Below are 129,146 nucleotides of genomic sequence, written 5' to 3'. Positions count from 1 at the left end.
GGTCTCATTAATCCTGGGGTCTATTCGGATCAATGGTTCATTTCAAATCTGGCCTATATTAGGGGGCAAAAATAAATGTATGGACATCAGATTGGGGTAGATTTACCATTTCAGCTTTGTTTAGCATCTTCTCAAGTCAAAAATCTAAATCTTAATCAATGTTTTCACATGCACAAGAAGACTTCTGTTGCTACATTTGAGCAATGCTTTCTTTGCTTAATATTTTCAAAGCTCTACTTCTTCAAGGTGTGTTAGACAGAACACGGAACGAATTTTTGTCTCATGTCATTTGCACATATTTGACCACTGGATCATTTGTGTTTATGTGCCTCAAACAGCCAAAATATCAAGTGTACATTAGCTGTAAGCTAGCTAACAGACAAGGATAGCTAACAGACACACCGACCGTGTCTGTGGGAGTGTGTTCAGTTCAGCTTCTAACTGAATTCAGAACTGATCAGAGACTCAGTTTGCAAGTCTTTGTGCATTTATGAAGCAGATTAATAAAGCCCCATTATATGTTATACATTTTCAACTTGCTCACATGCATATTCGCATCGCACATGCGGTGTCTTCACATTGACTTTGTATGTTATCCCATGGCGTCTAAAATTTGCTCGGTTTCTGTCTGAACACAGTCTTTTTAGTTTGAAACGTTGCCATACAAACTTGAACTGATGGCAGAGTAAATTGAACTGGTCTATTTGCCTTTTTATTTGCTTTTTTTATTTGTCAGGAATTGGAAAATTTAAAAATATATATATGATTCGATATTTTTTTCATAATCTAAACTGTTTTGAAATTACTTTTAAGTTTTAATGTTTTTCACTCACACTTTACAGCTTTTAATAATGCAAACAGCTTGCACTATTAAACGCTGCAAATCAATCAGTCTGCTGCAGTCTTTTCCCCTCTGAAGTTTGCTGCCCTTGATCTGAGCACATGACTCAGCTGCACATTGCTGGAAGATGCACAGAGAACCTCCATTCACCTTCTATATGTGACTTGTTTTATATATTTCTGATTCACTGCTGTGCATCAGTTGCTCTCTGAGGACAAATAGAGTTACACTGCATAATGAATTGATAAGAAATACAACTGGCATGTCCTTCTGAAGCGTAGTAATCCACATTTGTTGGTAAGAATCTATCTAAGAAATTAGTTGGAGCAGCTTTTTAACTGAATGCAAATCTGGATCTGTCCCTGCAGGCTCTCAGGTTGATTACAGCTTGTATTTACTTTATGCTTATGGTCACTTAAGTCATCAATAAGCCTCTACAGAAAGATGTGGATGATGGCTCTTGGCACAGAAACAGACTGCAGGTTGCAGGAAATGTGCAGTCCTGCACAGTCACCCTGAATATCAATACATGGTCAGACTACAGCATGTATCCGGTGTGTGGATGAAGCTGTGTCTGAATTTACGGCTGTGTGTGTTTGTCGGTAAGACATAAAGTTATGTGAGGTGGCAGCAGTAAAATAATGGAAAAATAATGGTGTTACATTTAGCTGAGACTATTTATAACCCAGGCTGCACTCACACGCAGCATAAATATTTTATAAGTCTGAGGCCTGCAAGAAACTGACGTCCTTGAGGTCGAAAATCCAACACACACACTCACAGATTTATCGCCCTTTACTAAATAACCTCACACATCACAATCTATAGCTCTTTGTCACATGATCAGGTGATCCTCCTGAATAACTCAGAACATTGTAACAACCATAAAAGGATTTGGGGTTGATTTCCAACATCTCACATCACCAAGGTTACAATCAATCAATATCTATAAATAATATCAATTACATTCTTGTCGCCAAGTTACAATACTGTAAATTAATTTCTGCATATCGTTGTGACTAAAAATTGTGCTACATCCTGCAAGATCCAATCAGTGACCCTCATTCTTTAAGACTGCCCTCTGGCAAGCAATCAATCATTCAGCCATCAAACAAAATCAAGCCTGAAAACAAATTAAAATATGCAAATGTACAGATGTTTGCATTCATAACAGGCACTCACGCATGTTCTTTAACCTTTAATGTTCAGCGGATCTCTGCCTCGAATTCACAAAATCACACATATGGAAGCTGATTAGGACAATAACAGAGAAACACACTTCAGCAGCTACTGTATGTCTTCAAAGGAGAGGTTGGCAATTTTTCAAGTCTGTCTTAAAACAACAGTCAGGTGCTAAAATGGACATTAAAACAGGTTTTTCTTGCTATAAGCATTCCTCTCGTTTATACTGATCATTAAAAGATCCCCTCCCAATGTACTTACAATGCAAGTGATGGGGACAAAATCCACAGTCCTGGTTTTGACCTAAAATGCATTTAAAAGTTTATCTAAAGATAATATGAGGCTTCAGCCATTTTAGTTAGTAAAAAGAAGTGGATATCTTCCACAATAACAGTCTTTAGTAAAAAAAAAATTCCCTCTTTGTGTCTCAAAGGACTGTGTTTTCCTGCTCAGCTGCAGTTGCAAGGATTGTAACAAAAAGAGGGAATTTGGCACTAAAATGACTTTGAAAGACCTTGGCTTGATTTGACTAATTTGGGCGACTGAAGCTTCATATTAGCCTCAAATAAACTTTGAAATACATTTTTGCGCAGAAAGAGGCTTGTAGATTTTGTCCATATGACTTACATTAGAAGTGCATTATGAAAGGATTTCTAATGACTAGTATGAACAGGAGGAATGATTACAGCAAGAAAAACATGATGATGAAAATGCTCATATGGGCACCTGACTGTTGTTTTAAGACACACGAAAACTTGTGAACCTGTCCTTTAACTATTGGATGATTGTGACTTAACATACAACGACAGATAAACACACAGAGACACACAAATATACATACACTAAACAGGCAGAGTATGTTAGAGACAGAAGGGAAGCGTCATCGTGGGAAAGGTCCACAAAGAAGGACGGTGTCACATTCTACACCTTCACTGCAGTGATAGATCATATAGGGCACGCACACACACACACACACACACACACACACACACACACCAAGGCAAACACAACAACATACAAACACAGACAGTCAGTATGGATTCAAACCCACGTTCTGTCTCTTTCAACCGCTGCCCACACTAAGCAACTGTGAAATGCACCTACAGTCCTTTTTTCTTCCGACCACATCTTACAGTCTTCCTCAGTGGAGTTTACTCACTCAACTCTGTCTGCTGAGCAAGGTCATGAGATGTGGTTGAAAGCACTGGAATAACCTAAGAGGGACGTTGAGTAATGACTTTTTTTTGTCAAACTACTGTTTCCAAGGTCAAGAATGAACTTTTACGCTGACCTCAGATGCTTATTTAGTGTAGCATTTATTCAATTTTAATTCCTTTTTGTTTTTGATTCATTAGTTTTTATTTTTACTTGTATCTCTTTTACTGTAGTTGTTGATCTTCTCACTGGTGTAACTGATCCAACAAAATGACATTGATAACTGTTCTCCTTTTTTAAATTTCCATTGGAGTACCACCTTTATGTTCCCTGAAACTGTTTTGGGGAAAACAAAGACATTACAGTTCTTTTTTTGGAGGCAAACCACCCAAATAAAAGTTGACCTGCATCCTCTCATGAGCACCTATACTCTCATTAGACAGTTAGCCATATTTACATCGTTGCATATACTGTACACAAAGTCTAAGCAGCTTCAAAACAGCTGTAGTTCCCTCTCATTTTTTTCTTTTTCTTTCTTTCTTTCTTTCCCCACCTCACTCTCACTCACACACACACTCTCTCCCTTTCTCACGTTTTTCCAGTTTGCTGAATAGACAAATCCTCAGAAAAAAGGCAAAAGTTTGTGGAAAAAGGGAGGAAAAAAACAGTGAGGATTCAGAGATAAGACAGAAAACAGACCAAAGACAAAGGGGAGGAGTGAAGGAATAAACAGCTGTACAGAAAGGAGAAAAGAGAAAGAGGAGGAATAAACAATAAGAGCACAAAGAGGAATGAGATAAACCAGGAGGGAGGAAGGGAGGAATGGGAGAGAGTAAGACGAGGAGGTCGAGTCTTGAGGCAGTGTGAACTGGATTCAGCCAGACTTCCATAAAAACAGCCTCGACCAGGCAGTGCTGACAGTCGGGGAGGGGCTAGACCAAAGGGGGAAGAGGGAAATGAATACGAGAAATGTGCACACACACACACACACACTGACACTTGTGAAAAAGAGGATATTTTACTTGCAACCTCATGTGAAAAACACACCGCAATCTGGGTTTTCATCGGTTCAAGTCATTGTCACCCCTCCACATTCTGAAAGAGGAAGCTGACGTTACAGAGTTGCTTTAGAGTATCAACATGAAGACAAACACACCCTGTACTGTGACAAACTCAGCTGCTGGCTCAGCTGATCAGGGATTATGTGGCTATATATCAAATCCCTTGTTATTCTCAAGGCCTGCTGCAAAAGTTTAGGAAAACTGATGATAAAGAATTCGAGAAGCATTATTGTCACACAGTTTGGAAGTTTCCTTTGTTTTCTTATAAGCTAAACAGAATATTCACATATTTATTTGTTTTTTTAGAGGAATTGTATAGATTACACGTAGGTTTTCACAGATAAAGCAGCCATTTGATGTCCTTTTTCCCAGCATGACCCTGCCATGTTTGTAATATTGATTTTAAAAGTCAACAGTGATATTAGGGATCTGAGTAAACAGAGAACCGGATGAGAAACGTACAGTGAGTGTGTCAGCTGTAGGGCAGGTTGGAGGCGTCACTCTGTGCAAAGACGAGCGATAATACACCTGAGAGACAAGTTTAGACTGGCTCAAGTTTTGACATGAAAACATACACAAGGAGATCAGAAAACATGAACATAGACGGTTGTGTTCTAACATTTATTTATATACAGAGGAGGTGGTTGACCTAATGTTTTATTTAGAACAACTGGCCGACCAAAACTTTGTCAACATACATATGACTATAGCAGGTAAAGCAATCAGCACCAGCAAGAAATAGTAAGAATATAAACTGTAGTCCCTGACCTGATAATCATCATCTTTATTAATAATTAAGATTGATTAATCATTACTGACATCAGAGCCAACATTAAATTGTGTGACCTTTAATCCATTATGCTTTTACTTAGGTTGTGGTTATTTTTATGTTGGCATTTCCTGTATGGAAATCCGAACATCCGACAAAACAGATTATGGCAACCTCCATGGGAAATGTTGAGCTTCATGGTGAAACAACAACGTTAGTGTCTTTGAAATAGTTTAGCTCCTTAAACACAATTCATGTATACTTTACAGTTTTTTCTGTATTTTCAAACACACTCTGTGCAGTTTTAGATTTGTTGTTGTGTTTCTTCTTCCGTCACAGACACCCAATGGTTTCCATTCATTTCTATATGACATCAGAATCATTTAGCACATTTTAAACTTGCTTATGTTGTGTAAAACATCACAGTGAACATCAAGTTGGCATTAAATCTAGTCATGTGTTGATACAATTTAAGCACAAAGTGATTCGAAAAACACTGCGTCATCTCATAACTATAATATAACTTAATTGATAATGTTAATGCAGACTTGATGTCCACTGTGATGGATTACACAATTTAAAGCTGCATTAATAATGTTTCTGGACACTTCGGGGCAGTGTAACAAACACATCACTGACATTTTATCCCCTTAAAAAGTTGATACATTGAACATGTTAGTTGCTGTTTTATACATCTAGCAGATACATAGCAACATTAGCATTCATTTAGAGTCGTGTTTCTGGCAACCTGACGATTTTAAGTCCAATATTCACTCTCATTTTTGCTCTGTTTTGGTCTCCACCGACTCCAGAGGGACGTATCTGGTCCATTGCTGCTAAATAACCCACTGTTTACACCAGCTAGTTGTTAACTTTGATTGTCTTCTGTTTGATGCTGAGCAGGTAGTTTACAGTGGATTTTTAGAGCTCTTTCGCTGAAATCAAAACTGTAAATTTGCAGGCAGTAGAACCAAAACAATGAGCTGAAAGATGCTAAAATACTCCTTAGAGCTGAGGGGAACAGTAGAGTCGAGTGAAAGTTTTTGTGGGTCTGTCAATATGAGCAACCCTTTTCACATATAACCTAATTTCATCCGTTATTAATATAAAAATCTTGAATAATGCTGCTTTAAGCAAGTTTCAAGAGTCTGATAATTGATTTCACATCATATGGAAATGAATGGAAACCAATGGATGACTGAAACTGGAATCAAAATACATAAAAAATTTTAAAATTCAACAGCACAGTTTGCAAAGTGGTTAGCTTTGATGTAATGTAAATGTATTTTGTAGTAAAAGGGTGAAAACATGTAAAGAAAAAACATTTGTATGGTTATTTTTGAATGGCAGTTTCAGTTGTTGACTATCTTTATATGTCATGTTTGAAGTTAACAAAGAAAATTATATACAAATTAGATGTATGCATAATTTGTCCATTGATCATTATATTAGTTATAACACAACTTTTCCAAATCATCGTCTACTGTTCCTCTACATCTCATGGATGCTGAATAATAAAATTAATTTTCTGTGTTTACAGGTTATAGATTCTTTGTTCAATTTCATGTGAGATACCGAAGTGAAGGAGTTTGTTTGGATCGTGGTCTCAACATGTGCTTTCGAACACATTGTCCCAGGAACTCATATGTTTCTAGGGACATGGTAAACACATGGCTCGGATTACCATGTCCACACGCCCCCTTCACCACTCCCCTCGTTCTCCTCTTCAAGCACTTCACTTCCACCCTTCATTTTCTCTCCTCTTTCTCCTCTTTTCACCCCTCTGTTTTCCTCCAAATCTCGCTGTAAATTCACACATTCCTCTCTTTCTCGCAGAGGTCACGAACTTCTTCACTTTCCAAACATTTTCCTCTCCTTCTCTCTGCACGCGCCTCTCACATCCCCATCTCTCTTTCTATTTCTACCCTCCTCTCACAGTTGTGCAACCCACCCTCTGAGTAACACCATATGTTTCTGGACTGTAAATAAGTGCTTATAGAAATTTGGGTATGAATAAATAGTATGTCACATTTCCAACCCTCGTGCCTCTGAATGAACATGTGCTCTGTCTCCCTCCAGACTTGAAATCGTGTAAAACAATCGACAGTGATATATATCCACACCGGTGTCATCACTCTGCTCCTTATTTGGTGCTGATATGCAAAACAAAGGACCCTGTACTAATGTAACTTCTTAAAAACATGCTGAACAAAACATTTGTCTACAGCATATTATATCTAACTTCACTTTAACCAATCAGAAGTTGCATTAAGTATTGAATATTAGGTTAAGGAAAGCCGAATATCACTTTAAATTCAATGTATTTGTGTTATTCCCTGTTCTGACCTCATGCATTTCTTACATAAGGAAAGCTGGAAGTGTTTAGATGTTTTTGGATCAGTGCCAGTTGGTACAGAGAGCTGTTTGCATGTTTTGTATTAAATACGTTACACTATGTGCTCTAACATAGAACATAAACTTTTTTTTGTTGTTGTGACAGAACGGCTACGCCTCCATCTCCACCTCTTTTTCCTCCACCTCCTGATATTATCCTTCAGTGTCCAGTGAAGCTGGTTTTGACTCCTGGTTGACCAGCTGATGCAGACGTCCATTGGTTTAGTGTTGAAACCCATTTGTTCGCCTGCCATCACTCAGGTATAATTAAATTACGGAGGAGATTGTTTTTCACTGACTATTATTTGTGTGCAAATCTACAAGCTGTTTTGTGAGAGCCTGAATAGGCCTTTACAGGTAAAGAATTGAATTTACTGTAACCAGAAGAAAGTGATCAACAATGTGCAGAGGCTGAGTTAGATGAAATTAAAGGAAGCGAAACAAGCTGTAGGGAAAGATCAAGCCTAATTTAGATACTAAAAACCTTAAATGACCCTCTATTAACAACTTCATTCACCAATCTCATCCCATTAAAACAATAATGTTGACTCCTTTCATCAGCGGATAATCACTCCCTGATAAAATATGCAGCGGTTTGCACTTACACATCCTGTGAACTCCCTAAATCAAACACTCACATGAATTGCCTCTTAAATCCCTTTGTCTTAATTCAGCTGGTTTCTATTCAACAGAGCAGAATTGATGAAAAAGTGCTGTCAGTTATTATTGATTTATTAGCAAAAGAGATAAAAGGTATGGGACCTTAAAAACACCAGTAGTTTAAAAGAAAAACATTTCACATCAGGGTTGTTGAAAGGAAGGTAGTCAATTTTTTGCCAGATTTTATTTAATTATTCCCTTGTGAGATTTATTATAAAGAAAAAATGCAAATACAAACATAAAATATAAAGCAGTTAAATCAACAAAATGGATTTAATGTGCGCCACGTGTTATAAAAAAAGTGCATTTGGTCATATTCTGTCTACCAAACTGTTACCAAAACATTTAGAGCTTCATTTAATAAGCAGCCCAATCATTTTCATACAGTCCTTTACTGAAGACAGGATGAAGAGCAGAGTTAATGACTTAGAAGAAGGAAATCAAACAATGGTTATTTATAAAATGGTGGTTTAACATATCACAATCATAAATGAAAAACACTAATTTTGACAGTTACTTTAAAAAGGAATCACAATTTGGGCTTTGATTTTACCATATTTGTCTGACAAAACTCTGAACATACTTAAGATACTGTGTTATATGACACATTCAAGGTTGTCTGACCATTTGCACTCCTGTGCTCTGCCTGTATTTTCTTATTTTCTTATTATTTTTCTGTGTCGGGGACACATCTGAGCGTCAGTCTTTGGGCAGTGGGTGTGTAGCCCCCAGCCAATAATAGCGCGCAGGGTGTGAGGTTCCGTCTCTCTTCACTGTCTCTCCTCTCCGTGTCTCTCCTCTGCTCCGCTCTGCTCTCTGTCTCTTAGTCATGGATGTGTAAAGAGCTGCAGGTGTGTGTGTCTGCTCGACTGAGGGTGGGGCTGAGCTACACGCATGCAGAGCAGAGAGGCCACAGCGGACACGATGAAGCTCTGCATTCACACAAAATCCAGCATTGCGACATCTTCCCCCAGGGTTGTGGGGAGGTGTGGATGTGTTTATTTGTGCTTTAACTGTCGTGAAACAATCGGAAAATAACATTTTATATATCTGATTCACAGCTTTGTTCTCACCATCACTCTCTAGCTCGCTACACCACTGCTGCTCTCTCTCTCTCGCGCTCTGGTGTCGAGTCGGGGAGGGGGGGGCCAACTTTGATTGCTGTGTTTACAAACACCAACAGACAAATCCTGCATAGTATACCTTTAGGATCTAACTAGGTTTAGGGAAAGATGATGGTTTGAGTTAAAATTATCACTTTTTTTGGAGGTTAGAGGAATGTAGTGTGGGTTAAAAGTCATTACTTCCTTTGTTGTCATGGCTACAATAATAACCACAGGGTTAAGATTTGGGGATGTGTGACTTTTCGACTCAAAAACAAACAACACCAACACCTTCTATGACACAATAATGGTTATTAATATGCTGTATGTTGAAATAAAAAAGGAACCCGAATATACTGACATGTTGGAAACGAACCGACCCTGTTTGAGAGCGTAAGCAGAAAGCAGAAGAGCTCAGTGCATTAGTGAGATGAAGCGTCATGGCTCTGGCCCACTTCCAGCTTCTGCACTCACTGTTTAACAGGAGAGATTTCAAAATAATTTTCCTCTGAAAGAATCTGGCGGTGTGTCATTTTTGGTTTTAACCAGCAGTAATCTATTCTCTTTCATCTTTATTCTAATTAGCCCCTGGCTGCATTGGACCAAAGTGAGACACAGACAGCTCAGGGCCATGAAAAAAATGTTTTTTGACTTAATCTCACATTTTATCACATGATTGTAATGCAGACATGACTTCAAAAATAAACCATGTGTGGGAATAACAGTGTTAGCTTTTCTGAACGTCATTAACTTCTGGCAGATTAGAAAAAAAAATACTTATGCAGGTGTATCTGAGAGAAAATTAGATTCCTGCACAGTCTTCTTGCATCGAAGATATTTATTTATTGAATAAATACATCAAACTATTGACATCTGTTGGTTAAATTTGATGTACTGATTCAAAAAATGACTTGAATGCAGGAGCAGAGTACAGGATCTCCTTTTCTATCCTTTTCAAGAATTAACTAAACCTGCAATACTGGCTCAGTCTAAAAAACTTCAAAATGAGGCTCCAAGGTCCTTAAAAGAATAGTTTGATAAATACACTTATTTAGATGAGAAGATCGATGAGCCTGTTACTTGTCTGGTAAATGTATGGCTACAGCTATTAGCTGGTTAGCTTAGCGAAGTGTAAAGACTGGAAACAGGGAGTAACAGCTGACAAAATCTGCCTGCTGGATCTACTAAAGCTCAAAACTGAACAAAACATATCTCACTAAAGTGTGAAATTGACAGGTCGCTGTGTTTCGTAGCTCTTAGCTGGGAACTAACTGAAGTCTCCAGTGGTTGCCTAGCAACCTCATGGTGGCAACAAGACTTCAAGACTTCACATTGATTTTAAGTCAATTTAATTTAACAAAATTTATTGTTTTAATTAGTGAGATTTACTGGTACGTGTTTTTTATCTTTGGACAGAGCCGGGCTGCATTATTGTTTTCCCCATCCGGATTCTGCAAAGACCCGCCCCTACTCTGCCTCTGATTGGCTCTGATATTTTTACCCTAACCCAAACCATCTCATACCTCATGCCTAAACCTAACTAACGAGCGCAACAAGTACTAGCCAATCAGAGGCAGAGTAAGGCGAGTCTTCACAGAATGTGGGTGGGGAAAAAATAAGGCAGCTGTGCTAACTGTGTCCCCCTGTTTTTAGTCTTTATGTTAAGCTAAGCTAACCAGCTGCTGGCTATAGCTTCATATTTACGGTAGAAAGATCTCATTTCAAGGATCCTTATGGGAAACCAACACACTTTATTTTAGCACAGATTACTGTACGCTGCAATGCATTTTTTCTTTTTATGTATCTCTTTCTCTGCAAGCTAGAAAATGCTATATAGATTCATCGACTGGTAGAAACTGCAGGTGGTAGCTTACTGGTTAAGCCGCATGCTCCATAACTGCAACGCTCACAGTTTGACCCATGTACACCTGTATATCTCTCTCCCCCATCATTTCCTGTCATCTCTCAACTGTCAGTATATTATATGTCACACACACACACACATATATATATATATATATGAAGTGTAAGATACATTTAGATGTAGGTAGCTATAGCTTTAGTAATACTTTATCACTGTTGATTCTTTTACTCAAATAAAACATTAATAGCTTTTAAAAGCATTTGAACTCAGTATTGGTGAACCTGCCTTATTGTTGATATTATGGTCAGGTCCTCGTTGGAGACCTGTATCTCTCTGTGGTCGGTCTGCCTGGCACCACAGCCATTACCTCTGTGTTTGCATGTTATTGTTCCAATTTTCCAGCCACTGAGCAGCAAACAACCTGAAGCAGCAGGGTTACTCATTAACAGCCTTATCTGGTGAATCTCCATGCCTTTCACTATCCGATCTGTCACCTGCCAGAGAGGTGCAGTGGCAGATAATATGTGTGTGTGTGCGCGCGCATGGACTTATGCTACAGTATGTATGTGTACAGATGATTACATCACTCCCCACGTGATGGAAAGGTGGAATGTTTATGTGAGGTGAAGAAGAAAGGCAGCACAGGTGTATTAGATTGTTTCTTCTGCTTTAATGGAAATTTTAAAACTCAAGTCGATGTGATTTAAATCATTTTTTCATGTTTTCACAGCTGCAAGATTTCATAAATCATGTAAAGGCACCGCTATCAGAAAAAAGGCCAAAGGATCAGCTTTACCACACTGATAAACTCCCAATAACAGCTGACTCAGGAGATACTGCTGAAGTTCAAACCACAACGCCACTCCTCCGTCGTCTCCCGCACTCCTCTGAAAACCACTGCTTTATCTTTTTCCTTCGCTTGTGTTTCTTAGAAATTTCCCACAGGCCATTTATCTTGACTCACGTAAGCCTTTTGTTCAGTTTTACCAAATGTCATAAACTGTGAATCTGCATCCAATGTGCTCTCTCTCCTTTACTGGTGGATAGCAGGAACCTGCACAGGGACTCCAGTAACTTTGTAGTTGAATAGAAACAATGACTTTAAGATTTGAGCTTTAAGTTGAATGTACTAACAAGCATAACAGAAGAATGATCCTTTAAGGAAAAACAAGCGGATTGTTCTTGACTGGTCAAATCAGTCACCTGACACCTCAATCCAGCTGATCATGTGTTTTACTTGCTTAAGACCAGACTGAGGGCAAAAAAAACCTTAAACGAGCAAAATGTGAAAAGACAAACTAAGACGTTTTATGTTGCATCTTAGGCTTTCGTATTGAAAGTTGGGATTGACAGTGATTGACATCTGTTTTTACTATTTTCTGACATTTTATAGAGCAAACAACTATTAATCAAGAAAATAATCAACAAATCAGATCATCAGTAATGGAAATAATTGTTAGCTACAGCCGTGAATACAAGTCCCTCACTGTTTGTCTGATGTGGATGTAAACAGCTAAAGTAAATCTGAAAGTCAGCACTTTAACCTCGGTCATTGCTTCATTTCAAATCCAATACACTTCATACAGAGACAACACAACAGAAAACTGTCACTCACTGTCCTCATGCTTTCTAACTGCACTGCTCTGCATATTTTGGTGCAGCCCTCCATGTCTCATCTCCTCCTCCTCTGCACCCTTCTCCTTGTCTGTGTCTCCAGGGTTTTAGCACGCACCCCCGAGCCTTATCTCTTTGCTCAAATGGTCCAATAAGCTGATCAAACACACACACATACACATACTGAACATCCCTTCAGGTAGTCGCCCATCCAACAAACACAAGCCATTTATTGATGAGAATACCTGTGAACTCTGCAAATACTGACCCCTCCTTAAAGCTGTTAAGTGCTCGCCAGCCACATGACGAGTTAAAGTCAGTGGAATATTATTAACTTCTGATTTAACAGAAGTTAATATGAAGGGAACATTTGTTAATTCAAACTTTAATGTTCCCAAACATAACCTGAAGGACCGGAGATATAAATGAGCTTTCTGATTAAAGTTAGAAGCATGTTGGCATTAAATAGTGACTGATTCACTACCAGTTCACGGCCTCTTGGAGTCAAAAATGGAAAATTTGACATAGTTGATGTCAAAACAGGCTCATTAAAGTAATGTTGAAATTTCCTCAGTTTCGGGTAGCTAAACTAAAGGTCATATCCTCCATGTTTTTTTCTTGGAATTTGGTGTTTTTAGCAACCTGGAGGGAGTTTCTCTCTACAGTTTAGAAAAAGAACTCATGGTGGGTATTTTAAAGGTCGAGTCTGGTATTTTTACTACTTTTTGGTCAACAAATAAATAAATAAATCATTCAGTATATCCCAGAAGTTTATTCAGTGAATCCAAGAAGTTAATTCCTGATAGTGTGGCTTTGAAACAGCAACACTTCATGTTGGGAAATAAATTTATAAGAGATATAAATTAACAATTCAATAAAAATATATAATATGCCATAATATATATGAAGATTGGAGAGACATTGATTCATAACCTTTGAAATCCAAACATTTTCCCTAAAATCTTGGCTTTGATTCGGGTTTGTTTTCCTTGTTTGATTTTCTAATCTCACCTTTCCATGTTCAAACAAAAGTGACGTGGTCCATTTCCCAAATCTATTATCTTGTAATTAATTTACCAGAACTCTTGATCCTGCAGTAATTAGAAATGATGCAATTACAAAGAATCTAATTAAATCAAGCAAACAATGCCAAATGGAGGGCATTCGGATTCAATCAGCGAGTGGGGAAGATGAAATTAGGTATCTTCCACATCTACAACCAAAACTATCAACACTATCAGAACCGAATCAATAAGAGTCATTGTGTTTGATCACAAAGGCTAACTACGGGAGATATTGATCAGCAGAGAATGGTGATAATTTCCTCCCTTAATCATATTTAAATTTAAAAATAAAGAAGCATTTAAGATATAACTGTTGAAATCTTGTTGAAATACCATGCAGAAGTAAAGAGTTGTGGATATTTTATGATAATGATGATAATTTTAGGATCCTTCTCCACTGAAACTTAGACTAATGAAATATTTGAGGCAGGATGACTCATTCACCCTTACTTTTATATTGTGTATCTATTTGTCTTTAACAAGGAAATTCAATTCCATTGTAGGTTTTATGGAGTTTTATGTAGCTGTGATTAAAGAGGAACTTCCATCATATTAGCTACTGGTCTGACCCCTCAATCAACAGCCAAATGTGTAACAACATGATTCAACAGATACCATTTAATCTTAAATCCCATTCAATCAATGAAATTATTTTGTGGACACAGCTTTTACATCATCTATGAATGAGGTTTAGTGGTTACAGTTGGTTATTCTGACCATACCACAAAAGAAAGAAGACTTTTAAGGAAGTTTGCCCATCATATCAACAAGATGCCAAAATCCGGCCGTGGTTGTTCACCCAGAAAACGTGCTACAGATGTGAACAAACTGTCCCACTGACCTGTTTCTTAATGGTCATGCATGTGAAGCGTGCGTGAGCATTATCACCGGAGAGAGTGCGTTCCCCTTCCTGCACCATTGAGTAGGTGTATTTTAGTCATTTTCAAACCTGCTTCCTTTGCACAGTGCAAGGACAACAGCACAGAGCCAAAGGCAGGAATTTGTGCCAGAGGTGGCAGGGGAACAGTTTAACTCTGCAGGACTAAAGTGACACTGGAATGTGAGTGGTATTTTAGTGTAGTCAAAGTATGTTGAGGTGATTCAAGTGACCTTGTTGTTCTGTCAACTCAGCACATCGCAATGCTGCCTTTGCTTGGTTTCGCAGGTATCAGTAGTTGAGGTTATGTAACTCCTGCCTTTTGTTCTGCACTAACTTTCATGATGAGTCAACAGTTGTTAAGGAATAGATCAGGTCAGGTCTGTTTGATGAATCAGAGGTTTCCCGTAAAATCATGGGAGATGAAAGCTGAAAATTAACTATGTCGTTGCTACCTGAAGGACTCAGGTTCAAGGATCTCGTCTGCAAGCACCTGTGCTGCTGGAGAAAGGACGGACTGTCAGCTGCACAATAAATGATGTCAAATACATTTAACCCAAGTTTGAATGCAGTAGATCAACTTATTTTGTACTGTCCATCGTCATTTCTGAGTTCAACAAGCATTCAGGAAGCTTCTCTAACTGCTGTTAAGTTTCCCGGCGTGGACAGTAGACTTGTGTGTGTACACAAAAACACCTGGTCGCACATCAGGGAGAAGATAAAGGCCACAGTATAAAGAGGATCTTTAGTATACGGAGCAAAATTTGCATGTTGGTGAGGTTCATTCTCACGATAAAAAAGCAGAAATGATCCCACTCCTGTTTTCACCGTGTGGCCAGAAACCACAGACAGACATTTTTTGTCTTTATGTTGGGTCAAAGTGGGTTAAAATCTGCTCCTGAAAAGGTAAAGTAGAAGTTAGATGCATTTTTACTCAGGATATAACAACCAATACTAGCAGCACGACTTGTAACAACACTATATATGGAGTCTACTATTTCATCCTATATGTGAACATACACATGTTGGGTGTCAGCACACCAGCGGTCTTGCAGCATGCAGAGTGAGGAGTGATGTCACGATGAGAGGGCTAAATTTAGACTGTGGCTCCTGCTGCATCTTGAATAATAAAGAGTGAGTGAGAGTGTGTTGTGTGTGCTACTGTGTGAACAAAAGACCAGAGAGGATGGAAAGAAAAGGAAGGCTTGTTTTCCACCATAAGCTGCTGCCCTTTTGAGGGGAAGGGTTTCTGTATGTATGTGGAAGGTGTACAGTGCAGCAGCAGGAGAGAATTTGGAGGAACAGCTGATGGTTGGAGGGGAGAGGAGGAGGGGTGTGGGGGGAGAAAAAAATGAGGAGGGAGGGTCCTGGAGAGGCTGAAGGAGGAAAAACAAGCTCAGCGTCGAAGGAGGTGGAGAGGGAGGCAGAAAGGGGGCGGCGCTACATTAACTCATATGAGGGAGAACATGTATATTTACTCAAATACAACCTCTCTCGTCCAAGCTAAACGCAGGTCGGATGTACACGAGACAAACCTGAAGGACTTTTAAAAGTCTTGTTTTTTCGTCCACTGCCGGAGCGCTCGTGGTTGCGCGCAGAGAGGATGCTTTTGTCTCTTCACCTCACACCTGGAACAAGGAAACACTGAGAGCTTGTTTTTGTTGTTGTTGTTGTTGTTGTTTGTTTGTTTGTTTTTTGAGAGAGAGAGAGCTTTTTTGCTCATGACCTCAGAGGTAGAGAAGTGAGAGACTTAAGTTATTTCCTTTCCTCACTTTGGCGGGGTGCCAGTGGAATATGCGCGTTTGGCTCCATAACCGGACTTGACGTGCGTTTAAAGTGCGACCTGTGGCACCACCTGTGACACCAGCAGGCACCACTACAAGAGTCAATTGGTTGTCAACTGTGTTTCGACAAAACGTTGCAGTTGCAAATCGGATTTTGCACCGTGAAGTAAAAACAGGCATTCAACAGCTGCACTTACATACATACATATATATATTTTTTTTACATTTCCCACCCTTGTTTTCTCCATTTTTTGCCTTATTTTTGAAAAGAAAAACCCTTCATTGTCACAAGTTGCTGACAACGCAATAACAACTCCTCATCAGATAAGTGCAGCACGTGTCGGTCAACGTAGTTTTTACGCACAAGGAGACGCTCGAGCTCAACGCGAGACAAGCGCACAGGGAGAGCTGCGGGAGGAAGAGAAGACAGCCAAAAAAAGCCGGGTAGCCCAAGTCCAGCCATCAACATGACGGACGGTCCAAGACAGCGAGGCAGCACGTCCGGCTCTGCCAAGGATGCTGCCGGTGAGAAGGAGTCCGGAGGAGGAGTTGCGCTCAAGAAGGAGATCGGGCTTGTGAGCGCCTGCGGTATTATTGTTGGTAAGTCTGCGCTATTGTCACGTCTACTAGAGCATCTGCCATATGGTTTTAACCACACAATAATTCAACTCCACACACCCACGCTGCTTTTTTAATACATCACAGTGTGAGAAAGTTATGTGCTCGAGCGTAAAAGTGAGAAAACAGAGAGAGAAAAGGATAAATAAGATGGATGTAGAGCCACCTGTGTTTCAGTCAGTCCTTACTAAGGTATGCATGATGCTCTGGGATCATTTTCCAACACTTAGTAAATGAGGAACATAAAGTTTATGATGAATATGTGGGTAACCCAAGATAAAGATGTTGTGCGTTCACGCAGTCAGTAAATTACAGAATTGATAATGTGCTTATTCTCTGTATACATTCAGACGTGTGTGCAACTAGTTTGGAATAAAACACACATTATTCCTTTTAAAAATGACACCATAAATGCCTGCATGCACTGCTCAAGTAGAAATCAGGATGGCACAAAGGTGTGTCCTGCCCCAAACTGGACACACACACACACTCACACACACACACACACACACACTCACACGTACACACACACACACACACACATGTCACACCGGTTTGTTCTTAACAGTAACTCTTTTAAAAATGAAGCCAGCAACTTCTCACTCTGCTGCAGCCGTTAATCAGTGGAAGCTTTCATCATTTCTGTGTCGCCCGGCCAGCGATGATGATGTCGTCACCCTCACTCATCTCTGATGCCGAGAGGATTAGCACATTCAAAGCAATTTGTAGGCTCACATGACTTACTTGGACTACAGTGGCAGCATGTCACAAATTGGCCTTCAGCTCCTGTATTTGCCATTAAGTACATGCTGGGTGGGTTTTAGTGGCTTTGACAGAGAGATACAGCTTTAATTGCATTGTTGAAATAGGAATGTGGGGCAATAAAATTTAATTTACCTGCAATATTTCAGTGGTAGAATGAACTTTTAATACCTATATTCATGTTTTGAAGTGATAGATCATGATAATGCATAATCTAAACATGGCTGACTTTCATCGTAAAGATAGAGATACTGACGTTCACCCGGCAGCACGTGCACAGTCACCACTTTCCCTCAGTATCTCCTGAGTGGCATTGTGACATTTCAGCATGAACATTAATTTATTTTCAGTATTAACTGACATGCATGACATGTGTGTGTCAGAAATTTACATTCACATGGGATTGAGTGTGATTTTTACAGATTACACCGTATATAAAATGCTTTTTAGATGTGTATGGACTTATACAGACAGTGTAACAAGATAACAGATGTAAGGCGTGTATTATTACTGTCAGTCTAAAAATCAAAAGCTGTTTAGCAGCACTATCAGTATCACAGATTACTTTATTTTATGGTTAAAGTACAATCAGTTAACTTTCAGCTTTGAAACCTTGACATTATCTACATAATGAGGGTAAATAGCACTAATAAATAGCTGCACAAAGGCCAGTCAAGGGCAGAGAGAGTGGTCATTTTCATTCAACACAGACGACAAGCACATCGAGATAACACCATCAGACGACAGATCGATACACACACACACAGAGGGATGAAATATGGTGCAGGTTTGTCCAGGTGGGTCAGGACAGTGTGTGGTCTTTCTCTTTGACCTTGACGGGATGAAGGGAAGGGAGGGGATGACTCATTCATTCATGTGTTTCCACGGTAACAGGAGGAAAGAAGAGGGGGGTGGGGGGGAGAGAGTGAGAGCGTGTGCACGCGGGAATTCCCAAGAGATTTGATACAAGATGGGAAAAAAGAGAGCAAGAGAGAGAGAGAGAGAGGCGAAGATGAAGAGCAGCTTTGGTATTGAAATGTTTCTCAGAAGACTTTGTTCCTCTTCGGTTTCTAACTTACTATCTAAATCCTTGAGGCTGCACTGGAACGGCCTTATCGCTGCACTGCTGTATGAAGCTTTGAAGCAAAGCTACCTTTAAACTTCATTTATACACATTTTTATTGATGTTGATATTGAAATTTCACATCTTTCCAGGGCAGTGTTACCTTGCGAGGCAGCTGGATTTCGCGAGATCACGACATCACAAGATCACACGAGAATCCATCTTGTCAGGCTTCAAGTTATACACTTGTATCAGCGTCCTGTGAGGACTCTGACACGATCTCGTGAAACCAGCTGCCTCGTAAAGTAAGATGGTGATGGACGGCGATAGGCGGATCCAATAACCTGCCGTGTATTTTGTTCAAAGTGCCAGTTGCCAAAGACAACTTCTCATATAGTTCTGTGTTATAAACCATCTGGCGCATCAAGTTAAGGGCAATGATCATGTCCTGAGATGATTGCAAATATTGACTCATCATTTATGATCTATAAAACGCCTCATTTAAGTCAGAAATTAACACGCTGCCATCATCTTTCTCTTATCTCTGTAACTTTTAGATAATTTAATGACTTTAATCTCCTTTTATTCATACTTAGGCCTATTATTTAGAAACAGGGTCTAGAGTTAAGCTGGCAATGTCGTCTTAAAGGATCTTTATGGCCGTCCATAAACCTTGGTATAGTCACCAGACTGTTCTTTGCTGGGGCTTTCTTCCTTGACCAAGTCAAGCCGCTCATTCATGCTTGCTCAGCTCACACTGTCATGTGCAAGAAAGAGAGAGAGAGAGAGAGAGACGTGAGGTCAGGTGACTGGTCTCAGCCGCGCGTCTGATCCTTGGCTTCATGAACATGCCCCGCTGGGTTTCCATGAAAAGATCCGAACACACGAGGACATCAAACAGTTTTATGGCCTATTGTACAGTGCAGACATTTATCACTTACACACACACACATACACACACACACATAAAATTAAAAAAAAAACGTGCAAAGCCAGGAATTGGGATTAGAAGTGAACTTTTGGCCACTTGGAAGAAGGCCCCACCCTGGTAATGCTGTTTTATTAGCCTGCCTGGCTTAGCCATGTCTGAGCTCGGCTCCACTCCATTTCTTTTGGAATGTAATTGCTGCACAGACTCAAATTTACATCACTTTAATTAAATATCCAGTTCAGCTTCTTGTCGTTTAAAAATTGAATTGTGCTGCAGAGGCAAAAATCCTTAAATTGGTAGGAATATTGATGAACCTCGGTTACATTCAAAATACAAAAAAAAAAAAAGAAAAAAAGATGGAGTCGACCCAGTTTGTCTTCATATCTAATAGCCTTGATTTTATTATTAGCATTCTTACACACACACACACACACATGCCTGCAGGGTGTGTGAGGGTCTGGATGAGGGCCAAGCAGCAGGTTGTCTCAGCTTGTTGGCTGTTTGAACAGGGATTTATAACTGGGAGGAAATGCAAGGACTGATCTTACTGGGCTTTATAAAGGCTGATAAAAGTTATAGTATAATGCTGTGATAAAACACACACACACATATATATATATAAATACTACATATATATACTATACACATATATACTTGTTAATATTCATAGTTTGCTGCTGCTGTGAGATGTTGAGCAATGGCTTCCAATCGTGTGTCATGGAGGCTCAAATAAATAACTAATAAACTAATTTCTCACAGGTTTAGAGTTTGCATGTTTAGACTCCCCTTATTAAGAAACCAAAATATAAACTCTGAAGGTTTAGTGTTTTCTATAGCATCACAAAATGGATCGCGTATCTGCATGTAGAATCATCAGAATCAATCTGCATCAGAACAAAACACTAATGTGATTATAAAATCATAAATAAAATGTTCTAACATGACTCATATGAAAGATCCTAGGCATCCTAGAAATAACCTAAATGGCACCTAAAACAACTGTCTAAAACTATAAAAATACATTCTGTGAAGTCCGAAATGGAGCCTTGGCCTGTTGCTGTCAGATGACATCAAACAGTCCAAGAGGAACAGAAATCAGCTCCGAGAGCATGTCTGAGACCAAACCTCTTCCTTTATGAAACAACAGTCCAATAACAATGTAGGAAATCAAAATATCCTGTTGTAAGGGAACTGAGGCCTGCAGAGATTTGTAAAAAAGGGGAAGCTTTTCTCCAGAGACATGACAAAGAGACGTCATGATGGAGGCTCCCTCAAGAGATTTTAGTAGTTTTTATCCATTTCTTCCTAAAGTTGATAAAAAAAAATGCTCATTTGGTCAAAGATGAAGGTCAAGTTTAGAGAGAGTGTTTGGCAACAGTTTGTCCCCCCTTTGCCTGATTGGAGGCAAAAGGGAGAACAGGAAACCTGAAGATTCCACATTAGTCAGCATGTCTCAACACACTTGTGTGCGACGATGCACATGACATGAACACACAACATGCAAGTGAACACGTTTGCTTTCACTCATAAATGCACCCAAAGTCAAGTTCACTCAAATCCTCCAGAAGCAGCTTGTTACCTTTTTACTTTCCTCTCATAAGTCGTCCAAGTTTTTCATATTGCTGAGGCTTAATGTGAGTAGGCAAAAAGTGCTGAGTCAATGCACAGGGGCTACTTTCCCCCCCAGAGGTCAAAGGTCATGAACTGAAGACCTCTGCTCCCGTAAAAATGTCAGTGTAATCAGGGGAGAGACGGCATGTTTGTCATCTTTTTATCTTTTACCTGCAGCTGGAGTTACATAAGTTGTCCTCAGCACTCGCACATGATGCATGTGGAATCTGTTAAAGTTGAACAAATTTGCACGTCCTCGTTCTTTCAGTCTTTCAGATTTTTCTGTAGATTTTTTACAGATTCAGTATTTTTTAGCACAGTGGCAGTTTTTGCACTTGATTGTTATCTTATCAACATTTCCTCAAATGAGTGCTTAAAGAGGACTGGTGTGCATTTATTCAGTAATTCAATGTCTGAAACTGCAACAAACAATTACTTTCATCATTGTTTGTATTTCTTTTGGATAACTGATTAATTGTTTGGTCTATAAAAATAAAGATTGCTGCACAAAATATCAAAATACTCAATTTAATATGGTACAAAACTGAGAAAAGTGCAAAAATTCCTATATTAAAGAAGCTGGAACTGGCAGATATGTGGAAGTTTGCTTAAAAAATGATGTAAACGATTAGTGAAATGCTTAAAATTTTGTTTAAGAGTCGTACCGTTTCAACTACAATGGACATAGTTTGACACACTATGCACTTATCTGGAAATAAAACTGCAAGGGATTCTACCGACAAAAGATAAAAGCTGATTGTCTTCTTAAGTTATAGCAGCACTTCATCATTCATACCTTTGACTTTTGTACTGTAAAATTGCACTCAGCCTATCATCCATTCATGTCAGTTATGATCCAAAACCTTCAACCTTTGACCCTGACCGCTTTTTATTGGCCGCCGGTTTCAAACACAGTCAGTCTGAGCACAGTCAGCTGAATCTTGATTGGTGGCTCCTGACCTCCGGCCTCTACTTTGTCAGAGCGCCATCAGACAGGAGCGAATCCGTCCGGAGGCTCGGGTGGCTTCATGTGGGACCAGAACTCAATTGTCCGTCCCTCCGATCTTTCAGCTTCTGTGTAAACTGCCTGGCACTCTGATGCTCATTGAATCTGTCAGGGCATTATTCTCCCCCTTCTGCATCTCATCCCTCCTCCCTCTTTGTACTCTTTCACCCCACTCTGTGTCCTGCTACATCTCATACTCAGCAGATTACAGGTTCCGCTTCGCCCGATGGCCCGCCTGCTTCATCACTATTCAAGCTCATTTTTACTCTCTCTCTCTCTGTCTGTCTCTGTCTTACTTTTTTCTCGTGACTGCATTCTTTTTCCTGTTCAAGTTCGTTGTTTTCCTGTTCATGTCCTCTGTCTGCCCACAAACCTCTCAGCAGTACGTCATCAGTGAACAAGTAGAGTTCCTTTTATAGTGCATCACATTGTGCAGTAACCCTGAAACCTTCCTCCCACAAGCACGCGTACTCTTTCACAGAGGTAGAAGGTGTAAAGACAAACCCTACTCAAGCAGAAGTAATGTTACCTGACTTCAATATAACAGAAAATCACTCACACAGTCAAGTCCTGTGACTATATGAGGTATAATTTGTAGCAAACGTAAAGGACTTTACCAAATACAAATCATGTATACTTTTACTTTCAGTTTTTAAAAGCAGGGTTTTAAAGTTTGTGATGTATTGTTTTATAATTTTTTTACATTTCCATATGTTCAAAATCAATTAACAGACTCATAAAATGTGTGTGAACGTGTTGTGAAATCCAACGTTTGTTGTGTGATTGTGACGTTTAAGTGCAGATTGATTCAAATGCAACGTAAAACTGCATAATGATAAATATATATGATATATATAGGAGCAACAAACACATAAAGAGAGTCCTAAAGAAAAGGTCGTAGCCCATACAGAACATATTAGACACACATTTTTTAACATATTTACATCATATTCACAATATGGATTAAAAAAAAGAAAGAGAGACTAAATCATTTTGACCTTGTTGGTTAAAACATTGCGTTGTCCTGTACCTTCACTGTACCCAACTGGGGTTGGGTGTAGGGCTGCAACTAATGATTATTTTCATTATTGATTAATCTGCCAATTATTATAGTGAAAAATGCCAATTAAGGTTTCTTAGACTTTATTGTCATGTCCTCAAATGTCTTGTTTTGTCTGATCAACAGTCCAAAACCCAAAGATATTCAATTTACTATCATGTATGACACAGAAAAGCTTTTAGTCCTCTCACTGAAGGAGCTGCAACCAGCCAAGTTTTAGGATTTTTGCTTAAGAAATGGGCAAAATCAATATTTGATTATCTAAATAGTTGCAGATTAGTTTTTCATCAGTCAATTAATCGACTAATTGTTGCAGCTCTAGTTATCTAGATGTGTTCAGGTATGCACACTATCCACCTTTTTCACTATAATGGTTTACACATATGCAGAAATAAATGGAAACCAGTGGATGCCAACAACAGCAGAAGAAGAATAAAACAGTTGCATGATTGGTGATTTGTAGAAAATGGGCTAAAAACATTTGAAAGACATTTTTGAATATTTACTGAAGTGAAAGCAGAATCGATGATTTTTTTTAAAGTAAAAAGCTACTTTGCACCTCTAGTTGTTCTCACACACACTACAACCTCTCTCTGCTCCCTCCAACAGGTAACATTATCGGCTCAGGTATCTTCGTCAGTCCGAAGGGAGTGATGGAAAACGCCAGCTCCGTGGGCTTGGCCCTGATCGTCTGGATCATCACGGGCATCATCACCGCCATTGGGGCGCTGTGCTACGCCGAGTTGGGCGTCACTATTCCCAAGTCGGGGGGAGACTACTCCTACGTCAAGGACATCTTCGGAGGACTGGCTGGGTGAGCAAACACTAGACGGTTTCAGTCATCTGCTTGTGGTCTCGCTCTGAGTGGAAACAATCAAGCATGCAACATTTGTGTGATCTGAGTCACTAAGTGCAATACATCAAAGCAGACTGACATAATTTATTCCAGTGGAAATCAGTTATTTAAGAATGAGGAGACTTTACTCGTTGTGCCACATCCGGGAAATCACTGGTTTGTGGTTTCTCGGGGGTTGTTTCAGTAAGAGAAGTCAGTGCCTGTGCTAAGAGCTACTTTTCATAAGAACCGATGTTATTTTGAGGCATCACATATTCACAGATCCTCCTCACGGTTAAGGACAGATGGGTGTTTTTTGACTCTCAGGTCACTAGGGTTTGATAAACCACCAGTCGACCCCTGGTCAAACGTACTGTCTGTGAAGTATATGACCCAGTTTTCAAGAAGAAGGGGGCCTCCCAAACAATCAAAGTTAATTTGACAAGGATTTAGGTGAGCATACCAGCATGTCTAGATTCCTCTCTTTATCCTGGTGGATGAGCCTGCTGATGTAGGTCAGACATCTTGATCTAAAGCAGGGGGTCTTTAGCTGGTAGTGAAGGAAAGAAGAAGGTAGATGTAGCAGAACAATATTAAACCAGCTGCATGAACACACATGCAGACACAAAGTTGTTTCAGTTTGTAAGTCAGAATTACAAACTGCTGCTGCTTCTGAATTTACTTTCCTGGAAGTCCGCCGCCTTCTTCCATTCATCCATGAATGGTAACGGTTAGCTTTAAGGTAGTAGCGCTTACAGTAAACGCTTGGGAACCATGCTAAGTTAATTTCCTAGTAAAACAATATCGTTTGTTACCATAGATTTCACACACACACTTTGCCCAGACTGTAAACACAGATTAGACCATTGTTTTTTTCAACTATCACAAGGATACATATTATTAGGGTATTTCGGGAGAGGAATTCACCCAGACAAAACAGCCAATGATTGTTTTTGTCCCTTTGTATAGTAGCTATCAATACACATCAGTGAACTTTTACCTCCAGAGACTTTGTTGTTCGTTGCTTCAGATGCTCGGTTTGAAGTGTTGTGGGGGGGTGGGGGGCCACGCCGCTTCCCTGTGCCCTCTGTCTCGGAGAAATAAACTTAATTCAAGAGGTGTTTGTTTTTGTTGTCCTGCTCCTTTTATCCCTATGTGTGTGTAGGTGGGCGTGGGAGGGGTTTGGTCGTGTGAGTAAGTCAATAACTGGAGCGACGGAAATACTTGCATCACTTCGTCACAGCTGGGCCGAGGCAAGTTCGTAGGAAAGAGGGGGAAAAGCTCGTAAACGTGTGCGCTCGAAATACAACTTGAATGGACAATGTTTCAAGTACAAAGGCTCTTTGTTATGTCAGTCTAATGAAGGTTGTGTTACACAAGTAATGTGCGGTATGGAGACAGATTGTAGGTAGCGATAGTGTTAAACTATCATGTAAATTATTTTAAAGGGAGCCTGCTGATATCTCCTGTTCTTTTTTGCATGCGTTATACTATGTGTCTTATCATTCATGTGTGTCTACCAGTGCAGGGAGGAAGTACAGTAAAAATAGTAGAAGTAATAAATCATTTAAAGCATTTTTGGAGCAAAAATGCCAAATATTCTTCTGGTTCCAGCCTCCTAAATGTGAATGATTGCTGGTTTTTTTAGTCTTCTACGATAGTAAACTGAATATCTTTGGATTTTGGACTGAGTGAAAATATGCATTATGCAAAAGGGCTCCTTTAAGAGTGTTATCAATTATTGATACGTTAACCTGCAAGCTGCATCTTAATGTTGAAGCTATGTGAAACTACTATACTACTAAGTGCTATACTAGGACTTTTATTGAGTTTTTGTTAGTTTAATCTATAGAAGTGTATCATATAATCTGAGTTTATCATATGTTAAAAGAGTAAAAGTACAATCGTTGCACAAAATGTAAAGTAAAACACACTAAATTGATAGATCAAGTACCTCCTATGTTGGGAAATTACTTTACAACGTTGGTGTCTACTTAGATGCTTCAAGCAGCTCGGACCTGCGTTTGAATCTACGTTTTTTACATTAAACACACACACACATTCCAGCGAGACACAATTCCATTAACGCAGTCGGGTGTAATGATCCCTCTATAAGCTTTCGAGGAATTTGGTGGAAAATCCGCACGCTTGGTCTCTCCTACATCACACCAGCTAAACCCGAGCTCCCTCCTCCTCTCGTTCTCCCTTCTTTCCCGCCTGTATTTGTCTGTTAGTGTAGCTCCGCTGACCATCCACGTTGCTATTGACAAGTATAGTATGATTCATCCTGTCAGCTTCTAACATAGTGAACATGTGTGTTTGTGTCAGTGTATTTTTTTTTCTAGAAAAATCACCCATCTGTCATCTACAGCACAGAAAGACTGATTAAGCTGATGGACTGTTGGAGTTTTTCCTTGTACTGGGCGTAGGAGTAAAACGAGTTAATCTTTTAAGTCATGCCCACTTTCAGTTGATTTTTTTAACATTTTGATTGATCTGTTTTGATTGAAAGTGGTATTAAATGGTATTTTCTAAAAGAAAGGATGTCTTTGTTATAGAAAGGGATCACATAGAGAAAGGACTCAAACACCAAATTCATGTTCATAATTTTGGACAGTTATACAATGACGTTTAGAGCTGCAAGATAATTATTCACATTATTGATTAATCTGACAATTTTTAAAAATACTTTATAGCTTTTATAGCATGTAAAATCTTACGTGAGTGATTTCCCAGATCCCATGTCGACCTCTTCTTATTTCTTTTTATGACTATTCAACAGTCCAAAACTCAAAGAAATTCCATTTTAAAATGATATAAATAATGAAAGCAAAAGAAGAAAAGCAGAAAGGATATTTGCTTGATAAATAATACAAGTGTACTGTCAAAACATGAGTCGATTTATTGACTTTTTGCATGTTTTCACAGAAACAAAAGTACATTTTAAAGTAAAATAACAAAGCTCTTTATTGCCTGACGACAGAGGATATGAACATTAATAGAAGTTTACATTTGTGTCGTCTCGGACAAAAATAAACTGCTTTGAATGGCAACCTGTAAATGGGAGGATGTATATATGTGCTGTAGTAATGTGTTTCCTCCTGTGTGTGCTTCTGTACGCCGTATTTGATCCTAACGTCCTGCTGTTCCTCCCACGCCTGCGTTTGTAACCGTGCCACCCTCCCTCGCTTGTGTCCCAGGTTCCTGCGTCTATGGATCGCCGTGCTGGTGATCTACCCGACGAACCAGGCTGTGATCGCACTGACGTTCTCCAACTACGTCCTGCAGCCCCTCTTTCCCACCTGCTTTCCACCAGAGAACGGCCTGCGCCTGCTGGCTGCCATCTGCCTCTGTGAGTGACACGGTCACACCAACACACACACACACACAAATATGTTTCTTAACGAAGAACATACCTCAAACAGTTCAAGAGTTTTTGTTTTAAAACCACAGTGTCTCTTACAATACGTGCAATACCTGTTAAACCAGTATTGGGGATGTGCCAGCTGTGTGTAATGGTCATAACAAGGAATAATTATCAAGGGGATTTAGCACAATCTTAACAGTCACAGTAACTTAACCCTTGCATCACCTAAGGTTTCCCTTTCTGTTCTGTCTGTTTTGTCAAGTCAGCAGTGTGAGCTTCAACTGTATTCCCCTCGAGGGAAACTGCTCTCCGTCTCTTGACTTTAATGTTTAAACATGCTTCAACAGCCCTCTTTACTTCTGTATGAGAGGGCTGAAGCTTAAGAGAGTTAATACATTTACGAAAAATGAGCAAAACGAGTTTGATTTGTTAAACATAAGTTCTCTTACCTGCTTACTCGTGACCCCTTGGCCTTGTTGCAGGTTGCATATGTCCAAAAAGTCATGCTCCCCTAAATACTACAGTATTTCGTAATAAAGAAGCAAATATTGGAGAAAAGTCAGAAAGAATAAATAATTTTTGTAGCAGAATATGTTTATTTTTTTATGTTCTATCATGATTTTTGTTATTTTTATCCTGATATGATGTCGCATGTTTATGTTAAACATGGTCAAAAGTCCAAAACTTGAGGTGTACGTATGTAAAAACGCTCCCTGCAAGTCAAAAGCCAGCCACCTTGTTTGCAATGTTACCGCTACTTCCTCCTTGTGATGGCGTCAGATTTTTCATGCATGCTCACAAACGGCCATCCGTTCAGTAGCCTTTGTTGCCAAAGTTGTCCCGCGTGTTGTTCACGTTGTCCACTGCTGACCTGAGAAGTTTACAAAAAGCGAAATCCCACTACTACTATTTGTTTACGTAGCGTCCGGAGCCACTGGAAGTTTTGGGCTCATCAAGAAGAGGGCCTTAAAGATACAGGAGCTAAAACAGCCTGTTTCAGACAGAGGCTGAACTGAGGGGCTGCATAAAGGGCCAGTATAAGATAAATAAAGAGTTTTTTTTAACTGTAAATCATGCAAAGATATTCCAGTAGAGGCCAAGAATATAAATATAGACCTAGAAATGTGCATGATACATCCACTTAATCTCACAATCTGGAGATCCCTAGAGGGTTATGTAAAGATGACATAAGGAAGATATCACTTGGAAATAAAAATACCCCATATAAGAAAACATTTTACACATCAAAAGACATTCTTTCTTCAAAAATACCCTCTCCTGGTGAACCAGCTAGAAGCTTTGACTCCTCTCTGGATCAGTTTTGATTATGGAGCGATAAAGGAGTGGAGATAACCTAAAGAATTGTTGTTGAGTATACTTGTTGGGACAGGCTCAAAAGCTGAAAACCTGCCAGTTAATCCAACTGTAAAAAAAAATGAAAAACATATGGGAATCAGCGTCATTCGCCTAAAGAAATGGGTACACAAGTGGTTTGGTGGGTAGTAAATGGGTGCTGAACATTGAAGCAGATGTTCCAATGTAGTTGTATATTTGCTTTGTTGGTTGTAGTTACATCATCAAAGCTGTCTATAATTCACCAGATATTTAAAGCAGTCACAGATTGGCTGAATTATGGCTCGATTTATCCGGTTTCGTGTCGGTCGCTGTCCTCTTCTGAAGCTCCTCTGTTATTTAACCCACAGTTAGAGGTCACGTCAGAAAGACAGAGAATAAAAGAGATAGCAGAGCGGCTGGAGGAGCGGCGAATGTGCGAGGAGACAAATGGATAAATGTGTTGGCGCTGACATGACAGTTGTTGATTTGAATCCCTCGACAAACTTCACACGCACTGGTCAAATACTACGGGCAGACTTCAGACAGCGAGAGAGACGCCGGGAATGAGTGTGTTCATTGTCTGCGTGTGTCAATGTTGAGCAAACCTTGTGTACGATTTCAAACTTAAGAGTGTTATCTGATAATACTCTAATCTGTCTTGTCAAATAAACACCAGCACTAAGATGTTTTCCATGGTCACTGGCTTTAGTGAGCTAAATATGACAGCTGTAGCCTTCTTTAGAGGGGATACTGTTTTTAAATCACAACTAAATGCTTTCGATTAGTAGAGAAGGGAGAAAAAAGGAGAGAAAAAGTGTCCTTTCTGCAAGTTCTGTAAACTTTTTTGAGTACATTTCATCCAAAACAAAATATAACTGAAGGAAACCAGTTTTGTCATGTCCCTCCTAACTAAAGTAGGTGAGTGTCCATGTCAGCTAGAGAAAAACAGGAGCTGGTGGAGGTGGAGGAACTGGAGCTGTCATGCTGAAGCGCAGTTCAGCGGATAATGAATGGTAATGCCAGCTGTCATTAGGGTTTTGTTTGGGCATCTCAAGGTTGCCACTATGTGCCCCTGTGTAGCCTACAATCAGATTTTTTTTAGATTCATCTTCTCGAAAGGGGTTTTTTTTTTCCTGGAGTTGGAATGCACCCGTGATGTCCTGCGACATGCTGTTCACTGGCAGATGGGCCCAGTTGGCTGCCATGTTTGGCTTGACAATGTAAAAACCTCACTTTCCAAAGGCATGCACAAACACACTTGTACTCTGTGAACCATGAGAGCTTCTATTTAATTGCCTCTGCTATAAACATTTTGACAGATTTGATTTGTCATCTGAATGCGGTAGCTGCGTAATGCATTTAAGTAGAGCTGCAATGATTTTGATAATAAGTGAAAACGTAAAGTGCCCAATAAATGCCCACCTAGTTGAGCTTTTGGGTCCTATCCACATGAAAAACTAATGACTTCTCCTCATGGCTTAACTGTCTAGTAAACTTGACTGAAATCTGATCCTCCTCACTTAAACACAACCTCTTTGGCAGTGGTAATAACACATTAACAACATAGTCCAACCTTGTCGCAGCTCTGCGTTCTCTGAATACTTCATAGTGTTTTTGTTTGCATTATAGACACATTGACCTACATTTACCTGTCTTCTTGTCCCACTTTCATGAACGCCTTAGAGCAAAAAGTGCTTAGTTCTGACAAGAACTGCTAGCAGTCATTTTATTGCCTAACTCTGGTCTGTTTTGATTCTGAAAAGGTTTCTGATTGGCTGAGCCAGCAGGGTGATCTAGCGTCTCTCTTGAGTCAGTAGGACAGATGTTGTCAGGCAGCTTTCAGCAAAAAGACCTGACTTGCTGGGTCTTTTTTTTTTTTTTTTAAAGATGGTTTATCCTTGTTTTTCTGTTGTTGTTCAGGGGAAAAGTGGGTGAGAGGTTAGCTGTTTCCCCCTCAACTCTGATGTCATTCTTGTTGTTTGTGGGGGCTGCATGCATGTGTTTATCTGCTTCAGTGATGAGACATTCCTGTGATTTCCAAAATGTGACCCTTGCATGATATTATACAATAGTATGTAGGATATAATCTTACTTATTTACTTACATATCCAGCCAGACTGGTCTGCAGGACAAAAGGTTTTCCAAGGTGTACCGTTTCAAAAAACATTGCGGGGGGATTCTCCCTGGGGTCCGTCTCTTCCTACAGATGGCAGCGTGCAAGGTCATAGCTCTGTCATAATTTCCAGCAAGCTTGTAGTTAACTCAGCAAGTTCCTCACACCCACCACATACATAACATTACATTTTGTATACTCAGCTTACAGACAGCTGAGCAGCCCCGGAGCTCCGCAGTTCGGAGAATGTCCCTTCAGGTGTTTACTCGGAGCCTGCCAATCAACAAAGAAGGGTCGTCGGACGGCACACGCTGTTACTGTAATGCTGAAGTGAAAGATTCCTAAAACAAGTCTGTTTACTGGTGGTTGAGTTAAGAGGTTTAAGACGTGTTTACTCAGAGCTTCGTGAGGATCAGTCAGTTGTGTTTTAGTTCATCCTGACTGTGTGTGTGTGTTTGTATAGTACACAAATCAACTCGTAAGCTGACTTGCATGCACATATTGTCTCATTTCCTGTTTTTTTCTGCGGCTCTCGCCCTAACCACAACTCTTGTTCTGTCTGTTGCAGTAATTTTGTTTGTGAGTCACCCAGGCAGTTTAATTCCTTTTCCCCCTTTCCCTCCATAAAACACCTACCAATCAACCTAAAAAACATCATAAACCTCTCCAAAACAACTGCAAACAAGCCCAGCCTGCAAACCTTATTTTGTGCACCTGTGTGTCTCTTCGTTTGTGTGTGTGTGCGTGTGTGTGTGCGTGCATGTGGAAACCATCTATACACAGATGTCTACATGTGTACATGTATGTGCATAGCGGTGCATGTCTGTTCATGTGCATCTGCCCTCATCTCCTGCAGTGACAGCTCAGCTCAGAGTTATTTAATGTGATGAACTTAATCCCACAGAGTCAAACAGGCCCATTATTTAATGGCACCCTATTGGCCTGAACCCACTGGCCTGTTGTACCCAGCAGTACAGATCAAATCCATTATCTTTGTCTGTCAGGTCAGCCTCAAGTTGAAGTGTGTCGAACAGCATTTACAAAAACTGGTTAGGGCTTGGTTTTTTTTATTTTAAATGCCATATAGGTGGAGTTTGGTGTATAAAACATTATAAAGAGAATCTAAAGTATCAGACTAGGACTTTATCCATCACTGTCAAACTCAATTAGCTTCTAATTTACTGGTAATTTCTCAAGCGTGGCAGGCTTGTTTGCATATATCTTGTCTTATCAAATCAACAAACCCTGACATGAAATCTCCTTTTCTTTGTTAATTAGAAATGATGTTGTCCATACTGAAAACATTAAAAACTTGTATCCAAAATGTAACAAATGTGCACAGTATTCTACAAATTAAGAAAGGAAATAATGTATTAAAATCTAGCTTTTTTCAGAGCTTTTCTCTGTATAAAATATGAATAAAACTCTTTAACATTAATAGGTTTTCCTACAGTTTCTAGATTTGAGAGATGGGTTTATTATTATGTTTGAATGGGAAAATACCTGCAGTGCTTCAAAAGAAAACCTACCACACTGCCTGCTGCAAGTGCGACATTAGGTGTGAGAGATAACAGTGACACAGCAGCACAGTCAAAGGTCGCTGCCTCGTTTCATCATCATTAAGACACATCACAAATCACACGCGTGCTCAGATGTGCGTCTTTTAAACTTTCTCCTTTCACTGACGTGACATCGGTTCACCTCAAGGCTGTTAACTTGAACTCTAACGTCCTTACAGGTTTATCAGCAGCAAAAAAAAAAAATTTCATAACTTCTTCTTCTCTTGGGCAATTTATAGAGTACTACTACTACAAACGATGCAATGACCGTTGTTTTACAAGACTAATAAAAGCAATAAACACATAAACCAGTGACTGCATGTTGCCTAGAAAGTATTGCAGCATGTTAGTTTTAATGTCATCGACCTCTTAGGAACCATCAGTACAAAACCAAAGTTGTGCAGCTAAACGTTATTCAAACCTGCAGAATTTTGTTTTAAATTATAGTAGAGATCCCAAAACTTATAAAGATACCAAAATGTCAGGCTAAATTTGGGGGGAAATTTGCATAAAATGATGCACATGACATGTAAAACATCTGGATAAATGGTGCATTTATAAAAAAAAAAGTTGTAGCAAGCTTAAAATACAAAAAAATATGTGACAATGTCACACAATATGTGGAACAAGATGATTTTAGTAACTTAAAGCCACTTAAAAACTGGATTTTAAAGGAAGTGAGTGTTTTTTTGGACTTTAAGGTTGTATGAATTAAGCACTAACTCGTTTTTTATGGTGTTTTTGTGTGTCTAGTGCTGCTAACATGGGTGAACTGCTCCAGCGTGAGGTGGGCCACCAGAGTGCAGGACATCTTCACAGCCGGCAAGCTGCTTGCCCTCGCCCTCATCATCATCATGGGCATCGTGCAGATCTGCAAGGGTAAGCCTACAGACGCCATACATCCTACATTCCACCTGCGTCTGGCGGTTTCTCTGCCTCTGTCTGAAAAGCACTCGCTCTCTCGCACATACTCGCGGTCACCGGGGACATCCTCAGTCATTCGGGACAGTATAGACTCCCCGTGGTCGCTGCAGGGGTCAGTGAGTTGCTGGGGCCCTCCGGTTAAAACTCACATCGCTAATATCGGCCCGCCTCTGTGGGTTTGCAGTCACAACATGGCTGAGGGCCAGTTATTACAGGGGCCACAGAGACTAGGCCCCTGAAACAACAAAACGGGGATTTATGTGCCAGAAGATAATGAAGAGCTCAGTCATTGGCTGATTTGTTGGGAGACTTTATGTCATATATGAGGGACGGGACGGTGTGTGAGAAAGCAGGGCAGACATACATTAATGCTCTCTGGAAAACATGCCTCGTCATGGGATTTCTGAAAAATGTAATGACAAAAGAGAAAGAAAGAAGCTTCCCAAAGATCACAGATGATTTAGACATTTACCCCAAACAGAGTATTTGATTAATTCTGAGATTGCAGTGTATTTTACAAAACAAATTATCTTACTTGGATTTGGCGAACGTCTTTTACAGCTTGTTTCGCACACATTGAATGCATCAGGTGATGGATTTCAGCTGGCTTTCTTTACAGCAAGCCCAACTTTAGTGGAAAATAGTTTGTTTACCCCCTCAGCTAAAAAACAACATTAGCAAACGAGGGCGAAATGATCAAGAACAGACCTACTTAGTTAAGGGAAAGGCATTCAAATTTACATCAGGAACAAAGAGAATCCTGAATTTAAGAGATGGCTATATTGGGAAAGGAAGATTAAAAGACTATTTGATGATATTTCTACAAATAATGAACAGCATGGATGTTCTTGATTGCGTAAAATACAAAACATTCCTTAACTTCTGTGCCAAAATGTTGCCTCGAACTAAATATAGAGCCTAATTATCGTCCTCCCCACCTGCAGGAGAGTACTACTGGCTGGAGCCAGCCAACGCCTTCGAGCCCTTCCAGGAGTATGATGTGGGTTTGATAGCCTTAGCCTTCCTACAAGGCTCCTTCGCCTATGGAGGATGGAACTTCCTCAACTACGTCACGGAGGAGCTGGTGGACCCCTATGTGTACGTTCCCTCTTTTTGCCTCTCATGTGTCCAGAAATGTTTTATTGTTGTGCTCAGAAAAAAACCCCCACCTTCCCACAGTCCCGAATGGCTCCTTGCTATTAGAATATGGCTGATTTAAAAGCTGCTTTTAGCTATTTCACTGATTAGCAGTCGCATACCGACTAAGCTTCTCGGTTTAATCCCTGATCCTTTTTGTTAAAGCTCTCTGATATTTATTTAACTTAGCATGAGAGAAATTCTCACTGTCATTCCCAATGTCTGGCCCCTCATCTAGAACAATGTCTCGCTGTATAAAGTGATTTATTTCTTCATTTCCTCTGCTTTCTTTTTTTTAAATCCCTACTTTTAATTTAATAGATATTTAGTTCAGTAACCTCCCCTTAGGTACCAGTTTAATTTCCTTCTCTAAATCCCCTCCTCTCTCTCCTTCTTTTTAGCTCTCCTCCCCGTTCTTCTTTCGACTAAACATTTGTTCTTTTTTATTGTCTCCAGGAACCTTCCTCGCGCTATCTTCATCTCCATCCCCCTCGTGACCTTCGTTTACGTCTTTGCCAACATCGCCTACGTCACGGCAATGAGTCCGCAGGAGCTTCTCGCCTCAAATGCTGTTGCCGTGGTGAGTAGATCCGGCTGTGATGCAGGTTGATCCCCTGACGTCAATCAAACACACACACACCTTGATAGTAGAATGACTCTGTCGCCCTCTAGTGGTACATTTGGTCCATATCACTGGACTCCTTTTATACCTCATTCAAAGTGAAAAAACTAAAAAAACATGTTGAAATAGCCATCTAAACATCTGCCTGTGTGTCTCTTTCTCATCCACCTTCTAACCTTCATCCTCCCGCTCCTCCATCCCAGACGTTTGGTGAGAAGCTGCTGGGCGTCATGCAGTGGATCATGCCCATCTCTGTGGCTCTGTCCACCTTCGGGGGAGTCAACGGTTCCCTCTTCACATCTTCACGGTTAGTTGGCTTGTTTGCGACTTTCAAACGTGGCTCAAACTGTTTTTTTTTCAGGGTTTGGAGCAGTGCCACGTAACTAGAAGTAGATTGACTTTCAAGAGCTCATTTTATGACTCTATGTGTCACCTTGTACAAACTGAAATATCATAAATATGTCAGATTTATGATGTGTACAGAGGTAATATTCGGTGTCTTGGCTTGAGAATACACAGTGAATCCATATTTTTTGTCTGATTTGCATCTGTATTCTATCAAATAAAGCCAAACTCCTGCCTCTACTGCCAAGGGTTTTGATGATATTAACAACCAAAAACAGCCAATATGTGGGATCTACCATGTGTGGGTTGGGCACCGGCTGCTAACAGCTGCTACTGCAGTGAATATACTATCTATCTAAGTCTTCACAGTCCACCAGATATGTATTTGGAGGCTAAGACATCAGCAATGAGACAGAAACTGTAATTATTAACTAACATTTTAAGCCTTTTAAACTCACAATAATTCATAGCTTGGAGGAAACAATTTCCTATTTCCTTGGCATCCTCATCTAAAACCTCTCCATAAGCCCCCCCTCTAGTCTTAAATTTTCATCATATAATATGTGGATGTACTGTAGACACAAATACAGTGTATGATTTTTTTTTTCTGTCTGTCACAGATTGTTCTTTGCTGGAGCCAGAGAGGGACACCTCCCCAGTCTGCTGGCCATGATTCATGTGAAACGCTGCACTCCCATCCCAGCTCTGCTCTTCACGGTGAGTACTACGCCTGATCTCTCACCACCACAAATCTTCATATTACAGTATCTCCCTCAGATAATGACTCAGTTAAACCCAACAAGACTAAAAAAGCTGCATCATGACAAATAATAAAGCTGCAAGACAAACCACAAACTGTCTCTGACCTTCCTTTTCTCCTCCTCCCCCTCAGTGTTTGTCCACCCTGCTCATGCTGTGCACCAGTGACATGTACACGCTCATCAACTATGTGGGCTTCATCAACTACCTCTTCTACGGAGTCACTGTCGCCGGGCAGATTGTCCTGCGTTTCAAAGAGCCTAACATGCACCGGCCGATCAAGGTATGTTTTTGGTGTTAATGCCTCACGTTAGTCAAATGATATCAGTTAGTGGTACCTGTTCACTGTCTTTTATTTAATCACTTTTGGTCCTTTTTTTTGAAGGATTTACTTATATTCAGGCTCAGGAGATTAGGGCTGTATTTGAGCTTTGTTAGTTGTCTCATTATAACAATAATAATGGTAATAAACTTTATTTATATAGTTAATTTCATGCAAAAAAAGGTGCAATACACTGTGTTTCACAAACAGTGCATTACAGTGATCTAGAGGTATTAAAATAGATGTTTTTCTGGTATAATTTATCACTTTGAGGAGAGCCGTCTCAGTGCTTTTTTTGGCATGTAAGTCAGGTAGAAATTTTTGGGCAAACATAAATGGAGCCCGTAAGTCTGAAGGTAGTAAAAAGTAGTTTTTTAAATATATGGAAACTGGCTCAAAGTCATTGATGTTGCTGGAATCTAGAGTGTTTTTTTTGTGTTTTTCAATGCAGTTTCAAAGCCATAAAGTCTGCTGCAACATTTGTTTGTGAAATTCACCCAGGATTACAAATCCACAGCAGAGAACTGTTACTGATACAGAACTGATTAAGAATAGAGGACTGGAGAGTATAACAGCAAGAATAGATCATTTGCATATTTAAAGAGTGAGAAAATACTGAACTGAATACTCTCCACATGAGTCTGAAAAAAACGTTCCTTTGTTCTCTCTTCCAGATCAGCCTGATATGGCCGGTCATTTACCTCATCTTCTGGGCCTTCCTGCTCATCTTCTCCCTTTACTCTGAGCCCGTGGTGTGCGGCATCGGCCTGGCCATCATGCTCACAGGCGTCCCCGTCTATTTCCTGGGAGTCTACTGGGACAATAAGCCACAGTGCTTTGACACCTTCGTTAGTAAGTTGGCTTATCGGAGGCTGTTTTGGGCATGTTTTCTGTGTCATGGGTGAAATGTTTTACATGTACTAAACATAAAGTCATGCTTTCAGTCTTTATGCTAAGCTGAACTAAGCCTCCTGGCTCTAGCTGCATACTTAACGCACAAACATAAGAGTGGTATCGATCTTCTTATCTAAATCTTTGCAAGAAAATGAATAATTAATCATAGATCTAATTTAAATTCCAATATGCATATATAATTTGAAAGAGCAGAAAAAAAAATCTTCAGACAGCCAGTCTAAACCCATGTGTCGCTCTCTTCTTCCAGATAAGATGACGTACGTGGGCCAGAAGTTCTGCGTGGTGGTTTATCCGGAACAAAGTAGCGGCAGCAGCGGAGAGGAAGGAGAGGAAATGACGGAGGCCAGGTCTCCTCTGTCCAAGCAGGACGGAGAAAACCACAAGTCAGCGGACTGCTAAAGCACATGTCTTTATCTCCCGCCCACTCCCAATCAAACAGACGTACGCAGCAGACGCACACGTGGGCGTGCACACAACATACACCACCGTTTGTAGTGGATTTTACTGATCAACACTTGTGCTCCAAAACTTTGTCTTTAACAGTTTTTACTTGGTTTTATTATCACATGAATCAATCATTTCTGTACCAAATATGGTGTGACATGATCAGGGGCCGTATTTTTGTGGAGGTGCAACGACCAGCGCAAGCAGAGCTCTGACTGTTTGGTATTTTCCTGACTTTGAAACTCACTTGGCGCATCTGTGTGGTATTTTGGTGACGGCCAGCACAGAGCGCACGCTGCACAGGTGGGAGGTTCGTTCAAATGAAGCAGCGCAAAGACAGTTATTGTGTTTTGGTTGTCAATTTATTTCAATTAAACAATCTCCAACCAAAATCGGCACAGACAATAATGTTTATTGAGGTTAAAGCAGGAAAGTCAGTCAATCAGTCTGCTTTGAAACCAAAACAACAGGTGCGCACGGAGATGCCCACACAGTCCGTGCACCTAAACACGCTGCGCTTGCCGTTGCACTAACACGGTTAAAATAGGGCCCCTTACAGTTATAGTACCCCAAACTTTTCTGTCTGGGGTCCTTCAAGAGTGCAATAAAGCAAGATTAGCACCTTCCACCTCCTCCATACATGCTTATACAGACATCTACAACTCTTCATCATCCTACTTCTCTGCCTCCACACATTCCCTACATACGCCTACTGTAAGAGCATCCTCTTTTTTTTTTTTTTTGTATTTTTATTGTTTTTTAAAAGACTCTTACTGTACTGTGATGGCTACGCAAACACCTTTTTCTCTTTTTTTTTGCCACATTGTAAATTTTGCTTTGTCATACATTCAACACACCAAAGCTGTATTTTGATTGTCGAAGCAGGAAAATAAGATTCAGATCAAGTCATTTCATGTTTCATGAAGTACACTAAGTACTGTGTTTTGTTTTTAAAGGTGACTGTGATTCCGAAATGTTTTTTTTTTTTTTGTATTTGTGGTAATTGTTTATATCATTTGTTGTTATTTTAGTTGTTAATTTTAGTTTTGCTGATATTCTTTTTCTATTCAACATCATATTCATCTGGTTTTATTTTTTACTCTTGCAACTCCAAAGGTGTATATCTTAAAGCTGATGTGTGATCTGTACTTAAAATGGTGCACAGTTCTTGTTAATTGCCTTAATTAGATGATATTCTGTACTTAGGTGCCATTATAGCCATGTTTTGACTGATGGGGTTTAGGGCGGATTTTAATGGAAACAACAAAAAAAAAGTAGTTTTTTAACATTTTTCTGTGAACTCTTGTATGGACACTACACAAGTAATTAACCGTTATAACTGCGAGCCCAACATGGAGACGACTAGAAATAAAAAAATAAAAAAAATAGGCAAGACATGACACAAGACATTTTCACCACCACATTTGCATTGTTCATGTACAGATCCCTACACCGACACATGTGAATGCCTGTGTGAAAAACAGTTGTTGTTTTTTTTTTTAAAAAAAAGGCGTTGATTGTCTTGTCTGTTTTACAGCCAAAGTATTTTTGTAGTTAACCATATAGCTGTGTTTGAATAATTTTTTTTGTGCTTTATTTTAGGGTGTAGAAATGAGAGCTGTAGGGAAAAAAAATACTTTTTTTTTTTTTGATTCATACAATTCACTATAGAAGAGATTTTAGTGCAATATTAGTACAGGCACCAGCAAAAACTGAACACGCACCCCCTGAATGAACCCATTTGCATTGTCTGGTAATAGTTATGTATCTATACTCATGCTGTATATTATAGTAACAACACTCACATGCACATAAACCCACATTACGTACTCTTGTGTCTTCAGTCTTTCTGTAATCGATTAGTGTCTCAGGGCATCCCCACTGCCTTCTCCTTACATACACTGCCTAAAACCTGAAGACTACGGAAACTCAACATCTGAGTCTGACCGATTGCCTCCTTGAAATCCAGTCTGTTAGTGCTAAATGTCTGTACTGGTGCTAGTTAGATACTCGTTCCTCAGAGTCCTCAGGAGTCTCAAGCAATCCCCCCCCCCCCCTCAAAAAAAAATCTCTCAAAGAATGATTGAGGTTTCAGCAGGAATGTCAGACTAGTAAGGTTGCTCTTGTTAAACTGTAAGGGGAACAGGGTGTCTTGGATGTCTTTACAAGTACAATGATGTGTTTTGTGCCTGTACGGTTATTGTGTACTTACATAATACAAAAAAAAGATGTCATGACAGTCTGTTTGGTGTCTCTTAGTGAATAAAAACCACTGACAAATGTATTTTGAATTTGTAATTCAGGGCCTAATTTATAAAAAACAAACAAAAAAACTGCTCCCTGTCTTTATCCGTCTTTCATTGTGCGATCATTTGAAAAGATGTGATTTAAATTCTTAATACATTCAGGTTCACTTCCAGTAATTTGATTTTTTTTCACTCAATTTTGACATACATAACATAAACGTGAAATTATTTTCACATTTCTGAGCGAGACCCTTACTGTATGTAAACGAGGCCTGATCTTTTTTCCACCTCAGAAATCAAATGCTGCAACTGTTGTGTGATATGGCAATGTGAAACTGTGGACCCTAACCCCAAACCCTAACCCTAACCCTAATCCTAATCCTAACCCTAATCCTAACCCACTTTGATGTATAGCTAAAGGAAGTTTAACAGTGGCGATACTTGTTGGACTCTGTCCCGCTTTCTCGCCGCTCAAGGTTCCCTGATACGCTGCGACCTCCACTTCTTGCTTGAAAACAGACCAACACAGGCCTTCAGCGCGGTGGAAATATGAGGTTTTCCATGTTGTAACAGTCGTCATGTACTGATAAATCTAAGCAGTTCTTTTTTCTTGGCGATACATCATCACACTACGATACACTGCCTGACGAGAATGTTGTCTCTAAATCATTTCGTGTACACATTGGTCTCTACTTTAAGTCGCCTTTTTGCTGTTTGCAGGTCTACCTTCCATTCTGAGAGCCATTTTCGCTGATATGTCTCTCAGAGTCGAGTCTATTTTTGTGTTAAAAAAAAAAATGTAAATGTACATATTGGTGGTGAGTGTGTGACAAGAATAAAAAAATATGCGTAAATGATCCTTTTACGTCTCCTTTATTTGGCTGTGTTGAACATTTTGTATTAAGAACGCAGAAAAGCAAAAATGAGGCGTTTTCAGCATCAATATAAGTTTATTCTACTGACAAACGAATCCACAGAAAAGGTCAATTTCACACAATTCTGTACACGCCAAAGGGGGAGGGGAGGGGGGGGCACATGGGTGCTGCTGGACACCGCAATCCCAAAAGTTAAAATTGCTTCTCTGAACATACAAACAAACCAAACAATATCCACGTAAACTGAAGCTGTTTTCAGACAGGACCACAGCTGGCACAGCTGACCTTGTCCTCTAGTGACAGTAAAATAATATGCAATCAGCAGAAAAAAAAAAAAAAAAAAAAGCAAATACTTGACACAAATTCATATGAAATTATATAAAACATTATCCTACTAAACGGACATGCTCAGTCTAGTTATGAAGCAGGCGTAAAAATGGAGTACATGATTTAAAATAAGTGACAGGAGGGTTTTTTTTTCTAATACACAGAGCACCAAACATGTCCTTTACTTCTTATGTTCCCTTAAATGTGCTGCTATCCTTTCTTTACAACTGTAGTTGAGCTACATGGGTGCTTTGATACACCCAGTAGCCTTGGAATAATTATACGAAAGTGGTGAGGAAGGTTGGGGCAATTTGTAGAGAACAGAATAAAACTTGTATGACATTAATAAAAAGAAACTAAACCTTTGTTTGTGTCTGAGTCTGGAGGATCCAAGGATGGATTTCCCTAAAGCACCTGGATGCTACAGATAGGGGAACAAAGATAACCTTTGGGAAACTCAGCCTTGCCTCCCTCAGAGATGTATAAAGAGACACAAGAAGGCAGCCAAATTAGCTCTGGATTGTAAATCTGTAGGCAAAGCTTTGTTTAATTTTTAAAGTAACTTTATTTTTTTAGCCAGCCAAGCTTTAACATGTGCAGTGTCTCGCCATGGCAACGTTACAGTAGGGGGGGAGGAGGAGAAGTGTTTTCAGCCAACACATTTTGGCTGTAAGGAAGTGGCGGCCACAAGTAGAACCTGATTTAACTCTTTCTACAAATGGCTCTGGGCTGCCTACAAACGCCGCCGGGTGACTCCGTAACCGGTGGCCGTGTGTCTTCAGTTGATCCGCGTAATGTAGGCATCACAAAAGCTAAGGCATGTTTCGTAGGGGATGGCTACAACGCAGGCGTGGAGAAGGGGCTTCTGGGATAGCAAAGCACCTGACCTCCTCGCAGAGCAAGAACCAGATGGAGAACAGAACCTCCCTGGATTTTGTAGTCTGCTGCTGTTTTCTCATCGTTCCTGAAAATAGAAAAAGGAGGAGATTTAGAGAAAAGGTGATCAAAAAATCCTTAATTAGAAATTGAAATTTTATATAGATTGTTTATTTTAAATGACAGCAGGGACAATTGGACTTTATGTTATGCTGTAACTTGATGTGCATTGTTTTATGTGAGCTTGTGTGGTGGGTTCAAGCATTTGTTTTGCATATTTTCTATGCAAAGTAAATTTCCCCTTGGGGACAATCAAGTTTAAGTTAAAGTTCAATACTTTCTAATTATGTTACCCTGTCTGTGGCACTCACCCCAAACCCATTAGTTCCTACTGAAGAAGTAAACCTTTGAAAACAGGGTCACAAATATATAGATTCATTTTTAATAAAAGGCTTAGTGATTCCTAAAACAGCTGAGTGCTGTAGTTTTTAACAACAAACAAAAGTTACTTTAACTGACGGAAATTTTGCATTTGTTGGAGACACAAAAAAAATCTTAATTAGAAAAAGATAATGTTAGCCTGTATTGTTTTTTTTTTTAATCTGTTTTCATATGACTGCAGGGACGATGTCACCATGTCACCAAAAACATAAATTAACTCCTTTAAAGAGCATAAAACATTCTTTAGGAGTTTATGGTATGAAACTTATTCCTAATCTGATTTAAGTATAAAACTGGTGTTATTCTATATTTTTCTTAAATTCAACAAATCCCATTAAAAAACAAAATCCACCATGTTTTTCTGTCTTTATCAGAAGCATTTCTCACCCGTCACTTATGCGCAATCCTGCACCTGCGCACCAATGTGCAATATAATGTATATTTGTATATTTCCCTCTCATTTTATTATATACTCTAACTGGAACTAGAGCTCAAAGAAGCCAAATTTCACTGCCTTCAATGTTGCCGTGCATGTGACAATAAAACCTCTTGAACCTTTTGACTATTTTGAGCGAGCAGATCAATACACAGTTGATGCACTAGTGAGCATTTACAGCAGCAGGATGGCACAGACAGAATAATGAACTATATCAGGCCTTGGAAACAAATTCAATGTTTGCTTTTGGTCTTTTAATATCCTTCAATCCAGAAAGTGTATCTTACATCTGTTTTCCACTGTAGATCAACCTCTGCTGCTGCGGAGGGATCCCTTCCTTCTCCTCCACCCTTTCTTTAATCCGCTCCACCTGAATGGAAATTAATACAACTTAAATCCAGGCTCACAATTACACACACTGAATAAAAAGCTTATTACAACTTATAGTAACAAATGAGGAAATAACAGTATTATACCTTATCTGTGGGCTCTATGTCAATCTCAATCTCCTTGCCAGTGAGTGTCTGTGACGAAGATTATTTCAGATTATTATTAAGCATAAACACTGTACACGATTTAGAGGATCAGTAATAAACAGCCATGAAATGTTTCATTTGTTAGCTCATGTGAAACGGGCTAATTATGCTTTCAGTGTCTTACCTTCACTTTAATCAGCATCTTTGTTGATCTGTTCGGTAAAATTCACTGAGGCGGGAACAGAAGTGTAATTATATAGTAGCTGAATCTATGTTTTGACCAGCTCCGGGTTGAAAAATAATGTTTAAATTCGTTATTTTGGTGAAGAAACTCGATATTCCTTCCTTTCCCAAGATTCAGTGTGTGTTTCCGGTGTGTCACAGTGAATCCCTCCGCCTCGTTCTTTCTGTGTCAACGGTTCCGCTTCTCGTGATTTAACGTTTGCTTCATCTGCTGTTTAAAAAAAAACACAACATGTCTCCTATGAATTGTCTTTTGTTGGTGTGAGCAAGTAAAATGTGTTTTCTCAACGGCTAAAATGAAATTTTACGACATAACTGCAACATGGCGTAAAGCAGGTCTTGGATTTGTAGTTTTTTGTAAAATGTGACATTCATGTGGTGTCGGAATAATTGGAAAAATTAGTTACTGACTGGGAAAATTCACATGAACATTGTCTCAAGTCAGAACAACAACTTGGAAAGTCGAATTTGTTGCTGAAAGTTGACATAATATACGCAGAAACATGGTAGAAAAAAGTAAATGTTTGGTTGATGGCAAGAAACTTCTTATTAATTCACATAGTGCATATCTTTTTTTTTGCTCTCATGTAATTTGTAATATACTATTAGGTTGTAACTATTAGTTGCAGTCCACATAGAGTGACCAAGATTAGTTAGAAAAGTTTATTTATTATTAATATATTAGCATTAACCCTGATAACAAGTCAGGTAAAGCGATATTTTTGTGGTTTTAGGGAATGTACTGGTGCAGCAACAAAAATTATTGACTGTATATAAATATAGACGACGTGCCTCCACTTTCTACCACTATGCAAAAGTGAATCTAGAATATCTCCTCTCCAGGAGCTGCCTTTTTGTTTGTGTAACATCACTTTGAGTCTGCACAGTCGAGTTGGGCAACAGGATGACCCAAGTAGGTCTATCTGAGGACTTGTAGCATCTACACAAACACCCACTATACTTCATGACACCCACTTGGTTAGGTTTAGGCATGAAGAGGGGGGTGGTTGGGGTTAGGGATCAGGGGTGTGTGTTGTGTAACATGTTGTTATGGTGACAACATCGCAGGGATGTGTTGTCAATCACCACCATCATCTTTTGGAGTATCTTTTGGAAGAATGGCGTCCAGTAGAGTTCAGAGACTTGTAGAATCAATGTCAAGGCGCGTTGAAGCTCTTCTGGTGGCACATGGTGGCTCAACACCTTACTAAGAAATTTTATGTTGGTTTTTCTTTTAATTTGTCACCCGTCTGTACTTAAAATGACAGAAACCATCTTTGGGAAAAATTTGTTTGACATGTACTTGTATTTTTTAGTTTGGCTCATGTCCCATCCACTAACATGGAGGGGGCGGTACTTATCACCTATACTGCAGCCAGCCACCAGAGGACGACTGAGATGTGTTGGCTTCACTTTTGGGGAGCTGTCATGACGTCCATATTTATATACAGTCAATGAAAAAAATACAACACACCGTCTTTGTAGCGTCCATGTTGTTTCCACATTACGATTTAAAAGCTCATGAACACACCGAAGTCGAAAGAATGACTTCCCAACTCGCGAAAAGGGAACATCCGAGGAGCACTTGAATGCAACATGAGTATCGCCTAAAACCAATAGCGCCTCAAAAACTACAAACCGGCTGTCAGTAGGTGTCCTCCCCAGTCAATCTTCCCGCGCACACACAGTGGGACAGGAAGTAGCAGCACAGAAAAAAAGCTGTCACACTTTCCTAAAGGTAATTCCTTTATCTTACCAAATGAATTATATAACTCAGTCTTGGACTAATTAGTGCTTTTTGCAAAGATAAACGCTTTGCATTACGTATCAAGAGCGGCTTCAATTGCGATACTTTGAATTGATGTAACCTTGAATTTTGACACCGAGGCTAAAGAAGCAACGTTGTTCTGACATCTGTGGTTTAGTTATGTGTGAATAGCATTGGCAACAGCTTTTTCAGTAGCCTGTAAGCATATTTGAAACCGCTACTTAGCTAAAAAATGGTCTTATTACGTTTGCATGAAATAGTAATTACAGTTCTGGCTAATTCTGACTAATCTTTTGAATGATGCTTGACTATAATGAGCTCCTCCCAGACTCTACACCATGCCTGCTAGTAGTTAATGGCATTTAATGACAATATACGTGTGTTTTAGTGTGTGAAGAGAGGATGAAGGGGTGTAAAAATGAGAAAATACATAGCATAAAGCCACCATCCTGTCCTCTGACCTCCCTGTTTTCCACAGATTCACTGTACTGTAGTTACATAACCTGTTACCAACATGCCTCGCATTGAGAATGACATCAAACTGGACTTCAAGGATGTGCTCCTCCGCCCAAAGCGTAGCACACTCAAGTCAAGGAGCGAGGTACGTATACAGCTGCGGATTCTTTCCACATGAAAACTAACTGACCTAAATACAAATACTTCCATTTTCTGGACCTTTAATCATCCTGCGGAGGTACTCTGAGTGAGCACACATCCTTGTAGATAGTTATTGAAGGAGAGAAGAAGTGTTAGTCCCCATTCTCAGCTTCCCAGCTGGTCAGAGCACTTACCCTTTAATCACAAGCTTGCATGTATCAAACAGTCATGTGACTGTGGTAACACATTCTGACTCACGAGGAGCATTTTAAACTGATTAAGTAAGTTGATTTTAATATTTTTAGATATCTTTCAACATTACTGTCTTTTTAGTGCCAAAGTCCCTCTTTTTGTTACTATACTTCCACCGCAGCTCAACAGGGAAACACAAAGAGAGAATTAGATGCTAAAAATATTGTAAATGTGACAGGTATCCACTTGATATGACTAACTTAGACAGCTGAAGCCTCATATAAGCTTCAGATAAAATTTTAACTACATTTTTGCACAAAATGACTGTGTGGACGCAATGTGGAAGAGGAGGAATGATTACAGTGAGGAAAACCTCTTTCACTGTTCATATGGACACCTGACTATCGATTTAAGACAGATTTGAAAAAGTGTGAACCTGTCCTTAAAGCTCCTGCTGTATTTGCCTCTTTCAGGTGGACCTGATGAGGAGCTTCACCTTCAGGAACTCCAAGGGCAGCTACAGAGGCATCCCCATCATCGCTGCTAACATGGACACTGTGGGGACCTTTGAGATGGCCCTGGCTCTGCACCAGGTAAACTACATGCATAACATGAGATGAATATACAGTATATGACTTATTATTCCGCAAAGATCACATAGAGCTAATTTTTAAATCTGAGAACTTTTGTTGTACCAGTCATTTGTTTTGAAGGAAAGGTGATTTAAGTAGTCCAAACTTAAATTTAATCTAAGCTGTGAACACGATAATGCCTAATAATCCCTATATTACATGGCAGGCTGATAAATGAGGACAGGCCCTACTTTCAGTGTAGCCTCCTCCAGAGACCAGATTAAACAAGATCCTTTTCAAAAACGTTTCCTAGACGATAGAGCTGGAGTGTAGGTGGCTTATGTTCTCATAATGATACTGAATGATTGTTTCATAACACTTACTGCTGTGTATTACCACTCTTAATTCAGCATCCTCGTGACCTTTTAAGCCACAGTAAATAATAGGCACCTCATAGATTTAGATCATATATTAATCAATTTAAAACCGCTGAATTATCTTGCCTTATTGCATTATTTCTCTGTATAAATATCTCAATTAATTTGTTGTTCTCTTCCACTAGTTCACTCTCTTCACTACTGTCCACAAACATTACTCTGTGGATGACTGGGTGGAGTTTGCAAAAAAACATCCAGAATGCCTGGAGGTACTGAAAGTGTAATCACTGTGTAACCCATTATTTGTTCCTTTTTTTCCATCTCTAGTTTTATTGGGTGTGGTATTTATTGTAACACATTTATCTCTGTTTCTCCCAGAGTGTAGCGGTGAGCACGGGGACGGGTGACAATGACTTTGAGAAGATTTCAGCCATCTTGGCGGCGGTGCCACAGCTGCAGTACATCTGTGTGGACGTGGCTAACGGCTACTCTGAACACTTTGTCCACTTTGTCAAAGACGTCAGGGAGAAGTTCCCCTCACACACTATAATGGTCAGTAAATGTCTCCTTTATGTTTCTAAATTGAGGGAGAGAATGCACTTCATTCATCGATTTTGGAGATAAGTATAGGACAACCTTCTTTTCTTTTTTTGGTTTAGGCAGGAAACGTGGTGACAGGAGAGATGGTGGAGGAGCTGATCCTGGCCGGAGCTGACATCATCAAAGTAGGCATCGGACCAGGTGATCAGAGCGTAACACTTACTAACACATTTCTGCTCTTTACATGCAGTCTGCCCTGCAGAGAACGTTACCACAACATCAATCAGACTTTGAATTTTTAAAAGTTGTCTTAATACTCTGTCTGTATTGCTTAACACATGAAGCCTTAATTTAGGTTATTAATATCTTAAGGAAACGCATCATTTATAAGAACACAATTAATTTATAGTGTTTGAAACTGACTAACTTGCTTGCAGTGCTACACCTGTGTCTCTGCTTGTAAGCATTCACACATGCTGCAGAAAAGAAATAATAAGCAGACCACAAACAATGCTTGCAAATCCTGGACCGCAGACTTGGAAGACTAGTCTTCTGTCTCATGTGTGTCTTTCTCTGCAGGTTCTGTATGCACCACTCGCAAGAAGACAGGGGTGGGGTACCCCCAGCTCAGCGCTGTGATTGAGTGTGCAGATGCAGCCCACGGTTTGGGTGGCCACATCATCTCCGTAAGTGACTCTCCTCTATAAAAATCTGTTAATTTAATCAGAATTCCTGGAATAAATGCTAAAGGAATAATTTGATACTTTGGGAATTGGTCCTTTCTTGCCGAGAGATAGAGGAGACGATCGATACCACTCCCTTGTCTGTGTGGTAAATATGAAACTACAGCCAGCAGCCAGTTAGCTTAGCTTAGCACAAAGACTGAGAATGGGGAAACAACAAGCCTGGCTCTGTTTGGAGATGACAAAATCCAGAACCAACCAGCACCTCTACACCTCACTAATGACACACAATTTGTGGTTTTATATTGGGTTATGTGTTCCACTATTTGGCCAGGCGCAGTGCATGTGATTTGTTAGACATGTGCTTCCCTCTGAGTATGTGCAGACTTATCTTTTCCTCCAGGCTGCACATGATAAAACATAAAGTCACAATCACAACATCTCTTCTCTTTCACGCAGGATGGGGGATGTACTTGCCCAGGAGATGTCTCAAAGGCTTTTGGTGAGTTTCCAACTTACTCTCTAATTAATTCCACTCATATAAAAAATTCTTTCATAGTCTGTCGATCCAGGTTTCTCACTATTTGGCTCTTTTTATGTGACTCTTAGGTGCGGGAGCTGACTTTGTGATGCTGGGTGGCATGCTGGCTGGCCACTCAGAGAGCGGGGGCGAGGTCATTGAGAAAAATGGCAAGAAATACAAGCTGTTCTATGGAATGAGCTCCGAAGTGGCAATGAAGAGGCACGCAGGGGGCGTGGCTGAGTACAGGTCAGTTATTTTCGTAGATAAGGTATAAAAGTATAATTTCAGAGTACCTGACTCAGTTGATACTTTTAGGGCTTCTTTTCTATGAATTATCTTAGTATACATGTTATTGTTTTTTTTCCTCCAGAGCGTCCGAGGGGAAGACAGTGGAAGTTCCTTTCAAAGGTCCCGTGGATGTGACAATACGAGATATCCTGGGCGGGGTCCGCTCCACCTGCACCTATGTTGGGGCAGGCAAGTTGAAGGAGCTGAGCCGCAGGACCACCTTCATCAGGGTCACCCAGCAGCTCAACACCGTCTTCGGCAACGACAGCTGAACGTCCAGCTCGATCTTGCTTCTAAACAAAAGAGAAGTCTGCAACACTGCCCGTCTGTCTCCAAAATGCTGTTTGTGCATTTAACAGACACATACAGTAATACATAAATACTGACCTTCCCTGTCGTTTTTAGTTTTTTGGCATAAGTTAAGGTCCTTTGACTTGGAATTTAATGCAATTTTAATATATTAGGATTGACTTAAAACAGAAATATTTTTTCAGCACACAGACTCTGAGTAGATTTTGAATAATGTTTTTCATTAAGACACAAAGTGTTTCAGGGTTCAGAGTCTCTAGACAGCATCATATAAGCTAGAGCAGTAATTCTCCTGCTCTTCGCGTGTCTGCCTGCATCTCATCATTCCAATATAAGATCTTTAATTGTTCTTTTCACATGTATGCAAACCTGTGGCTATCTCACGGTTTTGTAGCTGTGAATCATTCCACATGCCATAATCGGTACATACAACATGTACAATAAATATGTATGCAACTGCTATGGCTAATTAGGAAATGGATCTGTTTTTAGAAATTCAATCATTCCATCACTCATTAAGTTTTGCACTTTAATGATTTGTAATTTGAGATTTGAGAGTCTAATATTTAGTTTCAGTTATTGTCTCATTGAAATGTTTTGAGACTACAGTGTCATACTTTGTTTCCAGCATCTACTGTTGCATATGTATCTTTTTAAATAGGTAAATTAGATTTGGGAGAATTTATATATGGACCATTCTGTATATGGATATTTCTAGTTATGAAGTGCTGAATTCATACCAGAGGTGTTCTTCAATATAAAGATATTTACATTTTTCTTTGCATTTACATTTTCCTCTCTGGTTCCAGCTGCTCCTGATCGATACCAAAGTTTGAGGAGGTTTATTTCAGTGATGCACAAATTCAAATGATTCATTATTGCCTTTTAAGTAAGTGGTCCTTCCTTGGAATAAGCCTTGGATGTTTTGTACCATCAGTATTAGGTATGGTTTCACTTCACACAGTGTCTGTAGTTATGCCATTTCAAGCTGTTGTTACATGATTGGGGTTGTTTCATATTGTCATATTGGTGTGAAAATGTTTTTATGATGTCAAAATGTAAACTTAAAATGCAGTTTTTAATACATTTCTTTCACTTCACATTTTATCCAGTCAATAAAAACATTCCACATCTGTAATTTTACTGGCTTTATTTTTGATCTGATTATTCACAACATGCAAAAGACACATTTCTTTGTTGCCATTCTGACCTAATTAGACCATCTACTATTCTATGATACTGTACAATGTGAGAGCAATGACACATTCACCACCACTAGATGGAGACAAACACCTTGAACTAGCAGAAGTAGAAACATTACAGGAAAAACAGAATGACTTAGTTGAGTACATTAAAAGCAACCCGTAAAACAAAATAATCAACATTACTACAATGTAAAGACATTCAGCTGAAGATATTCTATTACCTATTGTGTATGATGTGTATTTTGTATACGCATGGGCTAATTACTGAGATATTTGCACTGATAGCACTATATATTCAATGGACAGCAACTTAACTAATCAATTACATTTATCATCCAGTGAAAGCAAGATACAGGCTATTATTGTAGATATTTGTAGCTATGCGCTTGTTGACATTTATAATGATTAGCAATGATTAATTGCATCCCACCCACTACTGCAGCTCACAAATCACCTCTGTGATGTACGGTTCACCAATAAATGCTCCACAGGAACAATTAGCATGGTGTGAGTACTGATACCTTCCCATACTGTACCCATTGATGGTCTTGTAGTAAACATTCCCACACAAGCACTTCCAATGCTGCTGGAGGCTAGTTTGGTCACTTTCCTTTCCCAGTTGGACAAAAGCGACCAGGTCACTGTTGTTGAGGCTCATCTTAATTGTGAGTATTTCTTCGCTCTGGTGCTGTCCACTTCTGCTGAAGAAGGACAGCGAGGATGCCGCTAAGTTCCAAAACACTTCCACTGTTTCAGGTCGTGGTGTGGACTCATCTACATTTTTGCCATGATATGTGATTGTTTGAGAGGAAATCCTGTACGGTGTTTGGGGCATTGATGCATCAGAACAATCATCATACTCTGTTGTGAGAAAGCTGAGCTGGTCTCCTTTGCAGCACAGTCCATAGACATTTCCATCCCTCAAGTTCTTTACAGACTGTTTGTCACATAATCCAATGGTCCAGTCACAGTCTTCAGAAAGATTGACCAACCACCTCTGAAAGTTGGGAACTGATTCGATACTACAGATTAGAAGAGTAGCAGAGCATTGTCCCATCCAACTATTGTAGAAAACCTTCCTTTGGTCTCTGGACAGTGACATGCCAGGGCCCAAAGTCTGTGGGTCAAAGATCAGGTCTGAACCAGTAGCAATGAACTCCTGGTGGTGTTCAGGGTCAACCAGAGTCAACAAAGAACACCAGAACTGGTCTGCTTGCTTCATCATCTTTTCACCACCCTGTCTGATCTCCTCAACCAGTTTGTCACGATCGCTGCCAGGCTCCAACCCTTTTCTCAGATCTGCGGCCTTGGCTTTCTCCACATCCTGATGCACCTGAGAATACATCTGCAAGAATCTGAAGGAGTCCTTCTCTTTCTGTGCTGCCTGTATGCTGCTTTTGCTGGTTTTGATGGACACCATACGAGCAGAAACTGAACTCTGGACACTGGTCAAGGAAACGTCTCGCAGGTTAGTCACAGCCTCAATGAGACGCACACTACAGCGGCCCAGCTTCTCTCTTTCACTCTTCTCCCACTTTTCCAGACTCACGTTCTCATCATCAGTTTTCACCAGTAAGGCCTGCTGCTCAGCACCAAGCTTTTCCATGAGCTCTTTGTGGGCTGTGGAGAAGGTCTTCATGTTGTGCAGGCGGTGCTGGTCTTCAATGGCGCAGGAAACACACACACAGGTCATATCATCCAAGCAGTAGTACTCTAGGAGTTTTCCATGTTGGGGGCATTTAGTGGTCCCACATAAAGCCATAGGTTCAGTCAGAGGATGAGTTTGCAGTAACACAGGAGTGGTCAGGTGGATCTGGAGATGCTGGACACACATGGAGATCTCGCACTTCATGCAGGTCTTTCGTGCCGGTTTCCTGTCCTCCTCTGTGCACATGTCACAAAAGACAACTTGTGGGTCCATATTGTCAGACATGTTTTCAAAAACCTGAGACTGCTTGATTTGTTTTTTCTTGAATACTATTTGGTGTTCAGTCCTTAGGATGCTCCTTGTTGGTCCCTGTTGACTCTGTTTTGGCAGAAAACTGAAACTGAAATCAGATTTGGCTAAATTTTGTTTGCTCAGTCATCTCTGGTCTCTCAGTCTGTGGTCTGATTGCTCTACTACAGCAGCACTGAAGAACTGTTTCGATTTCCTGAGAGCTTAGTCACTCTTGCACTCACATGCTGAACCAAACAGTCAGGGGGTGGAGTCAGAGAGATGAGAGTGCAGCCTCTTTGTTAGGTTTGCTGTTAAGTTTCAAATTTCATCTCATGGGAATTTATTCATGACTTACCAACACATGTTGACGTTGCTCTTTGGGTGTGAAATACATTACATTTTAAGTAAAAGGCAGGCAAACCATGAAATCCAGGCAGTTATCAGCTCATGATAATCTAGCACAAAATCTTTTAATTTATTTATCATATTCATTTACACTTTCATTATTTATATTTAATCACATTTGCATCTTCAGATTTGGTCAACTGATGAATCTTGTTTTGCACCTGTTATCATTATGACTGAGATCACTGCACTGACAGAACTGTATATTAATTTTACTGCAACTTGGCACTGATCACTGACATTTATATTTACCCAAATGAAAGCAAGAAAAATATAATTCTGGGTTATATATAGATCACCAATAACTCCTAAACAAGAACAAGTGGCCTGGGAAGACTTCTGATAAAAGCACCCTCTGTGATTGTACCCATTGCTGGTCTCAGTGCAAACCCTCCCACATGAGCATTTCCATTGTTTCTGGCATTGTTGTTGAGCTCCAAATAAGCCTCCGCTTGACTTATTCGAGCTCTGTTGTGACTTTTTCCCTTCAAAGCAAACAAAAGGAGCTAAGTTCCAGCTGGTGGAACTGATACTAATTGTGCTAATTGTCCATGGCGTTGGCCTTCTCCACATCCCGATGCACCTGAGAATACATCTGCAGGAATCTGAAGGAGTCCTTCTTCTTCTGTGCAGCGTGCATGCTGTTCTTGCTGGTTTTGATGGACTGGTTTTGTATTTAAGCCATTACTAGCTGTTGTTACATGATCTGTCTTGTTTCATTTTATACTTTCACATTGCTGTGAAAATGATTATTTTTATCCAGTCAATAAAAATCATTACACATCTTCAACTTTACTGGCTTTATTTTTGATCTGATCATTCATAACATGCGAGAGACACACATTTCTTTGTTGCCATTCTGATTTAATTAGACCATGTACTACACTTTGATACCAAACATTGTGAGAGCAATGACACATTCATCACCACTAGATGGAGACAAACACCTTGAACTAGCAGAAGTAGAAACATTACAGGAAAAACAGAATGACTTAGTTGAGTACATTAAAAGCAACCCGCAAAACAAAATAATCAACATTACAACAATGTAAAGACATTCAGCTGAAGATATTCTATTACCTATTGTGTATGATGTGTATTTTGTATACGCATGGGCTAATTACTGAGATATTTGCACTGATAGCACTATATATTCAAATGACAGCAACTTAACTAATCAATTACATTTATCATCCAGTGAAAGCAAGATACAGGCTATTATTGTAGATATTTATAGCTACTTGACATTTATAATGATAAGCAATGATAATTTGGTTCCCACCCACTACTGCAGCTCACAAATCACCTCTGTGATGCATAGGTCACCAATAAATGCTGCACAGGAACAATAAGCATGGTGTGAGTACTGGTATCTTCCCATAATGTACCCACTGATGGCCTTGTTGTAAATGTTCCCACACGAGCAATTCCAACGCTGCTGGAAGCTATTTTGGGCATTTTCCTTTCCCAGTTGGACAAATGGGACCAGGTCACTGTTGTTGAGGCTCATCTTAATTGTGAGTATTTATTCCCTCTGGTGCTGTCCACTTCTGCTGAAGAAGGACGGTGAGGACGCTGCTAAATTCCAAAACACTTCCACTGTTTCAGGTCGTGGTGTGGACTCATCTCCATTTTTGCTATGATATGTGATTGTTTTAGAGGAAATCCTGCACTGTTTCTTTGTTTGGGGCATTAATGCATCAGAATAATCATCATACTCTGTTGCAAGAAAGCTAAGCTGGTCACCTTTGCAGCACAGTCCACAGATATTTCCATCCTCCAAATTCTTTGCAGACTGCTCTCTCGTCTGATTGCTCAACCACAGCAGCAGTGAAGAACAGTTTCGATTTCCTATGAGCTTATCCTCAAACTGCACTCACATGTCAAACCAAACATCCAGGGGGTAGAGTCAGACAGGTGTGACTGCAGCCATTTTGTTAGGTTTACTGTTAAGTGTCAATTTCACCTCATGGGAACTTATTCATGATTCACTAACACATGTTGACATTGCTCTTTGGGTGTGAAATACATTACGTTTTAAGTAAAAGGCAGGCAAGCTATGAAATCTAGGTAGTAATCAGCTCATGTTAGTCTTGCATAAAAATTTTCTAAGTAATTTATCATTTCATTTACACTTTGATTATTTATATTTAATCACATTTACATCTTCAGATTTGCTCCACTCGTCTTGAAAATTCTTTCTTTAAACTTGTTTTGCACCTGTTATGATTATTACTGAGGTCTTTGCACTGACAGCACTATATATTAATTTTACTGCAACTTAATTTAATTTAAATTTAATTTTAATTTAATTTTAATTTAATTTTAATTTAATTTTAATTTTGCAAGCAAGAAAAATCTAATTCTGGTAGTGATTCTTAGGCATGAAAATTAATATGATTAATAATATGTGAATGTAAATGTGGAGATGTGGGCTGTAGACAACAACATGTCAGCCCATTACAGAAGTTCACAAAGCACCTCTGTGGTGCGCACGGCACCAATAAGTCCTCCACAAGAACAGGTGGCCCGGGAAGACTTCTGATAAATGCGCCCTCCATAATTGTATCCATCGCTGGTCTCAGTGTAAACCTTCCCACATGAGCATTTCCATTGCTTCTGGCATTGTTGTTGAGCTCCAAATAAGCTTCCACTCGACTTATTTGAGCTCTCTTGTGACTTTTTCCCTTCAAAGCGAACAAAAGGAGCTAGGTCCCAGCTGGCGGAGTTGGTTCTAATCGTGACTATTTTTATTCTCTGGTGCTGGCCGATCCTGCTGAAGAACGATAATGAGTTAGGAAAGCGCCATACCACTTCCACTTTTTGCGGTCGGGCCATTATCTTTGCCATATCTTCACCTGGAGGGTTGATTGGCTGAAGAGAAACCCTGCGTGTTTTCTCAAGTTTGGGCTTTTGCATGTTTTGCATTGGGCCAAATGCATCGATAACTTCATCATACTCTGTTGTGAGAAAGCTGAGATGGTTACCTTCTTTGCAGCACAGTCCATAGACGTCTCCATCTTTCAACTCCTTTGTATTATTTTTGTCACATAAACCAATGGTCCAGTCACAGTCTTCGGAAAGGCTGATCACCCACCTCTGAAAGTTGGGAACAGACTGGGTACTCTTAAGGTGAAAGACGTGGGCAGAGTTTTGTCCCGGCCAATCACTGTAGAAAACCTTCCTCTGGTCTTTAGACAGTGATATGTCAGGGCCCCAAGTCTGCGGGTCAAAGATCAAGTTTGAATCAGTAGCAATGAGCTCCTGGTGGTGTTCAGGGTCAACCAGAGTCAACAAAGAACACCAGAACTGGTCTGCTTGCTTCATCATCTTTTCACCACCCTGTCTGATCTCCTCTACCAGTTTGTCACGATCGCTGCCAGGCTCCAACCCTTTTCTCAGATCTGCGGCCTTGGCCTTCTCCACATCCTGATGCACCTGAGAATACATCTGCAAGAATCTGAAGGTGTCCTTCTCCTTCTGTGCTGCTTGCATGCTGCTCTTGCTGGTTTTGATGGACACCATTCGAGCAGAGACTGAACTCTGGACGCTGGTCAAGGTGACGCCACGCAGGTTAGTCACAGCCTCAATGAGACGCACACTACAGCGGCCCAGTTTCTCTCTTTCACTCTTCTCCCACTTTTCTAGACTCACGTTCTCATCATCGGTTTTCACCAGTAAGGCCTGCTGCTCAGCATCAAGCTTTTCCATGAGCTCTTTGTGGGCTGTGGAGAAGGTCTTCATGTTGTGCACGCGGTGCTGGTCTTCAATGGCGCAGGAAACACACACACAGGTCATATCATCCAAGCAGTAGTACTCCAGGAGTTTTCCATGTTGGGGGCATTTAGTGGTCCCACATAAAGCCATAGGTTCAGTCAGAGGATGAGTTTGTAGTAACACAGGAGTCGTCAGGTGGATCTGGAGATGCTGGACGCACATGGAGATCTCACATTTCATGCAGGTCTTTCGCGCTGGTTTCCTGTCCTCCTCTGTGCACATGTCGCAAAAGATAACTTGTGGGTCTGTACTGTCTGACATGTTTTCAAAAACCTGAGACTGCTTGATTTGTTTTTTCTTAAATACTATTCAATGATGAGTCCTTAGGATGCTACTTGTCGGTCTCTGATTGACAGAAATGAAAAATGAAATCAGATTTTGCCGAATTTTGTTTGTTCACTAGTCTCTGGTGTCTCAGTCTGTGGTCTGATTTCTCAACCACAGCAGCACTGAAGAACAGTTTCGATTTCCTGAGAGCTTATTCTTACACCACAGTCACATGCCAGACCAAACATTCAGGGGGTGGAGTCAGACAGATGTGAGTGCAGCCTTTTTGTTATGTTTACTGTTAAGTTTCAAATTTCATCTCATGGGAATTTATTCATGACTTACCAAAATATGTTGATGTTGCTGTTTGAGTGTGAAATACATTACATTGGAAGTAAAAGGCAGGCAAACTATGAAATCCAGGTAGTAATCCGCTCATGTATATCTAGCACAAAATTAATTTATCATATTCATTTACACTTTATTTGTTTTTAATCACATTTGAATCTTCAGATTTTGTCCACTCATCTTGAAAAATCTGCTTTTAAACTTGCTTTGCACCTGTTATCATTATGACTGAGATCTTTGCACTGACAGCACTATATATTCATTTTACTGCAACTTGGCACTGATCACTGACATTTATATTCACCCAATAAAAGCAAGAAAAATATAATTCAGGTAGTGATTCTTAGGCATGAAAATAGGCAAGAAACACACACATAGGTCATGTCATCCAAACAGTAGTACTCCAGAGTTTGCCATGTTGGGGGCATTTAGTGGTTTGTAGTAACACAGGAGAGGTCAGGTGGATCTGGAGGTGCTGGATGCACATGGAGACTTCCTGTCCTCCTTTGTGCACATGTCACAGAGGACAACTTGCCACAAGTCCTTTTGTAAATTGTCAGAGATGTTTTCAGAAGCAAGGAGATCTTGGAAATTAATTTCTATTGATTTTGTGGAGGAAAAAATGACATTAGAACTATTCTGTTGGAGAAATTACTATATTATTGTATTAATTGTATTGCATTAATCCAGTGTAGAAATGTGTTCAACTGATCAGTTTTGTCTTTCAAGAGCATGATGCACTTTAGACCCTTTTAATTGACCTTTATATGTCGTAATCACATTATTCTGTTTTATGCAAAATGTCTCGCCAAGATGTCCCGCACCTTGTTTGTGTAGGCAACATGAATATCTCGTCTGTTGGGAAAGAAGAAATAGAAAAGGTTATCTGAAGTGCATGATACATGGTGACCCTGATTATAAGAAGTGATCATTGGAAAAGGGGGACTAAATGCAAGAACTGTACAAGACACCATGTATGGAATTCTTATTGATTATCTTGCAGGAAGCAGGTGTCTGCAGACAGAGAAGTGTGACTGCCCACGAGGTGCTTGTGTTGACGGTTGTGTTGGGCGGAGACTAAAAGAATAAAGTGTTTGCGTGAGCTGTTCAATGGGCTCCTCCTGCTGCAGAGCCTGGGGAGCCCGTTTGCATACGCTTTAGCGATCTATTAAAGGTAGTTGGACTGCAAAAGAATACTGTGTCTCTGGTAATTAGTTGCCTTTCGCACTTAACTAGACGAGCAGGTATTTCAGCTACAACAAGTTTCTGTTGAACAAACAGAAAAAAACAGTTAGAATTAAAGGCTACATCGGCTCTCAGCCTCAGAGGAAAGAAGAGCTGAGTGGTTAAATTTGTGCAGTTCCCACAAGTGCTCCATTAGTCAGTAAACAGACAAATAGTTGTTACGTTAAGTAGAGAAATTACACAGTTATACATCTGCCATAAAAAGATACAAACAAAACAAAAACTAACCACTGTGAAAAGTCCTGCTCCAGTCTTGGTTGTGGAGGTGGTCCAAATTTATTGGGTTATTCTGCCAGGTGTTCCACGATCAGACTCTGGGTCGAACATGTAGGACTGATACATATATAAATATGGATGTCATGACAGCTCCCCAAAAGTGAAGCCAAAATATCTTGATTCCCTCCCTGGTGGCTGACTGCAGTATAGGTTACAAATCCTGCCCCCTCCATGTTAGCAAAAGGGACATGAGCCAAACTAAAAAAAAATAGTACACGTCAAATGAATTTTTCCCGAAGATGGTTTCTGTCATTTCAGCTGCCGCCCGACTCTACTGCGTAGACTCCATGGATGTATTATGAGAGCTGGATAGGGTGCCGCCACTCTGCCATGCAGCCAATTTTTCCCAGTGGTCACTCGTGGTATTGCTGAACTCTGGTTATGATACTGGGCGTGACATTTCCGACATGCTCTAAGCAGCTAGCCAATCACAACAGAGTGGGCTTTTCCGAAGGGGGCCAAGGAGCCAAAGAGTGGTTGTATCCATGAATTGTACAGCTGTAACTAGGAGCTTTCTGACCATAAAAACATGCTAATGTGTCTAAATAGACCACGATAATGAAAATATCAAACTGAGAAAAGGGCATAATATGACCCCTTTAATAGTTTTTCTGAAGAAAAAAAGTTTTGAGACATTTCCCAGTTAGAGAAAGGGTGAAAATAAAGAGTTTGCTTGGGGCCCCCAAATCACTAAATCCGGCCCTGACTACAGGTATCTTAATTACAGATATAATGCTTGTCTTTTTTAGCAGCTGTTTTAAATTGATTGCACTTTTGTAGTTTGTGGAGCTGTTTACTGCTTTATACCTACAGTAGGTGTATTTAATAAACAAGCAGCTGGGGGGTAATTTAATCATTTCGTCATATTTTATTCTGAGTTTGTGCGGCCTAAATAATCTGATAAAGTTTACGTGGACATTTCGTGGATAAACCATGAAGGAAAAGAGTAAGTTGCTGAGCAAACAAACTGTTTTCAGGGAGTGTTAACTGATCTTGATCCACACCACGGGGCGGTTTTTATGGACGGATAAAGCAGAAAAAAATCCCGTCACATTACAAGTTATTGTTTGTGAGGTAAGAGACCATGCACCTGAACTGAACCGGGGAAAAGATTAATATTTATAAGTGGAAAAAGCCTGGCAAGTTCACGTAGTATTGTACTGTGACAGTTGTTTAGCCGGGCTAACCTTCCCGGTGCATTGTGAGCAGTGAAGAGGTTAGCTTAATGCTAGGCTACTAGCGAAGCTAATATTTAGCGGTTAAACTAACGTTAACGCGAACAAACCGACCCTGATGCCGGTACGAGTGGCTTTCAGTTCAATCGATAAACAATGATTATTGATGATTTATAACATTATTGTTGGTACTGTTACCGTAGACTAACATTAGCCTATCCCGGTTAGCCACGTTAGGTCTGCAATGTAAAGAAATTACAGAATTTAGCATTAAAGTTGGAGTAGGCGCTAATTAAGCTACATTTTTAGTATCGTTACTTATGAAAAACATCTGAAACCCAGTTTAGCCTCCCAGTCGAATGAAAACAACCCAATTTCTTGCTTGCAATAACTTGGATATCGGATTATTTTAGGCAAGGCAAGTTTATTTATAAAGCACATTTCACCAACAACGCAATTCAAAGTCCTTTACATGAAACATCAAAAGCATTAAGACAAGGTGCTAATAAAACACATTAGTAGAATAGTGGAATAGAAAATAAAAATAAGCTAAAATAAAATAAGACAGATAAAATACAAGAATAAAAGTTACAGTGCCGTGAAAGATGTTAATCAAAAGCCTCAAATTTGATTTATCAAAAGGCAGCAGCAAGCAGAAAAGTCTTCATCCTTGATTTAAAAGAACTGAGAGTTGTAGCAGACCTGCAGGTCTCTGGGAATTTGTTTCAGACATGGTTTAGTTTTGACTCTGGGGACAGAAAGCAGACCTGTCCCAGATGACCTTAGAGGTCTGGATGAAAAGTTAGCTTCACTTTTCTCCTTAAGGGAAAAGTTTAGGGAAAGTTAAGGGAATCATAAATTGTGATGTTTAGCGTGCTCTCAGAAGGTAACTTCAGCTTCGTGAAAACTGGTGTGTTAATGTCAGTCTGCTGTCTGGGTTGAGATGTTGTATTTATCGCTCATCATAGGTGCAAAGGACAAAACGTTAGAGCCTTGTTTTTCTTCTGCTTATATTATTCTGTCTCATACAGTTTGATGAGACTGATTTAGACTAACTGGCAGGTTGGTTTCATGTTCATGTACTTAAACACTTTAGAAAGAGATTAAGCCTTTTCTGTTTATCTTCTCTTTGCAGGAGTCATTACTGCAGATGACAAAGATGAGGCAAACGGCTAACGGAGAGCTCAGACAAAAGACTCCTGACGCTCATGGAGAGACTCCCACAATATCAGAAATGAACTTTGCGCCTGCGGCTTTCAACCTGAACCAGAGCAGTGCTGTTTGTCTCCCCCTGGTCTCTGAGAGTCGAAGGCTTATATGGGTGAACTCAAACCAGATCAACCTACAGCTGGACGGTGCAGCAGAGCTGGACAAAGCCTTCGACAGGTTTCCATACCTGACACAGAAACAGACAGCAGAGCTGGCGCAGCGCTGCTCCCTGCACCCAGACCAGGTGAAGGTGTGGTTCATGCTTCAAAGGCTCCGCTACGGCATCAGCTGGGACTATAAAGACATCCGCGAGGTCAGGGCAAAGTTCAAAAGAAGGAAGGAAGAGCAGCAAAACATGATGGGGAAAGAGGTAGATGAGGATAGAAGAGAGAAGGAGAAACAGGAGACAGAGATGAAAGAGTCTTGTGGGAATAAGGCAGGAGATGTTAGGGAGGAAGACATGTGCGCTAATGAGCGAGAAATGAAGCAACAACTGAAGAGAGAGAAGGACAGAAAGGTAGAAAAAGTAGAGGAAGACAAAAAGAATACGCAGAAAAAGCGAAAAAAGATGACGGTGACAGACAACATGGGAAAAAAGAGAACAAAGCAACAAGAGGAGGGAGCAGGAGGAGTAGAAATAATAAATGTTAGTGTGACCCCTGCCAACAGTGGCTTTGAGGGGAAACCAGATATGGAAGCAGAGTCAACAAATTACGACTTTGCCGTCACTGATGTTGTCAAACTGAAGCACATAATAAACAATAACCAATCACCCAGAGGATCCACCCACAGCCCGGACATCCCCAAAAAGCAGAAGGTCTCTAAAGAACCATATACACTCCCCACTCCTCGGATCCGCTGGCGAACAAAAACACAGACTCAGCTGGTGATGATGAAGGAGGCTTTCTCGCACTGCCAGTATCCAGACAGCGAGCACTACGACTTGCTGGCGACGAGGATTGGCGTCCCCCGCTACGTGTTGGTTCAGTGGTTTGGCGACATGCGCTATTACATCAAGAGAGGAAAGCCAGGCTGGCTGAACGAGGAGCAGCACAGTAAGGCGTTGGCCAACATCAAGTACCGGCAATTCCTGAAAGCGCTGGCAAAGGAGCAGTCGAGTGAGGGTGAGCAAAAAGCAACCATGAAGATGAAGCTGGAGGGCGGCAAAAGCTACGGTGACGGCGAAATGATGCAGGTGCCTTCAGAGTAGAAATGATGTCACAGCTTCTGTACCAAAAATCCCACAAAAGGGAACAAAGATGAATCGTCTCCCAACATTCGGAAACATGTATCAGACACAGTTTTATGATTTATAATTTGTGCATTATTGGTGAATTAGGTCAAGCTGTTTGTTATGCAGTTCTTCTTGTGAATTTGCATGTTCTGTCAAACGGAAAGTGTTGTTGTTGTGTTTTTGTGATTATTTAATATGTTTACATGACTGTACAGTATTTTCTGAACATACTCATTTGCAATCCAGAATAATTTTTAATGATCTTTGCACACAGTTACATAAAAGAGGGAAAACTGTGCTGTGCAGACTTTTTGTTATTCAAGTAAAACACTTTCATTGCTTTGTTGTTTAACCTTGGCTCTTCCTGTGATTCTTTTAGACATATTTACACACATAAAAGCATTCGTAAACAACAAATTATATATTTTCAATAGTGTAAGCCTTCATTTTTCAAAAAAAGACAGTTTTGTTTAATGTCTAACAATAACGACATGATTTATGTGATCAGTTAGCACTTGTAATTTCAGAGCTGATAGAAGCAGACGTTCACTTGCCAACTTGTAATTCACACCAAATGAACAAAAATAAAGTAAGATTCTCTGATATTATATAGAATATATTGCACAGAAAATAAAAAGTACATTAATAGCTATGAAACACATTGTCGTGTTACAAGGCTACATTACGAAGCTACCGCTGTTGTTGCTAAATACAGTTTCTAACACATAATCATTTAAGATTCATGTTTGTTTTTTGTCCTCCACATTCCTGAAATCATCAAAACATAAAAGGCAGAGTATGATGCACTGTCATACAATCACCACATAGAGGACCATCACTGTTGATACTACATTAACAGGTCAAAAAAGTGGTTTCTTTTCCCCCTTTTAACGAGGTAAACTGCAATTAGGCAACACACTGGCTACCAAATGAGATACTCAATACTAGGAGTGAATTCAGATCCCTATTAAGTCAACAATGATATCAGATGTCTCTCTTGGCTCCGTCAGTTCCAGCTGGCTGTGTACTCGTCCCTCTGCGGCTGCCAAAGCTCAGCGCCTTCAATAATGCGGCGGATCATGGAGGCGGTAGTGATAAGCAGGTGTCCAGCGGCCTGAAGGAGAGTGGAGGCAACACGTAGGGCTTCTCTGAAAAAAGAAAGGTTTCAACAGTTACATTTTCTACTGATAATACGCTGCAAAAACCCCACCCGAGTCACCTGGGTTCAACTGCCGTCTCATCCAGGCACGTTTTTTTCTATGATGAAGACTTAGACCCTTAAAATTGACGTGTAGAGGATGTAGCTTACCTGAGGACTTTCTTGGGCCCCAGACACTGAAAGTCAGCGCTCACGGAGTACAGGCCTTGAAATGTGGCCTTCACACTCAGGGAGCCGAACAAGTCCTTCGGGCTCATTCTGTAGAGGTCAAAGGTGACACGGGCTATGTCTTTCCCTGTCCGAGGCTTGTTGTGGTCTTGAGATCTGAGAACAACCGCACCCTGGAGGGGATCAGAGGCAACAGTCAAATATACTGAATGTCTCAAACTCACAGGAGCCATAAATCTGGATTAAAGGAGCCCTGTGAGGCTATATAACTAATAAAATGTTGCTTCTGTGGTTAATCGTACCGGTTGTGGTCTCCATGTCTGTCCGGGCTCTAGGGCCATGAGGATGGTGTTGTCAGGCAGGGTCATGAGGAACTCGTCGGAGTCCACTTCTGTACCGTCCTCCTCACACACCAGAGCCAGAGACACCGCAGAAAGGGACAGCAGCAACGCCTGGCACACCTACAACACAGACATTCAAGTCTTGACTTAAACTCTAACACACAGATTTGACTTTTCAGATTTATTTCACCCGTCATCTCATTAAATTTTAAGACTATAACTCTTATTTCAGCATCACTGTCATATTTCCAATGTTCTTAGAGTGCAGTAGTGAGGACTTTAACTAAAACAAAGGCTGCACTATATACTAATTTGCAATTTAAGCAACTTTAAATTAGTCTGCAGTTGCAAACATGACTCATTTTAAAAGCTTCACTTCAGATATCTTATCTCCATAGCAGTCTGGGTGCAGCCTTATGACTTTATGTGATCATGTATTTGACATAATCAGAGCCTTGAGATAATGAAACATCCTGCCAGAAGATTACACAATTTATTGACTTTATTTTTTAATTGTCACCTAGTTTTAAATCATTTAGCTTTTATGCTTCATTCTTTTGCATTTTTAATGAGTTTGTATATATTAAATGTCTTATTTGAACCTTTATCTTTACCTTTTCTTTTACATTTTCTACTCTATCATCCTTTTTAGTGTTGTTTTTTCCTCTTTTTTTACTATATAATCAATGGAAGCAGTCGTATATAACCTGATCAGAATCTGCTCTTGTAATTCTTTCCATTATTTTTATTTTACAGTCACTCTCACCCTCTCTTTCAGCTCCTCCAGGGTCCCGGCTGTGATGCCCTTCTTGGTCTCTCTGTTGTTACTGCACACCCTGAAAGGTCGCTGTGGCGGCGACCACACTCGCTTGGTTACGGATCTGAGGGCAGACAAGACACAACAGTAATTAAATTGTTTAATATGATGGGCTCAATTTAATTAAATTACTGCTCTGTGTGGATTCTCTGAGATTTTCACAGCAGACTTTTATCGCACAGGTTTTTACTGATAACATTGACGATGGATTTGTTCTGTTCAAGTGTCCCAGTAAGTTAATGACCATGGACTCTATATAAATAGTCAGTGGTCATGACAGTGTGAGTGATTTCTCTACATTAGATTAGAAACTGTCATCTAATTCCATCAACATACTAACTCACTTTTCTCTTTGCTTGCTTGTTTATTTTGAGGTGAAATAAGCAAATATTTCAAATCTGTTTTTTCGTACCTTGTTGACACTGTTTCCACCGCCACCCTACTTATTATAGCAGGCTTGAAAACACTTAAAATGTCAGAATGTTAGCTTTAAATTAGATTCAATCATTGAGTTAGTCAGTTACCTACATACCAAACTCTATACTAAGCTCCACCAGCCAAACTGTGTTGTTTGGGTTGTTGATCAAGCAAAGTATCACGAAGCAAATCAATACAATTGAGACTAATTCTCCACTTACTTGATAAATGACGATGTGGTTTCCATTCTGGTCGGTGTTTCGCTCTTTTCTTCTCACAGTTTTGTGTTTTGTTGGCGTGTTTTCGTGGGACTGATGTAATGTAATAATGTCAGCACTGCTTGTGTTTGACCCAGCAGGTGGACTTTGCTCTGAACATGGTGATCATTCAGATACAGAACAACACAGGTCAATGTTCATCAGGCCTGTGGGTGTGTGTGTGTATGTGTGTGTGTGTGTGTGTGTTAGTGTGTGTGTGTAGAAACATCCTTTCTTCATGTGCCAAGCAAAATTATTACCTTTATTCCCTGACCGATACTGGATTTTTTAAGGCCAATTGTCATATATACATTTTAAAGACGGATAATGACAGAACTATAATAGCAAATATATAGATATTGATTCCTTATATTTGTTGTTTTATATTTTTTTAAATAAATTGTTACCATAGTGTACTGAGAGGGACATTTTACTTTTGAAATATATAGTTATCATTGTTCTCTGGTGGACAAACTATGTTATAGCTGACACTTTTTAAATGAATTTAGACAAAGCTCTGGCAATTCTGTTTTGCTAATATTTATTAGCTGACATGTACACCAATACTATCTGCAATAATGTAATATCCAATAAATCAACCCAAGTGATTTATGAGTTTTATCACCTTGTCCTACTAATCTTATTTCAAAGGGATATTATTTTAGAGATATAGATATTACATAATTAATATCTTACAATATAAATATTTTAGAATAATTTAAGTTTTTAGGACCATTGTGGGGATATTAAAGGATAAGTTTTTCAAGGATTTTCAAATCTTAATACAACAATCAGGTGTCCTTATGAACACTGAAAGAGGTTTTCCTTGTTATAATCATTCCTCCTGTTCATACTGGCTATTAAAATATCGCCTTCAAACGTGTTTTCAATGTAAGTGATGGGGACAAAAATTTTAAAGTTTATATGAGGCTTCAGCAGTCTGAGTTAGTCATATAAAGTGGATATCTACCACATTTTAGTGTATAATTCCCTCTCTGAGACTGTAACATTGAAAGATATCTGCTTGATTTGACTAATTTGGATGGCTGAAGCTTCATATTAGCTTCAAATAAACTTTTAAATACACTTTTTTGCACAGGAGGACTTTGGATTTCGTCCTCCATCACTTACATTGAATGTGCATTATGAAGGGATCTTTTAATAATCAGTATGAACAGGAGGAATTATTATGACTAGAAAAATGATAATTTGGGCACCTGACTGTTGTTTTACTATAGACAAAAGACAGAAAAATGGTGAACCCGTCCTTTCTTCATCTTTTTTCATCTTTTCTGGGCAAATAACAGCTTTTCTTGGTAGATTACTCTTTATATGCTCCTTATCATGCTCCGACCTTCCGCACACCATTCCGTCTTATTTCCTGTAACATTTTCTTTTCCTTTTAGCTATTTTTAACAATAACAACACATGTATGCAAAGCGGTTAAACTGTTGTTGACAGCTGAAGCAAACAGACGACTGAGACCTGCTACGTCACATCCTTGAAACTCGAGTGGGTGCGCTTGTTTTAAGACGTCGAAGTGCGCGCGTGGACGGGGTTCTTCAAACGAGCGTCTTTTATGCTTCTAAATCGCGAAGCACCGCCAATTCGGCACAGCCAGTGTGAACATTTGAGCGGTTGATATTAATCCAGTGAAGGCGGGAGGATGAGAAGCAGAAGTTTTGATAGAAGTGTTTGCTAGCTGTGGTTTTCTAGCGGGGGAAAACAACATCGGCGCTGATGTGTAACGACAGGTAGCGTCAACTCCAGGCGTCGTTAAAGTTAATAAACATTATCTCAGCGGTTTCTGCCAAAACAACTCCGCCTGGGTAAACTGTTAAACTCCGTGTCAGCTGTGTTGCTCACTCAGGCAGCAATCTGTAAAGGTTGCTAAGCTAACGTTAGTAGTTTAACGAATTAACCATCCTAAGTGACAACGGTTGACTCAGAATGGCCTCCAGGAAGCCGAAGGAAAGTGGTGAGTGTTAACAGCAAATACGTGTGTGTGTACAAGCTGTCACCATGTCTTTGTCGTATGTTAGTCAACACACTTTAAGTGGTGATTTAACGTCAGGTTGTGACAGGTGTGACTGTCATGGCACATAATTACCCCAGCAGACAGAAAGAGGTGTCCAGCTGGATAGATCAGACAGCCGATGAAAAGCCTCTGCACTGACATCACTGATTGGGTTGTGGCCAGAGAGGTGCAACATGTCTGAAAACTACAACAAATTGAAAGCAGAGCAGCAAAATATTTAATCCTGCGTGATTCAGTTGAATTTGTAGCCACTGTTTCCTAATTAGTTTGTGTCTATTTTGTTGTCTCCTTCACAGATGCCAGCCTTCCCTTTGCTGCACTTCAGCTCTTGGCCCCGCCTGTGCGTCTGGTGTCTGCAGCCATCTGGAAAGTGATGAAGCAGAGGGATGTGATGCAGTATGGGGTCGTGGAGGAGTTTGTGACCTCAGCCTGTGAGACTGTCCCTGGGCTGCTTACTTTCAGACATCAGGGCAAGCTGGCACTGGGACTGAGAGCACGGGTGAGAAATCAGATTTTAATGTGGGACTCACTCCCACGATGCCAGTCTCTTTTACTCTCTTCTGTTCCATTTTGACAGATATATTATTACCTTATGTGTTTCAGTATTGTCTGCCTGACATCTTTTCAGTTAATCTTGGAGCTGTGCTGTACACAACCCGATGCTAAGGTGATTGAGCAGCACCTGGAAAGGATCCGTGCACCTAATGTCCCTTCACACTCCTCAGCTCCTCCTGTGGTAAATAAGATTCAATGTTTAGAATTGCACAACAAATTAAATTGCCTTTTTTCACACTGTAAACACACCTACAACCATTTTTTAGACTCTTATCCCAAACAAAGACTCCACCAGATGATATTACTGATTATTTTGCACTATTTGGCTGAAGGCTTTACACTCCATGGCACATTACATTGCAGCATTACAACCACTGAGTAAATATTGGAGATGATTACAGTATCAGGACCTTGATACGGATATTTTTGACATGACTATTGGTGTATTTATACTTCATTTAAACTAGTAGTGGGGGTTACCTGGCTTGTGATGTGAATTTAGTAGTAATGTGGATATTTTGGTTAACCAGTTAGACATTTATCACTCATTTCACTTCAAACATTAAGCTCAGAAAAGTTCAGAACCTCAGCTGTAATACAAAAGATAACATTTAAGTTGTGTTATGACTTTACAATAAACAAAATCCCAGACAAAACCATGTTATGGTCATGTCACAATGTGGATGTATGTCTCCCAGACTTTTATATCTTCGTGTGCATTCCAAAGGATTGCATGATTGATTATGTTAAAGCAAGTGTTCTTGAAGTCTTTATGCTACAAATTGTATTTTTTTTGCTATTCTGTCTCGTAGAGGAAGGATGTAAAAGTTATTAAAACAGTCGAACGTTTCCACGCATTGGTTCACATGCTGCTAACAGACCCTTCAGAGAAAGAACAGTTCTTCAAGGTGAGTCCTTCTCCTCCAATCACAATCACACAGCAGCAACAGCTAATCATATTGATCTCTATAATCTGATCATTTCAGAGTTAATGTATATAAGTCTGTAATGGACAACCGTTCCTATTTTCCCTTCTGACAGGAGGAGTTTCCGGTGGATTATGGTCCCACGTTTGACCAGGAATTGGAGAAGCTTCTGTGGGAGTTTCTAATTCGACTGGACCAGTTGCTCCCTGTTCCCAACTTAGCTCAGGTAATGAGCGTGTTTGAGAATAACTTTCCTTGTTTTGCCACAAATTACACCTCATCTTTACTGCTTATTCTTGCTTTAACAGTATCTGTACTTCTATAAAAAGTCAACTCTGCCCAGTGTATGATTGTTGTTAGTTTAATATATAATCATTTGTTTCTAGACTGTGTCGTGGCTCAGCGATGCCCCCCCTGTCCTGGAGGAGTGTGCACGGGCAGCCACCCAACCCCAGCTCTTAGAGATCTTGCTTCAGCATCAAACCTGTCTAGGTCATCTAGAATCAGCAGGTACAACGAGATAACTTGTCAGCTTCTTGCAAGGGTCACCTTGACAGCAAGATCTTTTGGTTTAGATTCCTAATAATTTCTTTGATCCACATGCTGTTGTTTGCTTTTCACAGCGTCACTCCCTCCAAACATGGGAGACTCCATCCTGGCTTCACTTTCTCTGCCACCCTCTGGAAGAGTCGCTTCAAATCAAGCAACAGGACCCAGAAAGTCTGCTGCAGATCAGTCCGATAGCTTACAGACAAAAGGCAAAACACCATTTATCACACCTGTTCTTGGACTAATATCTAATGAAGATGTACCATGTATGATCTCCGCCAGTAAACGGGCACTGAGAGGTGATGAGCCGGCCAGCTCAAACGAAGCAACAAATGGGCACTTTTACTCAAAGGAGAACTTAAAATTCACTTTGGTTAAACAGAAACAAAAGTCTAAAGATGATGGAGGGAAAGAAGGTGAAGATCAGGTGGAGGAGGAGAGGAACACCTTAAAAAGAAGCAACGGAGTGAAACGCAAGCAACCTGACCAAAGAGAAAGCGAGTCTGAAGAAGAGGAAGAAGTGTTACGCATGACTAAATCTAGGAAAAGGAGGCCGAGCAGGAACGGAGCGAGCAGGCTGAGGCAGGGTAGAAGAGCCCAGAGACCAAACGAGAGCGAAGAAGACGGAGCGGAAACCGGAAAAGACGAGGAGCGTAACCAAGCAGTCCTGGCAACCCGTATGAGGCAGCTGGGTGTCAGAACACTGCAGCTACCTAAAGATCCGTCCCTCCGCTCCATCGTCGTTTCTTGTCTGAACAGCCAGCCCAAAGTTATTATCGAAAAACTGCCAGTGACTTCCGCCGGCGTTAAGGGGAGCGGTAGAGGAGGAAAATCCTCATATGTGCATCAGCAGCATCGGAGAAGGAAGTCGCCCGTCAAAGCCCCCGCACGTAAAAGCAACCAACCTCAAAAGCTTGACTCAGATTTTCCTGGCTTGGATGATAAAGAGTAAGAGGCATGATATGTATTAGCATTTTGTCAATTAGCTTTTCCTCATCTCTTCATCGGATTCTTGTATCTTAAATCTTAATTTAAATGTGTGTTTTGGTTTTGAAACATATAAGAGATCACTGCAGTTCCACGGATTTTATGGCCATATATTTTAAGTTAAACCTGCTATGACACATTGATTGATCCAATACATACTGTTTTATACAATAAATGCAACTGATGTAGTTCAATTCTCCTTGTTTCATTTGTTTTTTCTGTCTACATGTGACATAGTATAAGTGATGTATTCTATCATCATCATTTAGCTGCATTTTAGTGTTTCCTTGTTGTCTTTAGACTCATTATAAGGTTCCCTAGCAAAGCAGATGTGCTTAGTTAAAAGATTCACCTCTTTTTTTTACATTCACCATTTACCACCTATTGAGACTATGACTTTAATGGTTTAATTATATTATCATCTCTACTTGACAGAAATCATCCTGTATTACCGAGTCTAAGCAGCTCTTCCTCCCACCAGCGGAGTCACACAGGTGAATAGACAAATGGGAGTTAAATAGCAGGCAGGGGAACTTTTAATAACTCAACATTGAATAATCAGCTGCAGTTATTTCACTTTTAACGACTGTGTTTCCCTTTATGTATAGAGACGTCGGCCCCTCCGGGTGATAGCGAAGACTACGTCGCTGATTCTGAAGATGAGGCGACAAAGAACTTCAAAGGCAGGGTACGTATCCTTCAAACATGAGGTTACTATGGGCAGTGAAAATCCTTAAAAACGTGTCCATTTTAAGGGTACATGCCTTAAAAGTTTTTGAAAATTGATACATTTTTTTTACTCTTGAAATTTTGCAAAAGTTCTGTAGAATAAATATTTCTCTCATTACAGTCTTGCTAATATTTAAATCAAGTCTGGGCATCAGACAATATATTTATTTATCAGTACAACATTTAAATATCGATAACTTTGTGCTCTCCTCAGCGTTTATTAACAGACTTTGTCTCCCTCAGCTGTTTATGAAGCGCTACTACAAAACCAAGCACGGCACGTATATACCGACACTGAGGGAGTTCTGGAAACCCGGGATGACACGGCGAGAGTTATCTCCTCGCAGTAAACACAGATGATGACACGGTTTTTCACTGCCAGTTTCGGTTGTTGAGAAACCAACGCCAGAGGACTTTGACCGTCGCCAAGCTGGTTTTCTCTGCCAGCTACATCAACTGAAAGCCAAAAAATGTTTTTTATGAAGTATTTTCATTAGTTATCTTTGTCTTTATGTTTTTCATTGTAACAAAGGAATTTGAACATTAATTTTAATTTAAATAATTTCTTTGTTATCATGGAAAACCCTGAAATGGCATCGTCCCTTATTATAAGCATTATCATGCAAACAAAACTGTTACTTTAAATTGTGACTTTTAACTGTTTTCTTGTACATAAAGTCCAGACAATATCTGGTTTATGATCAAACTTATAAATATTTTAAACCTGAAATGTATTATATGCTTTAGTTAATAAAGTTGTTTTTACTATGTAAACCTCTGTTTTGACACCCAGATAGTGGCAAAAAGTACAAAACGCTTATCACACAGACAGATATCAGAGAGTAATCCTTCCAGCTCCAATGTCATTTTTATATAAATGTTCATAGCGTGATTAGAAATCTTTACACAGGCATACACTCAATATTATAATCATTACCCAGGAGAACTTGAACAGCAACCCAGAATCTTCAAAAAGGGCTTTACATCTCAGTATCCTGGCTTAAATCGGATGTATTATGGTTTCTTAACTGTCTAAACATCTTTCAACATCATGACTCCACTTCAGTGAAACTGTGGAAGTAGTCAAACTACGATCAAAGAGTTTATCTACACAAGAACACAATTAAGTGTAATTTAGTTTTGTTGCCACTTGAGGTTCAGAGTCGACCGCCCATCCCTCCGGTCACTGTGATGGTCTCTCCAGTGATGTATGAGGCCTCCTCAGTGCACAGGAAAGCAATCACTCCCCCAATCTCCTGTGGTTCTCCAATCCTGAAGGGGAAGACAAGTTTGAAACATTATTGTATTCATAAATTATAAATATTAACATTTAAACTTGGTATTTTGGTATATTAATGACAAATTGTTGAGATATGAATGTGAACTGTACCTTTTAATGCTGAGCTGCTTTTTGAGTTCGTCCATAACATCTTCATTTTGCCATAACTGAGACAGAACAAAGTGTATTATAAAGACAACAATGTTAATCAAGAGTATATTTACAGAGAAAACATGACTCAAGTGGAAATAAATGACAGAACACAACAAAACCTTCCCTGCAAAATTCATAGCGTTTGTGTGTCACCTCACCGCAGAGCTGAAGCGGGTCTTGATAACTCCAGGGGCCACACAGTTGACTCTGATGTTACTGTGAGCCAACTCAGGGGCCAGGGCCCGGGTCAAACCCAGCAGGGCCGTCTTACTCACACTGTAAGGACCCAAGGCCTGCAGAAACCAACACAGTGTAGAAAAAAAGCAGAGAAGTTTAAGAAACATCTGCTTAATTACAAGAGGAAAACGTCCTTATAATGCAGATTTCTTCAATAAGTCACCGTCTAACGCAAGAAAATGAACTCAGAGATGTTTACTGACAAAAATAGGGTGCAATGGTGTTAAACATAACTAGAAGGCACTAGCAATGCTTGACAATGTTGCTGTTATACCCACATACATCATTCCTATGAGTAAAATATTAAATTTAACTGATCTACCACATATTTTGTTAATACAAACACTTTTTAAATCAATCTGTTTATACTCTCACTGACCTGCATTGGTTGGTACCCAGCCACAGATGACACAAACACTATATTTCCTCCTCTAGAAGAAAAATCAAGAAACATCATATAATAAACTTTATTGTCATTTGGATCTTGCCAATCCCATAGTATTGTATCGTGTGTCGTATCAGTTATTTTGCCACTCACCCCCTCTTCTCTATATGAGGCACCACCAGCTTGGTCATGAGGAAGGCTGATTTTACATTTACGGACAGAATCTAGAAAGAAATGTACAAGTAAAAACATTAATTCAACGTTTTCAATAGTTAAAAAAAAAACCTTCTGATTTATCAGACTTTGCAGAATTTGTTTTAACATGGTCACCTTGTCCCAGACATCCTCTGTGGAGTCCATGATGTTTCCAAAGAAAGGGTTGACTGCTGCGTTAGACACCAGAATATCGATGCCCCCACACTGATCCAGAGTCTATACCGAACAGAATGAGACTATTTAAGTAAAAAGAATCACTAACAACCTTTTAGTCATTGTTTTTTTAAGCCATAGGGCACGAAACTGGTTGATTCAGTTGCCTGAGGACCATCTAACTTGTTTGATAAAATAAAAAACAACTAATAAAACAGTTATTTTTGGTATCAACTATCTTTTGTATCTTTTCTTTTATTTGGAGACTCCTTAAATGCCTTTGATGCTGATGGGACTCACCATTTGAACCAGTTTTTCCCTGTCCTCTCCCTTGCCAACGTTACAGGTGGTCCCAGTCACTTGGATGTTCTGGCTCTGCAGCAGTGCCACCGCCTTGTCCACATTGGCCTGCCGCCGGCTGCTCACCACCACGTGAGCTCCTCTCTTACCCAGAGCCTGAGCTGCAGCCAGACCGATTCTGAACAGGAGAAAGTATGGGATTGAAGGACAAGTTCACAATTTTTAAAGTCCTGCCAGGTGCCCATATGAACATAGAAACAGGTTTTCCTCAGTCTAATCATTCTTCCTGGGCCAGTATGAACAGTAGGAATGATTACAGTAAGAAAAAAACCTATTTCAGTGTTCATTTAGGCACCTGACTGTTGTTTTAAGACAGACTTGAAAAACTGTGAACCTTTCCTTTAAACTGATATCAGTTATTATCATCATCATGGCTGTATTAGGACTGTTTTAAATGACAAGTGTTTGAGATTCAGGTATGAAAAAAAGTATCAAATCATAAGTGGTGTAGACTATGTGTCAGTCAATGTTCATCCAAACATTGCAAGCCTTTTATAGTCTATTGTGTATAAATGGCTCATTTGTCAGAGCAAAATTGCAGCAGTCAGTAATATGGTTCTTACCCATCTGTCGAGGCTGTGACTATGGCTACCTTTCCGGCAAGACTGCTTTGAGACATACTTCTACATCCAGCTACAGAATTGGTCCCAAGGCACCTGACAACACTCCTCAACATCACCTGTGGACAGAGAGAGATCACAGGTTTAATGAAAACAATAGGGAACTAGGGTAAAGGTCATCTGACAGCTGCTGTGCACGGGTTACATGCAAAGTGACTAAAGTGAAGTTAGGAACAATCGATACTTTGAATACAGTTATTGATCCATTGTGAAATAGCAGCTATGATGAAGTATTTCTATTTAAAAAGGTAGACTCAGTTCTACTTAATGCTTTAGCGCAGTGAGCTACATTGTATAATTAACAATAAATATATTAGAAACATATAATATGAGAGCATTATCTCACCCTGCAGGTCATGCAAAACTGAACATATAGTTGTACAATTGGAGAAACTGAAAAAAGACACTCTCAAAGTTATTTCCAAGACCTTTGACTACCGACGACTCATGTGTCAACTACAGTCTGTTTTTTTCCGGGTAAAAGTCCCGCTGTCAAAATAAAACCCCACAGCAGTCAACAGTTGCTGTTTACGTAAATTGCACAACCAAGTCCGTCAAAAATAACCACGCCTGTTGTTTTAGGAATTAGAAATATTGCAATACGGCTCGATAGGGATGGTAATGCGGAGAACGTTTTGATTTTTCTTTCTATTTACAGCTTTGTTTTTTTGATTAACAGATATTTTCGGACGTCCCTAAACGCAACCCGTAACAACGAACCAATCAGACAAGGAGGCAGAAAAAAATCAGGGTCAGTAGGTAAGAAATGTTATGATGTGAGTCAAACAGCTAAGGAGGACAAATCAGTGAGGAAGCATGCTGGAGTTTTGCTTTTGTAAGGATCAGGTGAAGTTTTTGGGCTTTTTGGCAATGGCAATTAACTGCACTGCTGGTGAAAATCTGAGACAATTGACATAATTGTAGATGCAGGAAGGAGATTTTTCTGTGTTGCTGGAGTCTTGGGGTGAAAACTTGCTAACCCAGAGCCAGGAACCTGAAAAATAATAGAGAATTTATAGCAGTTTAGTCAGTGGAAATTGTAGTTTATATCCAGCAGGTGGTGGTATGCACGTTAAAGCTGTTTGCGATCACCCAGTAAACAGAAAGAAGAAGAAGAAGAAGAGCCAATCAGAACAGGCGGTGTATTCTGCGCTGCGGCTAGCCACGTGATCTCACACGTACTGGATCGGTCTAAAGCCTTCAGTTGACGCTCATGTTACGCTGTTAGATCAGCGAGCTACGTCAACGTCTAAGGAGGCGGAGATAACGTTGTTGTCATCGCCGAAGATGATTGAACGCCGATGGCCACCGATTTTCACGCCTGAAAAGAAGTGATTTACGTATCACAGACTGTACGCCGATGCGAAGTTTATCGGCAAAAAGAAAGAGGCAAGGTAGTGATTTTATAATTACGACTTCGGGTGCTAACTTTGGCTGGTAAACAAGTCGGCTTTAGCGGTTTTACGTAGCGCTGTCTTTGTTGTTTTGAAGTGCACGTAATGGGATGAAGATAACCAACGTTAACATTGCTACCGTTAGTAGCTAGGCCGCGACAACGTAGCTTACGTTATCCTAGCTGGCTACAGGTCACATTAATTGTAATTTAACCCGGATAGTGGTTGCATGCTCAACTAGAGGTTGTATCTGTGATTGCGACTACACGCTGCATATTTATTTACGACGCTAAGCTAACGTTAGCTTTCACTGAATCGGGCTGTATTAAACATTACTGGGCGTGGAAAGGAAAGATAGACAGACAGGTGTTGCCGCTGACTGCCTACCTTTGATTTCACATGTGTCTCGTAGCGTGTGAGTTTAGGTTACCCAGCGTTGCTAAAATCGCCTTGGTGTGTTATAAACGAGAAATAAAAAGCTTTTCTACATGTATCGCAGGATCCGTATGAAGGCGGAGGCGTCCAGATTTTAAAGATGTGTCCTGCTCAGACCCAGCTGTGCCTCGGCACCGAGTCTCTCCCCGGACCAACACATCCGTGAGAGCCGCAGCTGATCTAGATGGATGACCCCGACTGACCAGGACACTTGAGTTATAGTTTCTCTGAGACATAACTGTGATCTTAGCAACAATGTCTGTCTCCGTGAGTACAGTATTTGTCTCTTTTGTTTGTACGTATGTGCTCATATTCTTGTGTTTTTATCATGATGATGGACTAATTTGATCAGAACTAACTTGAAACTAAAAAAATATAACTCACAGAGCATGTTTTATATATGATTTCACCCTATCGATATATTTTATTTGGGTCTTCACTGACTCCATTACTGTTCTAAGGGGGTCCCACATGGCTCAATGAAGCCTAGCTGTCCCCAGGGGGTTGGTTTAGAAAATGAAAAGGGGCCTGACTCTCTGGCTCTGGATGGGCAATTAAACCCTAAACACCAAGGGACAGATGTGCCTCTCATCCCCTCCCCCCCTCCCTCTCATCCTGCTCATTACCATTAAGCCCTTGTGTCCATTTGATCATTGATCCTCGCTGACTGTGCCCCTTTTTCTCTCTGCCTTATGATTGCTGACACAGCTGTGAATTCTGAGTTAATATTTATATTAGATTTTACATTTTTCATCTTTTTTTTTTTTTTTACTTACTCATCCATCCTCTTCCTGACCCTCTTGTCTCTCACACGTTCATTTTACGAGATCTTCCCTATTCACTCCTATTCACTCTATTCAACAGTCCAAACAATCAAGCTTTTTATACGCTTGGTTTTGCATCGCCGTCTCAATGTACTTGTTTGTTTGTGCAGATGTGAGACGCTCGCTTGTGGGGATTTAGGCTGTCGATTAAAACCTACTTTCACATGGCCATTTGGCATGTGTGTGAATTATTGAATGGTTGTGTCCGTGTTAGTGATTTCGACTCTTGTCTCCTCCTCAGACGGTATTGGCAAAGGCACTGTTTGACAACACGGCCGAGAGCCCGGAGGAGCTGGCTTTCCGAAAGGGTGACATCCTGATGGTTCTTGAGCAGGAGCAGAATGGGGGGCCCGGCTGGTGGCTCTGCTCCCTACACGGCAGACAGGGCATTGCCCCCGCCAACCGACTTCGTCTCCTTCAGACTGCCCCACCCCCAGGCACAGACCCCAGTCGTGGGCCCAGTGAGGACTCTGTCTACCTGTCGCCAGGTTCCCCACTGGCCCGGACTGCTGTCAGCAGTAGTGCGGAGGACATAGATGGAGTGTATCGTTCCCCACCAGGTGTCGGTGAGGGACGAGGAGTTGGAGCTGCCTCAAGGCCCGGGGAGCTCCGCAGAGTTGAGGGTGGGCGTCCACGCTCTCACTCCAGCTCTGGCACCCGGCCCAGACCTGATTGGGATATTGGGGTTGTGGGGCGTCCACGTTCACCCTCTCTAAGAGGACGGGGCACAGAAATGACAGGAACACTTTATCAGACTCCAGTAAGTCCTGTACCTTCAGCAATTCAGCATGCCAGGCAGCCAGGAGCACTCATGGCTTCAGAGTCTGTGTACCTCTCCCCCAGCGGAGTACCCAGGGCGGCTGATGAGTCAGAGGAAAATACATATCTTGTCCCTAGAGAAACACTCACAACAGGACCCTCAGACGACTGTTACTTGGTGCCAAAAGGTACACCACTTGCAGGTGACGAAGTTTACCAAACCCCAACAGGAGGAGTTGTGGCTGCTGCTGTCTGCTCTAATGGTCCCTCGGTAGTTGGTGGAACCCCCGGTGCCTCCCACCCCAAAGTGGGCCAAGACTCGCCTGGGATGTATCAAATACCCACCCCTGTGGGGGCAAGCCTTCAAAGGACTTCAGCCACAGTTTTAGCCCATCAGCATCCATCTCAATTATCCCCTGCCCAAGCATCTCCCAGACCTCTGCTCAAAGGAGTGTCACCCAACCCTGCTGTTTCCAGAGGCAAACCCGGTCTAGCCTGTCACCGGGGGTCCCCTTTGCTGGTTAGAGCTGGGCAGGTCAGGGTTCCCGGATCACCAAATTTTGCCCGCAAACCTCCTCCACCAGCACCTCCAGTAAGGGGAGTCACAAGGAAAGATGCACAACAATCAGCACCCTCGTCAGCTGAATCTAATTCTGTCCCCAAAGCCACTGTTCAACCCACTTCTGCAAGCCTGAAGCAAGAGGAGGACAAACAGAGGGGACCTGCACAGAGCAAGGAGGAAAAGATGAATAATGGCCTGGAGAAAAGCAACAATATGCAGAACAAGAAGGGAGAAAATCAAGATTACTCAGATCCTGTGGATGACCAGGTACGTGATGGTTGCACTCAACACTGTTGATTCTGTCCAATAACAGTTGTTCTGCTGAGTTTTGTGTCCATGTTAATGCTGATTTTTACTGATTTATACGTAAGCCTAAATGCTCCGAAAATTTCGTCTACCCAATGGAGTCTTATCCAAGAACAAGAGAATACTTATGTATTAGCAGGTTTGGAAAATATACACATGTTTAGGTTTAGGTTTATATAAATTTGCAAATAACTAAAATATTTCCCATAATGTTGACACAAATCTTGGACATCTCTTCATTTTCAAATGGTGCTGGGCTGTAGGGATCCTTTGTGGTTCCTGGTTTGCACATTGACAATAGTCAGCACTTGGTTAGCTTTGAAAGTTTGCATGAGCTATTGTGGGGATTATAATGTTATATATTAAATATCCTTATCTGCAATCATAACTTGGTTTTGTGTTTTTTGTTGTCTTGGCAGGTGTATGATACTCCTCCCAGTGGCAGGTGGCAACGTCCAGTACCAACTGCCCTTGGTGGTGATGATAGCATCTATGACACCCCACGAAGTGTCCCACCACAGGCTGACTCAGAGACAGAGGTACGGATAACTCTTCTCTTTGCATTCCCTGCTGAATTACAGATAGACTTATTGATGTCTTCTAGAAGTGAATACCCTTTCAGGTTTATCTAGTCCTCTTTAATCTCCCCTTTAATCTCTAATCTCAGCTTTAAACTTTAAATTACTTTAAAACTTTTTAAACTTTAAAATGACAGTGTCTATATGTTTTCGTACAGTAGGCAGCACTTCATCATGTTTTTATTTCGTTGTGAATCATTTCAGTTGGGATTGAAATGTCTGTCTGAAAAAAATATTTGGCTTGGAGTCAACGTGCAGCCATTACGCTATTGAATGCTGTGTTGAGTGTATAATTACACTCTTTTTTTATTTTCAGTCAATAAAACGCTAATGTAAAGTTGTAATATACTGTGACAAACTGGTGTGTTGTAATCATGTCTGTGCAAGTGAAGGATTCACCAGGAAAAGATGACTATCAAATACCCTGTCACCATTTTTTCCCACATTCCACTATTAGTCTGTCTCCCTGCCCCCCTCCAAGGCGAGGCCACACCTGTCTCTGTCTGCTGAGGGAGCCTGTCTATCCAGTCCAAATGCTACTGCTATTTTCTCCCAGTCACACCCATCTGTCAGGGCCATGCCAAGGCCATAACACCACCACCACCACCACCATTACCCTGCCCCCAGTGGTCTCCCTTTAATGCTACTTGACTATGTCTGCCAGCTGTTGGATTATTTTTTCCTTTAGCCTGCAATTACTCATATTCGCAGTGTGGATTCATTGCTTTTACACATGGATGTGAATAGGGTCAAATGCATCTAGCACATGTAGTCAAAACTCTTCTAAACTCACTGCAGTATCTGCAGTATTGTGGATGAAGTTGCAACATTGTTCCACCACTGACACAGAAACCCCATACTGTGAATTAAATAATCCCATTGAAATAATCCTCACTCCACACAAAAGTATTTCAGATCATTAAGCAACACTCTTTATTTTTCCTGCAGGTCTATGATGTCCCTACCATCGCTCTGAATGTGTCCACATCAGATGTCCAGCACAGCGGCTCGGTGCCTGACGAAGTCGATGACGATGTCTACAGTGTCCCTACACTTCCAGGTGTGCCTCTGGGCCCGGGCGAGTCCACCACCAGCCTCTCCGGTGAAGACGCCTTTTGTGTCCCAGGTACTGAGAAACGGGTCAGCGGTGGAGATCATCATCGGGACTCTTCTGAGACAGACTGCGGCATATATGACATGCCTGCTCTGACCGCCGAAGTCCTCCCTCACTCATCCTCGTCCTCCTCCACCTCTACTCGCCGTCTCTCCATTTCGAGTAACGGTTCTGGCGACGTGCAGTGGAGAGCCTCGCTGTCCAACCTTGTCCACGCAGTGTTGAGCACAGCCTCCTGCTCGGCGTCCACTCTGTCGTCACGGGACCTGGCCACCTCGCTGGCGGAAATCCTGTCCACTTGGAAAGCCAGTCACTCTGGGGATCCTCCACCGCCTCTTCAGCAGGCCTGGGCTCGCCTGTCAGACCTTCTACCGGCTTTATCCGCTATCGGCAATGCTCCTCCATCTGAAGGACTCTTAACACTGGTCCAGCGATCCCTTGAGGAAAGTGCCCTCCTCTTGCAGGCTCAGGGTCGACCCCGCCTGCCTTCCCAAGAATCCCTGTCACGCAGGCCGTTGCCTGCACTCCCTGATGGGAAGTCATCTGGAGGGGGAATGGGCTCCCGTAAAGGCAGCTGGATTCAGGAGAGGCCCTTGCCCCCAACGCCTCAGCCAGCCTTCCCCCTGCCTCCCACTCCATCCACTGTGACCCTCACGGTGGGACCCAGTGATGGAGAAGAAGACCCCAGCAATGAGTACGCAGGGATCGGCCTGACTCCCATCCCAGCTCCAGTACCTACTGGAGACAGCGTTGGATACGTCAAGCTGCAGGTCAGTTTTCATAATAAAATTCATTTATTGTTGTCTTTTCTTTGTGCTTAAACACATCTGTAGCTTTTCTGGTAACTATTCATACATGTCATTTACACACATGTAGCTTTATGTTGATGGTTTGACTGCGAACGTGTCTGTTAACATGCCTGTTTTCGCCTTACCACATCAGGGGAAACCTGAGCCGCCTCCTGATGCCCTGACTCAGAACGGACAAACACACACTATCACTGCAGAGCCAAGGGTCAGTCTTCGTCATCTGTATTTAAACATTTAACATTCATGAGCCTTTTTTGCCTCTACAGTTCACAGTCTGTCATTCTTTGCAAGTTTTTGTAGTACAGAAACGCACACAGCAAGTCTACACAGATAAGCCATTGATTCACTCTGTGTTCACAGTGCGCCCTGTTTACTAATGAGCAGTGTGACTCATTATTGGAGCTTGCAGCAGCTCCTTTGGCCCCTGATATAGTTTAAATCCTTCTTTCGTCCATACTCGCAATGTTTACCCAACACCTCCAGACTTCATGTCACTCATCTCTGTGTGGAGATTGAGAGAATTACGTTTATTATGTTAAAGCTTTCATTTGTTATCTGAGGATCCAACATCAAGACCTACATTTGGAGACATTTGAAAATACACATAATCAAGATAATCATATATTGTCTTATGTTATTTGGTAAGTCTGTCGTGTCTCCGGTTACTTGAAGACTGAGATCATGTTTTTTTTTTTTTATCACTTGATCTGCATTTTTTTTCTGCTCCTTGCTCAATTCCTTTGTTCTGCCATAGTTGACCAACAAGAGGTCACTTGTAAATCTTGACAATCTTGCTTCACATAGACGGGAGACTGCAGGACAAACAGTGACAGAAAAGCATAGTCATTCTTTCAACAGTTGTTTGTTTCTGACTTTTAGTTTTTTCATCTTTTTTGTTTCTTTTCGTCTTGTTTTGTAGCAAAAACCTACTTGTTTAAAACATGATTTTTGTCAAAGTTACTTTGTCGTTCCGTGCATCAATCAGAGAAGTTCATAAATCTTCTGGTGTGTTAACATTTAGATAAGAAGCCCTAATATTCATGATAAATGGTTGTAAAAGAGCAATTTATGCCTTTTTATTGACTGACTCAAGCCTCTGTGGTTGCAGCGTAGATATCTGAGAGTGTTTCTCATTCATGGTCAATTATTAGATTTTTCCAGCTCTGTCGGAGAGTCCATGCTGAAACCTCTTAACACAAGCCCACTTATCTTTCCCATCTCTCAAAGATAATAATACATTTTATGCTAGTGGCATATTTGACTCTGTAGCGTGACTTTTCCCTGACTAATTTCATCTTTCCATGTACAGTTGACCCCATCCCCTCCTCTGCCGGTGTCCCTCTCCCTGGAGGACTCGGAGCTGCTGTCCTTCTACTCCTCTCAGAGCCTCGCTCACCTCTCCTGCCTGGCAGACGCCATCGACGTGCTCTTCAGCAGCGTGCAGGGGAACCAACCGCCACGTATCTTCGTCGCCAGAGGAAAGAGTCTCATCGTGACGGCCCACAAACTGGTGTTCATCGGGGACACGCTCTCCCGCCTTCTCAGCTCTGCTGACCTCCGAGCCAAGGTCTGTAGAGAAAACCTTCTTTTTCCTTGGCAGTTGTAACTTGTATGTAGAGAGAAAATATTGAATTGAATGAGAGGAAGACCACAGATTGTGTCTGATTTCAGTGTAGCTATCCAGAAGCAGACTTTGCTAAAATAACAATTACAGACAGGTCATACATTTGAGGAAAGTTTAAAATAATGTAATAATTGTATTCTTGTTTCTTCCTTCAGATCACAACCTCAGGGGGACGACTCTGCCAAGCCTTGAAATCAGTTGTCGTGGCAACAAAGGGTGCTGCTCAAAACTACCCGTCGGTATCTGCCACCCAGGAGATGGTAGACCGCGTCGCTGAGCTCTCCCAGCAAGCAGCTGGTTTCTCCAGTCTGCTGCAGCGTCTGGCAGGAATATCTTCATGATATTTCATATCATTTGCGTAAAAAAACCTTGTTGACACTACATATTTTCTCTCTTTGAAATGCCTTATTTGTTGTTACACTCTTTCATTACCTTTTCCTTTGTATGGGATTGAAGCAAGCGAAGGTGAATCCTGGAACAAGTGTTTTAGCCTCGCTGCAGCTGTGACAAAGCTGGGTTTTGACTGTCGGTTCTGTCCTTCAAGTGTGTGTTGGTTTGCCTTTTTGTTTATATACTGACCTCTGTGCTTTGATGCCAGGCACACTTACCTTTTTTTGAGTGTTAACTTATTGAATATTTGGAGCCTCTTTGTGGCTTTGATTGTCCGTGCGGACTGCTTATCTTGGGAGCTTTGCTTTATTGTGTTTGCCATATTTTCTTTTCCCTCACATGATAGCCATTTTTCCTTCCCTGCTCTATTTATTTAGCCATCCCCCCTATTCCAAAAATAGCACAGAAGGAAGCCTTACATCCTGGTTCTGGCCTACTTTTTACTGTGATACCTGAAAGGCCTTTTGTGATTTTCATTCTGAGGCTGTTGAAGCAGCTGCTTGAGTGTTTTTTGGGCTTAATATGGGAGAAATGGAATAGGGAGTGGAGTAGGAAGTTTGCCCAACTTCCATCCTTAATCTGTGCAAGTATGTGTTGTGTTTGTGTAGTACACATTTCTGCTAGAGAGTAAAGATTACCTGCAGTACAGTTTGGAATCCACTCAAATGAGGATTACAGGAAACATCTCCAGTACATTCTTCAGTTTACAGAGTCTTAAACCTATCATGAAGAAAAAAAGCTTTGTCCGATGTGACAGGCAGAGATAATATCTGAGGATAAATGCAGGGACAGACGGTGAATAACGATAGTTGCCTAATCCTATTCTTTCCCACAGTCGCACGTTAGCCTGGCTAAGGATAAGAAACCTGTCGACCAAGTTCACCTGTCTCCACATGTTATGTTATGATCTGCATGCTCACGCTTCTTTGACTATATTTGCTTTTCATGTTCATTTCCCATAAGTTGCGCATCCCTGTCGACAGCGGTTACTCACATCTGGTTTGACAGTTTCAAAGCTGCGAGGTGGGCTGGTAGAAACTAAGGCTGGGTGTTAAATATGTAAGACGGTATTATTGATACAGGCCTTCAGTGGAGTTGGCTCATGGTGGCGTGATCATGGTGTCATTGTTTATTCAATTCTGTCAACTGAAAATATAATTACAAGAAAACAAATAGTTATTGAAATGTTTGTTTTACACGTTTGAAGATGATTTTTTTTTCCTGTGTGAAACATAGTTCACTGTCCTCAACATCAATTTGGTTATTTTACATGATTTGCATACATTTGCCTTATCAAGTTATAAACTGATATTGATCTTAACCATATCACCCAGCCTTAGTGTAAACTGGAATGAAGCACAGCTCACCTTTTTTGAAGAAAATCTAGCATTTTAAGTGCAACAGAACACTACAACGTGGTACAACATGCTACAACACGTCATGTCATGCTTCATTTCGGGCTAACATATGTTGGCATATTTCTGTTTGCAGCTGTGAAGTGAAACGACATGTCTTTTTTTTTTTGTTTTGTTTTATCTAACACCTGTTTTCCATCTCAAACCGTTATATTTATATCTGCCTACTGTCATTTTGGAGATGAAATATGTTATTCTTTGCTAAAACACAGTGGAAACCTGCTCAGCGTGAAGCTTGAGAGGAACGTATAGTACACTAAAAACATGCTGTTTTTTTTTACATTTTACACTACAAATCTAGTGGTGCTTGACAAAGTTGGATACTGATATTTTTGTTAGAATCTATCTTCTGTGTCATCAATCATATTACTTAACCTAATACTCAACTTTTATCAATTTTTTAAAGATGCAAATCAGTATCATCTGGGTATAGCATAATCATTTTCACATTTTTTTAAATCATGCTTTGAGGAATACCTCCTTGCTGTCCCATTTTCTCTGCTGCAGTGTCACCTTGTGGGGGTTTGAAGTATTAATGAATACACGCCTGCTGAAACAGGCTCTATATTGTTGTACATGTGAAGAGACACGATCGCAAATAACCTTTAGCTATATATTTATTATTGTCAATATTTTTTAATGTTTTCTCTGCTTTCCAGTTTTCATAGCTTTAATTTGCTTAAATGTTACATAAACACATCCTTCACCGGGGGAGATTTTTACTAGGTGATTTATAAGGAACAAAAATGTGTTTGTTTGTTTTTTTTGGGAAGAAATGTATTAAGTTACAGGTTATATATATGGCTGTGTTTTCTTTTGTACTACAGTTTTCTACACTATGAACTCATTTGAGTCAGTTATCCATATTTGCTGGGAAGTGAATCTTTTTGACTTTTCTCCTACAGACCTACATCTCTCTCTTTACTTTTAAACACTACATTTGATGTCTGTCTTGTATTCCTGTTGAGAATGCACAAATACATCTTTTACAATTATGCAAATGTGTCTGGATTATTGATTGCAGTATGTGTTTATCTTGCCGGGATATATATATAATCCACAGACTAGTAAAAGTAAGAATTAATACACGATAGGTGGGAAAAATCCTTTTAAATTTTTGAATAAAGTTTGACAAACGTGTGCGAGTAGCGTCTAAATTGTCACATTACTGTTAAGAACTGTCAGAACTGTCATTGTACTTCGGACTAGCCCGAGCGTTTCCGGAAACTCCCGAGTTGTGACGCCGAGCAGCAGCCGTAGCGACGCTCGTTGGAGTTTACACAAGCGAAGGGAGCAAAATGGCGGACGAAGATATTACGCTTGATGGAAAACCTCTACAATCGCTCCGAGTCGCGGACTTGAAGACCGCTCTGGAGCAAAGAAACCTCCCGAAAAGCGGGCAGAAAAACACACTGATAAAGCGACTAAAAGGGGTAAGTTTTCGCGCATTGTTACGGACGCCTGTGTCGAGTCTGGCTAAGTTTAACAGGAGGCGGGGGGTGGAGGGGGGGCGGTTAACATTAGAGGCCGTTGTAACGGTGTGTGTGTGTGTGTGTGGGCTCGGGAAGCGGGAATACATAAACCGCCTGGCACACGTTATTACGCATAAACAACAGTTTCTGTTTTCGGTTATTTGTAGTTGACAGTGCAACGAAACCGCCTAACGACCGAGTTCACACTTGATTCGTAACTAGTTGGTGCACCGTGTTGCACACAGTTGAACTGTGCACCTGTCAAGTCGAGGCCTAAGCTGAGTGTAAGCGAGCGAACAGCCGCACATAGTGTACAGTACATGACCGTGAACGCGCTCACTATGTGTGTGTGTGTGTGTGTGTGTGTTGGGGTGACGGGGGCGCGCCTCGTAACGTAAACACAATTTTAATGGCTTCCCCAACGTGTAATTTACGACTTATGCAATTTAGTGTAAAAGTTGTCGGTTTTTTGGTGTTATTATTGTTGTTTTGGAAGAGACCTTCAGCTCATAAACAATCGTGGGTGTCAGAGCCGTAGCTAGGGTTTTAGATAAACTGAGATCATGGGTCTAACATTTGAGTAGACACTCAAAATAAAGCCTACAGATTCTATTTTATCCTTTTATTTACTCAGTTAACTGTTCACTTGTATTGTCTGTATATTTTATTTCAAAAAGTTAAGGTGTAAACACTGTCTCAAAGCCCTCTGCACACTTCCCGGAATACAATCCTGTCGTTATTTCTTTTTTGGACTTTTTATAGTATAAAAAATACTACAGATAGCCATTTTTATCACGTGTTAATTGCATTTAATGATAATAGATAGTAAACAGACAAGTAACATGCAACGAAGGTCCATAGCTGGTAAAGAACTAGTGATATTGTGATGCGTCTTAACTACTTAAATAGCCTAAGTACGACGTTTTTTTTTCAAATGTAGATTGACAGAAAATTAATGGGCAAACATTTTGATGATTGAATAAGTCTAAGATATTTTGTAGGCATGTATCTGAAACATTACCTGAGGTCAGCTTCTCAGTTGTAACAATTTCCTACTTTTTTTGTCTTATGTGATAGCAAACTGAATGTCTTTGGGTTTTGGGCTGTTTATCGGACAAAACCAGATATTTGGTCATGGGCATTTTTCACATTTCTTACTGAACAATTAATTGAGAAAATATTTGATAGATTAATTGATAATTAAAATAATAAAGCCCTAAATTCTCAGATAAAAAAAATACAGAGGATGTTTCCAAAATGTGAGAAGCCATATTGATTGTTTAACAGATACGTATGTTTTACAATCAAGTCAGTCATTGAAGTAGCCAATAAAGTAAACAAAACAAATTTAAAGTAAAATTCCAGTATCTGAATTGCAGTTGTTCTACGGCCTTAGTCAGATATGATGTGATGTCATTTATTGATTAAAATAAATCCCATTCCTTGTTCCCTGCAGGCCCTGATGCTGGAAAACCTGCAGAAGTCGTCCTCCTCTCACAGTGGGCTGCAGCCCAACTCTCAGGTAAGAGGAGATGGCTTCATTTGGCGTCATTTTTCACATATCTTTTGACAACATATGTCTGGTCATTTTGAGCTCCGTAGAGAAGCACGACTCCTGTCTTGTTTCACTGTTCAGAGTTGCTTCTTTTTGGTTTTGTGGATTTTACAGTACATGGATTTTATATCGTGGTTTTTTTTTGTGTACTGTTCTGTGTTGTAGATAGGGGAGGAGATGAGCCAGAATAGCTTCATAAAACAGTACCTGGCAAAGCAGCAGGAGCTCCTTCGACAGAGACTTGAGAGAGAGGCCCAGCAAGAGGAGGATGCTGATGGTATAACACGCACATAAACACCACAAGCACAAATCAGATAATAACCAAAGTGTCTGCCACATGAAAGGAAAAAACTGAAAAGTCTTTCTCTCCTACTTTCCCTATCTCTGTATCTCTATCTGTACTCACTTAATGTCATGTAATTTTTTATGAACATGCTCATTAACGTGTTAACATATTACACCAAGTTTCTATAATATCAAATAACTGTTGCTTATTTCTGGACCTTGAAAAGTTTGGGAATCAGGCATTACAGGAAGAGTATAGAAAAAATGTCATCATGCACATGTGACATGCAACAGATGTTGACACATTAACCAGCCTCTGTCAGCATACTTCACATTGAACAAAGACTAAAGTTTTCAAAAATGTCAGCTCGCAGGAAAGTTATATTTCAGAGACCAACCTTTACCTTTTTTTTTTTTTTTAAAGAAATGGATATATCTCTTCTTAATCGAGTTGCCCTGGTTTAAGAACCAGTGTGTTTATGTGTCATGATCTTTAATCCTCACATTGGTGCTGACTTTTAACCCCCGCCTTATGTCCTCCTCTAACAGAAAGCCCAGCAGTGCCGGAAGAGGATGAAGACCAGTCGGAGGACAATGAGAGCTCTTCCTATCTCACTGACAAGGTCAGTATCCTCTAATGAGGAAAACTAAGGACTTCTCCCACAGAATAAAACACACTTCAGCTGCTATGCACTGATCAGATATTTCGATCTCCTTTAATATTCTACTTAAAGCACAAAATCCAAGGTGGTTCTTATTACATGACACATGTTTTTTGTAATGTTCATGTGTTTGAACTGTGTTTCTATGGTCCTCATAGTCCTTGAACAATACATTTTTCATGCTTGGACATTGAAATGGTAAAAAACAAAAAAACAAGCTAATGAATGAACAGAATGTTTGTCGTCATCTTGAGGGAAGAATGTTTTCTCAAAGACTGACTCAATTTTTTTGTGCCCAGCAGCATCGTCCCAAAACCTCCCAGCCCCCTGTGACCAGGACAGAGGAGAGGGGAGGAGTAGGATCTATGATGGGTCATGGGATGATGGCACATGGGCTTGATGTTGGCCCTGGTCCGACCCCCCACCGCCAAGAGTCTGCTGAGGCTCCAGGAGCTAGGATGCAGCGAGCCACCTTTCATCAAGGTCACAAGGAACCACCAGCCCCCTCTCCTCCTCGTGCTGTAGCCTCCCTGTCAGTGCGTGTCCTGGGCCAGCCTGACCGCCAGGGGCTGCCCCCTGCCGTGTCCAGAGCCCAGGAGAAGGAGGGCACCGCACCCAGCGAGCCTGGCTCAGCCCATCCTGTCCTCCACCTCAGCCGATCTGCCGGCGTCTTATCAGGAGGTCGTGTCCACGAGGACAGTGATGAAGATGGCGACGGCGATGATGAGAGCGAGGATGACGAGGAGTGGGGGCCTGGGCCTGGTCCTGGTGGGGCACGAAAAGGCAACAGAGTCCCTCCCCAGCCGCAGCAGATGCCCCCTGGTGGCCCATCGGCAGTTGCAAGATCCAAACGCAAGCTTCAGCCTCCGCAGCACATCCCACCACCACAGGTACTCGCGACCCCTATGCAGCTGCGCCACCCCACTCCTCCTCCCTCTCCACCGCCGGACCTGTTCCCCCTCCCCGACACTCCTAAGCAGAGCCCTCCAGACGCAGACAACCAGGAGGGAGAAGACCCTGAAGCCTCACGTGGTCCAAGGGTGGCTGTCCCGCCTTCCATCATGCAGAGGCAAGATTCTGAATCCAGCTCTCGCTCCAGCAGTCCTGAGCCCCCTGTGAAGCGTAGGCCAGGGCCCCTTTCTCTGCTGGTACACAAGATGGAATCAGAGGGTGCTTTCCGTGCAGGCGAGACCGCCTCAGCTGTGACTATGTCAGGAGAGACAGCACAGTCCAGCGCCGGGTCTGTCATCTCTGTCGGAGCCGCCGGTCCCAGTGAGTCTCCACTGCAGATATTGGAGAGGAAGAGGCAACAAGAGAACAAAGAGATGGAGGAAGAGAGGCGACTGGTGGAGAAGAGAGAGAGGGAACGGCAGAAAGAGCAGGAGGAAGAACGAAGGAAAGAGGAGAGAGAGAAGAAACGTTTGGAAGAAGAGAAGGAAAAGGAGAGGAAACGTCTCGAAGAGGAGGAGAGAAGAAAGAAAAGACAGCTGGAGGAGGAGCGGGAGAAGAGACAGCAGGCGGCTAACAAAGAAAGAATGGTTGTAACCGAGGCCCAAGATTCAGGCTCCTCATCAGATTCTGACTCCAAATCAGACTCCTCTTCACGCTCTTCACAATCGTCTTCCTCTGCCGGGGATAAACCCCGCCCTGCCAGGCAGCTGAAGGTCAGTGATCAAGCTGATGTGGGTGTCAGTCATTCACTAAGATCTTTGAACTATAGTGCTTGTAAATGTGATGTTGTGCATTATCATACTCAACTCACACGTCTGGGAGAGCTTGAGTGTGCTTTGTTCCTGGTGCTGTTTTTTTTTTTCATGCTAATGTTGATGCACTAGTGTGTGTGAGTATGAGTAATAATATTATCATCTGTTTTGACAGTATGCAATGTATGTCAGTTTGGTCGGATTCCTTTTCTAAGATTTCTGGTGTGCATTTAAAAGAAAACTTGCCTCCCATGGTTTATACTGACATGGATTTTAAACTAAATCTATTTGGGCATATTGCTGTTTGCCTTTCAATGTGTTTACTTTCAATCATCTCGCAGAACGCTGACCAAGGACGAGAGGCAGATGACGAGAAAAAGACTAAGCTGAGTAAAGGGGCGGAGAAAGAACACCTCACAAAAAGGTCAGTAACAATCGCTTTAAGTACAAATAACCTCTGTGTCCAGTCGAATTAAATCTTCAAATTATTTGTGGCTTCATGGCAGCAAAAAAAACCCTTTATTAATATGCACCTGAATGCACCACCTCCTTGCTTTCTGTCTCAGTTCATTACTTTGTGATGTGACACATTTATATGATTTTGTTGACATCATGGATGATTATTATATTTTCTTAAAGCTATGGTCTTAACCCTCCACACTTGGTTTATTATATTAAGTAATCTCTTGTACTTCAAAATGTACATGTGGAGCTTTTCACATCTAACTATAAAGAGTCTGTCTGTATGTACAGTATGTATGTATGTATGTCCTTCGCATATCTCCAGAACTGTTCATGCGATCTACTTCACACTTGGCGGGTTTATTGTTGAGGACTCAAGGAGTGCGGTGTCAAGTGTGAAGTTGTTTGGATGAGAAATGTTAAAGATGTCATTAAAAGAACGCATTTAGCGGATCTTAACCTCTCCAATATGGCAGCTGAAAATACCAGTGTAAATACCAGTGCTGCGTTTGTATGCTAACGGATCTTGACCTCACTAATATGGTGGCCATGCAGATGCATAGCCGCCAACATACAGCAGCCAAAGGAGTCGTCGTCGGTCTGTCTTTCAATTTTCTTGACAACCTTTCTTCCAATTGACTTCACACTTGCCGGGTATATTGCTGAGGACCCAAGGAGCCGCAATACCGGAGGAGAGCAGAGCCGGAGAGAGGGAGGCTGGAAACTACTGAGATAACACAAGCCTGCCCGAAATGACACACAGTGGCTGATACAGAAAACACGTGACAGAAATAAGAATCACACATTCTTATTTAAGGAAAATTAGCCCTCAATGAAACTAATCTCAGTAAAATCTAACTAAAATTAAAGGAGTCTATGTATGTATGTATTTCTGTCCCATCTGATTGACTTCACACTTGGCGGGTGTATTGCTGAGGACCCAAGGAAGTGCAGTGTCGTGTGTGAAGCTGTTGGGATGAGTGGCTCTCCAGAAAGCTGCAAGCAGCAATACTGGAGGTCAAACATTCAGCTTGTTCTGAACAGACACGTCTTGAACGGGCACCGCACTACTGTGTAAAATGTGCATATTTTAAATGCAGTTGTGGTTGACAAAACCCACCAAAACCAGGCTGAAACTTCAAAGAAACATCCATCTTTTCATAGAGCTTGTTTGGCCTATGATGACCACTAGACTACTATCAAATGTATACAGTATATAATATTACAACATGTCTGAACAGCTGATGTTTATTTATATCTATCAGCTGTATTAACTTGGATTATTCTAATATGAATTCCTGCTACACTGTAGTTTGTTGCTTCAGTTGTGACCTTTTCATTGAACCTGTTAAAATGCATATACTCACATGGCTGCACGCTATAGCTTGGACAAAACTGATTGATCACAGTAATCAGATGTATATCTGGAGGATCATTTGACATCATGCAAAGACATAAGACATGTCTGCTACATTGAGTAATACTGGTCACGGAACTGACATCATACCTCCATTTGCTCTTGAGCTTTGAATCGGTTGTAAACACATCCAAGTACTTTCTCAGTCAGCGCTCCTAATAATAGCAGGTTGTATTTCTTGTCAGGCGTTTGATGCGGCAGCCCCACAACCAGCGTGGCTGCTGCTGGGCTTTTCTCTTGAGGAAAAAGGGTCCTTATCCGCCTTGCCCCCCTTGCCTTATTTTATGTAATTTCTCCTCATCGCTGGTAGCTGTCCGCTCTTTAGCTTTGTCACCATTATTGTCGTTCAATAGAGCTTTAATGTTGGAAATCCCTAACCGGAAGGTAGTTTCCCTCACTCTGGCTGACTTGACACTGGTCTCGCTAGCCAACATGGCCGCCATGCATGCATTGCATCCCTGATAGCGACGCAGTGATCAGCTAACCAGCAGCAAGATCAACCGCGGCCGGATTTTTTTTTTTTTTAAAAGTCGCGTCCCGGATTTCCACCCTCGCCTGACCGGAATAACCTCCAGCGATAGACGGTTACTCTCCATCCGCGGGGGTCTCCTCCGTCTCAAGGCCGGTCACAATGCTGTCCGAAGGCAACAAAAACGGGTAAGAGTGAGCCAGAGGGCGACACTAGGCTTCAGGGTTGGTGCATGTACTTTCACACCCCTGATCCAGAAAGCAACGGGGATACATCAGCCGGTGTGAGGCTATCTTTACGCACCGTGAGGCCGGCTGTACATCACGCTCCCTCAACCCGTTAAATAGCATGTCACCGGTTCATATATTGGCCTGGATATGTTACATGTGAGGAGGACCTGGGGTGGGGACCGCGGTGAGAGTCTTTTGTTGGGTGAAGATTTTTTTGGGGAGGGGGGGGTTGAGGGGGAAGGGGGTCTCCCTGCTTTGATAAGTGCTCAAAATAGCTTTACATTGGAGGAATACACTGATGAATAAATAATAAGCTCAGGTTTAATGGTATACTGGCGTAAATCATTCAGGCAGTGATTTCTCCCCCCTCCTCTGTCTTTCCTTTTGACCTTAACATATTATGTCATGGGATTATTAATCCCTATTTTAATTTATAATAGAATTTTACCACCTCCTTAATTCAAAATCAGGACATCAATCAATTTGTTGTCTTGAAATCTGACCATACTGTGCGTGCATCCCGTTGGCCGGCCCACTGAACACTGTATTTGTATTTTTGGGTTTGTGTGGCTGTAGCTGTTAATGATCTCACTGTTGTCAAGGGAGATCATTAAAGCAGACATCTGTTAGCTGTACAGTCAGTGTGAGTGGGCCCTTATGGTGTGATATAATTCTCCCAGCTGGCACCAGCACTCACACTCTCGTCCCTTGAGAGCTGGCTACATGTCTGATTTGATCAGCGACGGCGCTTTCGGTCTGTTTTTATGTGGCCAGTTTGTTGATTAAGACATGATTTGTGTATTTCTGTTGATGCGAATGCAAATTGGTGCCTGGGGTCATATTAAACTTCTGGTCACTTTTGTCAGATTTTCTGCATTCTGCATTTTACAGATTTTGATAATCTTCCTCAGGCTCAAGCTGTACTTCAGCCTCATTCCAGCCTAATCGTATCAATACAAAGTTTTGAAATGTAGAGTAAGTTAGCTTCAATATACAGGCACGGACACACAGTTATTCACTCTCTCTTTCTCTCTCAGTGATTATTACATCACCTTGGCCTGGCCTTTCCTCCTCTCCTGATCCTAAGGGGTTATATTTCTAGTTGACATCTGTCTCGCTTTATAGCCTGCGCTGGTGCTCCTACGGCCTTGCCTACGAGCCAGCCCCGCACACACACACACACAATAGATATTGACATCCACACCTAGGCCAAATGAGGAGAATCAGAGTGGTGTGGAGGAGGGGTAAATACTGTCCTCCTGCCTACACTCCTGCCAGTGACTAATCTCCAGAGAAAGAGGTTGAACTGGCTCTCCTAACCCTCTGGGTAGATTTCAGTAGTACAGAGACTAACGTTACAGACCCTCTTTCTTTAAGACGCTGCAGAGCTTTTCCACTGGCCGAGTTACATGTCATGGAGAAAGATAAAAGCTGAGGTTTGGCTGTCTGAGCTGGCGAGTGGGACCACGTGAGTAATTATCAGCAAGATGAGGAGATATTTTTTTACAGTTACTTTGCTTGAAAGAAAGGGGAGCGTTTGGCTTTGATTAACTAGGTTCATAATAAATGTGTGCGTCATGTTTGAAGTGACTTTGATATTTTGTAGTGAAATCAGTGTTTTAGCCAGAAAGATACTTCTGAGGGTCAAATTGGCCGCCTACCACATTAATCTTGGAGTCGGTGCTCTGTCTGGTCGGTCAGTAATTAACAATAACCCAGAGAGTGTCATATGGACTACTACATATGTAGCTTGGTGAATATTGCCGCTACAAACATGAAATTTTATGCAACAACTGATGAAACAGTTACCACTGAACCAGAGATATAAAACATGCCGTAGAGATGAGTATAGTTTCTTTTGATGCTTTGTGGACATGAAAGTATTTTTAAATGTATTATTCATGTCCGTTTCCTTTCAAATGCTAATTACGGAGCGCAATCTAATAAAGCACGTAATGGATCAAACGGTAGAGGCGAAGGTGCAACGTGATGGAGAGAGAGAGAGAGAGAGAGGGATGCTAGAGGATGTGATTCAACCACCTACAGGGTGCTGCCTCGGTGTCTGTGTCATCACACTGGAGGCAGCGGAGGAGGGTTTTGATAGTGCAGGTAGAGGAAGTTGGGATGTAGCTAAAAATATAATGATGGCTTTTGCTTGGTTTTATTTTGTCTAAGATAACAAAGATAAAAATCAACTAAAAGCTCATCTGAAGAAACATTTGGCTGTGTGAGGTCTGACTCATAGTAACTACAAAGCAATGACCATCATTGGTTGAATTAGATTTGGGGTTGTTTTTTTCTTCTCTTCTTCAATAATGACCCAGCAGGCATCAGACGAAGACCACACACACACACACACACACACACTGAGTCAGCTCTGAGTGTGTTTCTTGGTCTGTGAGTTCGTTTGAGGAGTGTTTGTGACCCTGGGTGTCAGTTAGCTGGTGAGTTATTTATAGCAGGAGTGACCCAGATCAGTGGCCTCCAGCACCCTTCCTCTGACTCCTGCAGTGTTTTCCTCTGTCTTGTCCTACACATCGTTTTGTCTGCTCCTCTCAGACCAACCTTCACACTGGCCCGTCTAGAGCCGAGCATGGAGGCGGCGTCTGGATTGTCTTCAATTAAGGCTGCAGCTAAGGATTAGCTTCATCACAGACTAATTGATTTATGTTTTTGATTAATCGCTTGGTCCACAACATGTCAAATAATGGTCGATAATGCACATTACATATGCTTAAGCTACACGTCAAATTGTTTGACCAATACTCCAAAGCCTAAAGATATTCAATTTATTATCATAAGACAGAGAAAAGCAGCAAATCCTCACAATTTAGAAACTGGAACTAGGTTGTGTTTGGCACTTTTGCTTGAAAAATTACTTAAATAAATTATAAAAAGATTATTTTTCTGATCAGTAGTTTGGAGTTCGACTTATTCTCACTATATTGTCATCGATCCAGCAGCCACGAATGAAAGTAAAAACTTTATTTTCTTGACTTAAATGTTCTAAAATACCAAATAACTTTAAAAAAGGACGATTAACAATTAACTGATATTGTCAGATATACATTTTAACCTGAGCAAAATGTTAAAAACAAAAGAAAATCAGAAAGGAAAGTCATGATACTGGGAGGTTTTTCTGTTCACCTGCTTGTCATCACAGCAGTCCACTCAGATGTAGTCGGGTATCTGCTTTTGGCAGCATACACGTAAGGTGCTGCCAGGCCTTTAACATCATAGTAATTGAGTATGATGATGGTCATTATCAGGACCTTCTAAAACAAGGAGCTTTCATGTGTTTAAATTAAATTTAAATACAATCCTAAAAAAAAAAAAATCATATAATCGTGTTTTAGCTTAAGAACAGCCTGCTACCGAGTCTGCTATCGGATGAATTTTTCTTCTCCCACTCATCCTTCCGCCCTCACCCCACCCGTCTCCTGCAGGGAGGTGTCAGAGCCCAGCGCAGCCGCCGTGACCGAGGTGGAACCAGACCAGGAGAGCTCCATGGCCCAGCAGCCGGCTTCCGGGGCTGAGCCAGACAACAACGATGGTCGCCTGGAGGAGGTAAGGTCACTGAGAGGGTGGGGGCTGCCTTGGTCTTTGCTCTGTCTCCCACTAACCTGCATCCTCATTCACATATAAGCATGTTTAGTCGGCAGCATAAGTTGAGAGAGTCACTCAAAACCAACACAACCCCAACGTTTTAATGAGTCACTGGAGCCTTTGGAACCTGCGGAGACATGATTTTGATTATTATATCCTCTTAAATGCTCAACACATCACTCAATTGGATGTTTTTTACAAATGTTCATAGATGAACAAAACAGGGGTTGAGTTGGAGTTGGGTCCTGGGGTAAATGGGAATGAACTAATCCCTTCCATCTGTGTTTAATGCAACTAATAACTCAAAATTAACTTGTTTACTTAGATGATCTCTCACACACCCTTTATCTGTCTGGGCCCTTCAGAGGGATGTTAAGCGCTGATGCTGCTAGAGTGTAAGAGGGGGGTGGTTGATAGCGTGTTAAGTTAGACATTCGTGCTTCTTATATTTCTGTTCTCGTCTGTGTGTTGGGGAGGGAGGGAGAAAGTAAAAAATGTCAGCGCCCTGACACACCAAGACGACCGCTAACCATCAAGTGCCATAGGGCCATTGTTAAAAGCATATTTGTCTGACTTGGCCTTTTGATTTTGATCTCATCACTGACTACTTATGTCTTTAGGTCTTCTGTTTTGATCCGCTAGCTGCTAGCCAACATCGCTGTTTCATCAGTGACTTCTATTACATGACCGGATGCGAGTTGAGGGGTGAAAGGTTGTCGCGGGCATGCAAATGAAACAGTTCATGGCGACTAATCAGGCTTGATAAGATTCAGCTGGTTTAGATGTTTTAAAAAGACTAATTTCACCTGCTGCCTGCCTGTATTTTATTCATTTATGCCCGTACCTGTGAATTAATACAAATATTATCTTTAATCTGTTCTCTGTTAATCTGTATCGCATACTTTTTGCAGCTTACCTGCAGGTACCAGACCAGGTGCTTGCTGTAATTTACTGTGGCATGAAAATAATCGTCTAGATTTTGTTGTTTCTCTACCATCTTTGTTGGATTACGACTACTTACCTTGTTATCCATCACACAGGCACATATGACACACGCATGTCAACATTAAGATGTAGTCTTTGCATCGAGTCCAGCTGAAAGTTATTAGTCGAAGACATCGGTTGGTTCTTTTGAATTCAGCTTGGTGTGTCAGGGTGACGAGACTCATCATATCCTGAACTGCGTTTAATGATATAACGAGCAGTTTCTTTTTATTTAATCAAATTTTTATTACATGCTTATTCATATTTAATACATAATTCATCAGAGAATTCCTGCTAGAGTTCTTTATGAAGCTGCCGTTTGTTCAAACGCAGCATCGCAATTTACTGCTGTTGAAACAAGCTGAAGAGCAGCATCAGAAGATTCTCACATGCACACATTAAACTACATTATAGGGCTTTGAGCTCTGGACTTTCTTATCTAGAGAAGCGTAATTAGATTTACTGGTGAGCTTCTGTGCTACTGAAGTTATTGCCAGCATGTGTCTTTCTTTACAGTGTATGTATGCGTGAGTGTGTTTTGTGGGTTTTGTTTCCTCTCTGGGTTTGCATGAGTAATGGACCCTGACAGTGTGTGTAGAGATGCATCAGGGCTTGTTTCTGCTGTTTCTTTCACCCTGTTTTCATTCTCTCTGCTCTCTGGCTTGCTCCTTTTTACACTGCGTCTCTCTCTGTCTCTCTCTCTCTCTTTCATTCACTCTCTCTCTCTCTCTCGCTGTCTCTCTTCCCCTCTTTGTCCCCTCAATTTCCATCTTTTGCCTTTGTATCCCATCATGAAACGCTTCTCTCTCACTATATATATTTATGGTGTGACTGCTGTTTAAAACCCCATTGATTGCTTTGTTATGAAGGTGCCCATGCCTCTTCCATTGCCCCTAATGGTACCTGCTGCGTACTACTACTACCACCACCACCAACACCAACACCTCCTCCACTCCTCCTCCTACTCCTCCTACAACTCCTGTCCCGCTATGCCCAAGTGCGTCGCTGGTACCTGAATTAGGCCCAGAGTCTGCAACCCCATGGCACTGAGTAAAGCCCGAGCCTGCAAGGCCTCCCCCTTGTAGCCCTCCAGTGACACGCTGAGCCAGCAGGAACTGGAGCTCGCATCCTACCACCACCACCACCACCACCACCGACAGCAGCGGCAGCCATGGTAACTGCAGCAGCACACAGTTGTCATGGTAACCCAGCCTCAGGGGTTGGAAGCCTGCTCGCTGATCTGAACCGGACTGGACTGTAGTGTACTGTACTGTGTGTGGTGGTGATGATGATGAATGATGGGGGTAAGAGAAGGGGAGGGCGTGCGACTCTCTCTATCGCCTCCCCTCTCGGCGCCTTTCCCATCTGCCATTTTGAGGATGAGCACAGTCTTCAAGTGTCGTCCTCCAACCTCCAACAGCCAGACGCAACTTCTTCACTCAAAGAAAAGACAAAAACTCCTCAGCAGCTCTTGAGATTCATGTTTACCTCCAATCCCACACTGCCCTCTGCTTGTAGGGCGGAGTAATGACCTTGAACTGAGGACAACTGCAGTAACCCATATAGTGATCAGGGCTCGAGCAAGATCACTGTTGGGTTTTTAAGCTTTGAAACACACTCCAACGGAGCAACTGGGGCTTTTTTAAAATACAAAGCTTTGTGGACATGTGTGAGATTATGATGTGGACTTTCACTCAGACTTTCAAACATCTGGAACGCTATTATAGGTCATTGCCTCATGGACAAGCTGCTCACCTTTTTGAAAAGGACTTCCATTAATCAGCTGTGCAAGTAAAATCTTACACTATTCTGTCAAAGCTGTTATTCACAAGAGAAACTGTTCCCCTGAACTCTGCACCAGTTCCACTGTAACAGAGACTTTTAAAGGACATACCGCCATGGACATTTAATCCGACACACATTTACGCATCGTGAGTTTCTGTGGGTGCACGGTGACTTCCAGCATTCATGCTTGGGCCAAGAGAGCTGGATTTACTCAGCAAATCATCGCCTCCCTTTCCCTCGCGGTCACACTGTCACTGAACTCGAGTGTGACTCGGTGGATGTTTCACCAGGAGGTCATGATATTCTGCGTCTGCTCTGGACCTGGCAGATTGACAACTGCAGTTGTTGCCGCTGTTTGTTTATTTCTACAACCAGCTCTTTGCTACACCCACAACTTGGCCCTTTCATCTCGTATGTGAGTGCGGAGGCATTCCTGCCAGAGAATATACTCAAGATGATGCCCATCAGTCATCTCATCTGAACGATTTCCCTGGATTGTAATTTAAACAAAAAAACAAATGCCTTTGGATTACTTTTTTCCACCTTCATTGCCATTGAAAGACGACAGACTGCTGTTTTTCCCTTTGCCCTGAATCTGCAAAAGAGTCTGAAGAATTTGTTTGGCAAATGTTCGGCTATGGAAGCCTCATGAACTGCTAAATACGGGACCACAAATATCTCAGACAACGAACAAAGACCTCCCAGGACAAGCTGTTGTCATCATTGTGACATTTCAAGCGTCACAAAGGCTTTCAGGACAGTATATTGGAGAACATGGACAATTTTATCAAAGACAGTCGATCCTAACATCACAAAAATGGATTTTTTTACTCATCAGTTATACGTCACAGATCAAGGACTTTAACAAAGTTTACTTCACCCCCGACCCCTGTCACAATCCATCACAAGGCAATTTGAAAGTCTTTGCTCCCCAAAAAGACTGAAATGAGACTCTGTGTCGATCAAGAAAAGTCCAACCCCAACCCCCCCTTCAAGAAAAAAGTCCAATCCAGTGATCAGTTCCTGTCTGCTGGCTAATCTGCACACTCAAAACGAGCCCTGCCCTCACTCCTCTGCCTTCTCTGATTGGATCCTTGTTGCCTAGATACAGTACACACTGTCGTGCGGTTGGGCCATAGTCGAGCCAGTAAGGAATCAGGTGTCAAATGGTACCAGGAAATGACTTGTCATTATTCCTCTCTTTAAAATGTATACATTTTTAAAGGAATAGTTGTAAAAAAAAAAAAAAATTTTAAAAATCCCCAAATCTTGTTTGGGTCATAAATACGAGGAATTAACTACTTCCTCTTTGTAATTTACTGCAAAGTTTTGCACTGTGCTGCAGTTTCAATTTGACATGAAGTCAAGATGGCGGTGCTCATCATACATTTAACACTGTGCTTTAATATCGCAAATCTCAAAGACAAATTTCAACTGCAGTACCAATACTCGTTCTGACTGATCTTTGGGTTTTCAGCACTCGGTTTTCCACCTCTGCTCCACAGAACTCATCAGGCACATACAAAATCCAACACTTGACTCAACTACACTCCGTTTTATTTACGCTAAATCATCACCGAAATGTGCAAAACGCCAGAACTACCAAGGATAAATGCGCTAGTATAACAACATTTGCATGTCTCAGTGTTGTAAAGTTGACACCATCCACTCGCACACTCTGCAAGTCTCCTTTTCCTGCTCAGACTCTCTGATGGATACCAGCTTCTAATAACATACCACATTAAGATATGACCCAGTTAGAGTTTCACACAGACCTACTCTTGTCCTAATGCACATCCTGTACTGCTTTGTCCTCAGAGTCTCACATGCACACACACATACACACAAAAGAGTAGCTTAATGATTTATCTCAGTGTCTTTTGAGCAGAGGTGGAAGGCGGAAATGTGTCTGGAGTCTCTCTGTATCGACCAAGAACTCTCTCCTTAATGTGGTACAATTGGAGCCTCCAGGCCTCTGTTACTTTACCCCCCCCTCGCCCCCCCACCCCTCCCTCCACTGTTCCTGTTTCACCTCCTCTCTGTTGTTGCCTGTTTGGGTCTGGACTCTTGGTTCTCATGTCGCCCCCGCACCCCTGGGGTTCTGTATGTTCTCTGTCTGTCTCTCTCTTCTTCCAGAGCACCACTCCTAAGGCTTTCGCTGCTCGCAAGATATCGTTGACCAGTAAGTATACCAGTTCCATGTTTTCTCGACTCCTGGATCTTTCATCCTACTGGAAGACTTAAAAAAGGAAAATGCTCAACTTTAGCATTTAAAACCCATGTGCAGATTATATTCATGTAGCTGTAAATTAATGTTTTTGACTCAAAACAGGCTGAAAATTGTAAAAGAATCGATAAAAATTCACAGTAGTGATTTTATGCAAGCGCGGGAACGTGAGAGCCATATGACTGAGTTCAGGTTACAGTGCAGTTAATTTTATATGACCTCCACAAGCAGAGCCTAATACTAAATATATAACTCTTTTAATTTAGGATGAAATGGTTTGTTTTTCAAATTGTTTTAGAATATTTGGTTTTCTCACATTTAATATCTGGAAGACAAATTGTTTAGGATCTTGCAAACCGTAGTGATCACGTCTAAACTTTGTTTTTTGGAGAATTTTGCTCTCTTTTGTCAGCGGTACATATTTATGTGAGTGGCGAGAGTAAGTAAGAGTAAATTCTGCGCAATAAAATCTTGTGAGGAAAAGCTACAATATATGTTTTATTGTCACAAGTGACCTGCTTCATGGTGCTGGTTTATCTCTACCTGCTGGTGACTTCTCAGAGGAAAACTGCAGTAGCTTTGACAGGAGTCACAGCCGACTGTGGCAGATACGTAAATTAAATCACTTTACATGGTCAATGTTGATTTGAAAAAATAAAACAGAAGTGTTATCCTCTCATATTGAAGTACTTGAGTAGCATTGTGGAAACACAAGTGATTCTCTAAATAAAACATTCGTTCGGCTCAAGCACATTTTTAAAAAATCACCGAGCTACAATATTTCCTGACATGTTTGTGTGCAAACTGCTGCGAGGACCCTGTCCATACTTCAAACTTCAGAAAAATATTGTTTTAAATAAACTAATATTGTAATGTAGTCGCTGAAAGTTATTTGATCTCTTAATTCCATTTAATAACTCTGTAAACTTAAATTAGTCATTGTTACCTTTGGCGAAACTATTTGGCTGAAATATTAAAGCAATTATTTTTGCATGTGGTTATGATCATGCAGCGACTTGCCGCTGAGAACAAGTCATTAATTTGGGAATGTATTTTTTTTATTTTTTACCCTTCTGAATGATATTTTTTTGGCTCCTCTGCAGGCAGCAAGACGTCTCCAGCCGCCACAGAAGGAGGAGCAGGAGAGCCCGATACAGGGACCGCAGCAGGGAGGAAGAGGCGGTGGGGCTCCAGCACGGCAGTCACTGCTAAGAAACCATCCATCAGCATCACTACCGACTCACTGAAGGTACTGACACAGCACAGAGACCAGGACCAGGTGTCTAATGACTGCCAGGAGGTTTTCATTAAGGCTGATATTTTAGTCTAACCTCTGACATAAATTGCAAAATGACTGATGAAAAGTCGTTTGTCTGCCTTTCCTTTTCATCCCTCCCATCATTGTTTTTTAACCTCTCTTTGTCCTTCTCTTTTCTTTGCCTCCATCCTTTTCCTGTTTGTGTGTCTGTGTTCTCCTCTTGTCCTCCAGTCTTTGATCCCAGACATCAAAGTAAGCCAGGAGGCAGTGGTGGAGCTGCACCCAGAGGAGCTGCAACTGTCTGGGGATGAGGAGAACCTGGACCCCAGCCGGGGCGACCAGGACAAGGGCCTCAAGATCCGACGCACAGTCACACAGGTGAGGAGAAGCGTATCAGTGCGGCTAGCTTGTCGTTATAAAAAGGGAAGTAAAGGAATGTTTTTAACGCGGGCACTAAGAGAGGTTTCTGTTATGATTGATGCCTAATTTGAAGAACTAAGTTCACACTGTTGTTTTTCTACCTGTTGTTCCTCCTCAGGTGGTGCCAGGCGACAGCCAGGAGAACGGACAGACAAATGAAGAGGAGGAAGTGGAGAAAATGGAGAGAGAAAAACAACGCAGGACTTCCAAAGACAAAAGGAAGAACAGTCTTTCAGAGGAAGCTTCAGAAACACAGACATCTGTTAAGCTCGACGGAGAGGCGAAGAAAGGTAAACTGCCTCCTTGAAAAGTTTGCGGGTTTTAATTTAATTTAATAATTTTAATTTGTCAGTTACAGATCTATTCACTGCTTTTTCTTCCAGTCGTGCCTCTGGCGGCGCTTCATCTTTCCCTCTGTTCTTAATTACATACACGCCTATATTTTCACCTTTTCCCCCACAATTTTTTTTTTTTTTATCTCCCCCAGTTACCCCCAGCGACAGTCTGGTACGTCGCTCAATCAGTCAGCAGAAGTCCGGCGTGTCCGTCACCATCGACGACCCCGTCCGCACAACCAGGCAGCCCTCGCCACCTCGTGGCAAAGTCTCAAATATCATCCATGTGACCAATCTGGTGGGTTTTTAACTCATCGTAAACGCATTACAAAGCATAAAATACAGTGAAAAAATTGTTTTTCTTCTGTGTCTGTGGACGTTCTGTCTTGTCAAAATTAACTCACTTGCTACAGTTTGCAGAGAAGATAAAAAATACTTCTTATATTCCTTGTTTTTTGGTCAAATTGTATCCATAAACTTTCCCCACAGACTAGTATGTGAGACAAAAATGGCTCAAGAGAAAAATCCTGTGTTTCTAAATGTACCATATGAATGTTTTCATGAATGAGGCACATTGTGTCGATGCCAGTGGTAACCACATCACCATCATACCCATAATTAGAGTCAGGAACTCTTAACCAGGTATTACAGCCGTAGACAAGCAGCACCTTAAGTCGGGGGAACACTGCATGACTAAACAGACTGTGACAAGACGAGACATTACACATTTAATGACTAGCATTTGCTGATTTTTTTTTTTTTTTCTTTTTTAACTTGCGTCATAGGGGAAAGACTCAAAATTAGACACGGATCAAAGAGAACCAAATATCCATTGCCACTCAGCCACACTTCAGCAGCACCGATTCCAAACATACAAGACTAAAAGTATAAAGCTGTGAGGTCGTAGCGCTCATTAACACTTTGTTTACCAGAAAACAAAACTGATGAATCGGACAGATTTAAAATGTAGAAACAACTTTGCTGTTCTTTGATGCTTTCTTCCAGTTGGGGGGGAAATGTGAGTTTTGGCCTGAGGGTGGCACCAGAGTGAGGACCGTGTCGTTACCTAAATTAAAAGGGTTTATCTTCCATATTGTGACCTTTTAGGACATGTTGGATTCTGTTTGACATACAGTAGCATCAGTCTGAAGTACAACTGAAACCATTATGAAGTTAGTCATTAGTTTTTTAGAAGTCTTGTGTCATGAAGTGTTGGATAAGTGGAAATTATGAGAGTCATTCAGATTGAAGTCGTAAAAACTTGTTCATCAGGGAGATTTTAGATATGAGTCATAAAACTTAAATACATTTGAAATAACCATCTTTGTCCTGCACGTACTCAGGAAGGAAGGGATGAATTTTCCATGAACATCCGCTCCACTCTGACCCCCCTTCTGTTGACCCCTGACGGTTCTGTCTCGTCCCACAGGTACGACCCTTCACGCTGGGACAGCTCAAAGAGCTGCTGAACCAGACGGGCAGTGTGGTGGAAGATGGCTTCTGGATTGATAAGATCAAGTCTCACTGCTTCGTCACAGTGAGTACCAACGCACAAACCCCTTTATATTGTGTATAAGGTGTGACTCCTCATTTCCACCAAGAATTGAGCAAGTTTTTGATCCACAGTTGCATGTTTCGAACTGTTTTTATGATCACTGTTTGGTGTTGTAAGTATGTTAGAATAGGCTCAGGCCTGAGCCCCAAGGGTCTGAATGTAGGCGTATTGTGAGAGGTGGACTTTTCCATTAGAGCTTGTTTCCTGCTCTTCTGCTGGAACATGCTCCTGAAAGTTTATATCAAAACCTTAAAATAATATTGTTGTAGGAAGACATGTTTGAGCTCAGACATGAATAGAAGCATTTTCGTCATTGTCACTGCTTCGATCTGTGCCTGCAACAGTCCGTTTTTAAAGGACAGTTTCCGTCCTTATTTACTCACATACTTTAACAAAATGTCGGTAAAGATTTGAATACAATTTATAATCACAAACATTTGAGTAAAAGGACCATTTTCAGTCCGATAACCCCATTCATCTTCTCTTGTCTTTATAGTACGCTACAACAGAGGAGGCGGTGGCCACCAGAGCGGCCCTCCATGGAGTGAAATGGCCTCAGAGCAATCCCAAGGTCCTCAGCGTGGACTTCTGTGAACAGGATGAGGTAAAATGCCAAAATACACTCACTGAAACCTGAATTATATTACAGTAGATGGTGGAGAGGATATTCCAGCTAATGCTACTTTGATGCTACTCTTCAGTTAAGTAGTAGTACTATCACTATGCTCTACCACGTTAAGAACAAGAACCCGGCTGCCATGTCCGAGGACGGCTCACATTCGCAGTCAAAGATCACGTCGCTGCTAGCCGGGGGGAGAAAATGTGATGCATGCTGGTCCGAGGCTATCAGTCAGATGGATATGCTGCCAGTCATTGTGGTAGAGGGCGGGGGATCGACAGAACTAGTTTGGTACCTTGAGCTCGAGTATGTTAAGTCATCGAGAGCTACTGTGACTAAACACCTTGAAAACACTTTGAGGTGAAGAAAGATGAGCTAAAAGTTAAAGCTAAAAGCTAGCTCTGACAACCGACTGCTGGACAGCTCTCACAAGTGAAAGCTACATCACAACTTTGCTTAAAAATTAACTTGTTAGTTATCGGTTAACGGGCATCAGTCTGTCACAAGCAAAATGAACTGAAACTGACATCCCTAGTATGATGCAAAAGTGTGTGTGTTGTCCTCTTTTCTGTCGCTCTACTGTTTGTTTTAGATACACCAGGTTATTTGTGGGTTGTCACCTCTTAAAGTGAATAAATACCCTCATACATACAGGCATGCACTCAAATCGTAGGCAGCTGGTGTTACTCAAAGTAAAAGGCTTGGGGGAATTAAATATTAACAGGTTTATTTTTGAAACAATTTCAGATGAGCAACCACATACTAAGTTCTAAGTGATCCGAGGATTTTTTTTGTCACAACATCCACCATGTTGTGTAGTGACAGGCCTTTCACAACTGTTATTTTTGCATTAGATTTTTCTGTGTATAGTGTCTCTGTTAGCAGATGATAATCATTTGACTATTGTTGTTTTTTAAATTAGTTCACTTTAAAGTTCATCACACACCACCACCTTTAACATTTCTGCTATTTGTCAACTCATTTCTATTCTTCTTTTTCCTGCAGCTTGACTTTCACAAAGGTATCCTGAAGCCAGACAAGGAGGAGGACCACGTCCCCCAGCCAGGTGCTCCCCAGAACCGGCTACCCCCACTCATGCCCGAACGGGACAGAGACAGAGAGCGTGAGCGGGACAGAGTCGGAGACAGGGAGCGAGACCGGGAGCGAGACAGAGGCGTGGTAGGAGTGCGCGATCTGTGGGCGGAGCGAGAGAGAGAGATGGAGCGCCGCGAACGCACCCGCGGGGAGCGGGAATGGGACCGGGATAAGGTCAGGGAATTCGCAAGACCCGGAGAGGAAGACCGACGCTCTCGATCCAGAGACAGAGAGCGGAGGAGGAGGGAGAGGGCCAAGAGCAAGGAGAGGAAGACTGATAAGAAGGGTAAGATGTCTCGCTGTGAGGGGATAAACGCAGAAAGAGAAAAATGGAAAAGACGAGGAGGAAGGCCAGAATAAAGTACGCTGATGGGATAATACACACATACAAAACTGCACACTACAAGCTTTTGTTAGTCTCTTATGGTCATCGATCACTGAAGTATCTATAAGATGTTTTTTAATAGCCTGGAAAACTGTTAGAACTACACAAAATTAGAGGTTTAAACATGTCTGTAGTCTTCATCAGTGAGTTATTTTGTCATTAAGTGTTTTTTCTACGTCTTAATGAAATATAAAATGTGTTTTCTCACTAACAGAGAAGGGAGACGAACCTCCAGCGAAACTGCTAGACGACTTGTTCCTGAAGACCAAAGCAGCTCCGTGTATATACTGGCTTCCCCTCACCGAGGAGCAGGTTGGTGCTTCACCATCTCATTGAGTTTGGTCTCGTTGGTTTAAACTTGGCGTATCTCTCGTGACTAAATCGTGCTTTTTTTTCCTCCACCAGGCTGCTCAGAGGGTTTTGGACCGCACAGAGCGGCAAAAGGAACGCGAGCGAAGGCGCAAGGAGCAGCAAGAAGAGGAGAAAAAGCGCGAAGAGGAGAAGAAGGAGAGGTTGAAGACCAGGGAGAAGGAAGGAGGAGTGACAGCGAGCGGCGGCGGAGGAGGAGGAGGAGGAGGAGGAGCCGGGCGGGGAGCCGACGGAGACCGAGAGAGGGACCGCGGCCGAGACCGAGAGGGAGACAAGAGGAGGGACAGCGGCCACCGGCCCAGACGACCCTCGGCAGGCACTGGCAGCGGACGGCGGTCTCGTAGCCGTAGCAACCCCAGAGACAGACGCCGTTGAGGGGCCGAGCGGCCGTAGGGAAAGCTGCAGAGCGAAAGAGAGAGAGAGAGAGAGAGAGAGAGAGAGAGGGACGCTGTGTAGCGGAGGACACGGCAGACAGGAAGTCTCCACTCGGCGATGCATTTCTCACGCCTCACAGTCAGGACTTGTGTCTGCTCCTCGCTGCCCGCCCCACTGTGCTTTAATTCGTCCACTTTGATGCCAGCGTTGTCTTCCACACACTTCTGCCATTTCCCCCCCCCCTCGCCCGCCCCCACCGCCTCTCAACACCACTGCGTCCATGTCGATTTACACAGAAAATGCTAATTATTTTGTTAATGACGGTTCATCTAGCTTCAACCCTCCTCCTCCTCTTCCTCCTCCTCCTCCCCCCGACTCTCCTGTTCTCTCTCTGTCTTCCAGAAGTACCATTCAGCCCCCTCTAGAGAGCAGCGTTCCTCCTCGTCTCTGTGCAATCGCTGTTAATTCTCCTCCGTTGAAGAAAAAGAAGCAGAGAGGGCGGTGGTTTTTTTGGCTCGCCTCAGCATTTTGTCCCACTGAGGTTTGGGAGCCCGCCTCTTTATTTTAGTTCTGCGGGTGCACAGTTCCTTCCTCCTCAGAGCCCTGTAATAAAACCAGTCCAAAATAGATCCCTGACCTTCAAATATTTTCTAGGATCAGTTTTAGTGTTCCACTCTTCAGCACTAGGAATTTTTTTATATACTACTAAATTTACAGATCATCTCTGTCAAAGTGAGGAAAGTGATTTTTTTTGTGTGTGTGGTGTTTTTTGTTTAAATTTTATGAATCATGTTCTTTTTTTTTTTTTTTCCCAGCCTTGGAGGGTGTTTGTTTGTGTGAGTTAATAAACCTTCATCCTCTCCTCTCGCACACAAAGGATGCAACTGGTACCGAAGTCTCAACACTGTTAACCTAGAAAAAAAGCGTGCGATAGGAAAGAGACGTGATGTTACATGTTGCGGCGATGCGGGACACGTGCACATGCCTGAGTTTGTCTTTAGCCAGATGAGAAGTGAAGGATATGCAATTCTCATCAAAGCGGAGGTTTATTACGTAATAGATTCGGGAAGCTGATCTTCCCCGCACCGGTCTCCTATTTGGAAACGCCTCCTCTGACCTGTCAATCATATATAAAATATATATTTAAGAGGAGGTAAAATGAAAGTTTATCCTGTAATAGAGTAATAGTTACACTTTTAATATTTTTAATTTTATGTTCTTAGTTGGAAACTGTTTGGTTTTGTTGCTTTTTTTTTTTTTTTTCCTCCTGCAAGTGCTGAATGTACCGAGAATTTAAAAAATGAATAAATTTAAATTGGTTATCAGATTGTCTGCTTGGATGTTTTTTTTTTTGGCTTGCAGCTCTTGAGAAGCAGCGTGACCTGGCTGCGAGCCACGGAGCTGAAAACCTTAATGATGAATCTATCGGTAAAGTATTTGGATTACGGCGACTTAAAGAAGACAAGAAGAGCAAAAGCTGAGTAATCTGGGCTTTAAAACTTGTAGCCTGATAGCCAGAAGTTACACCTTACAAGTCGTCAGAACACAAATGAAAATATTTATTACAGCATACAGAAATTACAGTAATGTTTTTCCCCAAAAATTGTACAGATTCACGTTACAAATCTCTTACAGTAAAGTCAAATTTAAGTGCAAAATGTTTGCTAGCAATAATATGTACAAAACAGTTGAGCGAGATCCCTTGTTCTTCTACAGCAAACAGTAGCCACATTGGGGTAGGAGGGTAAAAAAAAAAAAAGCAGTAGTTTCTTTCCCGTTCCCTTATAACTATAGTACAGTAATAGTACAAGAAGTACAGCAGGCAGTACATGTGACAAAGGAACTGAAGACAATGAAAGTGAATCAGTGGAAATGTCTTAATATCAGCAGTCTTGAAGAAAGAGTGACAAAAGCAAAAAAAAAAAAAAAAAAAGCACAAGATAATGGGAGCGTGTTTAACATCCACAGCTGCACGGGGGGGGGGCGGCGGAGGAGGAGGAGAGAGAGGGGGAGCTGATCAGTGTGTGTTGTGAGGGGGAATGTTGTGTGTGGCGCACGCTCTGCTCATGTGACAGGAGTGGCAGAGGAGATGGGAGTCCAGGGGGAAGCACTGCGAGCCGGGCTTATCGGAGAGCTGCTTGCCACACTCCTGAGGAAAAGGAGAAGCAGATAAGGGGACAGGAATGCACACAAAAGGGGGAAGTGAGGTCAGCTTTCAAAGCACTTTGAGAACAATTTGTAGCTCTCGGACTTTAGGGTCCGCACTCAGAACTGTGATATTTTTGGAAACAGAAGGATATAAAAACAAAACAAACATCACTCACCTCGCAGTGGTAGCACTCAAAGTGATAGTCCTTGTTCATAGACACGACCCTGAGGATCTCTTCACTGCCCTGAGACACAAAAAAAAACGAGAAAATAAAAAGACATCAGAGAGGTCAGCGTAGAAAGCAGAGTCCAGTCATGTAGCGTGAGCCAATAATAGCCTGTTTTCATCCTTTTAGAGCCCTTTCAGTTTTAGATAAAAGTGTGAATCACCAGATATGCACGCTGAGTAAACCCATTTTGAAAAAAAAAAAAACTCAGTGGATGTTTTGACTTTCTAGAAATGTGTGTTGCTTCTTGTGGCTGTAAAGTTGTCTTTAAAACAGAAAAATGTTTGTGTATGATGTATAAGAAAGGTAGAAAAGGCTTTATTTTATTTATAACAAAAAAAGGCCTCCGTCTAACAAGTGCATGGACAAAAAGATACACACACACACACAGACACTTGTGCTCACCTCAGTAGGTAAGATGGGTTGTAAACAGGCAGCGCACTTCGGGGCAAAAGTCCTGCAGAATAACACGGGAGACAAGTTTATTTAGAAACAAGGGAGTACTACTATGGTTGAGTAATATCTCTGAAAGAAGTGGGATGAGTAAGAGGAATACTTCAAATGTTACACATGCAAAAACAGAATTCCCCTAACGTTTCTGTTACACGCTATTAAAAGAATACTTTCATATTTGACAGATATAACACACATAACAAGAGCAGAATCTTTTGGGTGGTCCACTTCTTAAAACATTAAATTCTATGTGTTGTTGCTTGACTGGACAGTTTAGCGTTCGTGTTTCAGGTATATTATAGACGCCCACATGTCATCCTCTCTAAAACAAAGCATTTTCAAAACATAGCGGCACGTCTCACTTGTTGTAGTCGGCGACGCAGTAGATGCTGCTGTGTTGGTCCACAGTGAAAGGCACCCCATCCAGAGCCTTGCCGCACACCACGCAGCGGAAACAGCCGGGATGGTACGAGTTCCCCAGAGCCTGCAGGATCTGAGACGGCACAGCGATCGCTCATCAAGAAAACACTTTAAAATGATTCCCACGGTAACCAACCAAGACTTGTAAACAACTGACATCAATGACAAACTGATGACATTCCCATCTGACATGGTGGACATTAAACCAGCATGTTAGCATTGTAAATATGTGCTGTTTTGATTGTAACTTGGTATTTTATCAGCCTTTTCCCCTCATTTTGTTCTTGTCACATGATCTAAATTTCTATCGTTTGATTGGTTTCTTACTGCTTTGTTTACCTTTTGTAAAAGCATTTAGTTATCAATACATTGCAAAAACTGTATCAAATAAGGCCTGTGGATTTAAGGCACACCGTTAACCTTCTATTTATATTATTGGTATTATGTGGTTCAAATATGGTAAAAGGTTTTAAGCGAATCACCACAGAGCCTTATTTCTTTGTTTATCAAAAACCCAAGGCAAACATTCCACTGAAAATCTGCCGTGGGAACCCGATGAGGGGGCCAACGAGAAGACGTCACTCAACTTTTCTCTGTTCTCTAGGGGGGCTTTTTGAAAAAAAAAAAAAAAAGGCATTCTGGAAAATGTAATGCAATTTAAGAAGCGTGTATATATTTTCTTTAAATCTGACATAAGTCCGAGTGTTTAGAGGTGTTTGCTCGCGTCAGACACGCCCCTCACCTGTTCGAGAATAAGGTGGCCACACACGCTGCACTTCTCAGCAGCAGCCTGGAATCCTGAAAACTGTAATTACAACAAAGGAGAATATCATTAGCCGAAAATCAATCCTCTGACTCCCAACAGACGGATGACAAAACACGCTTTGACCTCGTCTCTTACCATGTAATCCTCTTTACAGTACACAGAGCCGTTGACATTGTAAAAGTCCTTGTTTCTCAGGGTTCGTCCTGCGGAGGGAGAGACGGCAGAATCAGCATCGTGAAGGACATTTTGATGGTTGAGTTACATTTAGCGTGGGTGTGGCTTTGATAGGAAGACATTAAGCTTAAATACTTTTAAAAAGAAGTCATTGTTGGGTCAGTGAGGAGGGAGGCGGGGGGGGATACTCACCACAGGAGACGCAGGTGAAGCAGCGAGTGTGATAGAGGCTGTTCAGAGCCTGACAGGCGTTATCCGCCCCGTACACGCCTTTCCCACACTTCACACAGGTTCCTGCCGGCACAATGGGGGGGGGAGAAAGGGAAAAAAAAAAAACACAAACGCGCATTTAGTTGAGTGTAATCGTTCGCCGGCTCTTACCACTTCGTTTACGGCGCATTCCAAGAGGATGTGTCTGAAATCCAACTCCACACAAAGTGTCAACACTTGTAAATCCTCTCGTTCGCACCACCTAGGGGATTTTCACACAGTTAAAACCCAGTTACCCATGCCAGCCTGTTTGCTCATCCACTCAAGTGTCTGAAGCTCTGTTAAAGCTCTGTTATTAAAGGGAAACTCCACCGGATCTGACTTTTTTGGCAGTGGTTCTTAAAAAAAGAATAGATGACTCTTTCTTCTGGAGTGAAGACGTTCCTTTAAAAATTTGGCTTTAAAGCCCACAGTCAGAGCTATTTGGAGATTATATAAGACGGCGCTGTGAGAGACAAACACAAAAAAAAAATTAGTAAATTTCCTGTAAATCATTATCTGCTGGCAGATCATTGTTTTTTCCATTTTAGGTCAGCAGAACAAATGCTTAGTTGTCACTTTCTGGCCAAACAAAAGCAAGTTTTTTCAGCTTTTTCAGGAACAGGAAGGTAAATAAGCAACATTTTTAGGTCAAGATTACCACACGTTTTCCTGCTTAGTGGCCTAAAAAAACCCAAAACCCTCCTGAGGTGCTTTTTGGGAAACAACACACCAAGTTAAACTCAGTCAATCTTTATAACTAACTAGCTTTTCTTTGTGTTTTTCCACCACAGAACACACTCAAGTGCATGTTCAGCACTAGTCCGTGTACTAAAATGTAAAGTGGAAAAGTGGCATGGTGGTCTGAGCTGCAGCGTTCCTGTGATCTATTTAAAGGGTCTGCCTGTGTGTTTTTTCCCCTTTTTTAATGTGGCTGTGGGAGTGCCACACAAATCGAGAATTCCTACACTCGGCTGCCGTGGTCTTGGACAGTCCCTCCGATATTTAGGAACTGGCAAGACTCTCTGCCAAAGCCAGAAACCAGAGGGCCGAGGCTTCGAACTCGATGGCTTTAAATATAAAGTCTGACGCTGCTACATATTGAATAAGCCGGGAAATGATTGGTTTAAGTGACTGGGGACAGCATCCGTCCACTGACTTTTTTTTTTTTTTTTTTTAGGGTTTACAACTAACAAGTCTTCTGTAGGATAAAGCTTATTAAGAAAATTGTCAACAAACAAGATTATAAAAGCCACAAAAATTAGCTCTGGCCCACTTCCAACTATAACATGTGGATTTGCTCTCGGTTTTGTGCCTAAATCTAATTTTTTTTTAACTTGTAGCACATAAATCAGCAATAAAATCAATATTTCATTAGTCGTTTATGGATCAGCTCTCTGGTTTCTTGGTTTTATAGGACAATACTTTTCATTTTTACCCTTTTCCTCTCGATTCTGAGCGTTTTCTGTAAACTTTGCTCAGTATATTTGAATAAAAGGTGTGTTAGCTTGTGTGTGTGTGTGTGTCAGCTGAGCTCGGAGCGTCTTGTCTTCACGGCTCAGAGCTCCTGAGTTCTTCCTAATGGCTGAGAGGAGTACAGTATTGTATGTCCCCTCCGGGCACACATACCTGAGCAGAAAAACAGGCTACAGCACACCGCCCCTGCACACGCCAAGGCAGCATTAAAAACACACATACACTCACTGGGACACTCACACACACACACACACACACACACACACACATACACATGACTCACACCCACCGACACACACTGCGTTACTGTGGCCTGAAGTCACTCGGGGGAAACACACCCTGCCACAGAGAAACAATATACACACACACACACATTGATTCAGCCACCATAACACACACACACACACACACACACAGAGCCCTAATCTTGTGTGACTCACAGTAATGGTCGGAGCTGTTTATAAGCAACCGTGTAATTTGTGTCTAAGTGTTACAGCAGAATTTTGCAGTTTAACGGCCATGTAGATACGCTACATTAGCCCTTTACGTGCGAATTTGGCAACGTCGGCCTCAAACATCAGCTGACCTCGCTCCATGTTTTGGATACAGGTGTGAGCCCGAGCGAGTGTACACACACACACACGCATATGATAATGATTTCACTTTAATATTAAAGTGAAAGTATACTTTCATTTGAGGACAGCATGTATCTTTTCCTAAACGCTTTCTTTTCTTTCTCCTCTTCAGCAAAACACATCTACTTGTCTGGATCGGTTTCTGAGGCCCGACTGTGTTTCTTTCCTTTTTTTCCCTCCTCCTCCTCCTCCTCCTCCTCCTTTACACTTTGCGTGCTCCAACCCTGCATGTCTCTGCAGGTTCCAAGGCACCATCCATCCATCCATACTCTCTTTCAACTATTAATCTGTCCATCCATCCTTGCATCCATCCATACAACCCTTTCATTTAGAGAGAGAGAAACCTGTGATCTGACACCAGCCAGTGAGGAGGACAATAATAACACACTGAGGGCGGATGTGGGGTGACCCGCTGCTCTATTATGAATGCATGGGATGTCTGTTCTGTCTAAACTATTGTTAAAAAAAAAAAAAAAAAAAAAGGATTCTTGTGATCTCACCAAAGAACTCTTGGCGGTTCTCCGAGGCCTCTCTTCCAGCGCCGGCTCCTGGATTCTCCTGAGATTTGACCGGCCCTCCGGCTGTGGAAGGCCCCAGTGGTGTCGAGCCCGGTTTGGATAGAGCCGTCAGGGCCAGAGAGTGTTCTTTCAGCATCAGGCCCTCCAGGAGACCGTCCCCTTCCAGCGCTGCATCTCTCAGGAGGAGTCGGGTCAGCTCTTCCTGGTAGCGGGTGCCAGGCAAGTCTGAGTAGCTGGCCCTCTCCCCCATCACACCCCCCTCTTTGCCTCTTATACCTGCCCGCTGCTCCTCCCACCACTCTGGGCCAGCCTGGTAGCACGCCGCCGCCGGACTTCCTACCGCAGGCGGGTAGGAATGTCGGCTGTCGTGGGCAGCTGGACGCATCCCTCCGTCCAGGTACTGAGTCCAGGCTTCCACAGGCGTCACCCCGGCCCTTCCTGGAGCTCCATATCCAGCTGCAGAGCCCCCTGTCTGTACGGAGGGGGACTGCTGCTGTGGAGGAAGGCCTCCAGAGGCGGAGTAGCGAGAGTCGTAGCCCAGGCTGATGCCGCTGGTCCGGTTGCTGCTGCAGCGACTGCCCATAGGGCTCCCTCCTCCGCCGCCGCTGGCCGTGCTGGAGGCGAAGCTGGACCTGGGGCTGACCAGCACCGACTCCTGGAGGCTGAAAGATGAGCATGGGCTCAGAGTTGGTCCTGGGGGGTAAAAGAAGCCTCCTCCCACTCCTCCACCCGTCACATCGGACGGACGGTGCGGTGGATGAGAGAGGGACGCCGGCCTGGTGCTCTCCCACAGTTCACTGCCCGTGCTCAGGCGTTTGTAGAACAGAGCCTCCTGAAGAGAGAGACGCTTGTGCCTCTCTGGCTCTGATAGGTAGCCAGTCTCCGCCATGCCGCCTCCACCGGCCCGGGGAGCCGACCCGTAGCCGGCGGCGGCGGGGTACGGTGGGGGGACAGAGTGAGGCGGCGGCTGGGAGAGGAGCTGCTGTCTTCTGACCAGCTGCTGGAGCTCCAGGGAGTAGCGCCGCTGATTCAGGGACGACTTGGAGCCATACGCTCCGTGAGCGTCACACTCGGGGCCCAGGCCGGACTCGCGCCTCAGGTGGGAGTCCACACCTTCGCCCAGGTAACAGGACGCACGCTGCTGGGGGGAGCGGCGCCTCAATGGTGCCAAGGTGGAAGGGTGATGTTGTTGCTCTCCATCTGATGGTGCAGCACCCACCGTGGAGGAAGTCTGTGGTGAGGTAAGAAGCTGAGAAGGGGGCATTCCCATTCCTCCTCCTCCTCCTCCCCCTCCTCCTCCTCCTCCTCCTCCTCCTCCTCCACCTCCTCCCCCTCTTCCACTCGCTGGAACACATGCATCGCTTGTGGTTGCAGAGGCAAGCGAGAACTGGCCGGGTCTTGAGGGCGAGGCAGCTGCAGAGCTGGGGGCTGGTGCCAGACTGCTGCCCCCACCGCTGCCTCCGGAGATGCCAGTGTTGGCGTTGCTGTTATTGGAGTTGTTGGCCGTGTCATGTTTTTTCTTGGAACTGTTGAATTTCACACTGCCCGAGTCTGTTAGCTTTAACTTTTCTAATAACTTGCTTATCGGCCTGTCCATGATGAAGCCCTCTCGTGTATCTTTTACCTGTCTAAGTGAAGACTTACAGATCCCCCCCTTTAACGTTACAGATTAGTGTGCTCAAATACAGTGTGTGTAGATATACAGCAGAACAAAGATGCTCAAGTAAATCTACAGTTTTCTCTACGGCAGCTTTCAAATTCTACTAAGAAATTAAAAACTGGCCTTGAAACTAGCTCAAAGCTTTAAAAAAAGATCCACTTATATACACAAAATAAATACAAGACAGATAAATAAGACTTTTAAGACATTTCAGGGTGGTTACATGACTTAAGTCCTCTGAGTCATCTGGGTTGCCCTCATGTGGAAAATCCACAGGCACAGGTAGGCTGTGGTGAGGAAGAATCCATTGGATTATTAGACAATTACTAACAGTTCAAGTCAACCCAGCCAGGAAATTGGAGAAACATATATCCAGGACACTTCTGCGTGACCTATGGTCGTGGAGGGCCTCCTTTGTGGACCCTCATGTGGCTCCACATCTGCATCTTCTCTGTTAAGTTTAACTGTCCGAAATGTGCTTCAAAAAAGTTGCTTTGATATCTCGGTTATCCAGTGCGTATCCTTTTGAATTTATTGCTTTTTTAAAAAAAATAAAAACACAAAGAGTTTCAGCAGGATGCAGGCTATATCACTACTTCATGTAGGTCCAGTGTAGACAAGAAAATAAATCCGTTTGAGCTCTGATAGTCGACTCACCCGACTTCTGCCATTCATCTCAGGACGAAACGTGCTCGGGGGAAAAAACTTAAAATAACATGTTTAACTTAATTTAAGCTACAGAAAACACACACACATACACACACACTGCAGTCTCTAGACTCCTCCGTCCGCCTGTGCTCGGCTGCTTTTATCATTCCCGTTTTTTTTTTTTTCAAAGGCGAAATCCTGTCCGGGACTCGGTGAAATTAGTAGCGGAGAAGTTTTGGAGACAGAGAGGAGGAAATACTGGAAACCGGCGCGCCGTTACAGACCCGGTGCTGGACTAAACGAGTCGCTCCGGATAAATAAAATCCCTCCCCGTGTGCACTGCACGGTCGACAACTTTGTTTCTTTCTTTCTTCCCCCTAAATAATTACTTACCTCCCCCCTCTTTTTTTTACAACAGTGTCAAGGTGGCGACAACGGAAAAAGATAGTTCCGGTTAGAGCTTTTCAAAGCGAGAAGCTGGCAACAGTTAGTCATTTTTTTCCTAGGACGATGAGATGAAGACCCGCCCTAGCCCACCTTTGATTGGCTAATACTCGTTGCCTTCGGTGGTCAGATTGGTTAGGTTTAGGTATGAGGAGTGGGATTGGCTAAGAATATCTGGGTAAGCCAATCAGAGGCAGGATAGGGCGGGTCTTGACTTCGTCATCCTAGGAAAATGAATCCGTTATTTTTTCTGTTTTATATGTCATATATGTCAAACACACTTAACACAATAATGAAAAAGACAACAACAATGACAACAAAAATAAATAAATAAGGGAAAATTATAAAACTCCTAATTCGTGTACAGTGTAGTCACACTTTAAGTTTAAACTACTGAAAAATCCTCCATGAGGCTCATTTTTCAGGAAATCCATAAATGGTGCCCACATCTTCTCAAAGTCCTTGGATTTTTCCTTTATTGCAAATGTTAGTTTTTCCACAGATAACGGGTTTCAAAAGTCCTTGTAGCCACTGGTTCAAGGATTGCTTAAAGTGTCTTTTCCCACCACACAGCAATTGTATATTTGGCATGAAGATAACAAAAATATACCATCTTTTTCTTCTCACTACTTACAGTCCTCCTCCACTCAAAAATATGTTTTTCTTCTTGCTCCTTCAGTTGGATGTCTGAGCTTCACTGTGCAGAATGACGTATGTGCAGAGTCTGACACTAGAAGGCTGTTTTCACATTCATCTACTTAAAAGTGGAAAGTTTCTCTGTGCTCATTGACAATCAGATTTTACAAGCATGATTTGTGACATCACAAATAATTTTGAAGGAAGCCAGTTGTGGTCCAATATTCAACTTACGCAAGTGTGATGATTTTTAACAAGATAATTTAACTTTTCTGTGGAAAAAAAACACATCAGAGAGAAATTATTATTCAAAGCAGAGTATTTTATATACATGTAAACATCTTTAAACATGTCTGAAGGGGATCTTTAAGTAACATAAATCAGGAAATATACCAAGTAAACAAATATTACATGTTCTGCTGTTACAGATTTGGGTTCGTTTCACATATAACACTTCATTCCTGCTTAAGGATCAGTTTTCTAGTTAATTGATCCCCAGTGTTAATCAATCGTTACCGTTTTTCCCTTTTATTTTGAAGTTGGGATCGCTTAGCAACCGTTGCTACGGGTCTGTGTGCGTCTGACTTGACGCTTCCTCTGTTCCTTTATCAGCCAGCAGGCCGGAACACCTTTCCTCCAGCCATGGCTGTGTCGTCATTCATACGCAAAACTCCCTCCTCGGTGGATGTGCCCACTCAGCCAAGAAGAGCAGCCTTGTAGAAAGTTAAACGCAGTAACAACTAACATAAAAATGTCTCCACAGCGTCTTTGTAGTTTTAAATGAAGATCTCACCCTACATGTGCAGAGCTTAGGTGGTATTTTTGGGTCAAAATGTGAGGATATTTGTCCACTTTAGTGCAATTTAGCCTCTATAATTGACAGTTTGACATTATGACCTTTTAAAGATCCTCAAATGTCTTTACATTATATGAGATTACCACTAATAAAGTTGGCATAAACATATCAGGACTGATAGATAACTTCACTTCAGATCCATATCTCATTCAGATTCATATTGTGTATACTGTGTCTTTGTCCTGCACTGTGTAGAGTTTAGGCTATATAGATTTTATTTCTTAATTGTTAACTGTACATATATGTCCTGCTAAGAAACACACATAGTTTATTTATAATCAAATTTATATTTATATCTACATTGGTATTTATAGGCCTACTTCTATATATATATATATCTTTTTTTTTTGCACACGCATAGTTTTTTATCATGTTAATATGCACGCACATAGTCCACTCCTGCTAGAGAGCATCTTTGTAAATGACTATCCCTCTCTTTCTCACACTGTTTGTGTTTATGCTTATTGCTTAATGTTCATGTTTATTTGCTTTTTTCTGTTGACATGTGGACCACATTGGATTCCTTGTACTTGCTACTTTCTGTTTATGTCCTTGCTGTATCTATTTATCAATCCGGTTTTTAGTCCTTTGTCTTAACGTGTATTTATTTTATAGTGTATGTATTTCTGGACATGCACCAGAGATGACATGTTTCCTTTGGACATTTGAGTTAAATGGTCTGAATAAAGAAACAATACATATAATTTGGTGGTGGAGACTAGGGTCAGTGAGCAACCAAGGTAATGTCCTCCATATTGTTTCTGGGAGGAGGTTTGAGGAGCATGAGGAGTTTACATTCCACAGTTACAGACATGAAAGATGAGTCTGATATGTATTTTTTGACTCATTATATTTAAATGTTACTTTTTTCTGACAAACTAAGATAAAACAAGCCACTTACTTCTGTACATAATAGATGTATGTTTTTATCTGCTCATATTTATTTTGGTTTTACACTTTTTCCTGTGTACTTGGCCTTAGCATCTTGATGGTCCTGCGGACTGAGACCATCGATGGGGGCTGAAAACTCATCTGGTGGTGGTTTGCATAGTGTAAACTGGAGGTCTTCAAATTGGGGCCTTAAAGACCCTGCACACCCATAGTAAACCCACACAGGTGGTCTCTGCTCGGATTGAAGATGGGTGTGAGAGATTTCAATCACACAGAGTCTGTACACACCCACAGAGCCCTGAAAACAGGTCTTATCAGCCAAAAATAATTAAAATCACTTGTGTACGTTTACCATGGGTGTGCAGGGCCTTTAAGTCAACACCTGGATTATTATCTAATCTTGAGGCTTCATCTTTTAGAGGAACCTTGTCTCAAAATCTTCTTTTGAGGACTTTAATATTTCAGTTTATTGTCCTTTTGTGCTGCTTTTTTTTTTTTTTTTTTTTTAAAGTACTTAATCAAATGACCCCAAACTACATACACAGTGCACATAGAGCAGGAGAAATGTGGGGGGTCAAACGGGGTCCACAGCTCATTTTTGCCCCAGGGGCCCCTCAGCAGTTTAATCCAGCCCTGATTCTGAATTTGCAAACGGTAGGCTAACCATTATGTTAATGTTTATTATGACTGAGCACTGAATACAGATGTAGTCATGTGGCTGTGGCTTGGCTTAAATACTGAAATGACCAACGAGCCAAACCACCAATATAAACAATTCTGTTTTCACAAAAGCCCTTATTTAGTCTTTGTTTTCCACATACAACTGTAACCCCCAAATCATTACCGAAACCAAACCTGCTCCTGTTGCCATAATGTTTTCAGTTGTACAGTCGACCTTAATGTAGACAGTACAAGTACAGTTTTGAGAACTGTAGAATTTACTCGAGTATTCCCATTTTTTGCCACTTTTCCGCTACAATTCACAAGAAAATATCGACTCCACTACATTTATTTGACAGCTATAGCTACATTGTGGATTAAAGCTGCACACACATTAATGCATCGATAATAATACAATAATCAAAATCACCTTTATTGGCCAGGTGTGTTGACACATGTAAGGAATTTAACCCTGGTTCTCAGACGAAGCTCTCAGCAGACTTACACACAAAGAACCAGATCAAACTTTATGGGAGACTGTATGTGTAGGCCTATTTTTTTTGTTTGTGTAGGCTCAAATAATTAATCAGAAAATAATCAACAGATTAATAAAAGATAATAATTGTGAGCTGCAGCCCTAATATATAACACAGTGATGATTTAGTCACTTATAGCAGTGTTATTTAACTGAATAATATATGCCTATAGGCTATATAATACAGGGCAGATGCCATTCTGCATAATGTGAACTTTAATGCTGATAATAGCATATTTTTTATAGTTTTATTTGTGTAAAATTTCAAATGCTTCACTTTTTCTTGTAATAAAGCCTAATTCTATATTCTAGTATGACTACTTTTATTTACAGATATTCTGCACTACAGTCAAACTGTGTAAAACTGCGTTGTTGTTGTTTAGGCAACGGCACTAGTTTATTGTACCACCAGCCTGTGGAATGCGCGGAGGGAGACGGAGGCGTGAGGCGGCTGGTGAATTTTTTCGGCGTGTCTGAGTTCTCCAAGGACGATACAGAGTAAACATCCCGCTACTATTTCAGGACTGACCGGCATTAGTCAGTGCTGATTCCGGCCGTTTTGTGTCAGTTAACGGACACACCAAACACACAACCGAGCCTTGATAAAGTGCAGCCCTGTTTGGCCTGGCGTGTTTGGATAGGCTTGTCGGCTTTCTACCTGCCCCGGAGCCCCCTCCTCCACATGGAGCCTTTCATGGCCCCTGCGGTTCACCGGAGTCCCTGCAGCAGCCTCTGCAGACTCTGCAGGCGTTTACCTCACTGGCTGCGAGTGGGAACTTGTCTGAAAAGCTAACAGAGAAATTCTTCTGGGCTTAGTGTCGGAGCTGTTCATACAAAAACAATACTTTGAAGAGCTGCGAGAGCTCTGTCTGTGCATTTCTTCTCCAGCTAAATACAGTCATACTGATAATCATTACAGATATAGGGGCCTAGACACATTAAGTCCTCTCCTTCCCCATTTATAGGCCAATTTCCCACCATATGTGTGTAATTATTTGTTGAAAGGGCAGACATACAAATACAACATTTGGCACAAACACAACTCTGGTTTATCTGTCTTTTCTCTGGAGAAATGTGTTATATTTAAAGTCATTTGAGTAGATAATAACCCAAATTTAAAAAAGACACACATTTATTGCACTTCCAGTCCCAAAATAAATCAGAAGGGTCACAATATGATTGAAGAAGGTAAGAAAAAACATCTTTCTGTTATCTAAAATCGTTTTTTCCAAGCTTTTCTTATTTATTTATTTATTTATTTATTGCTATTTTCTTGCAATGTATTGACTACAACCACTTCTCCTGACCTCCAAAAATCCTTGACAACCTGAGAACGAAAACAAATCATTTGGATGAATTGCTTAAATGTTCACATTAACACCATAACTTGTGATAAAGGGTCTCAAATATAGACATTATATTGTTTTAAGGCGTTGAAAATGTTGGTCACATCTGCATTATTATACCTCCCTGCCTGATGATACACACATGTTGTTCAGCCTTTATGGTAAAAATCTCAAGGTTTCCAAGCCCAAGCTGAGCGACAACCCCGATGACATCACCATGACATCAGCAGAGGTTATTTTCTCAGACGTGACAAAGCTCCTCCAGAGTCTTAAGAGACATTACACAGCTGTTGTCATGGGCTGAAAAGTACACTTCGTAACTAGTTAAGTGATTGTGACCTATAAATTTAGCAGAGTGTACCTTCAATGATTTAATTAAGCCCTTAATAGCTTGTTTCCTTTCCATAATGGCCTAACTGCAGGTAATCAGCCTCGCCAATGACACATCCTCCCTCAAATAACAGGTTTCCTTCAAACAGGACTAACAGTAAGGCAAGACAATTTTCATTTTTTTGTTCGATTCAGACTTTATTAAGGACACAGTTCATGGGGGGTCCATAGCACAGTAAAAATACAACGTTAACAAACATTTGGCTTACGCTGCAGTTTCTTGGAGCTTTAAGCAGCAGCTTCATACTGTCATTATAAGCTACTGTAAGTCTCCACATGCGGCCTTTTCTGTAGCAATGCCACACATGGGCAGCATATACTGTAGTGGGGTACAAAAAGCTTTAAAAAGTCACTGAACACATACTAAATTTACGAGCCAACATGACATTGTCTGTGAATGTCCTTGACATCTGATAGATCATTGGTTATGTATAAGTATTTAGCCTCATTGCACACTTTAAGGGCAATGCCAGACAGGAAGAAATCAGGAAATACTAATTTTCTGTCTTCCCTCATTCTGACAATCATAATACTACCTTTATTTGCATTATACTTGAGGTCGAACTCCATACAATATTGTGAACATACCCTCAATACATTATAATTTTAACTATAACACATTTCATAACTGGTAAACTCAGTGTGCTGTACATTAAAATGCATACAGTAAAAAGTATCACGTAGCCTACAATAAATAAAATACAAAAAAGTACAACAACAACTGAGAGGAAAAAGTAAACCCATGCATAAACTTCAGAAGGTCAAATAATTTAAGAGTACAATAACGGCAGACACTTTCATTGTTTGAGCAGGAAAAGTGTAACTAATAACATTAATGATGACTGCTATGTTTAATTGTAACGGTGAACCAGCATGCACAATAACTGGAGCACCTGTATGGAGTGCAGCAATCATTAATGTTATGATTTACACCTGTGCCTTTCCTACTAACAGGTCAAAATGTCTCCTTGTAATGCATTCAGAAATATGCACCATGAGCTCAATGTAAACTAAAATAATGAAAGTTTTAAGAGACTACAGCTGTGATTTTGCATGTTTTAGCCCATAAAATATAATTCAAATCATGTCTAGTTTACATTACAGGTAATAAACAGAGCTAAAACTAGCAAACAAAGTTGTGTGGTCCTTTAAAACTGGCTTTACCACCAGATAAGAACCACAAGATAAGGTTGTAATGCAGGAGTCATATCAGTTGATATTTACTGGTGCAAATTCTAATGTGCAATGAAACAGTAAGTAATTGACAGTGAACCTGGAGCTTGAATCCAAATTTCTAAATTACTCTGACAAAACAACTGACCAGTGGGACAATAACGATGCAACAATCAAATTTGATATTTCTATTTGAGAAAGTAGCACTCAAGCCTCTGTGATGCAACAGAGAATTTTAAGGAGTACTAACAATATTACACCTAAGGGAAAGTCCCTAGGTATTACAGCAATAATTTACTAATTATAAGCTATCCAACCTATGTGGCAATCAGGAGTATGTCATCATACAAACATGTCATGATTAGTCATAAATTTCTATGAAATATATTGAAAACCAGAAAAACATACATTTTAAAAGAGGTTTTAATGATTATGTATGTTAACTCTATGCGATTTAGCTGTATTACTATTATTATTTGTTTGGGCATTCATAGACCCTTAATGGTGTATTGAATATATATTATATTCTAGCCTATATTCCCTGTACTGTTGTATAGATTTTTTGTGTTATTTGTGTATAATTGTTCATTCATTATTTGGCAAATGGAAACAAAAAAGGTTTGAATGACCAAATAAAGAGGAAAAACTGATTTAATAGGTATGTTTAGTTATTAATGGTCCCTTAATGGTATATTGAATTTATATTATATTTTAGCCTATATTGCCTGAACTGTTTTTTTGTGTGTGTGTGTGTTATTTATATATTACTGTTTATTCATTGTTTAGTAAACGGAAACAGGATTAAATGACTATATAAAGAGGGAAAACTACTTTGATAAGAAAAATATTGAGCTAAAACAGTGTGAGACGAATCAAAACGAGAAAAAAAACAACGTATTGTTATTTTCATAGCTTTGTTTTCCTAATTTTTGAGTCTTAAAATCCCTTTTTCACTCACAAAAATATTACATCTGTTTAAACGGCTAACGGTTAACAGTAACCCTGACAACAGCGCGTCTTTACCGCCACCTGCTGGTCAACACCGAACTGTGCAGACAACATGGCGGCTGTCACTAGGACATTGTGCTGTTCAGGTGAGACAGAGGTTATTCACTAATTAAATGTATTGTGTTTTTGCCCGTTGACGCTTTAAAGTTGAGTTTCGTCGCTGTAAATATGTGTTTGTACCAGCCGCTGCTTTTCATACAGTTGTCTCAATGAATAACTGACATAAATGCGGTAACATCGCCTAGTAATGCTAACGCTGATGCTAACAGTTCTGTCTAATGTAAACGATTGACCATGTCTGTCATTACTCAACTGATACATTGATCAGACTAAACAAACAACCTACCTACTCTTAAGATCATAATGCAGCGAATCCTGTGCATTTTGAGTGATCATACTTGTCTTAGAAGTGACCTTAAGAGGTTGATTTGTTTCCCTGATTGTTGTTTTTTTCAGTGTTGAGACACTCCAGCAGGCAGCTCAGCACAACATGTGGAGTTCAAGCTGGAGAGAAATGGAGGAAAGAGTAAGTTTACAGTTTATGTGTTTTATTCTGCTGCCACAACAAAGTATGGTTTTTCCAAGAAGTCAATATGCAATATATTTCATAGCCCAATGGAAATACTCTACTTGAGAGCTCGACTTCAAGCTGCAATGATTAGTCGATTCATCTGAAACTATCCAATAATCAAAACGTCCTTTCTGTCATTTACAACTAAATGTTCTCTGGTTTCAGCCTCTTGAGTGTGAGGATTGCTGCTTTTTTTTGGATATGTGTAGGGCTGCAACCAACAATTATCTTCATTATTGATAAATTGATTGGTCGTTTGGTCCATAAAATGGTGAAAAATGTTGATCACCGTTTCCACAAAGCCCAACATGACGTCCTCCCTCCAATGTCTTGTTTTGTCCACAACCCAAAGATATGCAGTTTACTGTCATATAAAGCTAAAGAAAGCAGAAAATATTCACATTTGAGAAGATGGAACAAGATAATTTTAGCATTTTTTTCCTAAAAAAATGACTCAAAACAATTAATTGATTAACAAAATAGTTGCCTATTCATTAATATATGCCAACTAATTAATTTATCGACTATTTGTTGCAGCCTTAGAATAATTGTTTTTGCATTTTTCTACTAAAAAGGCCTGGTTCCAGCTTTTCAAATATGAGTATTGCTGCTTTTCTTTGTCATATGTGACAGTAAATTAAGAATCTTAAGGTTTTGGACTGTTCGGACAAAACAAGCAAATTGAAGACATCACCATGGGCAGCCTTACTTTAATCATCACGTTTGTGCTTACTGTATATGTTGCTGATTTCTTAAGTTATTGTAGTATTACAACCAAGAAAAAACACACTTATAACAGCACAAAGAATGTAAGTGACCTGGTGGTTTAATAGGGGCCCATCAGCCCATCATGTTCCACTCTTGTCCAACAAACAGCCATAGAAAAACCTTAAACCGTAAAAAATAACTTATTAAATATTTTAAAAATGTTCTGAAGTGTACTGTATATAGTGATTTATTTCTTTTTTACAGATAAATTTACAACCTCACTGAAATATTTCACATTTATTTTCTAACTTGTGTGTTTGCTTGCAGACATGGACTTGCCCGAAGTGGCACAGAATACGGACCTCTGACAGATCTACCTGATTGGTCTTTTGCAGGTATTATGATTAATATTTTTTGCTAGAATCGTACAAATTTGGGGGTATTTCAAGCAACAGAGACCTCGTTCAGAGCTAACATTATGAGGCAGTAACTAAGGGGATGTAATTGAGTTTTTGGTTAATTTAGCATACTTAGAGAGTGGTGTTTTAATTCCTTGTCTGCTCTCACTGGCAGGGGGAACAAACCCCAGAATACAATGTGTAACTACTAGCACTATGTTGTCAGGTTTAAGATCTGGACTTGCTGAATAATTTGTATTAGAGTATGAATTATTTGCATGGTTACTTGTCATGTAAAGTCTGAGCAAGTGATCCTGCTTCTTTTTAAGGTTTCTAATACTTATTATGCCTCTGAATTTAACGTATGAAGTCCACCATCACATTTTATCTGATTGTACTTGCAACAGCGGGAGAAAACTGCGACTACGTTTGTATTTGCGTTAACTTTCTCTCGTTTGCGCTCAGATGGAAGACCAGCACCTCCGATGAAGGGAATGCTGAGAAGAAGGCAAGAGAGGGAAGCTTTAGCAGTGAGTATCACACTTTTGCCTTATGTTAAAACATCTTATCGCTCTTCTTGTGTTTATTACACGTCTTTGTAACCTCACGTCGTCTCTCACAGAGGCGTATCGTGATGCTGAGCTCTGAGGTGGACAGAGGGATGGAGAGATGGACAGAAAAACAGGAAGAAACCAAACGGATGGAGGAACACAAAAAGTCTCTTTTACTGAAACCTAAAGGGAAGCTATTAATGAAGAAAAATCCTCAAAGTTAGAAACAGCTTATCATCGTAATGATATCGTTATTCTGAATGTTGATAGTCAAATATTTATAAGGTCTCTTCTTATGTTTTCTCCTGCATGACAGTTTTTCACTTCTCATGAACTTATGTTGCAGTCATTTTCATGCAATAAATGATTTATACTTTCAACACGAAACTCTTGTGATGATGGATTTGTCGGCTGTAGAGATATATGTAGGTGAAAAAGAGACGTTTTATACAGTAAATGACTTTTAGAGATAATTGTATAAATATAACACTGAGTTAATGTCTCTCAGCTTCCACTAGAATGCAGCATTTCTCCAGCTAAGTGCGACGTGAAGGATCAAACGCCATTTTGTCTGGTGCTGGGCTCAGAGAGGAGTTTTGTTGGGCAGGCAAGAGGAAGGGAGGAGCTGGCAAACATAAAGTAGCACTGATTCAAGACTTTAACGTGTATGTGTGTGTGTGTGTGTGTGTGTGTGTGTGTGTGTGTGTGTGTGTGTGTGTGTGTGTGAGAGAGTGAGTGAGTGAGGGGTTCACACCTTGGCATGCCGTAACTTGGTGTTATTACTCGAAATACATGACGAATGTTTCAGTCAAGACCACCTCAGTGAAGTCGTGAGG

General features: G+C 41.2%; 13 protein-coding genes across 19 annotated transcripts; 7 read left to right on the top strand and 6 right to left on the bottom strand.

Annotated features, from left to right (window-relative positions):
- Positions 1-16,055: 16,055 nt before the first annotated feature.
- slc7a8a (solute carrier family 7 member 8a) lies at positions 16,056-41,432 on the top strand. The gene is made up of 11 exons (XM_067579017.1): positions 16,056-16,968; positions 24,029-24,233; positions 27,455-27,606; positions 33,382-33,507; positions 34,497-34,650; positions 35,146-35,269; positions 35,515-35,618; positions 36,277-36,373; positions 36,549-36,698; positions 37,412-37,589; positions 37,900-41,432. Exons 1-11 carry the CDS (start codon positions 16,836-16,838, stop codon positions 38,049-38,051), a joined length of 1,575 nt encoding a protein of 524 aa, XP_067435118.1. The 5' UTR covers positions 16,056-16,835; the 3' UTR covers positions 38,052-41,432.
- On the bottom strand, positions 41,273-44,166 carry nedd8 (NEDD8 ubiquitin like modifier). The gene is made up of 4 exons (XM_067579018.1): positions 43,958-44,166; positions 43,774-43,821; positions 43,585-43,667; positions 41,273-42,508 (listed from the first exon to the last, which is right to left on the bottom strand). The coding sequence occupies exons 1-4, from the start codon at positions 43,973-43,975 to the stop codon at positions 42,382-42,384; spliced, it is 276 nt and encodes a 91-aa protein (XP_067435119.1). The 5' UTR covers positions 43,976-44,166; the 3' UTR covers positions 41,273-42,381.
- Positions 44,167-45,607: 1,441 nt separating this feature from the next.
- Positions 45,608-51,003, top strand: gmpr2 (guanosine monophosphate reductase 2). Its single transcript, XM_067580363.1, has 10 exons — positions 45,608-45,754; positions 46,263-46,385; positions 47,047-47,166; positions 47,708-47,791; positions 47,901-48,074; positions 48,182-48,263; positions 48,642-48,748; positions 49,205-49,247; positions 49,355-49,514; positions 49,639-51,003. The coding sequence occupies exons 2-10, from the start codon at positions 46,299-46,301 to the stop codon at positions 49,826-49,828; spliced, it is 1,047 nt and encodes a 348-aa protein (XP_067436464.1). The 5' UTR covers positions 45,608-45,754; positions 46,263-46,298; the 3' UTR covers positions 49,829-51,003.
- An 18-nt stretch (positions 51,004-51,021) lies between these two features.
- LOC137174859 (tripartite motif-containing protein 16-like) lies at positions 51,022-54,070 on the bottom strand. The gene has a single exon (XM_067580359.1). The coding sequence runs from the start codon at positions 53,001-53,003 to the stop codon at positions 51,504-51,506; it is 1,500 nt and encodes a 499-aa protein (XP_067436460.1). The 5' UTR covers positions 53,004-54,070; the 3' UTR covers positions 51,022-51,503.
- A 129-nt stretch (positions 54,071-54,199) lies between these two features.
- LOC137174858 (tripartite motif-containing protein 16-like) lies at positions 54,200-59,163 on the bottom strand. The gene has a single exon (XM_067580358.1). The coding sequence runs from the start codon at positions 57,450-57,452 to the stop codon at positions 55,875-55,877; it is 1,578 nt and encodes a 525-aa protein (XP_067436459.1). The 5' UTR covers positions 57,453-59,163; the 3' UTR covers positions 54,200-55,874.
- A 697-nt stretch (positions 59,164-59,860) lies between these two features.
- Positions 59,861-63,297, top strand: homezb (homeobox and leucine zipper encoding b). 3 transcript variants are annotated; one of them, XM_067580362.1, is made up of 2 exons: positions 59,861-60,039; positions 61,638-63,297. In XM_067580362.1, exon 2 carries the CDS (start codon positions 61,653-61,655, stop codon positions 62,919-62,921), a length of 1,269 nt encoding a protein of 422 aa, XP_067436463.1. In that variant the 5' UTR covers positions 59,861-60,039; positions 61,638-61,652; the 3' UTR covers positions 62,922-63,297. The 3 variants fall into 3 exon arrangements, with proteins under 3 accessions (XP_067436463.1, XP_067436462.1, XP_067436461.1); XM_067580361.1 differs by lacking the exon at positions 59,861-60,039 and adding an exon at positions 60,076-60,273; XM_067580360.1 differs by lacking the exon at positions 59,861-60,039 and adding an exon at positions 60,282-60,401.
- cideb (cell death inducing DFFA like effector b) lies at positions 63,245-66,486 on the bottom strand. The gene is made up of 5 exons (XM_067580366.1): positions 66,069-66,486; positions 65,380-65,494; positions 64,575-64,733; positions 64,255-64,445; positions 63,245-64,093 (listed from the first exon to the last, which is right to left on the bottom strand). Exons 1-5 carry the CDS (start codon positions 66,092-66,094, stop codon positions 63,952-63,954), a joined length of 633 nt encoding a protein of 210 aa, XP_067436467.1. The 5' UTR covers positions 66,095-66,486; the 3' UTR covers positions 63,245-63,951.
- Positions 66,487-67,656: 1,170 nt separating this feature from the next.
- Positions 67,657-72,618, top strand: tinf2 (TERF1 (TRF1)-interacting nuclear factor 2). 2 transcript variants are annotated; one of them, XM_067580356.1, is made up of 10 exons: positions 67,657-68,082; positions 68,439-68,641; positions 68,771-68,878; positions 69,510-69,605; positions 69,739-69,849; positions 70,010-70,133; positions 70,247-71,120; positions 71,595-71,653; positions 71,768-71,847; positions 72,132-72,618. In XM_067580356.1, exons 1-10 carry the CDS (start codon positions 68,055-68,057, stop codon positions 72,246-72,248), a joined length of 1,800 nt encoding a protein of 599 aa, XP_067436457.1. In that variant the 5' UTR covers positions 67,657-68,054; the 3' UTR covers positions 72,249-72,618. The 2 variants fall into 2 exon arrangements, with proteins under 2 accessions (XP_067436457.1, XP_067436458.1); XM_067580357.1 differs by lacking the exon at positions 67,657-68,082 and adding an exon at positions 68,216-68,308.
- A 119-nt stretch (positions 72,619-72,737) lies between these two features.
- Positions 72,738-75,783, bottom strand: dhrs4 (dehydrogenase/reductase (SDR family) member 4). Its single transcript, XM_067580364.1, has 9 exons — positions 75,638-75,783; positions 75,235-75,350; positions 74,612-74,789; positions 74,273-74,374; positions 74,096-74,166; positions 73,937-73,988; positions 73,479-73,613; positions 73,279-73,334; positions 72,738-73,160 (listed from the first exon to the last, which is right to left on the bottom strand). Exons 1-9 carry the CDS (start codon positions 75,647-75,649, stop codon positions 73,046-73,048), a joined length of 837 nt encoding a protein of 278 aa, XP_067436465.1. The 5' UTR covers positions 75,650-75,783; the 3' UTR covers positions 72,738-73,045.
- Positions 75,784-75,920: 137 nt separating this feature from the next.
- efs (embryonal Fyn-associated substrate) lies at positions 75,921-86,496 on the top strand. Of its 3 annotated transcripts, none has more exons than XM_067580352.1 (8): positions 75,921-76,126; positions 77,185-77,387; positions 78,186-79,532; positions 79,991-80,110; positions 81,098-82,033; positions 82,206-82,277; positions 83,382-83,639; positions 83,852-86,496. In XM_067580352.1, the coding sequence occupies exons 2-8, from the start codon at positions 77,376-77,378 to the stop codon at positions 84,035-84,037; spliced, it is 2,931 nt and encodes a 976-aa protein (XP_067436453.1). In that variant the 5' UTR covers positions 75,921-76,126; positions 77,185-77,375; the 3' UTR covers positions 84,038-86,496. The 3 variants fall into 3 exon arrangements, with proteins under 3 accessions (XP_067436453.1, XP_067436452.1, XP_067436451.1); XM_067580351.1 differs by having other exon boundaries at positions 75,921-76,137; XM_067580350.1 differs by lacking the exon at positions 75,921-76,126 and adding an exon at positions 76,497-76,685.
- A 268-nt stretch (positions 86,497-86,764) lies between these two features.
- On the top strand, positions 86,765-110,557 carry acin1b (apoptotic chromatin condensation inducer 1b). Its single transcript, XM_067580349.1, has 17 exons — positions 86,765-86,934; positions 88,430-88,495; positions 88,694-88,805; positions 89,363-89,436; positions 89,778-91,139; positions 91,520-91,602; positions 97,203-97,323; positions 102,268-102,313; positions 103,462-103,607; positions 103,848-103,994; positions 104,155-104,326; positions 104,524-104,669; positions 105,801-105,908; positions 106,423-106,530; positions 107,551-107,926; positions 108,240-108,337; positions 108,431-110,557. The coding sequence occupies exons 1-17, from the start codon at positions 86,800-86,802 to the stop codon at positions 108,767-108,769; spliced, it is 3,639 nt and encodes a 1,212-aa protein (XP_067436450.1). The 5' UTR covers positions 86,765-86,799; the 3' UTR covers positions 108,770-110,557.
- ajuba (ajuba LIM protein) lies at positions 110,308-118,530 on the bottom strand. 2 transcript variants are annotated; one of them, XM_067580355.1, is made up of 9 exons: positions 118,153-118,530; positions 115,818-118,032; positions 113,150-113,251; positions 112,919-112,986; positions 112,760-112,822; positions 111,960-112,090; positions 111,550-111,601; positions 111,094-111,162; positions 110,308-110,918 (listed from the first exon to the last, which is right to left on the bottom strand). In XM_067580355.1, exons 2-9 carry the CDS (start codon positions 117,430-117,432, stop codon positions 110,787-110,789), a joined length of 2,232 nt encoding a protein of 743 aa, XP_067436456.1. In that variant the 5' UTR covers positions 117,433-118,032; positions 118,153-118,530; the 3' UTR covers positions 110,308-110,786. The 2 variants fall into 2 exon arrangements, with proteins under 2 accessions (XP_067436456.1, XP_067436455.1); XM_067580354.1 differs by having other exon boundaries at positions 115,818-118,530.
- Positions 118,531-126,059: 7,529 nt separating this feature from the next.
- mrpl52 (mitochondrial ribosomal protein L52) lies at positions 126,060-128,697 on the top strand. Its single transcript, XM_067580254.1, has 5 exons — positions 126,060-126,168; positions 126,539-126,608; positions 127,689-127,756; positions 128,225-128,289; positions 128,382-128,697. The coding sequence occupies exons 1-5, from the start codon at positions 126,135-126,137 to the stop codon at positions 128,532-128,534; spliced, it is 390 nt and encodes a 129-aa protein (XP_067436355.1). The 5' UTR covers positions 126,060-126,134; the 3' UTR covers positions 128,535-128,697.
- Positions 128,698-129,146: the final 449 nt, after the last annotated feature.

This window comes from Thunnus thynnus, chromosome 22 (assembly GCF_963924715.1).
Source record: "Thunnus thynnus chromosome 22, fThuThy2.1, whole genome shotgun sequence".
Taxonomy (NCBI): Eukaryota; Metazoa; Chordata; class Actinopteri; order Scombriformes; family Scombridae; genus Thunnus; species Thunnus thynnus.
The sequence above is the reverse complement of the archived record's forward strand: the minus strand, read 5'-3'. Positions and strand labels throughout refer to the sequence as shown.

Coding starts and splice junctions, on each gene's coding strand:
- slc7a8a (XM_067579017.1), top strand. CDS start 16,836: ATGACGGACGGTCCAAGACAGCGAGGCAGCACGTCCGGCTCTGCCAAG. Junction 16,969..24,028: donor CGCCTGCGGTATTATTGTTG/GTAAGTCTGCGC, acceptor TCCCTCCAACAG/GTAACATTATCGGCTCAGGT. Junction 35,270..35,514: donor CCTCAAATGCTGTTGCCGTG/GTGAGTAGATCC, acceptor CCTCCATCCCAG/ACGTTTGGTGAGAAGCTGCT.
- nedd8 (XM_067579018.1), bottom strand. Junction 43,668..43,773: donor ACATAGAGCCCACAGATAAG/GTATAATACTGT, acceptor ATTTCCATTCAG/GTGGAGCGGATTAAAGAAAG. Junction 42,509..43,584: donor ATCTACAGTGGAAAACAGAT/GTAAGATACACT, acceptor TTCTATTTTCAG/GAACGATGAGAAAACAGCAG.
- gmpr2 (XM_067580363.1), top strand. CDS start 46,299: ATGCCTCGCATTGAGAATGACATCAAACTGGACTTCAAGGATGTGCTC. Junction 49,248..49,354: donor AGATGTCTCAAAGGCTTTTG/GTGAGTTTCCAA, acceptor TGTGACTCTTAG/GTGCGGGAGCTGACTTTGTG. Junction 49,515..49,638: donor GGGGGCGTGGCTGAGTACAG/GTCAGTTATTTT, acceptor TTTTTCCTCCAG/AGCGTCCGAGGGGAAGACAG.
- LOC137174859 (XM_067580359.1), bottom strand. CDS start 53,003: ATGTCTGACAATATGGACCCACAAGTTGTCTTTTGTGACATGTGCACA.
- LOC137174858 (XM_067580358.1), bottom strand. CDS start 57,452: ATGTCAGACAGTACAGACCCACAAGTTATCTTTTGCGACATGTGCACA.
- homezb (XM_067580362.1), top strand. CDS start 61,653: ATGACAAAGATGAGGCAAACGGCTAACGGAGAGCTCAGACAAAAGACT.
- cideb (XM_067580366.1), bottom strand. CDS start 66,094: ATGGAAACCACATCGTCATTTATCAA. Junction 64,446..64,574: donor AGACATGGAGACCACAACCG/GTACGATTAACC, acceptor GATCCCCTCCAG/GGTGCGGTTGTTCTCAGATC. Junction 64,094..64,254: donor GGGCCCAAGAAAGTCCTCAG/GTAAGCTACATC, acceptor TTCTTTTTTCAG/AGAAGCCCTACGTGTTGCCT.
- tinf2 (XM_067580356.1), top strand. CDS start 68,055: ATGGCCTCCAGGAAGCCGAAGGAAAGTG. Junction 68,879..69,509: donor ACTCCTCAGCTCCTCCTGTG/GTAAATAAGATT, acceptor TCTGTCTCGTAG/AGGAAGGATGTAAAAGTTAT. Junction 70,134..70,246: donor AGGTCATCTAGAATCAGCAG/GTACAACGAGAT, acceptor TGCTTTTCACAG/CGTCACTCCCTCCAAACATG.
- dhrs4 (XM_067580364.1), bottom strand. Junction 74,375..74,611: donor GGGAAAAACTGGTTCAAATG/GTGAGTCCCATC, acceptor TGTTCGGTATAG/ACTCTGGATCAGTGTGGGGG. Junction 73,335..73,478: donor AGACCCGCTTCAGCTCTGCG/GTGAGGTGACAC, acceptor GTTCTGTCTCAG/TTATGGCAAAATGAAGATGT.
- efs (XM_067580352.1), top strand. Junction 80,111..81,097: donor AGGCTGACTCAGAGACAGAG/GTACGGATAACT, acceptor TTTTTCCTGCAG/GTCTATGATGTCCCTACCAT. Junction 82,034..82,205: donor TTGGATACGTCAAGCTGCAG/GTCAGTTTTCAT, acceptor TTACCACATCAG/GGGAAACCTGAGCCGCCTCC.
- acin1b (XM_067580349.1), top strand. CDS start 86,800: ATGGCGGACGAAGATATTACGCTTGATGGAAAACCTCTACAATCGCTC. Junction 89,437..89,777: donor CTTCCTATCTCACTGACAAG/GTCAGTATCCTC, acceptor TGTGCCCAGCAG/CATCGTCCCAAAACCTCCCA. Junction 97,324..102,267: donor ACGATGGTCGCCTGGAGGAG/GTAAGGTCACTG, acceptor CTCTTCTTCCAG/AGCACCACTCCTAAGGCTTT.
- ajuba (XM_067580354.1), bottom strand. CDS start 117,432: ATGGACAGGCCGATAAGCAAGTTATTAGAAAAGTTAAAGCTAACAGAC. Junction 112,823..112,918: donor ACTGTAAAGAGGATTACATG/GTAAGAGACGAG, acceptor TTGTAATTACAG/TTTTCAGGATTCCAGGCTGC. Junction 111,163..111,549: donor AACCCATCTTACCTACTGAG/GTGAGCACAAGT, acceptor TTTGTGTCTCAG/GGCAGTGAAGAGATCCTCAG.
- mrpl52 (XM_067580254.1), top strand. CDS start 126,135: ATGGCGGCTGTCACTAGGACATTGTGCTGTTCAG. Junction 126,169..126,538: donor TAGGACATTGTGCTGTTCAG/GTGAGACAGAGG, acceptor TGTTTTTTTCAG/TGTTGAGACACTCCAGCAGG. Junction 126,609..127,688: donor GGAGAGAAATGGAGGAAAGA/GTAAGTTTACAG, acceptor GTTTGCTTGCAG/ACATGGACTTGCCCGAAGTG.